The sequence below is a fragment of the Castor canadensis genome, chromosome 5 (genome assembly GCF_047511655.1).
Source record: "Castor canadensis chromosome 5, mCasCan1.hap1v2, whole genome shotgun sequence".
Taxonomy (NCBI): Eukaryota; Metazoa; Chordata; class Mammalia; order Rodentia; family Castoridae; genus Castor; species Castor canadensis.
In genome coordinates, this window is record NC_133390.1 from 154,193,414 (window position 1) to 154,324,250 (window position 130,837).

The 130,837-nt window shown below is 41.4% G+C and overlaps 1 protein-coding gene and 1 pseudogene across 3 annotated transcripts; both read left to right on the forward strand.

The window, feature by feature from the left end:
• The first annotated feature begins 15,652 nt into the window (after nucleotides 1–15,652).
• On the forward strand, nucleotides 15,653–27,021 carry LOC109692907 (uncharacterized; annotated as a pseudogene).
• Nucleotides 26,435–83,789, forward strand: LOC109692893 (signal-regulatory protein beta-1-like). Of its 3 annotated transcripts, none has more exons than XM_074074480.1 (7): nucleotides 26,435–26,658; nucleotides 58,427–58,560; nucleotides 71,329–71,688; nucleotides 74,715–75,032; nucleotides 75,532–75,864; nucleotides 81,257–81,374; nucleotides 81,990–83,789. In XM_074074480.1, exons 2-6 carry the CDS (start codon nucleotides 58,488–58,490, stop codon nucleotides 81,370–81,372), a joined length of 1,200 nt encoding a protein of 399 aa, XP_073930581.1. In that variant the 5' UTR covers nucleotides 26,435–26,658; nucleotides 58,427–58,487; the 3' UTR covers nucleotides 81,373–81,374; nucleotides 81,990–83,789. The 3 variants fall into 3 exon arrangements, with proteins under 3 accessions (XP_073930581.1, XP_073930580.1, XP_073930582.1); XM_074074481.1 differs by lacking the exon at nucleotides 26,435–26,658 and adding an exon at nucleotides 66,593–66,788 and having other exon boundaries at nucleotides 58,291–58,560; XM_074074479.1 differs by lacking the exon at nucleotides 26,435–26,658 and having other exon boundaries at nucleotides 58,290–58,560.
• The last annotated feature ends 47,048 nt before the right edge of the window (nucleotides 83,790–130,837 follow it).

The window sequence follows — 130,837 nt, forward strand, 5'->3', positions numbered from 1 at the left end:
TGTGGGGATTTTGACTGGGATTGCATGGAGATTATAGATCAGATTGGGACGAATTGGTATTTTAGGAACACCCAGCCTTTCCATCTGTGGATATGAAATATCTCCCCTTTCTTTCTTGTTTTGGTTTTTATTCCCCTGCTCTTCTCCCTCTCCTATGCCCCTGTAACCAACATTCTACTCTCATATTCTAAGAGTTCAACTCCTTTGGATTCTGAATAGTAGTAAGATCATGTGATATTTGTCTTTCTGTACCTAGTTTATTTCACTCAACATAACGTTATTCAGGTTCTTCTACATTGTTACAAATGACAGGGTTTCCTTCTTTATGATTGAAGAATGTTATGTGGTGTATATATGTACCATATTTTCTTTATCCATCTGTTGATGGACATTCAGGTTGATTGCATAACTTGGCTATTGTGAATAATGCTACAATAAACATGGGGTACAGATGTCTTGTCAACATAGGAATTTCATTTCCTTTGGATATATGCCAAGTAGTGGGATTGCTAGATCGCATGGAAGTTCTAGTTTTAATTTGCTTTCCATATGGCTGTGTTTTCCATCATCCTACCAACAGAGTGCAAGGGATCCTTTTTCTCTACAACCTCACTCACACTTTTAATGTCTATGGGACCAATAGTAATAACCACTCTTTTGTTCTTGATGTTGAATTTTTTTTCTTGGTTAGTCTGGATAGATGCTTACCAATTTTATTACTCTTTATAAAGAACCAGCATTTTGTTCCATTGATTTTTCTCTATTATTTTCAATTTCATTGATCTATGCTCTAATTTTTATTATTTTCTTCCTTCTATTGCCTTAGATTTAATTTCTTGTTCATTCTCTAGTTTTCTAGGGTAGAAGTTAGGCTATTGATTTTAGAAAACTTATTCTTTCCAAACATACATATTTAATGCTATAAATCTCCTTCCAAATACTGTGTTAGTTGAATCCCACAAATGTTGACAATTCGTATTTTCATTTAGTTCAGAATATTTTCTAATTTCTCCTGGGACTTCTGCTTTAACTCAGGGTTTATTTAGGAGTATATTCTTTAATTTCCATATATACTCAGCTATCTTTTTGTTATTGATTTCTAGTTTAATTCTTTTGTGGCTTGAGGACATAAGTTGTATGATTTCTAGTCTCTTAGATTTGGTGAGGTGTGTGTCACCGTCCAGGATGTGGTCTATTGTGGTCACTGGCCAGGTACTTTTGAGGAGATTGTGCATTCTACTGTTACTGGATGAAATGTTCTATAAACATTAATTAGATCAAGTTCATTGCTGGTGCCATTTATATTCTTGCTGATTTTCTGCCTGCTTAATCTATTAATTACTGAAACAGGTGTTTTGAAGTCTCTGACTATAATAGTGGAGTAGTCTGTTTCCCTTTTTAGCTCTGTTTTCTCTGTGGATTATGGCACTTTGGTCTTTGGAACTTGTGATCATTCTGGCTTCTTGGAGATCTGACCCACTTGTCGTTAGGTAATGTCCCTGCTTATCCCTGATAACCTACCCTGTTCTAAAGCCTGCTTTGTCTGAAATGAATATGGCCACTCCAGCACTCTTTTGATTAGTGTAAGCATAGTGAGTCTTCCTCCATTCCTTTACTTTGAAAAAATTAGAGATATAATTCACATACCGTAATCCTCACTGCTTTCATTTGTTTAAACAGAAACTCTGCATTCCTTTACATTCACAATGTTGTAACTGTTACCGCTATTTCCAAAGCAATGGTCATTATCCCAACTAAAACTCTACAACCATTGATCAGTAACCTCAATGCCCTCCTTCCCCCAGTCTGTAGCTACTCTCTGTCTCTTTATGAACTTGTCTGTTCTAAATATTTCAGATAAGTGGAATCCTCCAATATTTGTCCTTTTGTCTTTGGCTTATTTCACTTGTATAAAGTTTCAAGGTTTCTCTGTGTTATGGCATGTAACACAGGTTGATTCCTTTCTACTACTAATTAAAATTTCATTATGTGTACAGAGGACCCACATTTTGTTTAGGCATTCATCTGTTGATGGACACAGCCTGTTCCCATCCTTTGACTATTGTGAATAGTGCTACAATGAATATGTGACATCAGTTTGAATTACCATTTTTGATTCTTTGAGGCATAAACTAAGAGTGGAAATGCTGTGCCGTATATATAGCAATTCTTTATCTAGCTTCTTGAAAATCTGGCAAACTTTTCTACAGTGGCTTCACCATTTTACATTCTTACCAACAATGTACAAAGACTCATTTTTTTTCCATAGCCTTACTAATACTTGTTAATTTCCATAAGGTATGAAGTAATATCTCATTGTGGTTTTGACTTTGCATTTCCATAATGACGAATGATACTGAATATCTTTTCATTGGCATATTGGTTACCTGTGTATCTTTTTCAGTGAAATATTTATTTGTCCTTTGTTCTTTGCCCATTTTTTGAGTCATTCATCTTTGGTTGCTGAATTGTAGGAGGTCTTTATTTATTTTAGATATTAACTCCTGTTAGATATATATTTTACAAATATTTTCTCTCATTTTGTAGGTTGACTTCCCACTCTCAGTAATGATACTCAATGCATAACAATTTTTAGTTTCAATTTATCTTTTGTTGCTCATGCTTTTGCTATCATTGCCAACTCCAAGGTCATAAAGATCTACTCATGTTTTCTTCTAAGAATTTTGTGATTTTACCTTTTAAGTTTAGATTTTGATGTATTATGAGCTAAGTTTTGTATATAGTATGAGCTAGAGATCCAAATTCACCTTTTTTGGTAGAAATCCAATTTCTCAGCACTGTCTGTTGAGGAGACTGTATTCTCCCCATCATTTGGATTTATCTCCCTTGCCAAAAATCACTTGGCCATGGGTATATGAGGGTTTTTTTGGACTTAAAATGTTATTTCATTGCTTCATATGTTTATCCTTATGCCAGTACCACACTCTTTTAATTATAATAGCTTTATAGTATGTTTTGAAGTTGTGAGTGTGAGTCTGAGACAGATCAGAGGGACCTACCTCTTCCTGGGGTACTGGATCAGTAGTTAAGCACCATTAAGCATTGTTAAATACTATTAAGAACTGTTAAGTGTTTCAAAAATATTAGTTTTGTGTTGAGTTTTCTTTAAGTCTTTATTGCAAAGCCTTTTTTCTGTGAATAAGCATGGGCCATTCTGACCTTTGAATGGCAGAGGACAGACCCTTCCCTAATGCCTAGAATCCTCTAGTGGGAAACTGTCAGCTAAGGAGCTCCAGCTCCTTTTCTGGCAAGAGGCCTGACTGTCTTCATAGCAGCCTGGCCGCTTTGGACACTTATGCTTTGTGAACACTCTAGCAGCTGTAGGGGACCATAACATCTATGACTCCCACTCCAGGAGTCCTTGCTCCAGTCATGACCATTCCAGACAATCTGCCCTGGTGGTTTTAGAAGATATCACTCCAAGACAATCTTCTGTGAACTTTAGATGACCCTGCTCACCCTGCTACTACTATTGTCACTCACTTCCTTGTGGGAGCACTTCCCCCTGACTTAGCAGAAAGCTTGAGATTGGTGCAATTCAATGCCTGTGATTGGTCCTTTCATAAGGCCTATAATTGGTCCTTATGTAAGGTCTGTGACTGGTGGATCTGGGATTTGTGTTGTGATTGGTGCAAAAACAATTCTTCATTTGCATGCCATACCCATCCCTCGCACCTCTTGGCTATATAACCAAGCTGTTCAACTCACTTTTCTTTTCTTGTTTTTTTTTCTTGCAATTTTATTTTTATTTTTTTAATTTTTATTTTATTCATATGTGCATACAATGTTTGGGTCTTTTCTCCTCCCTTACCTTCCTTCTCTCCCCACCCCCACCCTCTTGCTACCCGGCAGAAATTATTTTGCCCTTATCTCTAATTTTGTTGAAGAGAGAGTATAAGCAATTATAGGAAGGACCAAGGGTTTTTGCTGGTTGAGATAAGGACAGCTCTACAGGGAGTTGACTAGCATTGATTTCCTATGCATGTGTGTTACCTTCTAAGTTGATTCTTCTTGAACTAACCTTTTCTCTAGTTCCTGGTCCCCTTCTCCTATTGGCCTCATCAACTCACTTTTCAAGTCAGCCAGGAGACACCTTCCTGTTCTGTGCTTTGGTGTTGCTACATTAGGCCCTCTAAAAGGCTTTTCTTGAGTGGTCTTTTCTTGCCACTTTTGAGTTTTATCCTTAATAGAGAGGTTGAACTGGTAGCATGGAGAGAAGATGGTGGAAGTGGCAGCAGCACGACAGTGGTAGCACCAAATCCCTAGACCTTGGAGATGCAAGGGGCCAGGTGCACCAACATCAGAAGAGCTATTCCTTGCCCATTCTGGGTAAAGCAAAAGGATCCTGCCCAGATGATTGGGAATAAGTCTTCCAACTTTGTCCTTCTTTTTCAAGATTATTTTGGGTACTTGGGACCCCTGGCAGTTCCATATGAATTTGAATATTGACTTTTCAATTTCTGAAAAAACTGCTATTGGAATTTTGATTGGGATGATGTTGAATATATTGATTGCATTGACATTTTAACAATATTAATTCAGCTTACCCATGAACAGATGTCTTTGCATTTACTTAGGTCTTCTTTAATTTCTTCCAGCAATATTTTCAGTGTACAAGTCTATTACCTCTTTGGCTAAATTTATCCCTACATATTTTATTCTTTTAGATGTCATCTTTATGGAATTAATTAATTTTAGATTGCTCATTGCTAGAATATAGAAATACAACTGATTTTTGTATGTAGATCTTGTGCCTTATTCCTTTGTAGAATTTATTATGTCTAATAGCTTGCTCATGAAGTCTTGGAAATTTTCTATATGTAGGATTGTGTCATATGTAATTCATTCTACTTCATCTCTTTCAATTTGGTTATTAATGCTGAGTTTCATGCCATTGTGACCAGAAAAGATACTTTCTATGTTTTTCAGTTTTTAAAAATTGAGTAAGATTTGTTTTGTGGCCTAGGAAATGGCCTTTTTCTGGAAAACATTTTTTCCATTACAACCTTTAACATGTTGATTATTGTTATTTAACTTGCTTGTCTGTTATTTCCAATATCTGTGTTATATCTTGGTCTACTTTTGATGATTGTTTTGTCTCTTCAGTCTGATTTTTTGGCATATATGGTGGGCTGAATAGTGGGTACTGAAGTGGGAAGATTACCCTGGATTATCCAGGTGGATCCTATAAACAATCCCATAGCTTCTATAAGAAATAAGAGGAGAAATTGCTATAGCCACAGAGGCAGAGAGTCAAGTGAGTTGGCCCAAGCCAAGGAATGCCAACAGCCAGCAGAAGCTGGAAAAGGCAAGGAAGGGCCTCCTTGAGCCTTCAGAGGGAGTGAAGCCCAGCTGACCCCTGATTTTAGCTCAGTGATACTGATTTTGGATTTCTGGCCTCCAGAATAGTGAGAGAGTTACCTGTTTCCAGTCACCATTCATGTGGTAATTTGTTATAGCAGCCTCAGGAAACTAATACAGCATGCCTTGCACATTTTTGTTGGAAGTTGGACATGTTATATAAGGTAATAAATTTTGAGGAAAATAGACTTTCAGGTGAGGATTGGTGTTAATCTGGCTAGGACTCTAGGGTTCCATTTAATTTTCTTGTAGCTTCAGGTACCAGAAGCTTCTGATTCCTTTAAGGTCCTTGTTTTCTCCTGCTGTCTTGGCTTTCCTTTGTACTGCTCCTAGAGAGTCTGTGTCTTGCAGCTGTCACTGTGTTATACTGGAGCCTGGTGAGGATGGAGGTAAAGTGCAGGGAAGTGTTTTAATTTGGAATATTTTAAGATAGAGAGCACACCATCAATGTCTAGGAGAGATACAAGATGGAAAGAAAGATTTTGTTACACAGATCCTGGGGGGTCTGGGCACACCCACAGCCACACACCCAGAGGTCAGGAAGCACATAAAGAGAGGAAAGGGGGATACATGGGCCAATGTATAGGGTGCAGGGCATTATCCAAACAGGTATCCCGTGGGGAATTTTAACTGGTGGTTGTAAAGCAAGCAGGCACAAGTTCTCGGAGGTCACATGTGACTGACATGTGCCTGCATAGTCCACCCACGTGTGAAGGTCAGTGGAGCTGTCCTACAGGGCAGTGGTTCAGGAGAAAGTTGTATAAGGCAGAGATATCCGGGCCTACCACATTGAGGAACTGGGAAGAGGTGTAGCACTGGAAACTGTCAAAGGTAACTGAGCTTGCTTCTTCATGAGAAAGTCCAACCTATGTTCAAGATGGATACCGAAACAACATAAAATGTAAGGATTCACTTCAGGGAGTGTATCAGTCTCTTTTTTATTGCTGTGACAAACACCTGAGAGAAACAATTTCAAGGAGGAAAGATTTATTTTGGCTCATGGTTTCAGAATTTTCAGTCCATGGTCAGCTGGCTCCATTGCTTTTAGGTCCATGGTGAAGCAGAAACACCATGGCAGAAGGGCAAAGTGGAGGAACGTTTTTCACCCCACAACAGCCAAGAAGCAAAGAGGAGAGGAAGGGCCTGGGACAAAGTATACCCTTCGAAGACATGCCCCTTTCCACTGTTCTTCTTCCTCCAAGCAGGCCCCACCTTCCACAGTCCCACCTCCAACAGTCTATTTAAAATTTGAATTCATCATGGATTAAACCATTGAGTAGATCAGAGACCTCACAGACACACCCAGAGGTGTGCTCTATAAAATCTCTTGGGTGTTTTTTTTTTTTGGGGTGCACTAGTTTGAACTCAGGGCCTCATGCTTGCTAGGTAGGAGTGATCTTACCACTTGAGCCACTCCACCAGCCTTGGATGTCTCTCATTGCACCGTCACAAGGGGGCAGTGTGTTCTCTACCCCTCCCAGTCTCAGGCTGAGGGAGATGGGGGGTGGGTTTCTCTTCCTCCTTCAGCGGTGGAGTGCCCCTCCCCTCACTTCTTTTCCTCCTTCAATGAAACGGGAAATATGGATCAGGGAGCACAATGATGCTTCCTTTTGCCTTGCTGGGATGAAGGTTCAGAACAGACTTCTGGAAAGATTTTTCCCGTGGAAGATTAGGGGGAAGGCTGGGAGGGCTTCACTGTGGCTTCTCTTGGCCTTTCCCTGCCAGGCTCATACACGCTTTTCTGACTTTCTCCTGGTGGGAAAACCTGCTGAAGTGTGAGGTCTTCCCTCCCCCCACCGTGCCTGTGGCTTCAGTCATGGGGTCTGGCGCTCAGCTTTCAGCAGGACACCAGAACTGCTTATTAAGTGTTCCGGCAGCTTGTGGCTTTGCTCCCCGTGGCAGACCTCATGTGCTAAATCCCTCTGGATGCCCTGTATTCCCTAGGGGTTTGGGTGGTTGCTTGCCTTGAAATCTCTGTTCACTGATAGTTTCAAGAAAAGGTATTGGTTTTCCAGCTTCTGTAGCTTTTACTCATTCTAAAAACAGGAGGAGCGGCTTCCAAGCTCTTTACATGTCAGAGTTGGAACCAGAAGTCCCTATTGTGGCTATTTTTTAATGTCAGTCTACTACAGCAAGTAAGAAATATGAAGAGTCACAAAAATTGTAGGCCTATAATCTTGGAATCATAAAGACTTTGGCACAGAGACTCATAGAGTTTTACAGCTGGAGAATCATAATTCAAAGAATAAAAATTGTTCAGATTGGAAATCTCCATGGGCTCGCCTCTGCTTATAGGACGATGAGACATAAAATTGCTTGGTCTGACCCGTTCTACTCTCTGGTCTCATTTTCGCCATTTATCTCACCTTCCACCTAGTCTCTCTCCCACACTCCCTGACAAAACCAACTGCTGTTCCATAGCGAGGGTTCCAACCATGTGACAGGATTCCACAGTGCACCTGGAATATTACACAGAACCTAGAAAATGCTAGACAATCATTTGTTCATCTAATCAGTGAGCAAAATTATAATTCTCAGAACCGTATGTAGCACTTAGAAGTATTAAATTGTAGCCAACCTTCATCCATCACCTGATTTGTGCCTGATACTGTTCTAAGCACTTTATGTGTATTCATTTGTTTTATTTTCAAAAACTAATGTGATAAGTGCAATAATTATTCCTATTTTAAAGATGAGGAGACTGAGGTGCAGAGAAGTTCAAAAATTACTCAAGGTTAGCCAGATAGTAAGTGGCAGAGCTGGGATTCAAACTTGGGAAATTTTGTAACGAGTGTGATATTCCTATCTGTGAGGCTCTGTGGGAATGCCGAATGTCTCATACACAGTCTCTAATTTCATGACTCTCTTTGAATACATGAAGAAATGGAGGCTCAGAGAGGTCAGGGCACTTGTCCAGGGTCACAGAGCTGATAAAATCTAGGACTGAAGCTCAAATCAGGTCTGCCTCTGTAAAGTCTATACTCTGTGCTGTTCTCAGCTTGGCTTCTGGGCTGTCAAGGACAAAGGGAATGGCTTTGCTTCTTGTCAAACCATCAATGTCCACTTCCTTCAAGACAAAACTCTAGGACCCCTTTGCTATAATGCCGTCCCTGACCTCTCCCCATGCATCCCAGCTGCCCCATCAGCCTCCCTCCTCAAGCCTCCACCCCCATCTGCCTGCCCTCCTCAGCCCTGAAGCCCAGTGATTAGGTAGGTCACATGTGCTCCGGTAGTCTTGGGTTCAAATCCTGACCCTGCTGGGCAGTGTTGAGGAATCTTTTGATTTTAGTCTTGCTTTTGCCCATCTGTAAAGTGACACTAAGAAAGCAGCTCCTTTCCAGGGGTGGGTGAAATCTGCATGCATCCTCACTGACCGAAGCCTTCACTATGGTGTGGTACCGCCATCTGTTTAATGTTTGTTTCCATCACCAGACTCCATGGCAGTTACTGGTTCTCACGGGTCTCTGCCGTGGCACCCAGCATGGCTGAGATGAGCTATTAAGTAAATGTGGAGGGGAGGATTGAAAAAGAAAGAAATGAGTCTTAGAATCCTGTGCTCATAGTTTCACTCGTAAAATCTACCAACCTTGTGTTTCATAACTGTAGAGTTGGGTCGTTGTGGTCACTTTCCAGGCTGTCAATCTTCCTGACTGCCACCACAGTTAGAAATCGGCTCTCTGCTGCCACCCACCGCGCATGGGCAGACACAAGCTCACACACACTCGAAAGTTTCCAGAACCAGTACTTCCCTGACTTTGTGGGCTGAGCTCCAACTTTCTTTTCTTCTCTTTGCTCCCCTCCTCCACTTCTCTCCCCTGCTCTCTTCTCTTCCATCCTCTTCCCTTCTCATCTCTCTTCTCTCTTCTGTCTTTTCCATTTTTAAAAAAAATGCTAGGTTATGGCCACCAAAGTGACTTCATGACTCACGCAGGCGTTGAGACCTACTGTTTGCCAAGCTCTTCTCTGTCCCAGAGGTTCAGTCAGAAGCTTCCTGCAGCATCTCTGGCGAGCCTCATCCATTCACACCTGGGGAACAGCACTTCCAGGCCAGAGGTTTCGTTGCTGGACAGGGCGAGTTGTTAGAAAGTCCTTTCTTCTGGTAAGTGGAAGTGAGCCAGGCCACTTCTCCATCAGCTGGCTGTGAGTTAAGCAAGTCACTGGCTTGTTGGGCTTCCCTTTCTTCTCTGTCCCCTCACACATGCCTCACCTAAGTGCAAAGAGCTCACAAGTCCCCCATCAAAGTCATCACTATCTCCCACTCCTCCATTTGTCAGAGACTGGTGGTGGTTGAAGTCCTCAGCTTCTGGAGCAGAGAAGTTTGCTGGGACTGTGTGAAATATCAAAAGACTGTTCTTTCATTTCTCGTTTGCTTGTTTCCCTTCCTCAACTGCTTGAATTTTCTCAGTAAGACATGTGGATGGGTTAACAAACATTTCAGGAATTACAACTAGACAGTGAAAGAATATGTTAGCCTTTCACATCGTAGTCTGAACTTTCCCAGCCTTTTTCTCCATCTCTCTAGGATCAGTTGGGGGATGGGAGTTCTGATAGCAGCCCTATAGGGTCTTCTCAGAAGTAGAACAGGAGGCAATAACCAGCCCTCATCCTGAGATGAGTATATGGTCTTAGGATGGAGTGAAACCTTTGACACTGAGTCCAAATTCTCTTCTATGTTCATGAGAAAGTATTTGTTGAGTGCTTCTTGTGTGCCAGGCCTTGTGCTAGGTGTTTAGGTACCATGGAGACCAAGACAATCTCATCCCTGGGTTCCCTGGCTTGTGCAATCTAGCAGTTATAAGGGAAATCAACCAGTTATAACCAAGTGTGGTGGTGGGAGGGGCAAGTTGGGATCTGAGGGACCTAATAGCCAGGCTGCCTCAGCTCACCAGGTGACAGAGTCAGGGAAGGCTTCCTAGGGGAGGCATTTGGGCTGAGAACTGAAGGACAAGTGTCCTGTGGTTGAGTGGCTAGTCTCTTCCCTTGGCTTTCTCCATCCAGATCATCGTTTGAGCACAGCTGGTTCATGGGCTCAACCCAGCAGTTCTTAAACTTGACCTCGATCCCAGTGCTGTTTTGTGGTGTTAACTGCAGGTTCTAGGACCTCGGTGGGATTCTGTGCCACCTGCTGGGCTGGGGCTGTAACCTGCATGTCACCTCCTAGCTTACACCTTGGGAAACGCTGGTCTCCACCAAAATCTCACTGTTATCGTACCCCACCTCCAGGTTTGTTTGGTTTCTGAAGGCATGAAGGAGAATGAGGAAGGAAGAGCAAAGCTGTCTTTCTGCAGTTACAGAGCTGGAGGAGTGTGTGTGTGTGTGGTGCTGGTGACATCAGGGACTGGAATCCCTCAGAGAGCTCCAGTGAGGGTCCTTGGTCCTGGTGCCCAGCACCCTGAGGGACCTCCTGTCCCCCACACCAAGCCTGCTGCCTCCATGGTGGTCTGTGTTTCCTCATGGCAGAAGGCTAAGAGCACACAGTAGACTGGACACATAATAGTTAACAGAGCCCTTGTTCCAGACTTTTTTAAGTGTTTCAGTACAGGGACAGCAGAGCCATAAGGCAGGTGCTAATCCTCTGAGTATGGGGACCTGTGCTTGGCAAGCAAAGATCAGGCACCTGCGAGGCTCAGCACACAGTGAGGTGAGGCAGGCCTGGACCTGGGGTGGGAACCCAGATGCAGGAAACAAAACCAGGCTCACCTGTGAATATTCACGGACGAAGTCCTTAGAGATCACCTGACCCCACCCCTCCATGGCTAGCTGAAGATTCTGTGGCTGAGAGACCTGGCCAAGCTTACCTGGCAAACTGGCAGCAGAGCAGATCAGAAGCCCAGTTCTGGACTCCCCGGCCCCTTTCCTCTGTGGCTCCATTCTTTCCCAAGGCCTCATCCTATACACTGTCTTGATACTGTGCACATGTGGCCAACTTGCAAATGTCTATTGTCTGTCCCCACCATCTGCTCTCCCCAGCCCCAACTCCTGCCTAGCCATCTGCAACTCCAGCCACTTGTTGCTTCCTCTCTACCCCACTTCTTCCTCAAACTCCTCCAACTCCCCTCCCCACCTTTCCTGCACAGCTACAGTGTGAATCTTAACCTGTGAATTGGATCCTGCCCGGACCTGCTCTCAGCTCAAAGCATTGCACACCAATCATATACCACATTTCCACCACAGTCTACACTGCCGGACCCTGAGGTTTCTGCCAACACTATCTGCTCCCACCACTGTGGTCTTGCTGTGGCTTGGGTATGCCCTCTCATGCCTGCCCTGCATGCTGCATTCCTCTCTCCTTCTAGAACCCCCCCATGGCTCCCTTTGTTCAGGTCCCAACTCACATTCCTCTTCTGCAGAGAGGTTTTTCTGTGCACCCTGTTGAAAACACACCCCAGCACTCTATCTCCTGCCTTCTTCATTTCCTTCATGCCCTCCTGGAATTATATCACTCACTTACTTCTTTAGAATGTCACCTTGGAAAGGGCAGAGACCTGTCCTGCTCACTTGCTCAGTGCCTTAAATGGTTTCTACTACATAATTGGGGCTCGGTAAAGAGTGGTAGGAATGAGTAAATTTATATCAAAATTAATTGATTTAATACATGGTGTTGTGCTAGGCACCAGGGACTCAGGCATGGAGCAAGTGAACAAGGGTCCCTGCCCTCAAGGGGACTGACCACCCTCTTGGGGACAGACAGGAGCCTCAGATTGACATGGACAACTTGTTCAGGCTGAATATGAGCCCTGTGTAAAATGGGGTGAGAATGAAAGGTGCAGGGTCTGTATAGATGAGAGCTGGATTTTAAAGAGTGGTGATGTATTTTTTCTGAGGACCTAGGGGCTCTCTCTTCAGTAGGCCAGGACAGGGGTCCGATTTCCCAGGAGAGGCTGTGCTTCCAGAGTGGGTGAGGTCTGGTTCTGCTGGTGCTGAAATTAGGAAGGAAACCAGGGTGACTCTACACAGAGGAAACCACCCTGCCCAGTGGCCTTGGCTTTCCTCAGGCCACCCACTGGTGGACTTCAGGCTCCCCACTTCTGGAGCCTGCCAGCCTCACAACAGGCTGCTCACAGCTTTCAACCCCTGCAGCTCGGGACTGGTGTCACCAGTTTCCTCCTTCTCTGCAGTTGGTGACCAAAGTTGAAGAGCAGATATAGGAGCTCTTAAAGGAAAACTCTTTCCTTTAAGGATACCTTCTCTGCTTTCTGACTGTAAATGTGTCCTCCTTTCCCTTACTCTGCAGCTCGTGCCCTTCCTTTAGTTTATATATCCATTTCTATCTGTAAATCCAACCATCCATCTGTAAATCCAACCATCCATCCACCCATGCATCTGTCCATCCAACAAATATTCACTGAACACCTCTTATGTTCCCGACACTTATTCACAGTAGTGGACAAGGACATGGTCCTGCCGTCCAGGTCTTACAGTCTAATTGGGAAAAGAGTCTTTATGCAACTAACTGAAAGTTAAGAATTTAATACAGTTGTGATAAATGCTACACAAGGGAAGTGCCTGAGTCATGGGGGTGTCAGGGTAGGCTTCTTGAGGAAGGAGGTTTCACCTAAGACCTGGCTCTCCCATATGGTAGCCAGTAGCCACAGGTGGTTATTGAGCACTGGAAGTATGGCCACTGAACAACTGAATTTTAAATTTTATTTAATTTTAATTAATTGAAATAGAAATTTAAGCTGGGTGTGGTGGTTTAAGCCTATAGTCCTAGCTATTTGAGAGGCTAAGATTAGGGGGAGGCCAAGTTGGGTAAAAAAATTAGCAAGACCTCTCTCAATGGAAAAAGCTGGGTGTGGCGGTACAAATCTGTCATCCCAGCTATGGTGGGAAGAATAAAATAGGAGGCTAATGGTCCAGGCCAGCTGGGGCCAAAAGTGAGACCCTACTTCAAAAAGGGATGGGGGCATGACTCAACTGATAGAGCACCTGCCTAGTAAGCACAAGGCCCTGAGTTCAAACCCCAGTACCACCAAAAAGAAATTAAATTTAAAAACTGAAGCAGTATAAATATTTTACTTTACAGAAAATTCAAAGACTAAAGAAAAACTCATGTACTACATCACAATATTTTTATATCGTATGCAAGTTGACATAACATATCTGGATATTGGGTTAAATGTTATATTAGTTGAAATTAATTTTACTTGGCTCATTTTTAAATTTTAATATGTGGTTACTAGAAAACCTACAATTCTGTGTGTGGTCTACCCTCCATTTCTGTGGACACAGTTGAGCTAAGAGCAGGCCACAGGAGAAGTGAAGGAGAGGTGAAGGATTTGGGGAAGGTGCATTTCTTAGGATGGAAACTCACATTGATTAAGCTCCTATTGTATGTATAGGACTTCAGACTTTATGTGTGTAAGACTCAAATAGTATTGGGTAGGCATCCTTAGTCTCTTGCTACCAAGGCAGAAGCAGGATGGGGGAGGTCAAATAGCTCGCCAGAGGCTCTGTGCTGGTGCGAGCCCTTTGTTGAACAGTTGAACTTCACAGGGAGCCCATCCTCATGGGTTTTATTTATCTCTGAGTGCTGCTTTCAACTCAGCTCTGTCGAGTTTCTCCTTCCTGCGCTTCTCTGGTCTGTTAGGCACAGCTGGCCATTCCTGGAACTTGCAGAGAACGTGCTTTACAATGTTGATGAATAATTTCATCAAACTTTAAGACGTTGCTATTCTGTGTCAGCTCTATTTAAGGCCCAGTCCTAGCTGGTCCAGTTTTAAAATGCCAGCATTACCTCCAGTTAACACTGACCTCCTGCCCTCACACTTACCCTATGATGAAGTGTTCTTTTGTTCCTCTGTCCTTCCCTGCATCCGTCCCTTCTATCTTCTGGTGTGTTGGGGTCTGGGAGGGGAGACAGTGCTCTGTACACTGTGATGGAATCTAGAAGCAGCTGCCTTCTGGGGCACGGGATGTGCATGATACACATGGACACATGGTGTGTCTGTGTTTGTGTGTGCTTGTGCGTGATCTGATCCAGCTCCCCTCTTCCATCTTGGAGTCCATGATGCATCTTTTGCTTCTGGTCTCTCTTGTCAGTGACCAGTGTCCAGAGTGGGCTCTAAGCCTGGCTACCTTCTTCCTCAGCAGGCCTTTCCAAAGACCTCACCCCCTTGTCACTCCACATGGAGGAAGTTAAAGCCGCTCTCCTGCCACCTGTCCTTCTGCTCCGCTATCTCTTCAGTTTCCTTTGCTCCTGCTCAGGGAGCACTAAGAGAGACAGCAATTCACTGTCTGCCATAGGGGACACCTGGAGAGAGAGGCGCCAGCCTGCTATTCCTGTGGACACTGGATCTGTAGGAGTTATTTTCTTGGAGTGCTTTGTGTAGCTGGGCAGGGGAGGTTGAAGGTTCTGTGTGTGGGATCTTCCATCACACCCCCCAGTCACATTAGCTGAGTGTACACACGACGTTGGCAGGCCAGCATGTCTGCTTCATCATCAGTTCTGAGGTCATACTTTGCCCCAAGGGTCCCCTCATTATTGTGGAGTTCCTACTAATGTGCCCAGAACTGTTCTGGCTGCTGGTCACAGCAGGGAACCAAAGGCAACAACTTTGTGACAAATGATATTTTTCATGGGGGAAACACATAAAAACAAGGCAATCTATGTCACAGTGAGCCATCAGAGAGCCAGGAGAAGTGGAGTAAGGAATAGAGAAAGACCAAGGGGAGAGGTTGTTTCCTAGGTAGGTTCAGTAAACTGGTAGCCATGTTCCAAATGCATTTTCCCCCAACTTAGAGTCAATTAGACAACTCTGGGCAACAGGAATTGTCTGTGCAACATTGTATGACTAGCTAAGTGGAGGGCCAAGATGGGGTATCTGGACTTACTTGTATGGACTCTCTGCACCAGTCCCTCTGGGACAAGGACTGATCCATTCTGTAGTCCCAGAAGCCATTCTCAGGGCTGGGAGAGGACAGGCTCCCAGTGATCTGTTGAATGTGTAGGAGCCTCTAGGAGAGAGGACCTGGGGGTTCAGTCTGTCAGAGGCCAGCACCAGAGGGCAGCTCTGCAGCTTGAGGTAGAATTCAGTCCCTCCCCAGTCTGGCTCATGGGGCACCAGAGAGCATCAGTCCCAGCTGTGGTCATGGGGTATGGAGACCTTGGCTGCGGTGATCACTTCCTTCATGGTGCCTTAAATCTACTCCGATCTGGCTGGGCGGCAGGCACCTGAGAAGTATAAGGCAGCTTCAGCTGGCAGGTGCCCAGGCAGTGTCTCATGCAAAGCTTTGTCCAGACTGGTTGGGGATGTGGGCATCTCTCACCATGGCTGCCACACCTGGGCAGGCCCTGGGCTCCCTTCTACCCACCCTTCTGCTGGGACTCACAGGTAAGTTCTGAGTCCTGCCCATGTAGATCCTCAGGGTAGGCAGGGAGTCCTCAGGGATGACCAAATCCAGCCACTTTGTGTTCCAGGCAGGATATTGAGGCCCACAGGACCTACCTGGGCTGTTTTTCCTGCCTACCAGGTGCTGCTTGCATCTTTTCCTCAGTGCCGACCTCATGGGAAAGGGAAGTGGTGGGAGCCTGGGGGTCAGAGGAGAAATGTGTGACACAGAGGTGAGGGACTGTGGGGAGGGGTCAGGCAGTGAGAGAGGAGCCTGGTTTCTGGTCCTGGTGCTATCACATATGGTTCTAAAAATGGGTATAAAGCCAGGAGAGAGAGGAGGGGAGAGGGAAGAGGAGAAGGAGAAGGAGAGAGAGAGGGAGAGGGAGAGGGAGAGGGACAGGGAGGGGGAGAGGGAGAGACAGAGAGAATTCCCCAAGTGGAGTCCTAGACCTGAAGTCACAGACCTGCTAATCCCTTCTTAGCTGCTGAAACAAGCGTTTAACCTCTCTGACTCTGCTCTTCTGGGAAGTGGGTACAGTAACCCTAGCCTTCCATGGTTGATATGTGGGTTAAAAAGAACACACACACCTGAAAAACTTTCACAAACCACTGGGTGGTGTGCATAGGTGGGGGCAGAAGGAAGCCCAGTTCCAAGTGGACCAGTTCTGTGGGCAAAGCGGACACATGCCTGAGACCACCTGCGTTGCCTTCTGCTACCAGTCACCCTGTTTTGTCGTTGTTGGTTTATTTGTCTGTCTCCCACCCCTGCCACCTGATGCTTCTGGAGATCAGGGGTCTGTGACTCCAGAATCTAACCCACAACTGGGCAGGGCAGGGGATGCAGCGAAGACTGAGAGGCTACCATTCGCCATCTCTGAAGGGCTGGCCTCAGGAAGATGGTGACTCCTATCCAGCATCTTTCCTGGGACTCTAGGAGGCAGGTCCTTGGTTAGGAGCAGAAAGTACTTTGTCATAGTCCCAGCTGAGTGAGGACGCAGGAAGCTTTCCCTCCGGGGGTGGGGGGTGGGCACCCCTTGTCACTGGAGGTAGGCAAGCTCAGGATGAATGCCTGGTGAGACAGGAGGAACCTGGTTAGAAGGCAGCACTCCTGAGGCAGTGGTTCTTGACCTCATGCCCAAGTCATCATAAACTTATGTCCAAAGTGGAAATCATGACTCCTCACCTTCCCATCCCAGCTTAGTCCTTCTCCAGTTCTCCTGTCTCAAAACTCAGAACCACCATCCACCCAAGGTGCTCAGGAGAAAATCCCAGGGGGCATTTGTCCACAATTTGTTCTTCTCCCATTCAGCCCACCACCACTCCTGTGGGCCAGGTCTTCCAAACACACTTGAGTGCTTCTGTTTCTCACCACCCCAGGCCAGGCTACTGTCGCCTTGGCCTGAAGCCTGTGCTGTCTTTCCCACCAGGCTCTCTGCTATCATCCCAACCTTGCCTTTCCATCCCCCAGCAAACCCAGCACTTTCTAAATATACACATGAGACCACCATGCCCCTCTGTTTACAGTCTCCTGAGGGATAGAATCAGCATTGTCCCCATGTCCCCCAGGGTCCATCAGGCTCTTGCCCGAGATGCTGGAGTCCTGCAGGAGAACTCCTGGTTCTCCAGTCCACTAAGTTCTTCCTTCTCCAGCCCTTCTTGCCTTCTGTCCCTGCTCCTCCAGAAAATCCTTTCTGTGCCCCTCAAAGGCAGGCTCTTATTCATTCCTCCATTTTAGCTCAGTAATGTTCTTCTCTGCCCGCCCTTCTACAATGAGTACACCTGGTATTCTTGTCTCTGTGCTCTTTGGGTTTCCTGAGGACATTGAACACAAGGTCTAATCATATGCATATCTGCTGTTTCCTTGGTACTGGCTGTTATATAATCCTAAGGCTGGAACTACACACGGTGCATAGTAGACCCATAGGGCTGCTTATAGACTTTTGTACATTGGGTGCGCCCCACTCAGCATGCACTCACAGATGTTCTGTATTGAAGCTGGGCAGTCTTTCATCTCTCTGATGGGCCCAACTGAGAGGATGTCCCCCAAAATATCTGTGCCTTTCAACTGTACTGCAGGCCCTTTCAGCTCCAGGGACCTCAATATCACCTGGCTGAGGGGCTGCAATGAACATCCGGCCTCAGGCCAGTATCTGGTGCCTGATGACAGGGGCTTTCACTCCATCACCAGCAAGGCATGGCTGACACTGACCCCTCAGGATGTCTTCTCTCAGATCACCTGTAAGGTCACCCACCAGACCCTCAAAGAACCCCTGCAAATGACCATGAATCTCTCCCAAGTTCTCCGAGGTGAGCGAGCAGTGCAGTAGGGTGGGCTTGGGACTATGCTGGCAGCATGGGCTTATGGGGTTTTTGCCCAAAGCTCTATTTTACATATGGGGAGTTGAAATTTCTCATTGCCATTCCTGAACATGTGTATATAGGTTAAAAACAAGTTCCAGAGGTCAGCCGTCTGGGCTTGAACCTCAGCTGTGTCACTTTACAAGTTACAGGATCTTGGGCACATGTCTTAACTATTTTGTGAGTCAGTTTCCTTGAAAAATGGGAATAAAACTTGAGACCGACTTTGCAGGTTTCCTTTAAAGTTTAAATGCATTATTCCCTATAAAATGCCTAGAGCGACGCCCGGCGCACAGTAAGCTTCTGCTGAATGTCTGATCTCTTTCCATTTAGCTTGTCCACCCTCCCTTTCCAAGCATCTTTGTTCCATTAATGTCATTGCTGCTGTTTTTAAATTCTAAATATTTGTCATTCATTCAATAAATAATGAATATCCACTGTTCTAGATGCTAATGTCCCTGGGAGTGGAAGTGTGGCTCAAGAGGTCAAGTGCTTGCTGAGCATGTGGGAAGCCCTGAATTCAATCCCCAGTAATGCAAAAAAGAAAAAGAAAGTCCATGTCCTCATAGTCATTGTATTTTAGTAATTTTTAACTGAAATATGATATGTTGCTAACATATCAAAAGGAAAAGACCAGGCACCCATGGACCCTCCACCAAATTTAATGACATTAGCAGTTAGCCCTGTTGCCTTACATTGAGTGTACAAGAAAGGAGCATTTCTTTAAAAAAAAAAAAGAGGGATGTTGAGGCTGGTCCCCAGGATGGGGAAACCTGGAGTGGGAGTCATTTTGTTGGAGTCACTGATGATTCTAATCTGAAGATTTTGGTCCTTGCACTCTTGACAAGGAAGAATCTAAGCAGAATGTGTGGATGTAGTAAGAAAAAAACAGAATTTTATTATAGGAAAAGTGAGGAGAGGAGTACAGTTGTGGCTCTGCCAGGTAGAATGGAGATGCAGCATGCAGGAAGAAAGGGGGAGGATTTTTATTTTTAGATCATCTTTATATCATTCTTAACTTGGAGGTTGGGAGAAAATCAAGTCACTCCCTGTCTCCAATGGCCTTTGGACCAGCGGGAGGATCTGGGTAGACTTATGACTACATCTATGCTAGTTTTCAGGTACCCTAAGTCCCTGCTGGAGGAAATTTCCTCTAATTTAACCTAACAAAGGATTTGCAATTGGAATGGAGCTCTCTGGGCTTAGAGGGGATGGGTCAGGGAGGGGGGAGCATACAGCTGCTCTAAGTCAGGCTGTGTGCTTTTTAAAAGTCCTGAACTTTCCCTAATGTCCAGTCTGCTTCAATTTCATCAGCTCTTACTTTCTGTTCCTCCCTCTAGTTATCCCCACCCTGAAGATTACTATCAAGTCCTCTGGGGCCCATGGCCACAGGCATCAGAAAGTGAACCTGACCTGCCATGTGAGCCACTTCTACCCCCCACCCCACCTGCAGCTCACCTGGATGAAGAATGGGCACAGAGTCCTGACTGTGAAGTCCCCCCAGGCCAGGAGAAACCCTGAGGGAACATACTCTCTGGAGCACACGGTTCAGGAAGAGGCCACATTGGACCAGAGCAAGTTTGTCTGCCTGTCCAGGATGAGCAGCCCCTGGTCCAAACCAATATCACCCTGGGAGTGCTGGCCTCCAGTAAGGACAAAGGTGGGTGCTGGTGCTGTCTCTCCCTCAGTGTCAGCATGGCTGGAAGGGCCTCAGGGCAGCCCTAGGTGAAGGTGGAAGTAGGCAGGATACCCTAGTTGGTGAGAAAAATCTCCACAACCACCCCCTAGTCCTCTCCTCCACATTCCCACCAAGAAGTGGGTATCCCCATTCCACACACTCTTCATGTTGAAAATTCTCATCCTTAACACTTGACCACAAGAAATGACGAGATTAAGGAATACTGGACCCCAAATCCCTTCTAAAGCAGCTATTAATCAAGACTAGTTCAGTGGGAAGTTTCTAGAAGTCAGCTTTACAGAGAGGCCAGAATTCTTGACTGCTTTACCTGGATAGAGGGTCATTGCAGGTCACCAGATAGGGTGGGTGTAAATACCCCTCCCCTTCTCCCTTCATCTCCTCCTCCTCTTTCTCCTTTCCCTCCACACCTGCTATGAACTCTTAATTTCCTCCCATCTATCTCATTCTCCGGGACCGTTTCCTCCACCAGGGGGCGCTGTTCGCCGACAGTTCAGATCTAGATGGGTGAGTTGCTGCTTTTTTTGGTCCAGTTTGGATCCTTTTGGGAGAGAGAATTACTGGCCTGTAGAGGGCTGGGTGGTGCAAGTGCACCGTGAGGAGCAGTGTGACAATTGAATAGGTGTGGATGAGCCAGGGGAAATGCAGGCTATGGACTGGCAGCTCTCCAGCACCACAGAAAATTTGGAAGGACTTTTCCTACAGGGCATGTGGGTGTTTGTGCAGTGTTCTGCAGTCCAGGCTGCTTGCAGAGGAAGGGTGAAGGGAAGCCGGCTGGTTAAACACAGGAGGGGGGGTCCACCCTGCCTCCTGTCTCTCCCTGACAGACTGACCTTTATCTGGCTGCTTTAAGATCTCGGGGGGCGATGATCCTACTCAACTTTAAATTTCTCTGGGCCCTTTTTGTTGTTGTTGTTACCTGGCAGAAATAAGAAAAAGTCCACCCAACAGGATGCACAGGTGTAGGTGAAAAATTCCAAACGGATTCTTTTTGATGGGATCTACATTCTTTTGTTGTTGTTGGCTCACACTGAGATTTTCCCTCCCTGTCTTATTTTTCTCCACCACCTGCATACAGTATATCTGGTCCACTGCTGCAAGATGAGCCCCTGAGAGCCTTACTTTGATGGCACCAATCCCTTGTGCATCTTTGTACCCCCAGGGTATCCAGGGGAGAAAGGCAGCCCTTTCTCCTAGGCAGTCAAGTCCCTTTCTATTCACTGCAACTCACCTTTGCCTCTGTATCTCCTCAAACTGCCCTATAGCCCCCTTGTCAGCACCCCAACCCCTGTGCACTCCCACTCTGTGCCTCAGCTGCTATTTGGTCTGTACTCATTGAGCACTTACAGTATACCAGGTATCCTCACCTGTGTTAACTGATCCTATGACAGCCTGCAGGCAGCTGAGGTTACTAAGATGCCAGTTTCAACAGCACTGGGCTTGAGACACAGCTATCTGTTACAGATTCAGTGTTCTTGTACTGAATTTAAACCTTAGTACCTGAGAATATAAATGTAAGTTTGTCTCACACCTCTTCTCAAATCTCCATCTTAAGGTGTTTTATCTCCTGAGCTGTCACATCTGTCCACACCATTCGGTTCCCACAATTTGTACATAACCTAAAAGCCCCTGGCCCAGGGTTTTTATCCTATCTGTCTCTCCTCTATTTGCAACTCTCCATGTCCTCAGAGCAGGGACGGTCTCTTATGTTTGGATGTGACTAAACTCCAGAGTTGAAAAAATCAGTGTGACACTGCAGGGCTGCCACTGCCCATCTGTGTGACCTCAGGCAAAGCAATTCCCTTTTGGAGTCATTTCTTCATCTGTGCAATGACAATTGCTACTCTCACCTCCGGGGGTCCTGCTGAGGATTCCTTTCCTAGACTTCTGGGTGGCATTTGGACCTTGAGGCACAGGGCCGGGGCTCTAGAATGGCTGCTTATAGTCTCCCTAATGCCCAGCCCAGAGCTGATATTGCTAGGGCAATATCAAAGGTCAGTGATTAATATAGAGAAGTAGTGGCAGCAATGATATAAAAGAAAAACACTTGACTCCAGATCAGAACTCCTGGGTTGCAATATCAGTTCTGTTCACTGTGAAGCCCTAGGGTGAGTAATTCACCCTCTTTGAGCCTTTTCTTTCTCTGTTCACCTTAAAAATATGATTAATAACAGTTACTCAGATGGTAATTTTGAGAATGTGATGCTAACAGTTGCCATTAGCAGAATGATTACTGGACACCACACATTCTACTATAGCTCCTTTATTTAACATTAACTCAGAGACTCAAGAATTATTCCCATTTTACAGATGAGGAAGTGGAGGCTTTGAGAGTTAAGTTGCTCAGGCTCACTCAGGGGAGGAGGTGGGAATGCAAACTTGGCTGGAGTGGGTCCCCTGTTTCCTATGACCTCCCTGTGAGTGGTAAGGGGGTCTCCTCTCTTCAGAGATTTGAGGGCAGAGCAGAGTGATGGTCAGTGGCATAGACCCTGGGGTAGACTACCTGGCTCTGCCACTGACTAGCAAGTTACCTTGCCTCTGGGCCTCAGTTTCCTCATCTGTGAAATGGGAATGGTAGCAGTTGTGCTCCTAGAGTTGCTGTGGAACTCAGTGAGCTCAGGAAGAGCCTGTAAGCACAGTGTTGTTGGTTGTGGTTGTTTTCTGTGCAGTATTGGCCTTCCTTTGAACTGTGTCCCCTGTGGTCTCATTGTCTGTTCTCTACTAGCAGCTTCAGGACCCAACTCCTCCCAGAGGTAACATTTAAGCCTTGAGGAAGAGGAGGCAATGGGTTTCTCAGCAGGAAAGCTGAGGTGTCCCTCCTTCACCCTGGGCACCTGCAGAGCTGTCTCATAGGAGGCTCTCTCCTTGCAGAAAAGACCCGCCGCTCTGACCACTCTAACCACTTGGAAGGTCCCCTGCAGCAGTTTGAGCCTGGCACAAGCATCCAATTGAAATACACATCAAGTTACAGTGACCTGGATAAAAAACAACCACCAGATCCTTCAGTCAGAGACCAGCATCCTCCCCAGCGGGAGAGAAGGGAACACCTTCAATGTGACCAGCAGTGTGCTTGTCCCACTGGCGAAAGACGATGTGCTCTCTGTTGTCCTCTGCCATATGGAGCATAAATTCTTTGTGGTTTTCCAGAAGGCCAATTGGCTAGAACCAGTAACTCTGTGGTAAGACCATTCTCTCTTTGCTGGCTAAGTTGGTATGGAGTTGGGCTGCAGGTACCTCTGAGTATCACTGTCCTCAGTGAGTTGTGGTATCACTTGATGTGGCAAGACCCACTGTGCCCTGGTCATACTGATCCCTCACAAGTGGCATTTATTGTTGCTTTTAGTTATTAGTCACACTGTCACTCACAACTCACTTCTCTTATCTGTAAAATATTTATCTTTTGGGAATTTAATTTTAGTAGTATTATATTATAGAAAGAAGAGGTGGAGGGCTTTGCAAACTTGTAAAGTTTAGAGACTGTAATGTTTTAGATCATTACTCCAACCTGGATATGGGTCTAGTATTCATATAATTTTTGTTGCTGTCGTTACTGATTTTCATGGATTGGACCAATGTTGGCAGATCTGTGAAATCGATGAAGGCGTAAAGTGTCATGACTAGGAAGAATCTTAGTGGTCTTCTCTCTGTTTATGACAACTCTAAACTCAGAGAAGGCCAGTGAGTGGCCCAAGGCTACAGAGCAGCTATACGAATTCCTTAAGGCACAATGGACTTTAAAATCTACAAAAGATTTTCTTCTTCCTTTTCCCAACTGCAAAATAGAGGGCGAAATGTGTTACTACTCTCATAGAAGGAAATGCACCATTTTCCATGGAAGGAAATACTGACATTAATGTCTGAAACAAGCAGAGAACAACCGATGAGGCACACTCATGGGGACAGCTTATTTGATGTGCATGTCTGCCTTATGTTGCTTGTAGGGAGTCGTGTAGACTTTGCCTCAGAATTGTCCCACAAAGGAGGGGCAGGTGAATGTGCCGGCATAGGTGGCTTTTCATGGTTCTAGAGATGTGGGAAGGCATTCTGGGAGCTTGAGGTAGGGTCCTACATGTGTGGTGCCATCTGGCACTGCTTCCCTGAAGTCAGCAGCTGAGGAAAGTGGCGGTGGAACCCAGAACTCCCTGCTGGGAGGTCAGCCTGGCCTTGATTGGAGGGTGGCACCATGAGATCATGCTGTGCAGAATCCATGCCCATGGCAAGGTGGAATTGAGGACCTTGGAGAGATTGGATTTCAAGAAGTTGGTGAAATGATATTGGGTGCTGTTGGGTCATGGGCAAAGCATTTGAGCAGTTAAAAATGGAAGAAGAAGGCGTGTCTGATGCTAGCGATACTGTGGTACTCCAAAGGAAACCGATTTTTTTTCCAAAGGAAACTGATTCATAATCATTTCAAATAATTTTTCCCATCTACCCTTTAACGATTGTGCTGTGAATGTGAAATTTCAAATGAAGGATTTGTTGGTACTACAGTCTCAGTTTGGGGTTAGAAATGATGCTGGCTTCTTTACACTCTTAACATGTGCACCTCTTAAGAGGTGGTACATAGTTGCAATTATATTCTTTAATTAAAATGCAAATTAAGTAAACTATTTTTATAATTTAAATGGCTTTCAGGATGAAGTTTTTAACCAATTTCTTTTGGACGATTTCTATGAAATTGGGGCCTGATTTTGTGTAGTTTCCTTCTAAGCGTTGCTTTTCTTTTTTTCTCCCATGCCAAGTAGCTTTCCATGTTTAGCCCATCTGGCTTTATGAGGATCAAAAAAGAAATTGCATGCACTCTGTCTCAAACACTGCCATGAAGGCCCATCCATCTATCCATCCACCCACCCAACTATCCATTCAGCCATTAAAATATGCATTCTTCATGAATTCCTATTCTCATTCCATCATGCTTCTCCTTATGTGTGCACCTGTTAACCAAGAACTTAATCTCCTAAGTGGTTGGGCCCTAGGCACATGACCCCATCCTCAAGGAGCTCAAAGTCAATTTTCCACAGTAATTGTCTGCTTTCTCTGGGCTTTGTCAGTTCCCCCTGCAGTGACAATGTCCCAGTCTTCAACAACTTCTGGCTTGGTGGCTGTTATCTGCCATGTGTAGAGATTCTACCCACAGGATGTGCACCTAACCTGGCTGGAGGACTGCCAAATGCTCAAGCAAACAGAGAAACTCATGTCCAAGCAGAATGAAGATGGGTCCTGTACCTTGGAAAGCATGCAATTGGTGAACACATCAGTGCAGAAGTCTGAGCTCGTGTTCACCTGCAAGATGGACCATGAAGAACAGCCTCTCATCCGGGCCAGCCTCATACTGTCCACAGTTGCCCACACCACATACAAACCCCCTGTGGGCCCAGGTAATTTCACCTCTTTTCTCACGGGCAACTGGGATCTCCTTTGTCTCCCTAGTAGATTCCAGAAGGCACTAAATTCCAGAGGAGAGGGAGGTTGATAATCATCAAGGTCTTGTCAAATTAGCAGTCTGTGATTCTTTGAATAACCAGAATGGTTTCCAGCCATTCTGGCTCCCTTTAGATGTGGCCATTCAGAAAGATTCTTTCATTGCGGTGCAGAGAGTGGTCTCCCAGCTCAACCTCCTCAAAAATGCCCTAAGGAGGGTTCAGCTTAGTGCTCATTCACTGGTCATTCTGAGATGGTAGTCAGCAGAACTCTGGTTTAGAATAGTCTGAGTCATGTGGAGGCAAGCCTGTCCATTGTTCTGTAGGACTTGCTTGAGCAACCTTACCTGGGAGCTTCAGGATGTCTGCTCTGATGATAAAACAAGCTCTTCACTTAATTCTTTCTCCCTTCCCCTAGTACTTGGGTTTGAACTCAGGGCCTTGATCTTGCTAGGCAGGTATTCTACCACTTGAGCTGTGCCCCCAGCCCTTTCTGTTTTTGTTATTTTTCCCAGAGGGCCTTGTGTTCTTTGTCCCAGGGCCAGCCTTGGACTGCAATCCTCCTATCTATGGCCCCCTGCATTGTTGGGATGACAGGCACATGTCACCACTTCCAGCTTGTTTTTTGAGATAAGGTCTCAGTAACTTTTTGCTCAGACTGGTCTGGAACTGCAATCCTCTTGACCTCCTCCTCCCAAATAGCAGGGATTGCAGGCATGAGCCATTGGGACTGGCCTTCCATTTGATTCTTGTACAGATCCATAACCTCTCTATGCTCTACTTTGTTCATCTGTAGATAGGATCTAATGATGGTTCCTGATTTAAAGAGTCCTTATGAGGACTAAATGAATTGACAGGTGTGCACTCTGTATAGTCTACCTGTATATCTACAAAAATACCAGCAACTGTTACTATCATTGGAATTCAGGTAAAATTAGTTTAAAATCGAGTTCCCAGTAATTATGGTTGTGTAAACTTAGGCAGTGGAGTCAATTATCTCTAAGGGACTCTTTACTCATCTATAAAATGTTGCTAATGATACCAATGCCCTAAGATTATAGCAAAGGTTACATTAAATGATTGTAAGGCTGTGGTTTGGACCTGTAAAGCCTGGTAGATCCACATTATCAGGTGGATGTCAGAAATTCCAACCAGCATTTGTTGGAAAAAATTCAAGGTGAGCCTCATAGAACAAATCTATGATTCCTGAGAGAGGAAAGTGTAGAGAAAAGTGCCAGCTTTGGAATCAGTATTGGGTGTGACTTGCTGGCTCTGGCACTTCCTGGCTGCCATCCTCAGATAGGACACTTAAACTCACAGAGCCTGCTTTGATGGTCTTTCTGCTTCTTGGCTTTCAGGGTCAGAGAAGTTTGCCCATATCTTTGTGGCTCTCCTCCTGGGCCTCAGGATGCTGCTGGTGGTGAGTGTCATAGTCGCCTACATCTACAGGGGGAGGAACCTGTGACAGGTAAGTTTGGGGTGGGCCTTCGTCCTTAGGGAGAGGAGTCAGGATCATGGTCAAGGACCGGCAAGAGGAGTTCGGGGTGAGCATAGAGAGGCATAGGGTGCCCACAAGTGTGGTCCAGTCTCAAGGGAAGGTTGGGGACACTCTTATTTTCTCCAAATGTCTTTTGGAATTCTCAGAGGCTTCCAGTTCTATCATTGTGTAGTGTCCTTCAGTTGGGAGATTTCGAGTTATGTTCTTTGAGACCCTGGAGATGGGGGTCCAAGGTATGGGAGTGAAATGAAAGCCAAGGATCATACTGCAAATAGTTCCTCACACACTGTTTTTATTTCAGCTTTCATGTGATCTGTCTTTGGAGTGAGCAATTTGGGGAGGTCAGGGTCCAGACTTCCCCAAGTCCATGACCCATGTCCATCTCTGCAGCTCTGAGGGAAGGGTGCATGGAGGGAGCATGTTTGTGGCAGGGTGGCAGAGTGACAGCAGGGGTCTTGGGTCACCTCTTGGTCCTTTTGGCTTCTTTTCACTTAGAGTCTCTTAGAGAGCATGGGAAACAGTGTATCACAGGGCACACGGCACTGCTACAATCAACTAATAGACAAATCTGAAGGATTGGAAGTTCTGACAGGTGGAAAAGATGAATGTGAGTAAAGGAGAGCGTCAGAACTAAGAAATAGGTGCTGGGGTGGGGTGAGTAGGGGCTCCATTTCTGTCTGTGCAATGAACTCAGGAAGCAGAGTACCTGCTACACAGAAGTGCTCAACAAATACTTGTGGAATTAATACATGAATGAACAGATGAATGAATGATTTTTCCCCAACAGCTGCCACGTGCCCTGGGATACACTGTCTCCCATGCTCACTAAGAGACTCAAGTGAAGAGAAGCCGAAAGGACTAAGAGGTGACCCAAGACCCCTGCTGTCACTCTGCCACCCTGCCAAAAACATGCTCCCTCCATGCACCTTCCCTCAGAGCTGCAGGGATGGACATGGGTCATGGACCTGGGGAGGTCTGGACCTTAATGTACTGAACTTGGCTCTCCTTCCATCCAAAAGAGAATAAAAGTGATCAAGCGAACAGATTATCTGCCCTGTCTCCAGTCATTAACAGCTTCTAATTTTCAGGGGAGTTTTCACTATCATCCAGGCCTCTGCAAGTATAATTTAATTTTAACACATATATTTTGAAATTGCTGGTATGTTGAATAAGCATTTTTTTAATATTCTGAAGTGTCTAAAAACATATAACAATATTCTTGGACCTACCATCCTATATTTGCATAATATTAACATTTTGCCATTCTCTCCTTCAGTTCCATTAAATTTTTTTGTCCTGAATTTGCTGTTTATCCTTTCCCAGAATGATTTTATACTATCACAACATATGTGTAAATCTTTTAGCAATATATTTTGCATGTTTGAAATTTTACATAAATGATATTTTATCATATACAGCATTTTGGAATCTTATTTTATATTTCATGCTTAACATAGTTTATGGGCTTATTTATTCAGATATAGCTCTGTTTTATAAATTTTCCACTGTTCCATGTCTTCTATTGTAAAAATATGCCACGTTTCATCAATGCATCTCATAATGGGCATTGACGCTTTATTAAGTGTTTTTATCGGTACAGCTTTGCAACAAACATTCTTATACTTGTTTCCTTGGACACATGTGGGAGAATCCTTATTTTTCCTCAACGTGGCCCATAAAGCTGCAGTGTTGGTAGCATTTAGGAGATTTTGTTAAGCAAAACCAAATTTTTAATTTTTGCTCAAGTTGTGCACTTCCCATTTGTCTTTAGCTACATTTTTTTCTGGTGCACGCGCGTGCACATGCATGCGTGTTTGATTGGTGCTAGGGCTCTTGCTTTTTTGTCTAAAAGGATAAATTATCCAGCATGCACTGATATCTACTACCTCTTTGGCCATGTATCAAGTTTGTGTAAATTCTGAGTTCTTTTCATGAACCTTTATTACACCAATCTGCTTGTCTGTCTCTGTCTCTACTATCTTAGAATGGCTTTATGATAAACTTAGTTACCTGTTTTTTCATATTTTATTTTTTTACTCCTTATTATCATATAATTTTTGTACTGGGGGTATGTTGTGACATTTACAAGAGTTTTTACAATATATCATAGTTGAATTCACTCCTCCACCATTCTCCTTTATCCCTCCTCCCCCATTTCTGGAACAGTTTCAACAGGTCTCATTTTTCCATTTTCATACATGAGAACATAATATTTCTACCATATTCATCCTCCTACACTCTTTCCTTATGTCCTCACCCCTCCCACTGGTACCAACCCCCAGACAGAAACTCTTTTACCTTCCTGTTTGCCATTTTTGAAAAAAGACATTTTTGTTTATTTAGGATAGCTACACAGGGAGTTTCATTGTGACATTTCCATGTATATATGCATTATAGCCCGAATTGGTTCAACCCTCTATTTTTCTCCTTTTTACATTAGGCAAATCATCTTACTTTTCTTTTCAAAATTTTCATGGCTATTCTTATACCAAAAGCATTTCAGAATTATTTTGTCAAATTTCATGAAAAAAAATTTAGAATTAATATTTGATTGCATTGATTTATATATTAATTTGGAAAAATGGATAAATTTCTGATATTGACTCTTCCCACTCAAGGCCATGGCACACCCTTGGTTATTTAGGTTTCTTGTTATGACTTTCAGTTTACAATTTTTCAGTCCTTTCCACCATAGAGGTCGTGTATATCTTCTTTTTTTCCCCTCTTTTTTGCAGTACTGGGATTTGAACTTAGGGCCTTGTAGTTGCTAGGCAGGTACTCTACCTGAGTCACACCCCTGGTCCTTTTTGCTTCAGGTTAGTTTTCAGATAAGGTCTCGCTTTTGCTCTGGGGCCAGCCTTAGACCACAATCCTTCTACCTACTGCCTCCCACATAGCTGGGATGACAGGTGCCTGTATCCACACTTGGTTTGTTTTATGGAAATGACGTTCCACTAATTTTTTGCCTGGGCTGGGCTCCAGCTGTGATCCTTCCGATATCAGCCTCTCAAGTAGCTAGGATTACAGGCTTGAGCCACCATGCCTAACCACATGCAACTTCGGTTAGCGCTATCTAACCACTTTCTGAAACTTTCTAGTTTATGGGATCTTTAACAATTACTTTTTTTCAGTGGTTTTTGACTACTGAATAGAACTGCAGGTGGAATTTTGAACACCAATCTTATATCCAGCAAGCTTATAAAATCCTTTCTCTAGTGCTATTAGTATGTATATTCTTTTTATGTGTAACTCTAATAACATTAATCTAATGATCTAAAATTAGTTTTTACCTTTCTCAAAGTAACAAGCTTGCAAAGTTTGAGCCAAATAGTTCTCTAAGTTCTGCATGTGAAAGCTGGAGTCTCCCTAACTTCCCACCATCTCCTACCTGCCAGAAGCAACCATTTTCAACTCTTGGAATTGATTGCTTTGGATTTTATGACCATATCTCATTTCACATGTTTATATTGCTACTTCTTGAAATTTCATTGTTAGGCATTATTGATTTCCCATGATGGAAGATGGAGATGGAATGTTCTGTGACTGTTGACCTCATGCCATGCAGGAACCCTTCTATTCCCCGTCTCCTCCATATGGTTATGTTTTAATGTAGGATAATGTAAGTGTCTGCACTATAATGACTACACGAACATTAATTATAGCCAAATCTGGTTACCTTCCTGACTTTTGTTTATGTTGATCCTCTCGTGGATGCTTGTGCAACCACTGCTATAGTCAGGATTCAGAACAATTCCATGACAATAAAGGTGTCCTTTATGCCACCCCTGTATAGTGACCCCATCCACACCACACAAGTCTCCAGCAATCACTAATCTCTTCTCTGTCTATACTGCTGACAATATTATGTAAAGAAACCATATGGTATGCGACATTTTCAGTTTGCCTTCTTCATTCAACATAATTCCCCTGAGATACTCACAAATTGTTGCATATTATAATTCATTTATTTTGTCACTGAGTAATAGTTCATCTTATGGATGCACAGTTTGCTTAGCCATTCAGTCGTAAGCTATTTTGGTTGTTTCTTATGTTTTGCCATGACAAAGAAATATGCTATAAATATTTATGAACAGGTTTTTGTGTGTGTATGAGTTTTAATTTTTTTCTTGGATAAATGCACAGGAATGTAATTTCTGGGAGCATACAGTAAGTGTATGCTTGGTTCTTTTTAAAGAAACTGCTGAACTTGGGCTGGTAGAGTGGCTCAAGTGGTAGAGCACCTGCCTAGCAAGTGGGAAGTCCTAAGTTCAAACCCCACTGCTGCCAAACAAACAAACAAACAAAAAAGGAAACTACTAAACTATTTTACAGAGTTGGCTGTACCATTTTCATCCTTACCTGGGATGTATGATGCAGTTTCGTCACATCCTAGCCAGCTTTGATACAGTTACTATGTTTTATTCAGAAGTGAATATTAGGTACATAATAATACCATATTGTGGTTCTTTCTTTCCTTTTTCTCCCATATGACAGGACTCACTTTGTAGCTCAGGCTGGCCTCAAACTCACACTTCTCCTACTTTTGCCTCTCAAGTGCTAGGATTACAAGCATGTGCCACCATGCTCAGCCTCATTGTGACCTTGGATTTCCTAGTGAGTGGTGATGTGCAACATCTTCTCAGGTGTCCTCATCAGTGAAATATCTCTATGTCTTTTGCCCATTTATAATTGTCATGTATATATGTCTTCTAGATACAAGTCTTTTGTCAGATGTGTGGTTTACAGATATTTTCACCAGTATATCGCTTTCTTTCCCTTCCTTAAGGTGATTATTAGAGAGCAAATGTTTTTTAATTTTGATGAAGTCTGATACATTGATTTTTAAAAAATTGATCATGCTTTTGATGGCATGTTTAAGAATCCTTCATTAAGGTTCCTGAAGATTTTCTCCTAAATGTTTCACAGTTTTAAATTTTGAGTTTGCACCGATGCTTGAGGGTTAGGTTGAAGTCAGTTTTTGTTCATTAATATCCAGCACCTTCTGTTGAAAAAGCTTTTTTGTTTGGTGGACTCTGCCCCTGGAGCCACAGTTCCAACCCAGCAAAGGCTTTTTTTCCTTTGAAGAATCGATCCTTTCTACATTGAATTGCTTTTGCCCTTTTGAAAAAGCAGTTGCCTGTACTTGTAGGAGGCTGTTCCTGGGCCATATGTCCTGTCCTATTGGTCTCTGTCTGTCCCTCTACCAGTCTCACAAAGTTTTGATTGCTGCATCTTTATAATTTGTCTTAAATTCGGTGTGGCGATTCCTCCACTTTTAGTCTTCTTTTCTGAAATTGTTTTGACTCTTCTTGTTCTCTCTCTTCTTTTTGTCTGTCTAAATAAACTTTGGAATAGTCTTATGCATATTCACAAAAGTATGTCTAGGCCTTTGAATTGTGTTAAACTTATATATCAATTTTAAATAATTAACATTTTTACTCTGCTGGGTCTCCAATCCATGAGCACATGTCTCCTCAACTCAACCAGGTTAATGAACCAGGCAGCTGATAAACAGTATTTCTGGATACATCCATGTGGGTGTTCCCAGAAACAATGGCACTGGAATCAGATTGAAGAAGATCCAACCCACCCTCATCCAACGTGCATGGACAGCATCCAATCAGCTGAGAACCTGGATAGAACAAGAACAGGAGCAACTTTAAATTCACTCTTTCTTCTGGAGTTGGGAGACCCAGTTCTCTTGCCTTTATACATTAGTACTCTAGGTTCTTCTGCCTCTGTGCTTTGAGGCTTGCACCAGTACCCTCCTTCCCATCTTCTTCTGACCCTCAGGACTTCAGCCTCAGACCTAGAGTTACACCTCCATCTTCTCTGGGTCTCCAGGGAATAACATAACTTGTAGGAGGCATATCATAGAACTTTTTGCCCCCCCATAATTGCTTGAGCAAATTCCCATAATAAATCCCTTCTTTATCTGTCTATCTATCTATCTATCAATCACCTTTCTATCTAGCCATCTATCCTGTTGGTTCTGTTTTTCTAGAGAACCCTGATTAATAAACCCCCATTATTTGACTCTTCTTTGATTTCTTTCATCAGTGTTTATAGTTTTCAACATATGAGTCTTATATGTGTCTTGTTAGATTTTTGTTCGAGTTTTTCATTTTTTGAGCAATTCAAATGGCATTAAAATTTTAATTTTGGTTTTCACTGGTTAGTTCTTACTATTTACAAATATTGTTGATTTTTGTATTTTGATTATGTGTCTGGCAACTATGCTAAACTCACTATAAGAACTTTTCATGTAGTTCATCTGCAAATAAACTTCTATTTCTTTCTAAAATATATGACTTTTATTTCCTTTTCTTGTCTTATTGTTCTGGCAAGAACTTCCAGTTCTATTTTAAGTAAAAATGGTGAGAGGAGAAGAAAAACTGTCATCAAGAAGTCATGGTAGGGCTAGGGTTGCCACTGAGCTGCTGCAGAACAACAAAGAAAACTCCAGAAGTTCCTAGTAACCAAGGGAAAACTGAAGAACCCTAAACCTTGTCTAAGACTAAGCATAATTGCCCAAGTCCACCATCTAAATGTATACACAGAGGTTGGTTACCAATCATATTGGTTTGCTTGTCAAAGCTACAGGGCCCATCAGCACTAAACTCCAGCCCAGCTCAGCCAGTATTACAGGGTTCTAGAGCCAAAATTGGACTTACCAAATCTTCTGAGAAAACATTGACTTTAAGGTGTGTTTCCTCTTACCAAGACCATAAACCTTGTAGCAATAATTAGCAGCAGCCTGAAGCTGGACCATACACTACAGAGACAGTCAAGAAAACCCATGGAGCCAGTGCTGGTGGTTCATGCCTGCAACCCTAGTTTGAGATTGGGAGAATCGTGATTTAAGGCCTCTCTGGACAAATAATTCTAGAGACTCCATCTCAAAAAATAACCAGAGCAAAACATTCTGGAGGTGTCGCTCAAGTGGTAGGATGCCTGCTTTGAGAGCCAGGAAGCTCTGAACTCAAACTTCAGACCCCCCTCTCTACAAACCAAAAACCCAAAATCACAAAACCAAACAAACAAAAAGAAAACCCATGGGGTCATTTCATATAGAAGAATTGAAACCTCAAAGACTCAAATAATCCATCCAGGAAATGCTAAATGTAGACTCTGGACAACGCTCATGTTGAAAGCAAGTCCTTAGATATCTTTCTAAAAGAGAACTTACCTCGAACTTCTGCATCAGGTACCATAAGTAAGCCAGAAGCTAACTCTCATAATCAAACCAAGAGCAGTTTGGATCCTTAACAAGCCTTGGGCAAAGGCTCAGTGGATAGTGCTTCTCTGAAAGAGCTGATGAAAGCTCATTGGAGGAATGCAAGCCAGGATTCTACCAGCAAAGTCACAGCAACTCACTAGAGGAGCAGAGTTTGCAAGACTTGGTGAAAAAACCCAAGGACATCTACCTGGCACTTTGTTCAGATCCTTAGTAAGACTTACACATCAAAATAAAATAAAATAAAACCAGTGGTTAAAGATAGAAAGGTTAAACATGAAAGAATTAGTCAAATTAAATTAGTTATACCCTCCTACTGAATAAAAATAACCTCACCAAATCCAGAGCTTACTCCAATTTCCTTCAAGGAGGATATAACAACAGACATCTAAGCATTAAGCAAGCTCAGAAGTCCACTCCAGATCTCTGTCATCCTGGGTACTGCAAAAGTCAAGAGCCAGAGGCCAGTGTGGTGGCTGGCAGCTTTGATTAAGCTAGAGATTCCAAGCATCCCTAGGACAAGTGCTATGGAACCAACGGGAAGAAATGCAACAACTTTCAACAAAATGCTGGGACTTTGGGAGCCAAGTTGAAAAAGGCTGTCCCTAGAACCATTGTCTGAACAAGACAGCTCCCCAAACTCAGGCTGGTGGGAAAATGTCCCAGTGACAAATGGAAAATGTCCCAGTGACTCAAGCTAATCCCAATATTAAAAAGAAGACAGCAGCAGAGGATTGAATGAAACAACTGGAAGAATGGTAGAACTCTAAGGAAAAAAATCTATAAATGACTTCATATGAGGCTTAAAATATAAAAATCAAGAAACGAGTTGTTCCTTCTTGAAGAGCATTGAAAAAAATAAGGAGAAAAGAAAGTGCAACTTGAACTGTGTAATAAATCTAACAGCACTGGCAGAATATCTGCAGCTCATTGAAGGATTTGTTCTTTCTATGAAGTATTTATCATAGTGTCCAGTATTCCTAAGGATGAAAACTTTGCTAAATTCTTGACCAGGAAAACAAAGTTGTTAGCAAGAAAGGCACCCATATCATTATTGGGCTATTATCAAGATGCCTTCAAAGGTAGGGTAACACTGAGATAAATATTGCAGGAAGTTGTGGTTAATATTTGCAAGACCCAAACAAACCATATCTGTAACTGTTTAGCTGCTAGAGCTGATGTTAATATCAGGGGAAAAGCTGTCATGAGGATGGAATTTGGAAAGTCTTAGCTTTCTCCAGAAGAGTGGGAACAAGTCACAGCAACATCCTAAAGCATGAAAGAGAGCAGTATGATCATCCTGGTGTCAAATTACATCCCTAGCCGAATAGAATGGTGGAAGTGTAAACATGAAGCTTGTTACTCCCGTATGGTGTTCAGTGCAGCCAGGCAGGCAGAGTCTTCTAGATGTGCTATGGCACGATTTAATAGTGGCTTCCTTTGACAAATTGTTGGAAGAAACAGTTCTCAAATCATAATTTCTTGGTGCTTTATTTATTTATTTATTGGTGATACTGGGGTTTGAACTCAGGGCTTCACATTTCATAGGCAGAAGCTCTACCACTTGAGCCACACCCCAGCCTGTGTGTGTGTGTGTGTGTGTGTGTGTGTGTGTGTGTGTGTGTGTGTCTGTGTGTTTTAGTGTGTTTCCAATCTTCTGTAAGATAAGAAACACCCTTGTCCAGGTGATCTGGAGGAAAATGTATAGTAAAGATGTAGCACGGTTGTAGATTATAAACGTTCAGGATTTAGGAAATCCTGAACTGGGTTTACTTAAAAATTTTGTATCTCCATGGGAAAGTCTTTGGCTTATGTGTTTAAGACTGTAGTTTGGAGGAGATTCCAAGATGGCATCTAGAGGGAGGAAGCAGAAAGTGTGCTTCCTAAAGTAAAATCTTGGAGAGATGCTGGAGATACACCTTACAGGAAAAGCCACCAAGAAGAGGCAAAACTCCAATTCCTTCACACTCCCAGCCCGTGCATAGCATCTCCACTCCATGTTAAATGGAGAAACCAAGAGGGCTCCCGCGCCGCCAGATGCCAGCTCCTAACAGCTCGAGAGAAGCAGATCACCAGGTGAGCTAAGTGGCACGTGGTACTTCCACAAATAACCCTTGGCCAGATCAGCATAGCCCCCTGGACAGACTGACCCCCACCCAGGGAAAAAAGAGAAAAAACCAAACTGAATAATAACAACAAAAAAGACACATAGCAAAGACAGCAGGGTGCCCTGAGTGCCGAAGAGGGGGGGAAGAGCAATCCCTTATGGAACTGTAAATAAACAAGCCAGCTGGAGAAGGCAGGAGTGGCAGCACACGCCCAGCAATCAGGAGCAGGAAAGCTTGTAGCAGTGGCTATGTGAGGAAAACGCCACTGGAAAGTGGGGAATGGGCACTTCCCACGTGAACTGTAAACAAACAAGCTGGCTGGAGAAGGAGGGTATAGCATCACCTCCTCCAGTGTGCTTGGAGAGGGGAAAGCTTGTAACAGTGGTGGTCGCATCCAGGAGAACTCTAAATAAACAAAGCCTGCAGGGCTAGGTGAGTGTTAAGCTCATTCCTGAGATCTGCAATCAATAAAGACTGCAGCAACAGCTGGCTGACAGCAGCAGGCAGGTGAGCCGCAGCCTCAGATAGACATTCACAGAGCTGTCTCCAGACCCCCTTTTTTTTCCCTCTTCTTTTGATGAGACAACTGAACTAGAACTGCATGCTGAAGGACTAACTGAATCTGTATTGCATTTGAACTTGGGATATTTTGTTTTGTTTTGTGTTTTGTTTTTTTCCCTTTTGATGAGACAATGACAGAACTACTTCTGCGACACAATCTCCAGGAATGGAGGCTGAGGGACTAACAGCAATATTATTAAGACTGAAACTTTATTGCATTTGAACTTGAGGATTTTCTTATCCTCTCTCTGTCTCTCTATGCCTGTTTAGCTTACTGTTGATTAGTACAATATCTCTCCCTGCTTATTTCTTTGGCACTGTCTTTTTTTGTTGTTGTTTGTTTTGGTTTTTTTAATTGTTTGTTGTTTGTTTTTCTCTTTTTCTTTCCCTTCTTTGCTTTCCCTCTCCTCTCACCCTTCCATTCTAGATATCACCATGGTTATTATTACAAGCTAGAAAATACTTAATTGCACACAGTATAGGGACAGTAACAATAGCAAGTGCAATGATGGGAAGATGGAAAAAAGAAGAAAACCAGTTTCCCCCCAGTAATAAATTAGTACAGGAACCAGAGGGAAATGAAGAAAACAGATACTCAGAACCAGACTCCAACAAAATGAAGATAAACTATGCCAAAGAACACAATGAAGCCCACAAGAACAATCTGAAAGAAGAAATCCTGCAAGTAATCAATGAGAATTTTAAGAGATGATACTGGATATGGTCAACCAAAATGTACAGGAGACACTCAAGAAATTCCTAGACAACAAAAATAGAGAATTTGAGAAAGCACAAGAACAAATAAAAGAAAGTATAGAAGCACTGTATAAACACCAAAGTGAAACAAAGAACACAATAAATAAAGAGATAAATGAACTCAGGACAAAAATAGACAATATTAAAGAGGAAGAAACTCAGGATATGGAAAACCTCAGAAAAAAGAATGAAACAGAAATACAAAACAAAATGGAAGGCCAATCCAGCAGAATAAAACAAGCAGAAGACAGAATCTCAGAACTCGAAGATGAAATGGTAATTAAAGGAAAAACCAAAGAACTACTAGTTAAACAACTCAAGACCTGTGAAAAGAAAATGCAAGAACTTACTGACTCCATCAAAAGACCAAAACTGAGAATCATGGGCATTGAAGAAGGAGAAGAAGTGCAAACAAAGGGAATGTGTAATATATTCAATAAAATAATTACAGGAAATTTCCCAAATCTAGAGAAATCTATGCCCATACAGGAGCAAGAGGCCTCCAGAACACCAAATAGACCTGACCAAAATAGTACTACCCTATGGCATATTATCATTAAAACAACAAGTACAGAGACTCGAGAAAAAATATTGAAGGCTGTAAGAGAGAAAAAATAAATAACATACAAAGGTAAACCCATCAAAATCACAACAGACTTCTCAACAGAAACATTAAAAGCAAGAAGAGCTTGGGATGAGGTCTTTGGGCACTGAATGAAAATAACTTCAACACAAGGATACTCTACCCAGCAAAACTATCATTCAAAATAGATGGAGCAATAAAAGTCTTCCATGATAAGCAGAAACTAAAACAATATGTGACCACACAGCCACCACTACAAAAGATTCTTCAAGAGATCTGCACACAGAAAGTGAAACCCAACATAACCATGAAAGGGCAGACAGTACCAAACTACAGGAAAAGAAAAAGCAAGAAAGTAGAGAGTAACCTCAACTTAGGTACATACAATCAAACCTTCAAACAACTAAAACAACTAAATGACAGGAATCACCACATACCTATCAGTACTAACACTTAATGTTAATGGACTTAATTCCCCTATCAAAAGACACTGTTTGGCGAACTGGATTAAAAAGGAAGACCCAACAATTTGTTGCTTACAGGAGACCCATCTCACCAATAGCAATAAGCATAGGCTTAGGATGAAAGGCTGGAAGAAGATTTACCAAGCCAATGGCCCCCGAAAACAGGCAGGAGTAGCAATACTTATCTCGGACAAAGTAGACTTCAAACCCACATTGATCAAACAAGATAAAGAAGGACATTCTATACTAATAAAAGGGGAAATAAACCAAAAGGAAATAACAATTATCAACCTATATGCACCCAAAGTCAACGCACCCAATTTCATCAAACATACCCTGAAGGACCTAAAAGCATATATTAACTTTAACACAGTGGTTGTGGGAGACTTTAACACCCCATTATCATCAAAAGATAGGTCATCCAAACAAAAAATCAATAAAGAAATTCAAGATCTAAAATATACCATAGATCAAAAAGACGTAGTTGATGCCTACAGAGCATTTCATCCAACTTCTACACAATATACATTCTTCTCAGCAGCCCATGCAACCTTCTCCAAAATAGGTCATATCCTAGGGTACAAAGCAAGTCTCAGCAAATATAAGAAAATAGAAATTATACCATGCATTCTTTCTGATCACAATGCAATAAAACTAGAACTCAACAACAAAAATAAAGACAAAAAACATGCAAACAGCTGGAAACTGAATAACTCATTGCTTAATGAACAATGGGTCATTGAAGAAATAAAAGAGGAAATTGAAAATTTCCTGGATGTCAATAAAAATGAAAACACAACCTACTGGAACCTATGGGACACAGCAAAGGCAGTCCTGAGAGGAAAGTTTACAGCCATAGTGCATATATTAAAAAGACTGAGAGATCTCAAACCTATGACCTAATGATACATCTCAAACTCCTAGAAAAACAAGAACAAGCAAATCCCAAAACAAATAGAAGGAGAGAAATAATAAAAATAAGAGCTGAAATCAATGAAATAGAAACAAAAAAAAACCATACAAAGAATTAATGAAACAAAAAGTTGGTTCTTTGAAATAATAAACAAGATCGATAGACCCCTGGCAAACCTGACTAAAATGAGGAGAGAAAAAACCCAAATCAGTAAAATCAGGAATGCAAAAAGGGAGATAACAATAAACACCACGGAAGTCCAGGAAATCATCAGAGACTACTTCGAGAACCTATATTCAAATAAATTCGAACATCTTGAAGAAATGGACAGATTTCTAGATACTTATGATCATCCAAAACTGAACGAAGAGGACATTAATCACTTGAATAGATCTATAACACAAAATGAAATTGAAGCAACAATCAAAAGTCTCCCAAAAAAGAAAAGTCCAGGACCTGATGGATTCTCTGCTGAATTCTATCAGACCTTTAAAGAAGAACTAATATCAACCCTTCTTAAACTGTTCCACGAAATAGAAAGGGAAGGAAAACTGTGTAACACATTATATGAAGCCAGTATTACACTTGTCCCAAAACCAGGCAAAGACACCTCTAAAAAAGAGAACTATAGGCCAGTTTCCTTAGTGAACATTGAGGCAAAAATCCTCAATAAAATAATGGCAAACTGAATTTAACAACACATCAAAAAGATCACTCACCATGACCAAGTAGGCTTCATCCCAGGAATGCAGGGGTGGTTCAAAATACAAAAATAAACAAATGTAATAAACCACATTAACAGAAGCAAAGACAAAAACCACATGATCATCTCAATAGATGCAGAAAAAGCCTTTGATAAGATCCAACACCATTTCATGATAAAAGCTCTAAGAAAACTAGGAATAGAAGGAAAGTACCTCAACATTATAAAAGCTATATATGACAAACCTACAGCCAGCATTATACTTAATGGTGAAAAACTGAAACCATTCCCTCTAAAATCAGGAACTAGAGAAGAATGTCCACTATCTCTACTCCTATTCAACATATACTGGAATTCCTAGCCAGAGCAATTAGGCAAGAAGAATAAAAGGAACACAAATAGGTATAGAAACTGTCAAAATATCCCTATTTGCAGATGATATGATCCTATACCTTAAAGACCCAAAAAACTCTGCTCAAAAGCTCCTAGACACCATCAACAGCTATAGCAAGGTAGCAGGATATAAAATCAACATCGAAAAATCATTAGCATTTCAATACACTTATAATGAACAAACTGAGAAAGAATATATGAAAACAATTCCATTTACAATAGCTTCAAAAAAAAATCAAATACCTAGGTGTAAACTTAACAAAGGATGTGAAAGACCTCTATAAGGAAAACTATAAACTTCTGAAGAAAGGGATTGAGGAAGACTATAGAAAGTTGAGAGATCTCCCATGTTCATGGATTGGTAGAATCAACATAGTAAAAATGTCTATACTCCCAAAAACAATCTACATGTTTAATGCAATTCCCATCAAAATCCCAATGACATTCATCAAAGAGATTGAAAAATCTACTGTTAAAATTATATGGAAACACAAGAGGCCACGAATAGTTAAGGTAATACTCAGAAAAAGAACAACGCTGGAGGTGTCACAATACCTGACTTCAAACTATATTACAAAGCAATAGCAATAAAAACAGCATGGTGCTGGCACAAAAACAGACATGAAGACTAGTGGAACAGAATTGAGGACCCGGATATGAAGCCACAGGATTATAACCAACTTGTCTTTGACAAAGGAGCTAAAAATATACGATGGAGAAATAGCAGCCTCTTCGACAAAAACTGCTGGGAAAACTGGTTAGCAGTCTGCAAAAAACTGAAACTAGATCCATGTATATCACCCTATACCAAGATTAACTCAAAATGGATCAAGGATCTTAATATCAGACCACAAACTCTAAAGTTGATGTAGGAAAGAGTAGGAAATACTTGAGTTAGTAGGTATAGGTAAGAACTTTCTCAATGAAATCCCAGCAGCACAGCAACTAAGAGATAGCATAGATAAATGGGACCTCATAAAACTAAAAAGCTTCTGTTCATCAAAAGAAATGGTCTCTAAATTGAAGAGAACACCCACAGAGTGGGAGAAAATATTTGCCAGCTACACATCAGACAAAGGCCTGATAACCAGAATATACAGGGAACTTAAAAAACTAAATTCTCCCAAAACTAATGAATCAATAAAGAAATGGGCAAGTGAACTAAACAGAACTTTCTCAAAAGAAGAAATTCAAATGGCCAAAAAACACATGAAAAAATGCTCACCATCTCTAGCAATAAAGGAAATGCAAATTAAAACCATGCTAAGATTCCACCTCACCCCTGTTAGAATAGCTATCATCAGCAACACCACCACCAACAGGTGTTGGCGAGGATGCGGGGAAAAAGGAACCCTCTTACACTGTTGGTGGGAATGTAAACCAGTACAACCACTCTGGAAAAAAATTTGGAGGCTTCTTAAAAATCTAAACATAGATCTAAACATATGATCCAGCAATACCACTTGGGTATATCTTGGGGATATACCCAAAAGAATGTGACATAGGTTACTCCAGAGGCACCTGCACACCCATGTTTATTGCAGCACTATTCACAATAGCCAAGTTATGGAAACAGCCAAGATGCCCCACTACCGATGAATGGATTAAGAAAATATGGTATTTATACATAATGGAATTTTATGCAGCCATGAAGAAGAATGAAATGTTATCATTCGCAGGTAAATGGATGGAACTGGAGAACATTATTCTGAGTGAGGTTAGCCTGGCCCAAAAGACCAAAAATTGTATGTTCTCCCTCATATGTGGATATTAGATCAAGGGCAAACACAACAAGGGATTGGACTTTGATCACATGATAAAAGCTTTAGCACACAAGGGAGGGTGAGGATAGGTAAGACACCCAAAAAACTAGGTAGCATTTGTTGCCCTCAACGCAGAGAAACTAAAGCAGATACTTTAAAGCAACTGAGGCCAATAGGAGAAGGGGACCAGGAACTAGAGAAAAGGTTAGTTCAAGAAGAATTAACCTAGAAGGTAACACCCACGCACAGGAAATCAATGTGAGTCAATGCCCTGTATAGCTATCCTTATCTCAACCAGCAAAATCCCTTGGTCCTTCCTATTATTGCTTATACTCTCTCTTCAACAAAATTAGAGATAATGGCAAAATAGTTTCTGCCTGGTAACAAGGATTTGTGGGGGGGTGGTAAGGGAAGGGACAGAGGGAAGGGGGGAGAAATGACCCAAACATTGTATGCACATATGAATAAAAAAATAAGACTGTTATTTGCCACAGTTGCAGCATATGCAGATCTCAAACTATGGAATATTAATTTAATATCAGTGCACTTCACTGATCGAGTTTAATCCCAACATAGGTTTATTTTATTTTACTTTTTTTAATTCAGAAGGTTGGTGCCACAGTACTATAGACTTCTTTCTGCAGTCACCAAAGCAGGGAGGACAAATCCTTTCAGGTGCCACTTCTGACTGAGTTTTGATGCCTAGCTTGCCAGATTGGATGTCAAATTGCCCATTTTACAGATGACTTTATAAGAGTACTACCTTTGCTCAAGATTGTGAGTGACATTTATGTGTTGCCTTTGCTTCTGTCACAGGAGTCTGGTAGATGAGGAATGATTCTTGTCTGCTTTGTCCTGGGTGTCCTTGAATGAAGCCGAGACCTGCATTGGGGGTGACAATCTAGCTCTTTTGAGTTATATTCAAACCTCATTCTGCATTATTCAGAAATGTTTCCAGTAAAAACAAAAGGAGGCTGGAGAGAAGGGTGGGGAAGGAACATTTCAATTCTTTGCTCTTGTAGGGGAAAACTGGCAAAGAAGATAAGAGCCTCAACAACCATTCTAGGTCCTGTTTCCTTCCTCCCCGATCAACGGTTCCTGGGAGCAAGAAATCAGAATTGTAATGTAAATGCAATGTACAGAAGGACCTAGACAACACATTAGTGCTAATACTTCATATTTAAGTACTACCCAAAATAGAAAAAGCAAGCCATCAAATAATTGTCCTTTCTTGCTGAAAAAGCATGTTGAGAGCAAATTCTTACCCTCATGTCTATGTAGGGAGAACGCCTTTGTCTTTCATCATTAAGTATGATGGTAGCCGGAAGGTTTTGTTTTTGTAACATTCTTTATCTAGTTTGGGAAGTTCCTCTCCATGTGTAGTTTTCTGAGAATTTTTAGTTATGAAAGGCGGTGGAGTGTTGTCAAATCCTTTTTCTGCTTTTTTTTTTTTTTGGCAGTACTGGGGTTTAACTCAGGGCCTCATTCTTGCTAGGCAGGTAATCTATCACTTGAGCCACTCCGCCAGCTCCTGAAGTCCTTTTTCTGTTCCATTAAAACAGTCATCTGTTTTTTCTTTTTAGCTTGTTATTGTGGTGGATTGATTGATTCTCAAATATATAACTAGCCTGGCATCCCTGGGATAGGCTCCACTTTGTCATTTTGTATAATTCTCTTTATAAATTGCTAGATTCCATTTACAAATATTTTGTTAAATATTTTTACATGAAAATTAGTGAGAGATGTTGGTCTGTAGCTTTTTCATTTGTTTGTTTTGCTTCCTCTGTCTGGTTTTGGTATTAAGATAGTAATGACCTTGTAAAATGAGATGAGAGTGTTTCTTTTCTATTTCCTGAGAGATTGTGTAGAATTGTGTTAATTGTTCTATATTAGAAGAATTACTAATGAAACTGAGACAGATTACAGGGACATTTCCCTGGGACACTACAACAGGACCTAAGCACTGTAAATATCTCAAATAACTATTAATATTAATGATAAGCCTGTACTGTAAGTACTCCTTTGTTTATTTTTCATTTAAATAATCTAAGATGTTGGGACCCAGGGTAATTTGACTCCCTCATTGACAGCTGTTAAGCCCTTCTGTGATGTACTGGCTGCTTCTCTGAGTGGAGAACTATTACCAAGTAGCCAGACAGACCATCCTCACCGCAGCCCTGCTGTTTTGAACACTCCACAGATGCCTTGAGGAAGTCATAGGGTAACCACAGCTGCTTCTTGCCCAAGCACAGCTCTGACTCTGGAAGATGCTGCTCCACCCATGACTGTTTCAAACAGCTCGTGCCAGACTTTTTTGGCATCACAAACCTTGGTGAACTCTAAATGAGCTTGCAGTTAATTTCAGCCCACCAGAGGGGAAGTCCTGGTGGTCCAGCAGTAGAGCTGTGCCATGATGGGAGCAACACCCTTACCTCACCCTCTTCTGGCTATCTGTATAAGCTGGCTGTTTTTCATATTGCAGTCTCCACTTGTCTTCAAGTTTGCTAAGAACTTTCCTTTGCCAGTGGACATCTGCTGTTGAGTCTGTTTCAAGTTATTGTGCTTCTCACGTTTGGCTCTTTATAGGAGCAATTTCTATATTTTCATGGGTAATACTCTATTTGATGTGGTATTGTCATCATGCTTTCATCCTAATTTCCTTCAGTTCCTTGAGCATATCTGTAAAGTCTGCTTTGAAGTTTTTGTTAAGTCTTACATTTTGTTGCTCTTACTGGCAATTTTAGTTGTGATGTTTTTGCCCAGTGTACAGCTCTTCCTTTTCTATTTCTTTACATATCTATGATTATTTGTTGGAAATTGGAAACTTCAGATAATGTGCTACAGAAACTCTGAGAAACTGATTGTTACTGCTCTCTGCTTGTTTATTGACTTAGTGACTTCATCTTTCCAAGCACCTAGTCATGTTTGCAGAGAAGAACCTATAAGAGAATGTGGATTCCTTTTGATTCTGTGATTCCCATGGATTGTATGTTCTCATGTTAACCACACTCATACTTCAGTAATTTGTTAAAAATCTCTGCTAAATTACTCTTACCAGCTTATGTGGTGTCCAGCACCTGTTCCAAGGACTCACACACTTAAGACCATCTTTTGTGGAGGGTTCTGCTTTTCCCTAGATTTCAGGTTATGTGTTTTCTCTGCCACTTCAGCTCTCTGATAGATTAAAGAACAGATGCATTTTATAGATCATTAAACTTTTAGGTTTTGCTATAAGGGTGGGGATCATATTCTTTCTTAGGATTTTCAATCTTCTTAGGATAGACTTCTCTATCTTAAGAAGAAGCAAGATTTCCCTAGATATATTTAGACTATAGAACCCCTAGGATCTATTGACATAGAGAGGGAGGGAGGAGTCATGATGCCTTCAAGATTTTCAGCCTGAGTGAATGGAATAATAAATTGCCATCAAGTAAGTTAGAAAAGGCCACGCACAGAGCATCTTTGGATGAGGAGGCTAAGAGTTTGTTTGAATATATTGAGTTTTAAATGTATTTCCAATACCTTAGTGGAGATATTGAGTGGGAAGTTAGATGTAAATCTGGAGTTTGGGAAAAGACCTTGGACTCAAGGTATAAATTTGGGAGGAATTGGCAAGCAGAGTGATTGCTAGTGAAGGCAGTGAAGGCAATGATAGAAGGCAAAGTTCTGCAGGTAGCACTCTTCAGTATCAATAGTGTAGTCTATTATTTAAGTGGCCATAAAATTCAGTGGCATACAATTATAAGATGTCATTACTTCTCAGTCATGTATCTGCAGCTTGGCTGAAGTACAGCTGATCTAGGCTGGAATTGATTGAGGGAGCTTGACTCTAAGCTTCAGATGGGTTCTGGTTCATTTCATGTGGCTCTGATTCTCTTTGGACCACTGGCTTGTGTTGCGTTCACTAGCTTGTGCTCATGTCACACCCATTAGCATGCCTTTGATCAAGGCTGGCCACATGGTTGAGCTCAACAAAAATGGGGCAGGCAAAAATAGCTTTTTATGGAGTGGAGAGAGAAATGGTTTTTTGTTTTTGTTTTTTCTGCTGCTGGGGATTGAAAGCAGGGCCTTGAACATACTAAGGAAGTATGTTCACTCCCAGCCTAGGAATGGATATTTACTCACTGATAAGCTTACCTCTTATTCAGAAATGGTCATGTATCACTCACATGAGAAATACAAACATTCAACTTGGAAATCTCACTTGGTATAATTTCTGCCTTACAGTTTATCATAGGGGACAATCTTGTCATTACATTCACATCTTGCTGACTTTCCACCTTCTTAAAGCAGTTTATTTGTTGTCTATAAACTAGGCCCAATGTCATTGCCATATATTTTAATCTTTCTTTTTAAAAGTGATCCGATTCTAGGCATCAGCTACTGCATTAGTGACCATAGGACAATGACAAATGTTTCAGAGGTGTGCATCAATACACATTTACTTCTTGCCCATGCACATGCAGGCTGGTTAGGAGTTGGTTAACTGGTATGAACTTAACTAGCTGAGTTCAAGCTAAGGCCAGGTCTGCTCTACATGTCCATCCATGTGCCCACCACATATTCTCATAATGAGTGACAGAAGGGCAGAAGGCCAAGTTCAACTGTACAAACACATTTCAAATACCTGCTTGTGTCACATCTGTTACCATGGCATTGGCCAAAGATAGCTCACAGCCAAGTATAAATGTGGTTCAAGAAATGCTTTAATTTGTTGCCCTTAATGCAGAGAAACTAAAGCAGTAACCTTAAAAGCAACTGAGGCCAATAGGAAAAGGGGACCAGGAACTAGAGAAAAGGTTAGATCAAAAAGAATTAACCTAGAAGGTAACACCCACGCACAGGAAATCAATGTGAGTCAATGCCCTGTATAGCTATCCTTATCTCAACTAGCAAAAACCCTTGTTCCTTCCTATTATTGCTTATACTCTCTCTTCAACAAAATTAGAGATAAGGGCAAACTACTTTCTGCCAGGTATTGAGGGGATGAGGGGAGAAGAAGGAGGCAAAGTGGGTGGTAAGGGAGGGGGTGGGGACAGGGGGGAGAAATGACCCAAGCCTTGTATGCACATATGAATAATAAAACAATAAAAAAAAAAAGAAATGCTTTAAAAGTTCAGCAGTTCCACAAATCAGCTTGGCTTGCACTTCCCTCTTACACAGGACCATTTTCTTCAACCAGGAATGAGGTGCTCACTGGGCTATTCCAGTCCTCCCTGAGTATGTGTGTAGCCTTGTGCCTGTGCACAGCCTTCCAGCCCACCAGGAAAAAGTAGGATCTTAACAAGTCCTGCATTTGGCTGACAGGGTTTCTCTTTGTTTGTTGCTTTCCCAAAACAGTGTTGAGACCTACAGATGCTTGCAATGTTGAACTCCTCTCATTACTTGCTATTGAGACCACTGTTGTTCCATTCTTATATTGTACATGTTTCTGGGTAGACTGGTGTCAAGTATGGTCTATGGAAGCTTTGTGCATCTCCCTGTTCAGCAGAGCCCTAGAAAACCGCTTGATAGACATTGCAAATTGCAATTTTCCAAAAGATCCTAAAGCTGAATGTTTTGGTTAAATATTTCCAGGTAATATTTAGTAAAATATGAAGGGCTTATTTTTTAAAAATAGCAACTGCCATTGTTAGACATTTAGATTAATTTACATAGCAGTTTTTCAAAGACTCAAATATTTCTAAAATTTGATGGCGATCAGAAAGACCAAGAGAACATATGGTATATTTCTACTTCCTGAAAGATGGGACATGAAGACTTTATTATTCATCCAAATGCAGCCAAAAACCTTGACCATTAATGTATACAACTGTTGCGGGAAATTACAAGCTGAGATACGGGACACTGAGGCAGTTTAGCAGGAAGCAACGTTTATTGTGTCGGCACAGACCCAGTGGACTCGTGTCCAAAGGCTGAGCCCCGAGAATGAAGGGGTCTCACCTTATACACCCTTGCAAGCAGGTTACAGAAGCAAAAAGCAAAGCTCAACCCACACATGGCTGATTGTGACTTCATTGGCTATTTCATTTCCTTAGTGCTATGTGACCATGTTTCAATTCTTTAAGTTTTATCTCTCTGCTTTGCCATCCCTTCCTCTTGTTTTGTGTTCAGAACATAGTCTGTCTGTTTCTTTTCTGCACCCCCTCTTTTCTGCTACACAACAATCATAAGGCTCTGAAAATGTGGAGAGAAAGGGCAGATTGACCTCAGAGCATGAGTGATGACATGGTAAAGATTTTCTGGATTTTTATTGTGGTAGTTTGTTTGGTTTTTGCCTCCTCTATTCGTATTAGGGTAATGGAGAAGCTGACAACCCAAACAGCATGGGGAAAGACAACAAAGTACTAAAGTAAGGATATTTTAATCAACTGAAAATGACTAGAAGATCTTGCATTATGTATAAGCTCAGAGAAGCTGGCTGTTTCAGCTTGGACTTTCTTCTAAGGAGCAGAGGAAGAAAATGCCTCAGCATGCATGAAGAGAGAAAGACAAAATTGCCCCACAGGGCATCTTCCCCAGCCCAACTGTTTATCATGACAGTGACAGCAGCAACACTGGGACACTGAATTGCTCATCTTCCAGGCATCAAGATCATTGAGTTCCAATGTCCCATTCTCTCTTTTACTTCTCTGGAACAACAAGGATCCTTCTAAAAGTCTTATTGAGAGCCACTAGAAAGAAGTAAGCATTGCTTGAGAAAAATGAGGATGTTTTAAAGATAGGAAATCTAACAAAATTGTTAATAAATTCTTCACTCCTCCAGCACTCCCACTCAATACTGGGGATCGACCAAGGGCTTTGAGCATGCCAGACTTTCTAGTCCTTTTGTTTGTATTTGTTTCTGAGATCAGGTCTTGCTAACTTTGCTTAGCATGGCCTCAAACATGTGATCCTCTTCTCTCTGCCTCCCACGTATCTGGGATTACAGGCAGGAAGATCCAGTATACTCAGCTTACTAAAATTCTTTATAAAACTGCAATTGGAAACCTACCTGTCTCTCACGACTCACTTATGTTTCTAAGTATGATGTAACAATCCTCTCTGTAATTCAAACTTTTACTCTTAGATAACGAACATCTTTTCTACAGAAGGGTTCCATTTTTCCATGGTCATATGAATGAATGATAAGGGTCTCCTTTATCTCTATGGGAATCTTAGTCTGTTTAGTGATGCTGTAACAGAATGCCTGGGCTTGGTAATTTATAGTGAATGGAAATATGTTGGCTTATGGTCCTAGAGCACCAACGATTCCATCTGCGGCTGTGTCCAATTACTAATTAGCCCGTCAGGACAGTCTTCCTTTCTGTTTCAGTTCTGGTTTCTAGCATTTCTTTTTTATTCTTTCTTAGAATATCGGTCTCTGCCTATATAAATCATCTGTTCCTGCACACTGTCTTCTTTCCCCATGAGGCCCTTAGCATTTTAATAAGAGTTGAAAAAATTCCTCGACTCATAATTCCAGCAATCCTTTCATATGTGACTCTGTTTTCAATGCAGGTTCTGTGTCTTCAAACTGTGTTTTTTGCCTTTTTGTGTGCCTTGTAATGTTTCCTTGGTAACCAGTATGAGGTGCTGGGTAAAAGGAGCCGCTGTAAAGATTTAAGGCAGTGCTATAAGTAGGTCTATAATAGGTGGTATAATTAGTGCTATGACCAGGTCTCAGGCTTTTGGAGATCCTGGGCCTCTGTGAAGTTCATTGGCTCTAAGGGCTCTTTGTGAAACTCTAAGGGCTCTTCCCTTCAGTGGGAAAGGATGGTGGGAGGGAAAGAGAGTCACGTATTCTCTTCCCCCTTATGGAAATCCAGAGGTAACTGGAGTTGAGCATTTCACTTCCTAAGGCTCTGGTAGACCCATTAGGTTAGGGTCTAGTAAAACACTTTTTCTCTCTGTAGAAGATGTAGTGTTGCAGGAAATGGTGAGGGAAACAAAGTCACTGAGACCACTTTTCAGGAAGCAGAAATTTTATTATGCTAGCAGACTCAGGAGAAATAAGTTCTCAAATCCCTGAGCCCTGATCAGAGACAGGAGATCAGTTATATATCCCCAGGTGGTTTTTGCAGTGTATGGTTCACAGCTGGTCAGAAAGACAAGTCAGTTACAGAGAAACAAGTTGTTTACAGAGTTTTCCCCCCAGCCCTCCTACAGAATGTGGTCATAGTAACAGGAAACCTTGCAGAGCCTAGCTGGAGGTCTGTGACACTTTTGAGCTTGCAGAAAGCTTCTTGTAGCCCCCAGAGTAGGGAATTCAAGGTAAATTCTAGACACACAGTAAATCCCAGAAAAATAGCCACAGTTGTCTCCAACATTCTCCCTTCGATGCTTTGACACTTTGACACTTTATTTGTCAAAATGCATTATCTTTTTCATTCTCAGAGACGGGATTTACTCTTTGGTAACCTTGTAACAGATATAATCCTGCAGCTGTTTTTCATTCCACCATGTCTTCCACCCGGGTCAGTATGGACCACATGACCAGCGTCAGCACAATGGGAGTATAAGACAGCTCAACACCATAATTAACACATCCCTAAACATTGTTTTAAATCCTCCTATTGTAGAGAACCATATCGGGGGTGGGGTAGGGGATAGACTTGAAAAGGGAACCCAGAATAGAAGCAACCAAAACAATACCACATCCTGTTAGCAGGAGAGAAAAAGAAAACTGCCAAAGAAAGCCTTTTGGTCCGGCTCCATCCTGCTGGGGTAGTTTCTGTTACCACTACTGACAAAAACAAGGTTACAATACTAGAAAGAGAGATAGGCAAGGGATGGCAGAACTCAAACATCACCACAGAACACTGCCCATGGAAACAACAGTCCATTCTAGTTGACTCCTCAAGCTTCTGCCATGCGTGGACTAGTCAGCTTCCAGTTTGTGACTAGGGCAAGGCTGAAGTTCCCCTCCTCTGGGTCAGTTTGAGTGGATCGCTGGAGTCCAGTGGACTCTTCCACTCAGGAGTTGCCTTCTTCACTCGGGTGTAGTGGATCCATGAGGTGATCTCTGTCACTTTGACTGCTGTGGGAGTGGTTAGGATAACCGAATCGGACCCTCTACACCAAGACTGGAGAGGCTGAAGATTCCACTCCTTTATCCAAACCTAGTCACCTGGCTTAAGGGAATGTACATCAGTGGTTAAGCTAATAGGGAGTCTTTCTCGAACATGGTGGTGTAGGTCATTGAGCACCTTTCCCAAGCCACACATCTGTTGGAGCAAAGTTAGATTTCCTATCTCTTTTAGATCTCCCTTAATGTCCTTTATTAGTGGGGGTGGGCTTCCATAGAGAATCTCATAGGGTGAGAACCCAGTCTATTTGGTGGGACTAAACCTGACCCTAAGTAAGATTAAAGGCAAAACCTGTTCCCATGTCAGGTGTGTTTCCTGACAGAGTTTACTCATCTGAGTTTTTAGTGTCTGATTCACTTTTTCAATTTTGCCTGAACTCTGAGGCCGGTACACTGTGTGAAGGTTCCAGGTTATTTTTAGTTCCTTTGCCAGTTGTTTAAGAACTTCTGCCACAAAAGTTGGTCCATTGTCTGACCCAATGGAGATGGGGATCCCATATCTGGGAATTATTTCCTTTAGTAAAGCATGGACCACTTCTTGGGCCTTCTCTGTTTGGGTAGGGAAAGCCTCTACCCACCCAGAGAATGTGCACACAGTCACCAGAAGGTATTTGTTGCCTCTGGTTCCAGGCAGCTCAGTGAAGTCTACTTCCAAGTCTTCAAAGAGGAACTACACACATTTTGGACTCCTGGTTTAGGGAGGGGCCTCTGCTTGGGGTTATTTTTGGCACATGTTTCACATTGCTTACAAATATTGCTGGCTAGGTTGGTGAGGCAGGGGACATAGAAATACTGACTCAGCAATTGCTCAAGGGCCAACTTTCCCATGTAAGAGTCCTGATGAGCATTCTTTATAAAGGTGGGGATTAGTGTCTCTGGAATCACTATCCGCCCATCTGCAAGCTGATACCATCTCCCTCTGCAATATTTTCCTTCGTCTTGAGTAAACCACTGACATTCAAGACTGGAGTAATGTGGAACACACTCTGTGAGTGGGGTCGGGAGGAGTGCTGCAGTTACAGCCACAGGCAGGGCAGGTGGAGCCTGGAGAGCTGCTGCACGAGCTTCCTGATCTGTTCTCCGGTTTTCCAGTGCCACTGCAGACTTGCCCTTCTGAAGCCATGGACAATGCATAACAGCGACCTTTTTGGGGGCCCACATTGCCTCTAGGAGCTCAAGAATCTCCTGCCCATATTTAATGTCTTTTCCTCCTGAGGAAATTAATCCTCTTTCTTTGTATATAGCGCCATGAACATGAAAAGTGGTAAAAGCATACTTAGAGTCTGTGTGTATGTTAACAGTCTTTTCAGCTGCCAGGAGGAAGGCGTGCATCAGTGTAATGAATTCAGCTTTTTGTGCTGATGTGCCTGGAGCTAGTGCATGAACTTCCAGGACTGAATCCAGAGACACCACTGCATACTCAGCATATTTTTTTTCCTTCTTTAAGGAAGCTGCTTCCATCTGTGAATAGTTCAAGGTCAGTCCAAGCTAGGGGCTGGTTGCTGAGATCAGGGAGGCTTGAGAAGACCTCATTAATCACCTCAACACAGTCATGGTCTGAAAGTCTTGCAGATGATGGGAGGAGGGTCATTGGGTTTAAAGTCTGGACAACCTCTAGCTTCATTTGTTGGTTTTCACAGAGTATACTCTGGTATCAGTCAATACTGTCCCTTGTATTCCATTAGTCACAATAGAATGTGGGACCCTGACACTTATTTCCCTTCCCAGTGTTAGCTTTTCTGCCTCTGATACCATCAAGGCTGTGGCTGTGAGAGCTCACAAGCAGGGAGGCCATCCCTTTGCCATTGAATCCAACTGTTTGGTGAGCAAGCCACTTGCCAATGCCATGAGCCCAGGAATTGGGTCAGGACTCCAATTGCCATGCTGCTTCTCTCATGTACATAGAGGAAGAAAGGCTTTCTCACATCTGGGATTCCTAGAGCAGGGGCACTAATGCCTCCTTGATGGCACGAAAAGCCTGTTGCTGTTTAGATTTTTAGATTAGGAGCTCCCTTTTGCCCCACTTTGTGGCTTCATACAAAGGCTTTGCTAGCAATGAGAAATTAGGTATCCAAATCTGGCAGAACCCAGCTGCTCCCAAGAACTCATGGATCTGTCTTCTTGAAGTCAGAGTTGGAGTTGAACAGACAGCTTGTTTTCTTTCTGTGCTGAGGTTCCACTGGCCTTGGGAGATGTGAAACCCCAAATATTTGACCTGGTCTTGACAGATCTGGGCCTTCTTTTGAGATACCTTGTATTCAGCTTCCCATAAGAGATGGAGTAGGAGCTCTGTCCCTTTAAGACAGTCTTGGTTGGGCTGGAGGAATGGCTCAAGTGGTAGAGCACCTGCCTAGCAAGCGTGAGGCTCTAAGTTCAAACCTCAGTACTACCAAAAAAAAAAAAAAAAAAGACAGTCTTGGTGGTTAGCCACTGCAAGGAGGAGGTAAGAGTGTGCAGCCAGCTTCCTCTGCTGGGTATGCTCACAAATCTGATGCCAGATTTCAAAGATGGTTAGGGAGTTCTTGAAACCCTGTGGGAGGTGAGTCCAAGTTAACTGTTATTGCCCCCTGAATGGGGGTCCTCCCATTGGAAAGCAAAAATGGGTTATCTTACAGGTGCCAACTGGATGCAGAATAATGCATCTTTTAAGTCCAAGTATGAGAAGCAGGTTGTCTCTGCTGATATCAGGGCCAGCAAGGTGTATATGCTAGGAACCATGGGGTGCAGAGTCACTGCTGCTTGATTGACTGCCCAGAGATCCTGCACTGGGTGGTAATCATTGGTACTTGGCTCTGAACTGGTAGCAAGGGAGTGTTCCAGGCAGATTGACAAGGTCTCAGGATTTCATAGTTTAAAAGTCTCTGGAGGTGATGAGCTATCCCTTCTCATGCCTTCATTGGGATTGGGTATTGTCTCACTCTTATTGGAGTGACTCCCGGCTTTATCTCTATTACCACTGGAGGAATGCTGATGGCTAGGCCCGGAGGATTGTCTTCAGCCCATACTCCTGGAAACTTAAAGGGCATCTCTGGCCCCATTAAGGCAGTTCCTACTGAATGTAATCTCCATTCTTCTTCCCAGGGAGTAACGAGGGCCAGGACCCTAGGGAGCCCTGAGCCAAAGCTCAAAGCTGCTTGTCCACCCTCCTGAAAACTGACCTGGGCTGGAAACTTGCTTAGCAGATCTTGGCCCATCAATGCCACTGGACATTCTCATATATAGAGAGACTCATGAGTCACAAGATGCCCTTCCAGAATATGTTTTTGGGGCTGGAGAAAAGGGCAGCAGGCTAGGATCCCTGTGGCCTCCACAATTGTCTGGTATCTTTTTGAAATTGGTGCCACCCATTGGGTCACCATGGAATGCTCAGCACCAGTGTCCACCATGAAATCTACAGGTTGGCCCCCTACTGATATAAGGACCATGGGCTCTTGGAGGCTGAGGAGGAAAGAGCCCAGTCGGCCCTAATCCTCGACCCGCTCAATGCTTCCAAGCCCCATAAAGTCCTCTTTCTCTTTTGTCATTCTGCATTTGACCTGGAGCTGTGGGCACTCATTTCTCCAGTGTCCCTCTTGGCAACAGAAGGAGCACTGAATTTTCTTTAGGGGCTCTGATCTCTGGGGCCATACTTGTGGGGAGTTTCCTAGGGCCCCCCCCTTTGCCTCTTCCTCAGCCTCTACCCTTACTGGAACTGCCCTTCCTGTCCATTTAATGCCACTTCTGGGAGATCTACTTTCTTTTTCATCTTTTGTTCTGCTTTCTTTTTGAGCTTTCTGGTCTCTGTTGATAAACACCTTAGTTGCCACTTCCAGGAGCTGTGATGCATTCAAGCCTGCAAATCCTCATTTTTGTAACTTTCTTCTAATGTCCTCCTGTGCTTGCCCCACAATGATCAAGGTGGCATTGATCATTTGCTGATTTTCAGGAGCCTCAGGATTGAAGGGAGACTATAGACAGAATGCTTCACATAGTCTCTCATAGAACTGTGCTGGGCTCTCGTCAGACTTCTGTAAGATCTCTGTGATTTTGTTCATGTTTATGGCTTTTCTTCCCTCTTGTTTTAGACCTGCCATCAGAGCCTCTCTTAGCTTTCTCAGAGCCTCTCTATATCTATGTAAATTGTCTTGGCTTTCTGCTTCATTTGGCTCACACATCACTTGTCCCACTGGGGACATGAGTCTCAAACAAATGTAGGACTGCTTGGACAACTTGTCTCCATTCCTCCATGTTGAGGAGCATCTGGAGCACTTAGGGGGAGACTTTTTTCTCTTTATCATTTCTTTAAAGAGTCTCAGTATTTGTAGCCCTTGTCATCATAATCTTACAATTGTCTTCAAAGCATTTCTTAAGCCAAGGAGGATGAGCTGCAATGTCTGCCATATGTCTATGTTGGGGAACTGGTCAGGATGACCTGGCATCCCTGTCACTACCTGATAGACCCTATGAATGGTTTCTTGATCTAGAGATCCCTCAGAAGGCCATCCAACCCTAAAGGACACCCAATATATTTGACAGAATTTCCAAAGTTTCTGGGGTGTGAGTTCCACACCATAATCAGTTGTGTATCCTTTCTTGAAGTTGTCAAGCATATATTGCAAAGGAGTCTTTTTACTTTGGCTCTCACCATATTGAGACAAGGACAAGAGGATCAGGGAGTTTGGAAATGAGGTATAGGGTCCTCAGTTTCCAACACAAAGGGAAGACAGACAACGTTCACTTTTTCCATCCCTAGCTGCTCTCCTCGCAGAGATATTTCAGATGTCTTGTAGCTGTAGTGAGCCTGTATAAACCCCGAACATGTACCCCAAGGGAGGGGACTCCCTAGACCATATGAGAACTCCTCTGCCTTCTGGAAACAGACTCCACACACCATGTGGTGGCCAAAGGCACACTCCTTTAATGCTCTCAGTTGCACATCACGCATTCATCCAACCCAACAAATCTTGTCTGGAAGGTATCCCAGCTTCCCCTTGAATAATCACAAAAACCAAAAAACCAGATCCAAGAGTATTAGTGGGAACCTAGGGGGTGATCATGCCCCTTTTCTGTCCTCCCATGGACAGGCCTATTCTCATGGACCTGGGTCCTACCTGTTCCAGATGGCCACTGCTCCAAATTTTCCTGGTTCCTGGGATCTCTACCCAGGTTCCATTGGTGTGTACAGACCTGAGGCTTCAGTCTCCTTGGGAGGATTCCCTAGCCATCTGGAATAAGCATCTAGTGGCGCCTTGGCTGGGTTGCATCCCCAGGAGTTGAGCCATAGCCCGACAGCCAGGGAGGCAAAAATGCCAACTTTGGTCTCTCCCTTTCCCAGCCAATGCATCAGAAATGTTGTGGGAAATGGCAAGGGAAACAAAGTCATTGAGACCACTTTGCAGGAATCAGGAATTTTATTATGCTAGCAGACTCAGGGGAGACAAGTTCTCAAAGCCCTGAGCCCCAGTCAGTGTCAGGAGATGACACTATATACCCCCCAGGTGGTTTTTGCAGTATATCGTTCACAGCTGGTCAGAAAGACAAGTCAGTTATAGAGAAACAGGTTGGTTACAGAGTTTCCGCCTAACCTCGCTACAGAATGTGGTCACAGTTACAGGAAACCATGCCCAGCCTAGCTGCAGGTCTGTGACACTTTTGAGCTTGCAGGAAGCTGCTTGTAGCCCCCACAGTAGTGAATTCAAGGTAAATTCTAGACACACATTAAATCCCAGAAAAAATAGCCACATTGGCTCCAACAGTAGGAATATGGGATTCTCGAAGGAAAAATCTCAGGCAGACTGGTGAATAGAGCCAGGCAGGGGAATGGTGATGGGGTATTTTCAGGAAGATGAGGATTTCTCTTCAGAGTTCTGTGTAGTTCTGTATAGAGGCATCACCCCTCAGTGATGCCTCTTTTCCTCCCTCCACTCTGCCCCACCCAACTCTGGACACCAACAAACCAGTGGTGCAGAAAATCATGAACACCTGAAACATCTAATCCTTAGCTCTAGCTGTATCCAATTCAAGTGATGCTGCCAAAAATAAAGCACAAGACAACCAAGTGCCTCAGGGGAAGCAGCTGCCACCTCCATGCATCAACCACCACGAAGATGCATAGAAATCCCAAGGGTGCAATTGATCTCAGAGGCAAGGATGACACATAAACTGGGTCCCAGGAAGTCAGAGAGCTGGTTTAAGGCCACTGATGAGAAACTGGCACCATAAGATAGGTGCTCATTGAAAAGCCATATTTGATTTTCTTGTCTTCATCTGGCCCCAAGAGTACCAACAATGGCCTTTTGGCTTTCAAGCATGTTATAGCCATTTTCTCCTTTAATCTCCCCAAAAATAACTAGGAAAAGACTTCTTATCCCCAGTTCAGAGATGACAAACAGTTTAGTAGGATCTAGTAACTTGACCAACTCTTTGGCACATCCTCTTTACCAGGTCACTGTTCCTTCCTTTCTCCTCAGCTCCCAATTGCACACTGTAGCAAATGGAATAGGTGTTTTCTAGGGAGAACAAGTCAATGTGATGGGACGTCCCCTTCCCTTACACTAGGAATTTTCCACAATATGTCTTTCCATATTCTGCCATTCATATCACCCACAACCCCCAACATGCTCCACCAACAGATGCTAATTAATCTAAATCCACTTTCTCTCCTGGACCAAGACAGTACTGGATTCCTTTTTCTGGGTGCAGGTTCATAGAGTCCTAAGTTCACATCATACTGCCTTTGGGCTATGTTTACAAGTTGTACCAATAAGAGGTTTCCAATAGGGTGTCATTTCAGGAGCAGATCCCATTCTGCTCCAATATTCAGTAAGTCTTGGGAAACTTCATCCTGACTCCAGCAGAGTTGCTCTCAGGAAAGCTGGTGCAGAACAAGACCACAAACTGGCCACACACTGGAGCTCAGGATTAGGACTAAAGGGCAAGGTCTTGGCTAGGAGCTCACATTGGGGACTCATTAAGACCTCAAGATGGTATGAAGGTTATAGTGGATAGCACTCACGCCCCAGTAAAGAGGAAGCATTCTTCCTGTTAGTGTAATGTGATTTCCTCTAGAAAGCACCATGAGTGACTCCTTGCCTGTAGCTTCCTGTGCTGGCCGATTTCTATTTCACAATCTGGAGACAGTGGGTCATCTCCATCCATCCCAGACACTTCCTCTTTAATGGAAGGCGGCAAGGTATCTTTTCTTTCCACAGAGCAGAAACTGTGATCTCCCTAGCAGAGACACTGGGACACAGTAGACTACTTGGTCTCCACATGCTTGTTCCAGACTCCTGGCCCCAGACTCCTCATCCTGTCCTGCTGCTGACCTTGCTGTTGGGACTCACAGGTGAGTCTGGCCTTGAAATAGAATCCTCTCCCCCTGATCCTGGTATAGCCTGCACCTTGATTTACAGGGACTTCAAGTAAGTATGATCCTGTCACAGAAAGCAAGGACAGGGCATTCTGATAGTATAGAATAGGGACTTGGGCACTGCCTATGGATCCATTACCTTCAGCAGGTGACCAGAGGCCTCCAGTCAGGTGACTCTCCCAATAATAATCATTAATTACATTTTAATGTTATTCCAGGAACAAGGTACTTTCCCAGTAGGGTAATTCTACAAATCCTTGTAACTCTTAAGGACCCAAGAGATGAGACAACATATCCAAGGCCACAGAAGATCAGAGGCAGTCAAGGAATCTGCCTGATCCAAGGCCAGGGCTCTCTGCTCACCACCCAAGGCTGTGAAGTCTGACATGGAGCCGGTGTGAGGTGGACAGTGGTGCCATGCTTCTGGTTATGCTCACTCACCATCCTTTCTCAGCGGGGTCCTCTGTCCCCATTCTGTCACCTGGGCCTTAGCACCCATCCTTCTATGGCCCCTTCCTCTTTAAGAGTTCCACATTTACTGCTTAAGGGGCCTCTGCTTATTTGCTAGGGCTACCATAAAAACACACCATGGGCTGGGTGGCTAAAACACCTCACAGCTTCTTCAGTTTCCTCAGAGTTCTGGAGGCTACAAATCCAAGATCAAGGTGTCCAGCAGGTTGGGTTCTTCTGAAGTCCCTCTTGAAGACTTGTGTTTGGCATCTTTTTCCTGTATCTGAACACAGTCTTCCCTCTGTGTGTTTGTGTATCTTTTTTTCTTCTTGTACCAGCACCAGTTATGTTGGAATGAAATCCAACTCAACTGTCTCATTTAAATTTTATTAACTCTTTAAAGACCCTGACTTCAAATTCAATCATGTTGTGATGGAATGGGGTTTACAGCTTCAACATATATAAGACACATTCAGCCCACAAACTCCCATGGTCATCATGGGACTTTATTTTCCCTCTTCTCAGGAAAGGCAGGATTGGAGGACCTGTTTTGGGACAGCTTGGAAAAGCCCCTGCTCATAGCTCCCAATGGACACATGGTAGGGCACAGAGTCCTCCTGGCTCCCCAGTTTGGCTTGTTGTAATGTTACCCAACAATTCCTAGAGGAACTGACTTACATAGGATAGTGGCCAGTAGAGAAAGAAAAGGAGCTCAGAGTTTTTATATAGTTTCTGAGATGGAGCCAACAGGAATTCCTGCTGCATAGATTTGAGTTGGGAAAATAAGACTGCCATGTTCAGCGCCTGAACATCTGGTAGGATGAAAATGTTTCCTCTAATTGAGGAAGACTATAGAAAGTGGAGAGATCTCCCATGCTCATGGATTGGTAGAATCAACATAGTAAAAATGTCTATACTCCCCAAAGTAATCTACATGTTTAATGCAATTCCCATCAAAATTCCAATGACATTCATCAAAGAGATTGAAAAATCTACTGTTAAATTTATATGGAAACACAAGAAGCCACGAATAGCCAAGGCAATACTCAGTCAAAAGAACAATGCAGGAGGTATCACAATACCTGACTTCAAACTATATTACAAAGCAATAATAATAAAAACAGCATGGTACTGGCACAAAAACAGACATGAAGACCAGTGTAACAGAATAGAGGATCCAGATATGAAGCCACACAACTATAAGCAACTTATCTTTGACAAAGGAGCTAAAAATATACGATGGAGAAATAGCAGCCTCTTCAACAAAAACTGCTGGGAAAACTGGTTAGCAGTCTGCAAAAAACTGAAACTAGATCCATGTATATCACCCTATACCAAGATTAACTCAAAATGGATCAAGGATCTGAATATCAGACCCCAAACTCTTAAGTTGATACAAGAAAGAGTAGGAAATACTCTGGAGTTAGTAGGTATAGGTAAGAACTTTCTCAATGAAACCCCAGCAGCACAGCAACTAAGAGATAGCATAGATAAATGGGACCTCATAAAACTAAAAAGCTTCTGTTCATCAAAAGAAATGGTCTCTAAACTGAAGAGAACACCCACAGAGTGGGAGAAAATATTTGCCAACTATACATCAGACAAAGGACTGATAACCAGAATATACAGGGAACTTAAAAAACTAAATTCTCCCAAAACTAATGAACCAATAAAGAAATGGGCATGTGAACTAAACAGAACTTTCTCAAAAGAAGAAATTCAAATGGCCAGAAAACACATGAAAAAATGCTCACCATCTCTAGCAATAAAGGAAATGCAAATTAAAACCACACTAAGATTCCACCTCACCCCTGTTAGAATAGCCATCATGAGCAACACCACCAACAACAGGTGTTGGCGAGGATGCGGGGAAAAAGGAACCCTCTTACACTGTTGGTGGGAATGTAGACTAGTACAACCACTCTGGGAAAAAATTTGGAGGCTACTTAAAAAGCTGGACATCGATCTACCATTTGATCCAGCAATACCACTGTTGGGGATATACCCAAAAGACTGTTACTCCAGAGGCACCTGCACATCCATGTTTATTGCGGCACTATTCACAATAGCCAAGTTATGGAAACAGCCAAGATGCCCCAGCACTGACGAATGGATTAAGAAAATGTGGTATCTATACACAATGGAATTTTATGCAGCCATGAAGAAGAACGAAATGTTATCATTCGCTGGTAAATGGATGGAATTGGAGAACATCATTCTGAGTGAGGTTAGCCTGGCTCAAAAGACCAAAAATCATATGTTCTCCCTCATATGTGGACATTAGATCAAGGGCAAACACAACAAGGGGATTGGACTATGAGCACATGATAAAAGCGAGAGCACACAAGGGAGGGGTGAGGATAGGTAAGACACCTAAAAAACTAGCTAGCATTTGTTGCCCTTAATGCAGAGAAACTAAAGCAGATACCTTAAAGCAACTGAGGCCAATAGGAAAAGGAGACCAGGAACTAGAGAAAAGGTTAGATTAAAAAGAATTAACCTAGAAGGTAACACCCACGCACAGGAAATCAATGTGAGTCAACGCTCTGTATAGCTATCCTTATCTCAACCAGCAAAACCCCTTGTTCCTTCCTATTATTGCTTATACTCTCTCTACAACAAAATTAGAGATAAGGGCAAAATAGTTTCTGCGGGGTATTGAGGGGGGGAGCAGGACGGGGCGGAGTGGGTGGTAAGGGAGGGGTGGGGGCAGGGGGGAGAAATAAACCAAGCCTTGTATGCACATATGAATAAATAAAAGAAAAATGAAAAAAAAAAAAAAAAAAGAAAAGAAAATGTTTCCTCTATGGTCCAGAGGGCTGAGGGTGGAAGTAAGGAATGCATTTTAGAATATGTTAACTGTAGGGTGCTTGTTTTCTTCCAAGCAACCTGTCAGGTGGGCAGGTGGACATATAAGTCCAGAGTCAGGAGAAAGGATGTTCCAGAGGGGTAAATGTGGGAACCACAGATGTGCACCTGCCGGCTCTTTTACCAGTCCCTGGCTCCTCCCCACCCCCTCACCCTACTCTGTCTTCTCTCTTTCATTCTCTCGATTTCTCCCTCCAAGATTTACCCATATTTCTATCTTAGAAGCTCAGCTTCTTCCCCTCCAATATTCTCCAGACTTAAATACCAAAGCCATGTCCTGATCATAGTGCACTGAAGGACCTGTCCTGTAGTGGGATGTGTCTCTTGAGAGGCACATTTGGTTACACACACTGTGAAATGTTGGAATATTTCCAGCCTTCATCCTATAAAAGTGACCCTCATATTTTCCTGGAAGAATAGCTCAGTGTTAGAAAAGAACACAGGATTTATTTGTGGTAACAAAATAAATTTTATATAAATGACTTATATTTACTATGTCCTCTGATTTACATCCTTCCTGCTGGAATCCAGTTGCTGCCTTTTTGAAATATTATTTAGGGGGAATGTTCTTGTATTTCTTTAGGGCTCCAGAAACATGATGGTCAGTGAGGCAGAGAAACCAAACTGCAGAGATTTTCACCTTCACTTAAATGATTGGCGTAGAGGTGACTCATGTCCCTTCAACTCATAGCTCATTGTGCACATAGTCATGTGGCTCCAAACAACTACCCACAGCTCTTTTCAAAACACAAGTATACAGTTGGCTTGTTTCTTGTTTCTGGCTACTGTAGTTCTAGTTCTCCAGTAAAGGCACTTTTGAACCACACACTAGATTTTTTTTTCTTGAGCCATTGGTCCAACTCAAAGCTTCTGTAAGGGCTACCATCTGTGTTTAATGCAATTTTATTGTGTAAAAATACACTTGACATAGATCTTACCATTTTAACCTTTGCAACGATTCAATTCAGTGTGCTGACTACTTTCATCATATTGTGAAATCATCACTATTATCCATTTCTGGAATTTTTCAACATCGCAATCAGAACTCTACACATTGTGCAATAACCTCCCATTCCTTCTCCCCATCGCCTCTGGCTAGCCTCTGTACACTTTGTTTATGTGAAGTCATCTATGTTAGGTATGTCATATTAACTTGCCCTTTTGTATCTGTTTTATTTTCCTTACCATAATATTTTCAAAGTTCATATATATTGTAGGATGAATTAGAATTTTTTGTTTGTTGAGGTCACTAATGGAAGAGGGAGGGTAAAAGCAGGAAGTTAAAGTGAATATAAGTGATGTACTTTCTTTAAAAGGATGAATAGAATTTTAAAATTCTATGAATAGAATTTCTAAGCCTGTTGAAATCACTATAAGGAGGGGACTAATGTAGAAAGGAGAAAAATAGATGGGATAAACAAATTCAGGTTGTAATACATTCATACATGTCATAATGAAATTCCCTATATAGTTATCTTAAAAAACACAAATGTCTTTTTTCTACAACTGAGAACAGGAAGGTAGAATAGGTCCTATCTGGGGGTTGGTACCAGTGGGAGGGAAGAGTATATAAGAAAAGGGTTGTAGGACGGTGAACATACTGGAAATATATTCTCATATATGAAAGTAGAAAAATGAGACCTGCTGAAACTATTCCAGGAATGAGGAGAGGGAGGATGAAGGAGAATGATGGAGGGGTAAATTCAATTATGATACATTGTAAGAACTTTTGTAAATGTCACAATGTACCCCTAGAACAACAATAATATGATAAGAAAAAAAGAATTTCTCACTTGTGAGGCAGGAATAATATTCCATTTTTGTAAGTTCCACATTTTGTTTATTTATTAATCTGTAGACATATATTTTAGTTGTTTCTACTACTATTTTTGGCTATTGTGAGTAATGTTGCTATGAACAGTGGTGCACAAGTGCCCACTTGAGTCTCTGCTTTTAATTCTTGTGAATATATACCTAAGAGCAGATTTGCTGGATTTTATGGTGATTCTTTATTTAAAGTTTTAGGTCATTGCAAATATTTCTTACAGCAGGTGAACTGTTTCACATTCTCACCAGGAATGTGTAAAGGCTCCAATTTCTTCACACCCTTGCCAGCACCTGTTATTTCTGTTTTGTGCTTGTCATATTTTTGCTTTTGTTTTGATAATAGCTATCCTAAGGGCTGGCAAGGGCCTCTTACCGTGGTCTTGATGTGCACTGTCCTAATGCGCAGTGTGGTTGGGCATCTTTTCAGGTGCTCATTGACCATTTGTGAATGTCTTCCATAGAGAAATGTACACTCATGTATTTTATTCTTTTAAAATTGAATTGTGTGTTATTTTGCTTTTCAGGTGTAGGAATTCTTTTGACATTCATGATATTAGTCCCTTCGAAGATATACACTTTGCAAATATTTTCTCCTATTTGGTACATTTTTTTTCACTTTCTTCAAGTGTCTTTTCAAGCACAAAGTTTATAATTTTGATAAGTTTATAAGTTCGATAAATTTATTCTCCTTCTGTTGTTTGTGATTTTTGTTGTCAAATGTAAGAAATGATTGACAAATCCAACATCACAATGAGTTTTACCTATGCCTTCTTTTCTCAAAGTTGTTTTTGAAGGCTTAGCTGTGTTGTTTGGGTTTCAGGTCTGTTCTGAGTTAATAGTTATTGATAGTGGAAGATGAAAGTCAATTCAATCATCTTGCATGTAGATATTCAGTTTTCCCAGAACATTGAAAAGACTCTCCTTCCACATTGAAATCTTGCTGGAAATCAATTGACCATAAATGTGAGGACCTGTTTCTTGGTTCTATTCCAGTCCGTTGGTTTTGTGTCTGTTGTGATGTCAACATCATGCTGCCTTAATGACTGTAGCTTTGTAGTTAGTTTCAAACTAAGAAGATGTGAGTCCTCAGTGATGTTCTTTCAAAAATGATTGTGGTTATTTGGGTTCTCTTTAGTTCCACATTTCTCTCTCTCTGCAAAAATGTAGCTGTCATTTTGATTGGGATTATAGTGGATCTGTAGATTAGTTTTGTTAGTAGTGGTATCTTAATAATATCAATTCTTCTGGTCCATGAACATGGAAGGCCTTTCCATTTAATTTTGTTTTCCTTAATTTTTTCTACAATGTTTTATAGTTTGCATTGCTCAAGTCTTTCACCTCTGTAGTTCAGTTTACCGTAGAGTTTTTTTAATGGGAATTATTGTTTAATATCTTTTCCAGATTGTTCATTTCTAATGTAGAGAAATACAACTGAAGTTTTACTGCTGATTTCATATCCTACACATTTGCTGAATTCATTTATTAGCATTAACAGTTTTTTGTGGAATCTTTAGGACTTCTGTAAATCATGTCATGTCATTAGCACCCAGAGATAAATACAGTTCTTTATATTTCAAGTACACTTTTCTTCTTCTTCTTGCCTACTCTCTCTGGTTAGAACTTTGAGCACTGTGTTCAAAGAAGTGGAGAAGTGGGTATCCTGTGCTGTTCCTGATCTTAAAGGAAATGTCTTCAGCCTTTTGACTTTGACTATGATGTAGGAATGAGATTTTTATTTTTGGCTTTTCTCATGCAGAGGATGCTTTTAGTTATTCTCATATTGTTGATGCTTTTTGCTACAACAAATGTCGAATTTTGTCAAATTTTGCATCAGATGAAATGGTTATATAGCTTTATTCCTTCCTTCTATGAGTATGGTGTATTACATTGATTTTTGCATAGGAACAGTCCTTACATTTCAAGAATAAAAACCACTTGATCATGGTATATAATCTTTTAAAATGCTGTAAATACAGTTTGCTAGTATTTTTGGAGGATGGTTTCATCAATAAGTCAGTAGTAATAAGACCAATAGCAACCAGAATGATGTGCAGCTCCACATTACAAGAATTTGTATTTGTTTTAGCAGCAGGTAAGGCTTAGCTGGGCCCCATTTCAGCTGAGCAGTGGCCTGATCTGTGGCACCATCTAGAGTTAATGGGTCCTAGGAAAATGTGCCTGCTTGGTATGTCCAGTACTCCTTATGGAATGAGATTAAGATACAAAATAATAATTTTGTATAACTTATTATAATACAAAATTTATTATAATAAGTTGAGGCCTAGGGAGAAATGGAAACACATTTGAGGGATTATTTGCAAGACCAGAATTTGAAAACAGTTATTTGACGAGACCATTATGTAGATCAGTTGAACAGTTATGTAAGCTATCAGGGACATGAAACTTCTCTTGATTACCTCTTCTAAGAGCTCAACAAGTTGTTCCCTAAGAAGCAGAAAGTAGGTCTTGGTTACAATTAGTTATGATGGTACCTTGAGTGTAATGAGGACTATTTGGGCAACACTTTTAGTGTGACCTTAGTACATGTTGACACGTCATTTTGATAAATATTGTTAGCAACTGTGAGGAAGAGACTTTCAGATTTTTCATTTTTACCAAAATAGGGCAATTTTTAGGGAAAGACCCAATACTGGATAATAAACTTAAGATTAGACTAGTTGCTAAGTAGGGCATTCAGTGCCAAAGCCACCACGTAAAGTTTGGCCAAATGTGTTGTGTTTTGGTTTCTCTTCTTTATTGGGACATTTTGGTTAGAGGATGGAGAGAGCAACATCCACTGAGTTCTGTGGTATATGATGGTTAGAACTGACGTTCCTATTTTTCACTCTGTTAATTATCACAGGTTTCCCAGGATGCCAAGGCCTGGAGGGAAATAACTTCCTCTGATACCCTGGCATCATGCGAGGGACTAAGGATGAAGAAGTGACACCCTCCCGCAGGTGGACTATCCCAGACAGCCAAGAGTTTGGCTCCAGCTTGTGCCAAGCTTGTGGAGTTATCAAGGCTAATGAGCCTCTACTTCCTAGAGATTCCAGCAGGTAGCCAGTCATTTCTCGTTTTCATGGTTCATAGCACAGGACCTAGGGGGCAGGTTTTTTTTTTAACTCAGAAGGCCTGGGAACACTTGTCACCATCACAAGTATAGAGACTCCATGAGGCATGAGAAAGGTTATCGAAGCCTCTGCAGTGAAGTAGTATGTGTTTGTTAGTTTGTGGGTTTTTGTTAGAAGAATAACATGAGTACCTATTGGTTTTATTTTGTACATAAAATTTATAATTAAGGAATTTGTTGCCACTGAACCCAGAATGAACCAAGAGATGTGGTTTATTAGTCATTAGTAACTGCCATGGTTGTATCTCTTAGGAAATGATGTTAACAATGTAGTGTGTCCAACCTGTGCTTCTGGAGAAAGGTGGAAATTATGATCTTTTCAGCAATGATTGCGTATGACGGTAAAACTTTTGAGGTACTCCCTTGGGTACACTGGAAATGGTGAATTGTGTCCCATCACAGGGAGAGGTAAATGCCAGCTATTGAAGTAGTTACTGAACAAAACATTTAAGGAACTCTATTAGAGCAAAATATTTACTAGTTGTCCATTGAGTGGAATCTGTTATTTTAATAATTTGGTGATTGGGTATGGGGACCACAGCACTGAAGTTGTAGAAATCCATCATGATGGGTTCTTTATTTTTTCCTAGATTAAAGAATAAGCAAAATCTGGCTGTCAATTTTGGAACATTGGGTACAATGTCTGATTTTGCATAAAACATTTTGATCCTTGAAGGCCTTGTTTTAACATATTCTGAAACATTTAACTATTTTAACTGAATTTATCTTTTAATATTTCCTTTATATTTTTAAGTTATATATAGTAATTGAACATATTAAAGTGGTTCTGTGGGATATTTTAACACATGCATAAAGCATGATCTGATCAAATTCAGCCTCCCTTTATCCAGTATCCACGTACTGACCCTTCCCAACCTGTCATAATCAATCACTATTTTAAATTCAAGTTGACTTTTTTCACTTCGAGAACATACTGTTTTTGTGTTTCTCTGTCAGGCTTATTTTACTTATGGCTTCATTTCAATCCCTTTTACTGTAAATAACAGAATTTCATTCTCTATGGCTGAAGGAATATTCCATTTTGCACATACATACCACATTTTCCTTATCCACTCATGTGTTGATGGCACCTGTTCTCACTCTGTGTCTTAGCCTCTTGTGAATAGTGTTGCAATAAACGTGGGCTTACAGGTCATAGATGTACTCATGTAATTTCCTTTGGTGTATACCTAAAAGTGAGATAGGTGGATCATACAGTAGTTCTATTTTTAGTGTTTTGAGGAACCTCCATACTGTCCTCTTACAATGGACTGATGTACACCCCACTAGCAGTTTATGAGAGCTCCTCTGTCTCTACATCCTTATCAGTGTTTGTTATTTTGGGGTCTTTTTGATAAGAGGCATTCTAACCAGAGTGCAAGGAGATCTCATTCTAATTGTGACTTGAATTTCCCTGATGCTTAATGATATTGAGTATTTTTATGTATTTGTTGTAATTCTTCTTTTGAGATGTGTCTATACAGATTATTTGCCAAATTTTATTAGCATATTTAAATTGTACAAAGAGGTTCCATTGTGATATTTCCATAACAAGCATAATATGGACTTTAATCAAGTTTACAGCCTGTATTAATGTTTCATATTCCCCTCCTCACTTTTAAAGCAATTTTGATGGATTTCATTTTTCTATTTTGATACAAGTGTATAAAGTACTTCAATTATATTCAACCCTCATTCATCCTTTCCTTTCACCCTCCCCTCTCCCAGTGGTCCCCACCCCAAGGTAGTCTCTGTTTTATATTCATGTCATTTATTTTCTTTTGGTTAGGTATGGATTCCACATATGAGAGGAAATATGCAATATTAGTGTGACTTAATTTATTTAACATGATGATCTCCAGATCTCTCCATTTTCCTGTTCATGACATAATTTTATTCTCCTATGTGGCTGAATAATAGTCCAATGAATGCGTATGTATGTGTGTATGTGTGTATATATTTATGTGTGTGTGTATGTCTGTTTATCCATCCATCAGTTTTTGCACACCCAGCCTGATTCCGTAGTTTGCCTATTGTGCACAGTGCTGCTGTAGACGTGGTGTGCAGCTATCTCTGTTGCGTGCTGACTTACATTCCTCCACAGGTCTGCCCAGGAGTGGTGTAGCAGGATCATGTAGTGGTTCCCTCTTCAGTTTATTGAGGAAGCTCCATAGCTCATTTGCCAGTTATTAAACTGGATTACTTGTTTCCTCTCATTAAATTTTTGAATTCCTTGCATTTTCTAGATGTTAATGCTTTGTCAGAGAACAGTTGGCTGCTACTGCCACTGGGTTGCCTTGGACATCAGCACCAGATCCACTACTGTTTCTGCCACTCCTGGCTCTCCTGTCTCTCTTGCCTTTGCAGCTATCAGAGCACCCATTCCTGTTACCCCACTACTGCTGAAACCTCTGCTGGTTCCTCTTCTCTTTTTTGCATGTTACTAGCTCAGCTGCTCTACTAATGAAGAAAACCAAAAGTGGGTAAGAAAAGTTCACTGGAGAGAAGTCTTTATTAGGCTTACTATTGCAACACCAGGGGGCAGCAGAGGAGGGTGTCTCCAGGCTGAGTCACAAGTCAGCCTAACCACCTACTTATATCTCCAGGAAAGGGGTGTGACAAGGTCTGCACCAATCATGGCACACTTCATATCCTAGCCAAAAATGTGCTTGGCAGTCAGCTGTGGTTGTCAAGTCACCTCTTGAGGGCTCCAGAGTGTTCAAAGCAGCTGGCGCTGGTAGGAGGGCTGTCCTTGGCTTGGCTGGTAGTCCTCCTGCCCTAAAGTCTTAGTATATTGAAAGGAAAATGAATGCTAAATGGGTGCTTACAATAAAGACCTATATTTGACATTAACAATGACTTAACAGTACTTAACAGTGCTTAACTCTTCTTCCAGTCCCTCAGGGACAAGTGGGCCCTCTTGTCTGTTCTTTACTTGCTATCTAGCATCCTTCATTTCCATTTATTGTATCTTATGGGCAGGAATCATGGTTATGACCTCCTCAGGTTTTGTTTATCTGGGAATATCGTATTTTTCTCTCTCATGAGAGAGGAGGTTTTGTCAGGTACAGAATTCTTTCTTGACTAGATTTTTTCTATCAGCATTTTGAATATATCATCTTATAGCCTTGGGGCCTGCGACATTTCTGATAAGCACTCAGGTGAGAATCTTATGGAGGATCTTGTTTGAGGTGAGCAATATGTCTCTGGACTTTTTCAATGTTCTCTCTTTACTTTAGCTTTTGATGGTTGGATATACTGTGTCTCCATCTTGGTCTGTTTGAGTTTAACCTACGTGGAGTTAGCCCAGAGTCTGGATTTCTAGACTCAGTTATTTTATCAACACTCATGGCTTGGGACATTAGTTTTTCAGATAATCTTCGCCCCTCTCTTTTTGTCTCATCGCTCTCCTCCTGGGATCCCATAATGGGTGTGTGGAACCACCTGATGGTCCCCTCCAAGTCCTTCGAGTTCTTTATTGTTTTTCCTGCCTGCACTACAGACTCTCTGACGTTATCGCCACATTTTCTGATTCTCACTTCTGCCTGCTCACTTCTGTTGTGGAGCCTCTCCAATGAGCCTCTCAGCTATTGTGCTTTTCAATTCCCAAATTTCTCCCTTTTATGATTTCTTTCCCTTTGTGGATGTTCTCATTTAATTATTAATGCTCCTGATTTCCTTAGTGCCTTGTCCATGCTTTCCTTTACCTTTCTGACCATGTCTAAGATAGTTATTTTATAGTCTTGGTCTGCGATCAGGATGTGCCCAATAGATCACAAGAGTCTTGACAAGAAGGAGGCGAGAGGGTCAGAGATGGAGAAGGATGTGTGATGAATGTAGCGGGAGGATAAGTGATAAGAAGATGAGAACCAAGCAAAAAGAATCCTGGCAGACTCTCAAATGTGGTTAGGCCAGGAACAAAGCCTCTAGGGACAAGTGCACCCTGATGACCTCTGAATAGTTGTCTAGTGACACCAAATTAGGGTGTTTGATGTCTAGACCAAGAAATCATGAATTTTTCTGTTTTTTGTTGTTGTTGTTCTTTGTTTGCTTGCTGGATGAACCAGGTCTATGTATACTGGCCATATCACTTGAGCTGTGCCTCAGCCGTTTTGCTTTTCTTTTTAGATAGGGTCACGTTGCTACCTTTGCCCTGGATTAAGCTCACAATCCCCTTCTCTCTGGAGGAGGTGTGGATACACAAATGTGCCAGCACCTGAGGCTTAAATTTCTATTGTTTTGTTCCCCTAAAATTTCAAAACGTTGTCACATCAGCAATAGAAAATTAACATAATGTGATTATACCATGGGGAAAAATCCTAGGAGTTTTAACCTGATCACATACACAATGTGATGAGTTCAAGTCCTACTCACACTGTGCACTCAGTCACTGAAAGTCATTGATAAAACTTGAGAAACCCCCGCGGGTCCCCTCATGACGCACAGTAACTGCTGTTTCCCTCCAGGAGCTGCTGCACAGGAGGAGCTGCAGGTGATTCAGCCTGACAAGTCAGTGTCTGTCGATGCTGGAGAGACAGCCACTCTGCGCTGCACTGTGACCTCCCTGCTCCCTGTGGGGACCATCCAGTGGTTCAGGGGGGAAGGACCAGGCCGGGAATTGATCTTCCGTAAGAAAGGAGGCCACTTCTCCCGCGTCACACTACTTTCAGATGGCACACAGAGGGACAACATGGACTTCTCCATTCTCATCAGTAATGTCACCCCAGCAGACGCCGGCACCTACTACTGCGTGAAGTTCCAGAAAGCCGGTGGCTCTGAAGACACGGAGTTTAAGCCTGGACCAGGCACCGATTTATTTGTGCGTGGTGAGTATCTGTGGCCGTCCTTTGTCCCCTAGGGAAAAATAACGGGTCAAGAATAACGCCCTCTGTTCTGTAGCGACAGCTAACGAGCAGGTGCAGGAGTGGTGCTCATATTCAAGAACTGATTTCCCACCCGTGATCAGGGCCCAGGCCACACAGGACCTGCACGTGTGTGAGACTCCACAGCTGGTCAGTGAGGGGACGTGTGCAACCCTTGTCTGCCTGCCCACAGCCAAGCCAATGCCTCCACAGATGAGGGTTCTGTTTAAGTGACTTGGCCATCGTATGGCCTGCACTGTCCTCATGCCTCCAGGGAGTAATTCCCCTCGGTAGTCAAGCCTCCTCCTTACACCACAGGCACCGAGGGCTTATTGTGTGCCAGGCTTTGCTCTTGGTGCCTTTTGGTTGCCAAGGCCTCAGCGTCCTCACCTGTCTCCCTATGAGTCCCCCTCGCAGAGCATGGCAGAGACTGAGGAGTGAAGACATGTTAAGCTGTCAGACCAGTACCTGGCTTGTATGAAATGTCAGATCACTGTGAGTGTGACATGTAGAGGCTGTGTGACCTTGGATGAGTCACTTTCCTTCCCCAGGCCAAGGTGTCAATGGGATGGGGGGGGTCGGGTGATGTCCACCTGCTGCTCATTGGAATACCTGGGAACCTGAAATAAATCCCAGACCCAGACTCCAGTCTGGAAATTTGTCTCAGTTGCTCTGATGAGGGTCTGGGCATCTGAAGACTGATTACTCCAGAAGATTCTCAAACAGAGCCAGGGCTCACAACTCTTGAGAGATGACAACCCCTTAGATCAGAGGGGGAAAGTGGCTTTTAATCTACAGGTATTTTGGTCCCCCATGGCCCTGGGGTGTCAGAACTCCTTTTCAGTGTGACCGCTTCAGAATAGCACATGCCGGGCACAGCTCTTTGGGGTCTGCATGGCAGGGTGGGCACATCTCCCAGTCAGCAGCCCAGACAGTGTGCTGCTCAGACCCCAGCCTCAGTTGGAACTTCCCCATCTCACAGAGGTCTGCATCTGAACTGGTGCTGGAGCCCAGTGAATCCCCACTGTGAACACGACTCTCCCATGCCTCCCATGCCTCAATGTCACCCAATGTACTTTGTCCTCCCCCTTGCACAGAGCGTCCAGCTTTCTGTAAAGAGCTCCTCTGGGAAAATGCTGTGAATCTCTTTGTGATAAGAAAACCACTTCACAAACTCTGCTCCTGAGGAAATTATTAGTAGAACAGAGGGACCTTATACAGTGATTTTTGGCCCTTTCTCATTTCGATTTTTCATGGCAGCAGCAGAAACAGGATGGAGACCTTTACTGGTGTTTCTCTGGTTTTGTTGTGCCTGCTGGCTATGTAAAGAATGAATGCGTGTGTAGTCATAGGTGTTATTCATCAAGCAACTACAATATAACACGTCACTGTGTTCAATCAATCCTTGCTCATCTTCCCAGGTTTGTGGTTTTTCCACTTTGTACAGACAGAGACACTGAGGCTCAGAAGATGAAGAACTGGTGTGTGGTGGTGTAGCTTAGTGGTAGAATGCTTGCCTGTCATATGCATGTCCCTAGTGTTGATCGCCAGCAACACACAAATACCACACACCAAGAGATCAGGACAACATTGTAAAATTAATCAGCTTGTGTGGCCTGATTACCTCCTTGTCCCCTTAGCCAGCCATGTCCCTCTCACAGCTTTGTCCCACAAGAAACTCACAATCTGTTGCTCTCACAGAGCTGGTTGAGTATGGAGGACCTTAGGGGTTCAGAAGGATCAGGCCAGCTCAGGATGCACAGAAACCCTTGATTAATCAACTAATTACAGACCCGGATGCCATCAGGATCTTGTGGCTGCTGCTGTCTTGATGAGTTACTTCTTCAAGTGACACTTTCCTTATGTACCAGGAAGGTGCTTGAGTGCTGGCAGGTAGGAAGTAAAACATTCACAATTATCTGTGATATGGCTAGTCTAATGCCTGTTGGAGAATGGGCTGGGTAATAATTGGCCATCAGCAGACTCTGCCTCCCACTTCCCATCATGCATTTGTGTGCTCTCATGACCAGGAAGTGCCCCTGCCTGCTCAGAGCACCTGTATCTGGGGGATTTGTAGTTAATTAGGAATCCATCCTGGATTCCTCAGCACTCTGTGATCTGTGATCTGTGATCCTAACCCCAAACAGTCTCAGGAAAAGCACTCAGATTCAGAAAGCATCCTTTAACCTCTTACTTTCAAGTTCAGGACTGAGTATAGGTTAGACCCCTGGCGTGTTTGTGGAAAGAAGGAAAATCAAGGAGTGAGTCATAGGTTTCTGCAAGGAGAGCTCTGGATGGATGGAGTCTATATGGAAGGCAGGGCTGTGCATTCCTGTGTGAGAAGCAGGTCCTATGTGTTATGCAACATGAAAAGCTTCCAGGGCCTCACTTCATCCTCCTGTGGCCCAGGAATGAAAAAGATCACCGCCCATTTCACAGGCTCAGCACAAGGTTGTGGGCATTGCTCCCTTCGATGGCCAGCAGGGTTCCAGTGTTCCTGTTGTCCCGTGTTGTACTTTGTCCATTGTGTTCACTTCTAGAATTGCTTCACCTAGGATGGCAAAGGTGTCCAGGGGAGGCCAGCAGGGAGCAGTTAATACAAAACATGAGACAGGTCACTGTTTCCTTCCTGTGCCCAGATTGGTGGATCCCCTGGGGCAGAGAGAAGTTTGAACTCAGGCTGAAATTCACCTGGGCTTGCCCTTCCTCACTGTCTGTCTAGACAGGTGTGCTCACCTCTGGAGACAGTAGGACAAGGTCACAACAGGAGGATAAGGCAGAACCACACCCCAGCATTATTTGAGGTGTGTCTATGGCAGAGGTCTTAGCCAACTAGCAGAGAAAGTGCTTAGCATTCATGACTCCCTGGATTTGATCCCCAGCTCCTTACAAACACAAAATAATACTGTTTAGGAAGCTATCACAGCATCACTCCCGTGTGGTCAGGGGTGGCCATCACAATCATGTCTCTTGTCAAATGCTCTTTGTAGCCAGACCCTCTCCACCTATGGTATCGGGCCCTGGGACCAGGTCTACACCTGGGCAGACAGTGAGTTTCACCTGCAAGTCCCATGGCTTCTTCCCCCGGAATGTCGCCCTGAAGTGGTTCAAAAATGGGAAGGTGCTCTCCAACTTCCAGACCAATGTGGATCCCACAGGAGAAAGCGTGTCCTACCACATCTACAGCACAACCCAGGTGGCACTGCACCCCGGGGATGTCCGCTCTCAGGTCATCTGCGAGGTGGCCCATGTCACCTTGCAGGAGGCCCCTCTTCGTGGGACTGCCAACTTGTCTGACACCATCCGAGGTAGATGACCCTGACTCCTTACCCAAGTCCACACCTTGCCACTAAGCCTGCTCCTCCCCAGGGCTTTTGCCCGAGGGCCTGATGGCCTGGAACCTCATGCCTAGCAGGCCTGTCCCCTCCCGTGCACAGGAGGTCTCCTCCCTGTGCCATGCACTGTGCTGGTAGTTGTATTTATTTTTACTAAAAGCAGCTACAAGTATTGGATATCTAACGTGAGCTGAGCCCCAAGTGCTTGGTGGTTTTATTTACTTGCTATGTCTATTGCATCTGACTGCATGCCAGGGTTTGCACTTGTGGGTTTTACTCATTGCTACCCTAACAAGAACTAAAAGTCCTACTGTGTGCTGTACTCCCGATGTCATCCATGTGCACACCCTCAGTGTTGAGCCAGCACTGTCTTGGGTGATGCCCTTGGTGTGGTGGTGGGGGCGCAGCTCCCCAGGGTCCCTCTGGAATTTGCTGGGCCATAAGGTCAGAGCTCCCGCCTGTGCTGTTTCAGTTCCACCCACCTTGGAGGTCACCCAACAGCCCAGGATGACAGGCAACCAGGTGAACCTCACCTGCCAGGTGAAGAAATTCTACCCCCAGATCCTGCAGCTCACTTGGCTAGAGAACGGAAATGTGTCCCAGACAGAAACGGCCTCAACCCTCACAGAGAACAAGGATGGGACCTACAGTCAGACCAGCTGGCTCCTGGTCAACTCGTCTGCCCATAGGAAGAGCATGGTGTTCACCTGCCAGGTGGAGCATGACGGGCAGCCGGCGGCCACTGGAAACCTTTCTCTGGAGGTCGCTGCTGAGCAAAAGGAGCAGGGAATGGATACTACTCCTGGTAAGGTTGGACTCGAGCTGACTAGCTCTTTTAAAACTTTATCTCTTTCTAAGTGTTAAAAGTAATATTCATACTTATTATAGAAAAACCTCAAAGCCTAAAAATATAAGATTTCATTTTATTTTGTTAAATTATTCATTTATTCACATGTGCATACATTATTTGGGTCATTTCTTCCCCTTCCCCCCTCCCCCACTCTCTCCTCTCTTCCCCCCAGCCCACTTCCAGGCAGATCCTATTCTGCTCTTATCACTAATTTTGTTGAAGAAAAGACATAAGCATAATAAGGAAGACAAAGCGTTTTTGCTAGTTGAGATAAGGATAGCTATACAGAAATATTCCTAGCATTGCTTTCGTGTACACGTGTGTTTTATAACCCATGTTGATTCATCTCTAACTGATCTTTACACTGGTTCCTGATCCCCTTCTCATGTTAACCTCTGTTGCTTTAAGGTTTCTGTATTAGTTCCTTTGGAGAGTGGACATCAACCACTTTCATGTTTTGGGTTTTCTACTTATTCCTATATCTCCTGTATGTGCTCTCCCCTTGTCATGTGATCCAAGTTCAACCACATTGCTGCATTTGCCCTTGATCTAAAGTCCGCATATGAGGGAGAACATATGATTTTTGGTCTTCTGAGCCTGCCTGACCTCGCTCAGAATGATGTCTCCAGTTCCATCCATTTACCTGGAAATGATAAGATTTCATTCTTCATGGTTGCATAAAATTCCATTGTGTATAAATACCACATTTTCTTGGTCCATTCGTCAGTAGTGGGGAATCTTGGTTGTTTCCATAACTTGGCTATTGTGAATAGCACTGCAATAAACATGGGTGTGCAGGTACCTCTGGAGTAACCTGTGTTGCATTCCTTTGGTTATATCCCCAGGAGTGGTATTGCTGGATCATATGGCAGGTCTATGTTTAGATTTTTAAGAAGTCTCCAAATTTCTTTTCAGAGTGGTTGCACCAGCTTGCATTCCCACCAGCAGTGGACTAGGGTTCCTTTTTCCCCACATCCTCGCCAACTCATGTTGTTGTTGGTGTTTTTGATGATGGCTATTCTAACAGGGGTGAGGTGGAATCTTAGTGTGGTTTTGATTTGCATTTCCTTTATGGCTAGAGATGGTGAGCATTTTTTCATGTGTTTTTTGGCCATTTGAATTTCTTCTGAGAAAGTTCTGTTTAGTTCAGTTGCCCATTTTTTTTATTGGTTCATTGATTTTAGGAGAGTTTAGTTTCTTAAGTTCCCTGTATATTCTGGTTATCAGTCCTTTGTCTGATGTGTAGCTGGCAAATATTTTCTCCCACTCTTTGGGTGGTCTCTTCAGTTTAGAGATCATTTCTTTTGTTGTGCAGAAGCTTTTTAATTTTGTGTAGTCCCATTTGTCCATTCTTTCTCTTAGTTGCTGGACTGCTGGGGTTTTATTGAGGAAGTCTGCCTATATCTATTTGTTCCAGAGTGTTTCCTGCTCCTTCCTGTAGTAACTTTAGAGTTCAGCCTTGATATTTAGGTCCTTGATCCATTTTGAGTTGATACTAGTACAAGGTGATAGACATGGATCTAGTTTCAGTTTCTTGCAGATGGGTAACCACTTTTCCCAGCAACATTTGTTGAAGAGGCTGTCTTTTCTCCATCATATATTTTTGGCACCTTTGTCAAAAATGAGGTGGGTATAGTTGTGTGGATTCATATCCAGGTCCTCTATTCTGTTCCACTGGTCTTCATGTCTGTTTTTGTGCCAGTACCATGCTGTTTTTATTACTATTGCTTTTGAAGTCAGGTATTGTGATATCTCCAGCATTGCTCTTTTTGCTGAGTATTTCCATGGCTATTCACAGTCTCTTGTGTTTCCAAATGAACTTTAGGGTAGATTTTTCAATCTTTGTGATGAAAGTCATTGGAATTTTGATGGGAATTTCATTAAACATGTAGATTGCTTTCGGTAGTATAGCCATTTTTACTATGTTGATTCTACCGATCCATGAGCACTGGAGATCTTTCTATCTTCTACAGTCTTCCTCGATCTCTTTCTTCAGGAGTTTGTAATGCTCCTTGTAGAGGTCATTCACACCCTTTGTTAAATTTACTCCTAGGTATTTGATTATTTTTTGAGGCTATTGTGAATGGAATTCTCAGTTTGTTTGTTGTTGGTGTATAGAAAAAGCTAATGATTTTTGTAAGTTGATTTTGTATCCTGCCACCTTGCCATAGCTGTTTACGGTGTCTAAGAGTTTTTGGGTAGAGTTTTTTGGGTCTTTAAGGTATAGGAATGGGAATAGTGGGCACCCTTTTCTCATTCCTGATTTTAGGGGGAATGGTTTCAGTTTTTTACTGTTAACTATGATGTTGGCTATAAGTTTGTCATATATAGCCTTTACAACGTTGAGGTATTTACATTCTATTCCTAGTTTTCTTAGAATTTTTATCATGAAGTGGAGTTGGATGTTGTCAAAGGATTTTTCTGCATCTGTTTAGATGATCAAGTGGTTTTTGTCTTTGCTTCTATTAGTGTGCGGTATTACATTTATAGATTTGTGTATGTTGAACCACCCCTGCATCCCTGGGATGAAGTCGACTTGGTCCTGGTGGATGATCTTTCTGCTGTGTTGTTGGAGTCAGTTAACCATTATTTTATTAAGGATTTTTACATCGATATTCATTAAGGAAATTGGCCTGTAGTTCTCCTTTTTGGAGGTGTCTTTGTCGGGTTTTGGGATGAGAGTAATATTGGCTTCATAAAATGAGTTAGGCAGTGTTTCTTCCCTTTCTATTTCTTACAACAGTTTAAGGAGAGTTGGTATTAGTTCTTTAAACATCTGGTAGAATTCAGCAGAGAATCCATCAGGTCCTGGACTTTTCTTTTTTGGTAGACTCTTGATTGCTGCTTCAATTTCTTTTTGTGTTATAGATCTATTCAGGTGATTAATTTCCTCTTGGTTCAGTTTTGGGTGGTTGTAAGTTTCTAGAAATCTGTCCATTTCTTCAAGATTTTCAAATTTATTAGAATATGGGTTCACAAAGTAGTCTCCGATGATTGACTGGATTTTTGTGGTGTTTGTTGTTATCTCCCCTTTTGCATTCCTGATTTTACTGATTTGGGTTTTCTCTCTCCTCATTTTAGTCAGGTTTGCCAGGGGTCTGTCAATCTTATTTATTTTTTCAAAGAACCAGCTTTTTGTTTCATTGATTCTTTGTATGTTTTTTTTTGTTTCTATTTCAGCCCTTATTTTAATTATTTGTTTCCTTCTTCTTGTTTTGGGATTTGCTTGTTCTTGTTTTTCTAGGAGTTTAGATGTAGTATTAGGTCATTGATTTGAGATCTTTCTGTCCTTTTAATATACTCACTCATGGCTATAAACTTTTCTCTCAGGACTGCCTTTGCTGTGTCCCATAGGTTCTGGTAGGTCATGTTTTCATTTTCATTAACTTCCAGAAACCTGTCAATTTCCTCTTTTATTTCATCAATGATCCATTTGTCATTGAGCAATGTGTTGTTCAGCTTCCAATTGTTTGCATGTTTTTTTACTGCTGTTTTTGTTGTTGAGTTCTAGTTTTAATGCATTGTGGTCAGATAGAATGCATGGGATTATTTCTGTTTTCTTATATTTGCTGAGGCTTGCTTTGTGCCCTAAGATATGATCAATTTTGGAGAAGGTTCCATGGGCTGCTGAGAAGAATGAATATTGTGCAGAAGTTGGATGAAGTATTTTGTAGACATCAGCTAGGTCCATTTGATCTATGGTGTGATTTAGTTCTAGGATTTCTTAATTGATTTTTTGTTTGGATGACCTATCTATTGATGATAGGGGGGTATTAAGGTCTCCCACTACCACTGTGTTGGAGTTTACATGTTTTTAGGTCCTTCAGAGTATGTTTGATGAAATCAGGTGCATTGACGTTGGGTGCATATACTTTTATGTTTTTTTGCATTCCAGCCACATAGGATTAGTCCTCCACTCCTTCCTAAGGATCCATCAGCACGATTTCATTTCTAAGAAACATATTTTAGTCATTGTTTTAAAAGCAAAAATAGTGCATTGTAGAAGTGCAAAGACCAGATATCTGCTTCCCCATCTGACTGTGACATCAGAGAGATTTCAGATGACATTGACACTAGAGTCAAAGGTGTCGCTGTAGTCAAGGCAACAGGTGTCATGCTAGGGATAATGAGTGAGGCCCCTCCCTAGTGAAAATTGAATCTTGTGCAATGGGGTCTGGCTAAACTCACAGCTCTGTTATCTCAGAGGCAGAGAGTTCCTGATAATTCGTCTCATGGGTGCAATGAATGCAACTCACAGACAACCGAGAGTGAGAGTAGAGACAAGAAATTTATTAAGAGAATGAACAAAGCTCCCACATTAGAAGGGGAGTGGAGGAGTGGTACCAAGTGTGGTGCCAGTGAATTTTGGGTCTGGGGACTTTTAACCTGTTTTGTCCTGGGAGTAGCATGTTTTCTATGATAATTAGGTGTGTGGAAAGCAGCATTTTGGTTGGCTGTGCCTGCAACCTTCTGATCAGACCATGGTCTCATCTATTCTCATTTAGTTCCTTCCTGCCCTTCCCCTTTCCCACCCACTTGAGTTCTGGCGCGGTGCGGGGGTGGATGCTAGGGAAATGGTTTCCTAAGGGGATGATGTCATCTTCCTTGTTTGTCTCAGTTACAGCAGTTACAATGGAAGTTTTCAGGGTCTCTTGGTCCTAAATACACCTGTCTGATTTCAGTTAATGACCTGGTCTGTTCTCAAGACAGCTACCAAGACACCTGTTGTGTTTACTCACCTGGGTGTTTTCCAGGCAATGGTTTCATTAGCTTGCCCCCCTTAAACGGCTCTCCAGCTTAACCCTGTGCTAAGTAGGGGACTTGGTAACTCTCTCCCGGTATAACCTTCTCACTCCATGTGCATGCTTTGTTCACAATTGTTCCTGTGCCCTGAGAGGCTGGAATTGCCTTGATTCCAGGAAAAAGTCTCAGAGATGACCCTACAAGACAGCAGTGATGGCTTCTCTGGGGTTAGGTCCCATGAATCTTGTGACCCTCCTTAAACTCTCTGCCTTGATTTCCCCATCAGGATGATAATACTTGCCCAAAAGAATTATGAGGATCAAAATGGAAATCATGTTCCACACATAGGCAATGTGTCACTGAGTATTCACCTCAACCAGTTCTCCTAGGAGGAAAACTTGATGGTTGAGGCAGGGCTGAGTTGGAGGGGCTGAGTGAAGAAGCCTGATTTTTGCCTCAGGCTTGAACTAGCACAGCCAGGACAGTGCCACATTCAAGATCTTCAGAGTTTGATGGAAATAAGGAGCCTCAGATGGGCAAATGAGGCTCCTGGGAAAAGACCCCAGTGAGCACTCTAAGACTTCTCCTGTTCTTTGGTTTCCAGGTGAAAGTACGTGTTCTATTCCTGCTGTTCTCCTCATCGCTCTGCTCCTCAGCACCAAGGTGTTGCTGGTGGTTGGAGTCTTTGCTGTCTACATCTGCAAGAAGCAGAAGGCCTAAGTGTAAGTTTGGGAGAGGGAATGCAGGCCAAGGGCTACTGAGGAAGGGGCTGGGTTACCAGGTGGCTAGTTCCCATCATACGCTGTCTGAGTCAGTGGAGTCTAGAGTAGGTGACACATGTCCCTCAGCACTTTGGGAGTCTCATGGAACTCTCTGACAGGCTCCAAGCTCCCAGGAATGTGGAAAGGTTGAAGGAGAGGAGAGGTCAAGGGTTTGCACAGGGTGTCCACAGAGTCAAAAGGCTTCATGGAGGAGTGGGCTGAGGGCTTGCAATGAGGAGCAAAGCACTGCCTGGTCCCTGTGGAGGTTACCTCTAGATTAGTTGACAGATGAGGATCCATGGAACAAGAATTAACCCAGAGTTTGCAGCAAAATTGGGAAGCTCCACACGGGCTACTCTGTGGGTTGTTCCTGTTCTGGCCAGCTCTGTGACCAAGTAGAAAGGATAGATACAGAGTCAGGACACAAGCAGCAGGCTACGTTTGCATTCCTGTCCTAGGGGTGGCCTGTCCATTCATGTCAGGCATCCCAGGATGAGTACTGCACCAGGGATGTAGAGCATCCTGAAGACGATTCATGAATATAAGGAGCAGTCAATGTGACATATTTCTCCACAGCTCTTTCCTCCATCCCTTGCCTCACACTGCCCCTTGACTGGAGAGGCTCGGCATGGGACAGGAGTTGATGAGAAGCTTCTGTGGATTCTGATCCACATGCACTGCTCTATGGACACCGCTGGCTACAGGTTCCTGCTGCTCTTCTGCATGGCCCTTAATGTAGAGGAGATTCCTGTTCCTGAGCAGACACCTGAACTGGCTCTGGGCCTGACTCAGGACCCCTCCCGAAGATGTAAGAAACCAGCCGAGTGTGAGCACATCAGGGAATCTCTCATCCAAGGCCTCTAGGATCATCATGACACACTCTAGTGCACACCCTCCAGACTTCATCTGGCTTCAGGATTCTTGTGTACACCAGCTTCTCAGCCTGCTGAGGTTCTCAGATGAACCCCCATCATGGGTTTAAGGAGAAAAATTGTTCTCAGTACTGGCAGTGTGTCTCAAGCAGTAGAGCACTGCTTAGCAAACATGAGCCCCATGTTCAAACCCCAGTGCCATCAAAAAACCCAAAAGGTTACAGGAATAAAGAAAAGTTATTTCCTTCCTCTTTATCCATGTATCCAATTCCTTCGACCCCCCTTCACCAAAAGAATCTACTCTCCTCCTCTGAGATGAGAACACACTTTCCTGTCTTACCCTGCCTTCTTCCTAGTCCTATCAACAGTTGAAAAAAACCTTTGAATTTTCCTTCTTTCAGTTACTTTTTTTTTCAGTTAAAATGATAGTAAAGTGTGTTAGGAAAGGAATGTAGTATAATGGGATAAAAGTAGGGAGAAATGGGGAAAAGGAAGAAAGATCTCCTGATCCTCATGATGGAAATGGGTGCTTTCAGCTGCTTTTATACCCTATATTCAATTTGTCTCTCAAATGCTTATGTTCTGCACTGGAGGTATGGCTCAAGCAGTAGAGCACCTGCCTAGCAATGAGAAGCTCTGAGTTCAAAAACCAGTACTGCCAAAAAATTCTTAAGTCCAATGGAGAGTTCCCAAATGTTCAAACACTGACTCTGAATAGATTAAAAAATGCTGATTTGTATTGATTGTATATTCCCATTATATAAACAGTGAAAATATGGCTAGTTTCCAGATACCAATCCTTTAACAACCCAATTGCAAATTCCTGATAATTTCACAGTGGGCTCCCCTACACCTTTCCCACCCACCTCTGCAGAACATGGATCTATATGCACAGTCTGCACATGGCTCACCTCAGCCAGTTCCATCTCTTCTAGGACCATTATGGGAGCATCTAACCTCTTTACTGTGTCAACCACAGAGTCTCTGGAACTATGAGAACATATCACTCATTGACGTTTATAGTTCAACCTCAGTAACTTCCTCTGGCTGCCTGTGTTAACTCCCCCAGAGAAAGTAAGTGCTAACACATCACAGTCAGCTACATAGACTTCTGTAAGTCCACTTTCATTCAATTTGAATCTCACCTTCAACATTATATCTTATGGTTTCTGGATTGCACCTTCATCCTTTTGGCCTATTCCTTGTTTCAATTGTTCATTTCTGTAAAATGCACTGAGAATTCATTGCTGGGAGACAAGGAGGCAACACAAGTTCAGGCTCTGCTGTCTTTTGTGAAGCTGAAGAAGACACTCAAGGGACCAGCCAATACCAGCAGACTTAGAAAGTAGAAATGTGACTGATCTTTGATCATCATAAGAACTTGTTATGCACATAGTGATTTGTGCACTGAAGATTCAGCCTGGAAGATCATGTGTTATGCAATCGCAGATGTTTACTGTGCTAATTAAAATTTGAGCCATGTAATGAGGGCACAAGTGGTATTAATTATGGTCACTAAAATTCGTCTGTATCAACACAAAGTGAAACCACCTTTATTTGTCTTTCTTCACTAGCTCTGACAGAGAAGGGACCATCTATCACCTCAGTAGCCAGAAGATATCTGAAAAAGTGTAGATTTCCAAAAACCTTATAAAATAAGTGAGGAAATGTCATTGAGGATGTTGGTTTCTCCTAAATGTGGAATTTCAAATTAACACTTTTTCTTATTCAATAACTAGCAGGAATAAGGAAAGGGAAGACAATGTCTCTGAGAGCATATTTGAACTCAGATTTTGGTATCTGAGGGACACAAATGTAGACATCATGTGGGTTGCAGATTATACAGATCTCCATCATGGACTTAAGATTTCTCAGCTACTACAAGGTAGATTCAGGATGTGAATCCAGAGTGTATCTGGCTCCAAAGCTGGTGCTGTTGACTATCTCTCTTTAGAATGACACTCCAGAGAGAGTGTGGAATATATTAAGAGATGGTAAGTTTCTTGGGCATGGGAAGAAGGGTGGGATAATGGAGGCTGGATTTGCATTCCAGTTGGAATTCATCTGTGCATAGTTATGGATAGGAAAGTGATGTCATTGGAGGAAGGAGAGTCGCGTAATCTCACAGAGATATCCAGGATTTGCTTTGCTTTTTACTCTTCTATCACTGGTTCCTGGCCTTGATATCTAGTGGGACCATAAGGAGGTAGCAGAGATCACAAGGAGGCCATGTGGAAAAGGTTATAGAAACCAGTACCTGGTGATGAAGGCTTAGGCATTTAAGGGTCACCAGCTAAGTGTGGGTTGGGAGTCTCAGGACATAACTATTTTGCTTGGGTAAATCCATTCCAGAGGTGGGAATGACATGGGCCAATATCTTGTTCCTCCCTCATTCTGGGAGGCTTTCCCCCCCCAACCTTTTCCACTCTCTGTCTCAAGAGTTGGTCCCTGACCCAGCACAGAAAACAGGAGCCCTGACTCTCCCTGATATGTTCTCTAGACACATAGCTGTTCCTCCTGGAGAGATTCCCCACACCTAAATCTCCTTTAGAGCCCCTTGCATCCACTGAAGCACAAATCTTTGCCATCTCCAAAACTCTAATCCCTTTCTAAGCCACTCTGACTCCTCTGCAGGAAGGAGAAAGGAAGTGTCTTCCAGTATTATATGAAGCATTCCACAGCAAAGTCAGGAGAACCACAGACATTCCGTCAGGGTAACTGATAAAATGTTGCAGAGATTTGAGTGGCAGCGCAACATTGGCCAGATGTGGTCACTTCTAGTCTTTTCAGGTCAATGATGGAAGCCAAGCTCTGCTTATTCTGCTTTTATATGTTGAAAAACCTTAGCAGGCATGTGAAATCTCTTCCTCTAGCTCATTGATTGAGGTTGTTAGAGGCTTTGAGTCCCTAAAACCTCATTATTGAGCTAATTGAGGTGTTGAAAAGATGAAGATGGAGCAAGTTTAATATCTGAGGATGACAATGGTGTAGAAAGGCCTATGTTTTTGAGGTGATAACAGAATATATGAGATACCCAGGACCATTTGGAATTTTTACTGAACATGAATTCCATGCAATCTTTTCCAAAATAATGGAAGAAGAGGGGACACTTCCCAGCTCATTTTATGTGGCAATTTTTACTTCAGGAACAAAAGTAGGTAAATACTTCATTAAAGGGGTAAAGAAAACTATACACTAATATTTCTCATGATTTTAGTTTCAAAAATCCTCAATAAGGGCCGAGAGTGTGGACCAAGTGGAGATCACCTACCTAGCAAGCATGAGACACTGAGTTCAAATCTCTGTACTGCCATAAAGAACAATTCAACAGAGTTTCTGAGAAAAAATCAAACAGAAATCATGGTAATGAAAAGCTCAATAAATGAAATAAAAATCGAAAGCCTCATCAAAAGACTAGATCAAGGAACTTGCCCACCTTCTCATCTTGAGGTATAATTCCACTTTTCTAATAAGTCAGTCTTTACCATATTCTTATTTTTCCTGGTTCTTTTACTACACTTGGAGCAGCATCCTAATCCTAGATATTGTATGCAAGAACTGAGAAACACTGGAATACTCCATCCAAAAGCAACATTTTGTTGCCATGACTCAGATCTGCTAAAGGGGTTACAGAGTATTGCCATCTTCAGACAATTCTAACAAATTCCCACCAGTACCTTTACACCCCTGAATATGATGGCCACTTTGTTTTGTAACAACTAAAGACCTCAGGTCAAACGATGGAAAGGCCTTGTTCTCAGCAACTATTGCTGCCTGAGCATAATCAACTTTCCTGTGTCCTGACAGAGCAAGACTCTGGACCTTAAGTACCTCCTCTACTCCCTGTCAACAAGAAGTAGACAGATGGATCTCACTCTCCACACCCTTAAAATAATTCAGTGTCCTCACTTCCTCAGAGGGGGTATGTTAGTGTAAGTAGATACATATACACAAGCTAGAATGGAGAAATGCCTCAGGTTATCAGACTTTTTCCTAAAACCCCCATATGACCCGCAACCTGGATCAAAGTTAAAGGTACATAGGACTCTATGTTCTCTTTATGGAGCCCACCCACTTTCCATGTCAAGTTTAAATCACAGTAGGGGAAAGAGATTCAAATGGGTAGGGCCAAAAAGATCTAATGGAAAGGGCAAGAAGGATCAAAACCACAAGCAGTGGTCAAACACTTTGTGAGGAAAGCCTCACAAGGGGAGAGCCTGAAGTTTTGTTTTGTGCCACCTAGAAACCTCACCCTATTGGATAAATCCCCACACGGTGACAGCTTCCAGGCAGTCACTTTATCTGAACTGCTCACCTCAATCCCCAAGGTGTCATTCTGCTATCCTAATAAAGCATACTATACTAAAAATTCCCATCAGATCACATAGAAGAAAGAGTATCGGGAACTTTAAGATAAGACTGATGAGTTATCACATTCTGACATAATAAAGAAAAAGAAGACCTTATGAAAAGAACACCAAAGACCTTAGAAAACAATTAAAAGTCTATATCTATGAATAATTGGGATAGATAAAGGAACAGAGGTAAAAGTTAAAGGCACAGAAAACCCATGCAGTTAAATAACAGCAGATGAGTTTTCAATCTTAGGAAAGAAATGATATCCAGATACAGGAGGCATTTAGAACTCGAAATAGACATGACCAAGAAGCAAACTTTCCCTGTCAGATGACAGTTAAACTGGCAAAAATACAGAGTAAAGAAAGAATACTGGACATTGCAAGAGAGAAGTACCAAGTCACATACAAAAGTAAGCCCAGGTCTGATATTTATGTCCTTGATCCATTTTGAGTTGATACTAGTACAAGGTGATAGACATGGATCTAGTTTCAGTTTCTTGCAGATGGGTAACCACTTTTCCCAGCGACATTTGTTGAAGAGGCTGTCTTTTCTCCATCATATATTTTTGGCACCTTTGTCAAAAACGAGGTGGGAATAGTTGTGTGGATTCATATCCAGGTCCTCTATTCTGTTCCACTGGTCTTCATGTGTGTTTTTGTGCCAGTACCAGGCTGCTTTTATTGCTATTGCTTTGTAGTAAAGCTTGAAGTCAGTTATTGTGATACCTCCAGCTTGCTCTTTTTGCTGAGTACTGCCTTGGCTATTCACGGTCTCTTGTGTTTCCAAATGAACTTTAGGGTAGATTTTTCAATCTCTGTGATGAAAGTCATTATGGATCAAGGACCTAAATATCAGACCTGAAACTCTGAAGTTACTATAAGAAGGAGCAGGAAACACTCTGGAACTAATAGGTATAGGCAAAGACTTCCTCAATAGAACCCCAGCAGCCCAGCAACTAAGGTAAAGGATGCATAAATGGGACTTCATAAAATTAAAAAGCTTCTACACAACAAAAGAAATGATCTCTAAACTGAAAAGACTACCCACAGAGTGGGAGAAAATATTTGCCAGCTGCACATCAGACAAAGGACTGATAATTAGACTATACAGGGAACTTAAGAAACTAAACTCTCCACCAAAATCAATGAACCAATTAAGAAATGGGTAACTGAACCAAACAGAACTTCTTCAAAAGAAGAAATTCAAGTGGCCAAAAAACACATGAAAAAATGCTCACCATCTCCGAACACAAAGGAAATGCAAATCAAAATCACACTAAGATTCCACCTCACCCCTGTTAGAATAGCCATCATCAAAAACACCACCAACAACACGTGTTGGTGAGGATGTGGGGAAAAAGGAGCCCTAATCCACTGCTGGTGGGAATGCAAGCTGGTGCAACCACTCTGAAAAAAAACTTGGAGACTTCTTAAAAATCTAAACATAGACCTGCCATATGATCCAGCAATCCCACTCCTGGATATATAACCAAAAGAATGCAACACAGGTTACTCCAGAGGCACCTGCACACCCATGTTTATTGCAGCGCTATTCACAATAGCCAAGTTATAGAAACAACCAAGATGCCCCATTATTGATGAATGGATCAAGAAAATGTGGTACTTGTACACAATGGAATTTTACTCAGCAATGAAGAAGAATGAAACCTTATCATTTGCAGGTAGGCTCAGAAGACCAAAAATCATATGTTCTCCCTCATATGCAGACTTTAGATCTAGGGCAAATGCAGCAATGTGGTTGGACTAGGATCACATGACAAGGGTAGAGCACATACGGGAGATATATGAATAGGTAGAAAACCCAAAACATGAAAGCATTTGATGTCCCCACTCCAGAGGAACTAATACAGAAACCTTAAAATGACACAGGTTATCATAAGCAGGGGATCAGGAATCAATGTAAAGATCAGTTAGAATTGAATCAACATGGGTTGTAACACATGGGTACATGAAAGCAATAGTAGGAATCTCTCTGTATAGTTATCCTTAACTCAGCTAGCAAAAATGCTTTGTCTTCCTTATTACGCTTATGTCTTTTCTTCAACAAAATTAGTGATAAGGGCAGAACAGGACCTGACTGGAAGTGAGGAAGGGTGGGGGAAAGTTTGGGGGAGGACGACAGGGTGGAGAAATGACCCAAACAATGTATGCACATTTGAATAAATGAACAACAACAACAAAAAGCAAACCTTTCAGAATAACAGCAGAGTTTTCATAGAAACTCAGAAGGTTTAAAGGGCATAGAATAATATGGGTTCAAGCCCTGAAATAAAATAACTGCCAATCCAGATTACTACAACCACTAAATTATCCATGAGAGTCAAAGGAGAAATAGAGAACTGCCAATAGAAGCATAAATGAATTCATGACTTCTGCACCAGCACTATAGAAGATACTAAAAGGAATCCTAAAGTCAAAAGAAGAAGCAAGATAAACACTACCACAAGAGCATGGGAAAGAATGAATCACACTGGAAGCATAGATAAACACGTAGGAACAGGAAAGAATGAAACATGATTCGCTCAGAAATGCCATCAAAACTCTAAGCTGAATAAAGGCAAAAATGAATACAGACTATTGACGACAACCAGGAGAAAAGAACAAAATTACAGGCAGTAGTAACTACCTTTGAAAATAATCCTAAATGAAAATGGCCTTAATTCTCCAATTAATTAAAAAATCCTTAAGGCTGGAGTTGTGGCTCCGTGGCCAGAGTGTTAGACTCTGAATTCAATTTCTAGCAACACCAAAAAAAAAAAGGCAAGAAAAGAAAATTTAAAAAGAAAGTAATCTTTTAAAATGTTGACTGGTATAAAAAAAAGACCCAACAATTATCTGCCTGCATGAAATTTATGAAACAGGCAAAATATACATAGAAATGGAAAGGGTGAAACATATTATTTCTAACAAATGTAATTTGAAAGGAAGCAAAGTAGCTATACTCATATCCAAAGAAAAGACTTCAAGACAAAATTGGTCAGAAGAGACAAAGAAGGTCATTACATGTAAATGAAGGGACAATCCATTAAGAAGATACAACAATTGTAAAAATATACACACTGAACAGTGGTGAACTCACTTTTATCAAAACACACTATGGAGCATAAATGATAATATAGGCCTGAATACAATAATTGTATGTGACTTCAATACCTCATGCTCATAAATAGATCAGTCAGACAATACTCAAGAAGAAAGCATCACAGTTAAAGTACACTAGAGATCAAACGGACTTAAAGACTTCTATAGAATATTCATTCCAACTAGGAAATAAATATTATTCCATCAGTGCATAGAACTTTCCCCCAAAGTGAAAATATTTTAGACCATACAGGAAGTCTTAAGAAATATGAAAAAACTGAAATAATTTTTCCATCTCATCAGACCATCATGGAATGAAACTAGAATAGCAAGATAAACTGCAGGAACTATCCAAACACACAGAAAATGCAAAATACACTTCAGAATGAACAGTGAAGAAATTGGGAAAGGAGGGTTTGAAAATCCCTGAAACAAAGCAAAAGGAGTGTACAACATATGAGAATCTGTGGGATGCACTGAAAACAGTTCTAAGAGAGAAGTTTACACATATAATTGCCTACAATAAAAAGGAGAGTTGTCAAATAAATAACTTAATGATGCAGCCTGATGTCTTAGAAAAACAAGAACAAAACAACTTCAAAATTAGTAGAAAGAAATGATAAAGATTCATGAGGAAATAAATGAAAAAGAAACCAAAAGATCCAAATAAAGGATCAATGAAACAAAGAGTTGGATCTTTGAAAGCACAAAATTGACAAATCTTGAGCCATGCTAACCAGAAGAAACAGAGAAGGCCAAAACAAATAAAGTGAAAGGTGAAAATGGGAATATCCTAACAGATACCTCTGAAACCCAGGGCAGTATTGTGGAATACTTTGAAAATTCATAGCCAAATTAACTAGAAAATCTGGGGAAATTGACAAATTTCTAGACACATGTGACCTACATAATTGAATCAAAGTGATAGGAAACCTAAGTAGTTCAAAACAAGTAGTGAAATTGAAATTATAATTTAAAAGCTCCCAACAAAGTAATGCCCATGAAAGGGATGGATTCATAGTGGAAATGTAAAGGACTTTTAAAGAAATATCACCAATGCTCTTCAAAATGTTTCATAAAAGTGAAAAGTAAAAAATGTTTCCAAACACATTCTATGAAGCCAGGATAATCCTAATACCAAAACCTGCAAAGAACATAACAAAAAATGAGCAACATACCCAAAACACATAGATGCAAAATTCCTCAACAAATTCTTGCAAATCAATTCCAACCACACTTTAAAATGATCATAGACCACGAACAGGCTGGGTTTATTCTAGTGATGAAAGAATGGCTCAATACTGATAAATCAATAAGTAAAGTACAGCATTTAAAGAGAGTAAAGGATAGAAATCACACGACCATCCTAATAGATCCAGAAAAAGCTTTTGTTAAAACTCCACATCCCTTCATGACAAAGCCCTGAATGAACTAAGTATAGAATCCCAACCCTCAGCAAAATAAGGATAAATACGACAAATTCATAGCCAATATCATACTTCTTGGGGTTAAACTGAAAGTGTTTCCTCTAAAATCAGGGATGAGAGTTGGTCTTCTCTTACCACACATGGAGACTGAACAACACACGGCTGAAAAACCAGTGTGGGTGACTGAAGAAATAAGGGAAGAAATTTTAAATACCCTAGAATCCAATGAAAATGAAAATACCAGATTCAGTGCGACACAGCAAACAACATGCTAAGGGGAAAGTATATAGCTATAAGTGCCTACATTAAAAACAACCTAATTATGTACCTGAAGCTCCTAGAAAAACAAGAACAAACCAAACCCCAAACCAGCAGGCAGAGAGAAATAAAAAGATCAGTCCAGAGATGAGATTGAAAACAAAAAGAACTATACAAAGAATTAATGAAACAAAAGTTGGCTCTTTGAAAAGACTAACAAGATTGACAAATCCTTAGCCAACATGACAAAACGGAGAAGGGAAAAGACCCAACTTAAAAATCAGAGATGAAAAGGGGATATGAGCACAAATATTAACAAAATCCAGAGAATCATTAGAGTGTACTTTGAAAACTTATATTCAAGTAAAGTGGAAAATCTGTATGAAATGGATAAACTCCTAGGTGAATATAACCAACCAAAATTGAACCAAGAAGATCTTGAACACCTCAATAGTCCTATTACCTGCAATGAAATTGAAGCAGTAATAATCTCCCTACAAAAAGAGCTCAGGAGATGATGGATTCATGGCTGAATTTTACCAAACCTCTAAGAACTACCACCAATACTCCTCAAACTTTTCCAGGAAATAGAAAGGGAAGGAAAACTACCCAATTCATTCTGTGAAGCCAGCATTATACTCAATCCAAAACCCAATGAAGATGTAACCAGAAAAGAGATTTATAGACAATATATTTAATGAATATAGATGCAAGGATTCTCCACAAAATGCTGGCAAACAGCATTCAACAACACATCGAAAAGATTATACACCAAACCAAATAGGTTTCATTCCAGGGGTGCAAGGGTGGTTCAACATACTTAAATCCATAAATGAAATGCCGCATATAAACAATAGCAAGGACAAAAATCACATGATCCTCTCAATAGATGCAGAAAAAAACCTTTGAAAAAATCCAACACTCTTTCATGATAAAAGCTCTGAAGAAACTACGAATAGAGGATTGTTCCTCAACATTATAAAGGCAACATTATCTTAAATGGAGAACAACTAAAACAGTTCCCCTCTAGTCAGGAATGAGACAGAGCTGTCTGCTCTCTCCACTCCTTTTCAATATAGTTTTGGAAGACCCAGCCAGAGCAATAGGACAAGAGCAAGAAGTAAAAGAGATCCAAATAGGAAAGGAAGAAGTCAAACTATCCCTATTTGCAGATGACATGGTCCTGTTAAAATTAATAAATATGAATAATGAAAACCAGGACTGTAAAGTAGGTACAGTATGTGTGTGTGTTGGGAGGGGGATGGGTGTACAACTGGGAGCAGGAAGGGTGAAGGAAGGAGATTAAGGTGACAGTGTATGACAGATGAACTTCATATACCTATATGAAACAGAACTAAGAAACCTCTTGCAATTGCTTTAAGTGGGGTGAGGAGGAGGTTGAGGGGGAGAGACGATGGAGGCAATGTAAATAATCTACAATATAAGTCTAATCGGAATTGTCACTATGAATCTTCCCACCGTATAAGGAATATATCCTAATACAATATTTATTTAAAAAAAACCCTTCAATGGAGAACTACAACTACAGTGGCAAAAAAAGAGCCAACTTTACATCTGTGCTTTGCAAAGAACTGTGGATGGATGTTCAGAGCCACATAACTGTTTGCACAATGAGCTATGAGTTGAAGGGACATGAGTCACCTCTGGGCCAATCATTTAAGTGAAGGTGCAAATCTCTGCAGCTTGATTTCTGTGCCTCACTGACCATCACTTCTCTGGAGTCCTAAAGAAATATAAGAACATTCCCCGTTTATAATGTTTCCTAAAAAGCAGTCTACTGGGTTCCAGAGACAACGATATCACAGATATAAACAGGATGTGTGGCCACCACGAATCAGTCCTGTGTTCTTTTCCAACGCTCAGATACTCCTCCAGGAAAATCTGTGATTCACAAGGGTCTGTGGCAGAAACACTCAAACACTTCAGTGTTTATAACCAAACGTGCCTCTCAAGAAGGCATATCCCTCTACAGGACTGGTCCTTAGTGCACTGTGATCATGAGATGGCTGGGTGTATAAGATTGGAAGAGAGGAAGCTGCGCTTCTAAGATACAAATATGGGTAAACCTTGGATGGGGAAATTGAAAAAATGAAGGAGGGAAGAGAGAGTAGGATGAGAGAGTGGAGAGGAGCTAGGGACTGGCAAAAAGGCTGGCAGGTGCACATCTGTGGTTCCCACATTTACCCCTTTGGAAACATCTTTCCCCTGACTCTGGACTTGTGTATCCATCTGCCAATTTGACAGGTTGCTTGGAAGAAAACAAACACCCTACTGTGACCATGTCCAAAAATGCACTCCTTGCTTCCACTCTCAGCCCTCTGGATCACAGAGGAAATACTTTCATCCTACCAGATGTTCAGGACCTGAACATGGCAGTCTAACTTTCCCACCTCAAATCCTTCGCAGCAGGAATTCCTGCTGACTCCACTTCAGAAAGTATCTAAAACATCTGAGTTCCTTTTCTTTCTCTACCTGCCACTGTCCTATGTAGGTCACCTTTTCTTGTGTGGATGCATGCTATGACCTCCTCCGTGCTCTGGTTGCTTCTATCTGTCCTGTTGTTATCTATGTTCAAACAATTGCTAGGATAATCATTGTAAGACTCATCTCAGTTCACGCCACTGCTCTGTTCCAACCCTTGCAATGGTGCCATTTTACTCAGCGTGAAAGCCAAAATCCCTGAGTACAGTGGAAGAGCTCTGCTCAGGGCCTTTGCACATGCTGGGCCCCTGTCAGGAAGGCCCTCCCCAGCCTGTCACATCGTTCAGTCTTGTACCTTCTTTTAACCTCTTCTCAAACATCCCCTTTCTACTGATGCCCACCCAAACATTTCTAAGTTTAGTGCATTTCTTCCTAAAGATTCTCTGAATTCCTTACCAAAATGAAGTTTCCTTCTTCCCACTCTTCACTTTTCAGTATAGTATGTTGTTTACTTGTTTGTTGTGTGTATTGATTTCTCCTGGTAGAATCTAAATACATAAAGTTAATACTCTGTCTCTTTGATTCGCCAATGCACCCCAAATTCTTATAGCAGTTCCTGGCTCATAGTAAGTATCCAATAAATTGCTCAGTGTGACACCTCTCTGAAGTCTCTGTTCAGTGGATAATTTCTGTGGAAATTGTCACAAACTGAGTTTCCCATGTAAATGACTTAGCCAAAACTAATGGCTATTTGCATATAAGCAGGAAGCAGGGTAAGAAAACCTCAAACCCTCTTTCCCTTACTCCTCCATAACGATTGGGAGAAGTTGCAGAATGCTTGTGGAACATAAAAGAGACCATGGTGTCTGAGAAAACCAACAGTTAAATAAACCCCCAGTTTCCAGAGAGACTGCCTGAGTTCAATCCAAGCTCTAGCAATTGTCATTGAGTGACCTGGGAGATCTTTGGGCTTCTGTTTCCATATCTGTAAGGTGGGGTGAGAAGGACATAATAATCACATAAGAGTCATAAACCATTTCCAATAGTGTCTGATATGTGGTGAGTGTAGTTATGACTTAGTAGTCTTCCTGAGACATGGAGGCTCCCACTGACATTACATACTGTAGATATGCATGTGTATAGATAAAGATACAGATATGGATACAGATGTGGATATGGAGGTAGATACATTGTAGATTGTGTTAATCAACTGTCCATTATGGTAACAAATCCCTAAGGTGAATCAACTCATAAAATGAAAAGGTTAATTTTGGCTCATAGTGTTAGAGGTTTTGGTCTAGTACAGGTTGACCCATTGCTTTTGGGCATGTGGATATGAGCATATCACGGGAGGAACATGTGATGCAAAGCTGGTTCACCCCACAGGTGGGGCATGAACAAAAAAGAGAGAAAGGAAAAGACCTGGCTGTCTCATCCTCCTTTGAGAACTCACGCCTAATGATCTAAGATCTCCCACTTAGATTCTACCTCTTAAAAGTTCCACAGTCTTCCAGTAGCACCCTGTAGAGACCACCCCTCAACACATGGACCACTGAAGAACATTCCAGATCCAAACTATAACATAAAAACGCTATAGGCAGGAATTTATGTGTCTTTTATTCTCTTCTTTCCTCCTCATCCCTGCATGGAAGAGGAAGCACCAAAGCAGTGATGTGCTGAAGATGCTTTGAGTGAAAACTCATCTTTCCAAGAGAGAAGTGTGCTTACTGTAAGAGGTTGGGGAAGGTTAAAGGGTCAGGAATTTAAGGGAGGGCTCTAAGCAGTAGGGAAAATGAAACTTCTGTTCAATACTCTATGTACATTAAAAATGATTTGAAGATAGCAATAAAGAAAAGCCTTTTTAAAGTCCTGTCTTTGTGTATGTGAATATATATGCACACACACAAATGCAGAAATATACATGTAGTCACAAATATAAACCAAAGTACGGCCTTCCCTACAAGCATAGTAGGTTGTTTGAATGAAAGGATTAAATGAAATTACAACACATGTTGAAAGTTTTGTACACTACTTGATAGTATTTGTGATACTTGATACTTGATGTGAAAATATTTTTCACATCACTAAGAAAAATATTTTGCACTCCAGAGCTTTTAACTTTGATCATTTCTGAGTGATGTGATGGGCAATGGTTATTCTTCCATTTGCTTCTCTCTGACTTTTTTTTTCTGCAGTCAGTCACCACCACTGAGAGCCAAGTAACATAGAATGGCTAAAAGAAAGAAGTCTGGGAAACTGCTGCTGTAGCTCAGAAGTAAAGCATGGCTTAACAGGAGTGAGGTCCTGGGTTTCATGACCAGCTCAGGAAGGAAGGAGAGAGAGGTGGGAGAGGGAGGGAGGAGGGAAAGAGGGAGGGAGGAGGGAAAGATGAAATCTGAACCTGACTGTCATGGATTTGAATTTTGGCTTCTCCACTGGCCAAGGTAGGTGGGAAAATTCCACTCTCTACCTCAGCTTTCCTACGGGCAAAAGGGATATAGAAGTAGTTATCACAGGGTTGCGGGAACAATATGGAAAGTTATTAGCACAAGCTAAGGCCTGGGCCTGCCTAACACAAGGACCAATTTGTTATTTCTTACTGCTCATTTTGGTTCAGGGTAAGTACAATTGGAATGATTTAAAAGGTCAGTTCTCAGAATTTAAAAGTCAGCTCCTCTAGGAACTGTTGGGTAACATTACAACAGGTCCATCCTGGGGAGCCAGGAAGACTGCTGTGCCCAGTCCTGCTTCCATGGGGAGCTATGAGCAGGGGTTTTTCTCTTGGCTGTGCCAAGAGAGGTCCCCAATCCTGCCTGTCCTTGGAAGAGGGAAAATAAAGTCCCATGAGGAAGTCTAGATGACTGGGGAGTTTGTGGTCTGAACTGTGTCTCCTATATGTTGAAGTTGTAAACCCCATTACCTCAAAATGTGACTGAATTTGAAGACAGGGTCCTTAAGAATGTAATGTTGGATTTCATTCCAACATGACTGGTGCTGGTGCAAAAAGCAGAAGATGATACACAGACACACAGAGGGAAGACTGTGTTCAGACACAGGAAAAAGATGTCAAATACAAGGTCACAAGAGAGACCTCAGAAGAACCCAACACTACTGACAACTTGATCTTGGATTTGCAGCCTCCAGAGCTGTGAAGAAATAAATGTCTGTTTTAGCCACCCAGCCCATGGTGTGTTTTTATGGCAGCCGTAAAAAATGAGCAAAGGCTCCATTAAGCAGAGAATGTGGGACTTCTTAAAGAAGAAGAGGCCATGGATATATGGGTGCTAAAGCCCAGATGAAAGAAGAGGGAGTGTCAGGACAGAGGACCCCACAGAGACAGGATGGTGAGTGAGTGAGCATCCCTGGGAGCCTGGCACTCCTGCCTACTTCACACTGGCTCATGTCAGACTTCACAGCCTTGGGTGGTGAGCAGAGAGCACTGGTCTTAGAGTCAGTCAGACTCCTTGGCTGTTTCTGAGCCTCTGTGGCCTTAAACAGGTTACCTAATCTCTTGGGGCCTTGAGAGTTACAATGATTTGTAGAAAGAGCCTACTGGAAAAGTATCTTGTCCCCTGGAATATCATAAAAATATAACTAATGATTATTGTTGGAGGAGTCACCTGACTGGAGGCCTCTGGTCACCTGCTGCAGGTAATGGATCTACATACAGTGCTACATTCGCTGATCTAGACTCTCAGACAGTGCCCTGTCCCTGCATTCTGTGGCCATACTCATCTGGAGTCCCTCGAAATCCAGCTGCAAGTCTGCACCTGGGTCAGGAATAGACTCACCTGTGAGTCCCAGCACCAACATCAGCATCCGAATAGGATGAGGAGTGTGGGGCCAGGAGTCAGGAATAAGCATTGTGGAATCAAGCAGTCTACCTTGTTCCATTGTCTGTGCTGGGAAGATTACAGGCTCTGCTCTGTATAAAGAAAAGATACCTTGCTTCCCTCTGTGAAAAGGAAGTGGCTGTGATGGACGGAGACAACACACTGTCTCCAGATTGTGAAATGGAAATTGGCCAGCACAGGAAGCTACAGGCTTCCTATAGTAGTCGCTCATGGTGCTTCGCAGAGGAAATCAGATTACCTTAAAAGATGGAATGCTTCCTCTTCATTGGACCTGAGTGCCATCCCCTAAGACCTTCACACCATCTTGAGGTCTTAATGATTCTCCAATGTGAGCTCCTGCTCAAGAACTTGCACTTTAGTCCTAATCCTAAACCACTGGGTGTGGTTGTCATGTAGCCTTGCTCTACATCAGCTTCCCCAAGAGCTGCTCTGCTGGAGTCAGGAGAAAGGTTCCCAAGATCTACTCAGTATTGCAGCAGAGTGGGTCTTCCCCTGAATTGACACATTAATGCAAACACCTTACCGGAAAAACTGGTAATCATAGCCCAAAGGCAGTCTAATGTGAACTTTAGGACTCTATGAACCTGCATCCAATAAAGGAATTCAGCATTGTCTTGTTCCAGGAGAGAAAGTGGATTTAGATTATTTACCTTTGCTTGGTTGGGCTAATTGGGGGTTACAGGTGATATGAGTGGCAGACTATGGAAAGAGCATATTGTGGAAAGGTCCTAGGGTAAGGGAAGGGGAAGTCACATCACATTGACATGTTCTTCCTAGAAAACACCTATTCCATTTGCAACTGTGTGCAGTTGGGAGCTGAGGAGAAAGGAAGGAAAGGTGACCTTGTGAAGAAGATGTGCCAAGGAGTTGGCAAGTCACTAGATTCCACTAGGATCAGTTTGTCATCTCTGAACTGGGAATAAGAACTCTTTTCCTAAAATTTTTTTTTTGTGGAGATTAAAGGAGATAATGGGTATAACATGCTTGAAAACCAAAAGGCCATTATTGGTACTCTTTGAACCAGGTGAACATAAATAAATTAAATATGGCTTTTCATTGAGCTCCCATCCCTCTCTCTTTTTTTTTTTTTTGTGGGTATCTGGTTTTTAAAAAATTTTTTTTATTATTCATATGTGCATACAATGCTTGGGTCATTTCTCCCCCCTGCCCCCAACCCCTCCCTTACCACCCATCCTGCCACCTTCCTCTCCCCCCCGCCGACCCCCTCAATACCCGGCAGAAACTATTTTGCCCTTATCTCTAATTTTGTTGAAGAGAGAGTATAAGCAATAATAGCAAAGAACAAGTGTTTTTGCTAGTTGAGATAAGGATAGCTATACAGGGAGTGACTCACATTGATTTCCTGTGCAAGTGTGTTACCTTCTAGGTTAATTCTTCTTGATCTAACCTTTTCTCTAGTTCCTGGTCCCCTTCTCTTATTGGCCTCAGTTGCTTTTAAGATATCTGCTTTAGTTTCTCTGCGTTGAGGGCAAAAAATGCTAACTATTTTTTTTGGTGTCTTACCTATCCTCGTACCTCCCTTGTGTGCTCGCTTTTATCATGTGATCAAAGTCCAATCCCCTTGTTGTGTTTGCCCTTGATCTAATGTCCATATATGAGGGAAAACATGCGATTTTTGGTCTTTTGGGCCAGGCTAACCTCACTCAGAATGATGTTCTCCAATTCCATACATTTACCAGCGAATGATAACATTTCGTTCTTCTTCATGGCTGCATAAAATTCCATTGTGTATAGATACCACATTTTCTTAATCCATTCGTCAGTGCTGGGGCATCTTGGCTGTTTCCATAACTTGGCTATTGTGAATAGTGTCGCAATAAACACGGGTGTGCAGGTGCCTCTGGAGTAACCTATGTCACATTCTTTTGGGTATATCCCCAAGAGTGGTATTGCTGGATCATATGGTAGATCTATGTTTAGATTTTTAAGAAGCCAAATTTTTTTCCAGAGTGGTTGTACTAGTTTACATTCCCACCAGCAGAGTAAGAGGGTTCCTTTTTCCCAGCATCCTCGCCAACACCTGTTGTTGGTGGTGTTGCTAATGATGGCTATTCTAACAGGGGTGAGGTGGAATCTTCGTGTGGTTTTAATTTGCATTTCCTTTATTGCAAGAGATGGTGAGCATTTTTTCATGTGTTTTTTGGCCATTTGAATTTCTTCTTTTGAGAAAGTTCTGTTTAGTTCAGTTGCCCATTTCTTTATTGGTTCATTAGTTTGGGAGAATTTAGTTTTTTAAGTTTTCTATATATTCTGGTTATCAGTCCTTTGTCTGATGTGTAGCTGGCAAATATTTTCTCCCACAATGTGGGTGTTCTCTTCAGTTTAGAGACCATTTCTTTTGATGAACAGAAGCTTTTTAGTTTTATGAGGTCCCATTTATCTATGCTATCTCTTAGTTGCTGTGCTGCTGGGGTTTCCTTGAGAAAGTTCTTACCTATACCTACTAACTCCAGAGTATTTCCTACTCTTTCCTGTGTCAATTTTAGAGTTTGTGGTCTGATATTAAGATCCTTGATCCATTTGAGCTAATATTGGTATAGGGTGATATACATGGATCTAGTTTCAGTTTTTTGCTGACTGCTAACCAGTTTTTCCAACAGTTTTTGTTGAAGAGGCTGCTTTTTCTCTATCGTATTTTTAGCACCTTTGTCAAAGACAAGTTAGTTATAGTTGTGTGGCTTCATATCTGGGTCCTCTATTCTGTTCCACTGGTCTTCATGTCTGTTTTTGTGCCAGTACCATGCTGTTTTTATTGTTATTGCTTTGTAATATAGTTTGAAGTCAGGTATTGTGATACCTCCTGCATTGTTCTTTTGACTGAGTATTGCCTTGGCTATTCGTGGTCTCTTGTGTTTCCATATAAATTTAACGGTAGATTTTTCAATCTCTTTAATGAATGTCATTGGAATTTTGTTGGGAATTGCATTAAACATGTAGATTACTTTTGGGAGTATTGACATTTTTACTATGTTGATTCTACCAATCCATGAGCATGGGAGATCTCTCCACTTTCTATAGTCTTCCTCAATCTCTTTCTTCAGAAGTGTATAGTTTTCCTTGTAGAGGTCTTTCACATCCTTTGTTAGGTTTACACCTGGGTATTTGATTTTTTTTGATGCTATTGTAAATGGAATTGTTTTCATATATTCTTTTTCAGTTTGTTCATTATTAGTGTGTAGAAATGCTAATGATTTCTCTATGTTGATTTTATATCCTGCTACCTTGCAATAGCTATTGATGGTGTCTAGGAGCATCTGAGTATGAGTTTTTTGGGTCTTTAAGGTATAGGATCATGTCGTCTGCAAATAGGGCTATTTTGACAGTTTCTTTACCTATTTCTATTCCTTTTATTCCTCCTTCTTGCCTAATTGCTCTGGCTAGGAATTCCAGTACTATGTTGAATAGGAGTGGAGATAGTGGGCATCCTTGTCTGGTTCCTGATTTTAGAGGGAATGGTTTCAGTTTTTCTCCGTTAAGTATAATGCTGGATGCAGGTTTGTCATACATGGCTTTTATAATGTTGAGGTACTTTCCTTCTATTTCTAATTTTCCTAGAGCTTTTATCATGAAAGGTGTTGGATCTTATCAAAGGCTTTTTCTGCATCTATTGAGATGATCAAGTGGTTTTTGCCTTTGCTTCTGTTAATGTGGTTTACTATGTTTATTGATTTTCATATGTTGAACCACCCCTGCATTCCTGAGATGAGGCCTACTTGGTTGTGAACGATCTTTTTGATGTGTTGTTGAATTCGGTTTGCCATTATTTTGTTGAGGATTTTTGCATCAATGTTCATTAAGGAGATTGGCCTATAGTTCTCCTTTTTGGAGGTGTCTTTGCTTGGTTTTGGGTAAGTGTAATACTGGCTTCATAAAATGTGTTAGGCAGTTTCCCTTCCCTTTCTATTTCATGGAACAGTTTAAGGAGCATTGGTATCAGTTCTTCTTTAAAGGTCTGATAGAATTCAGCAGAGAATCCATCAGGTCCTGGACTTTTCTTTTTGGGGAGACTCTTGATTGCTGTTTCAATTTTATTTTGTGTTATAGATCTATTCAGGTGACTAATGTCCTATTGGTTCAGTTTTGGATGATCATAAGTATCTAGAAATCTGTCCATTTCTTTAAGATTTTCAAATTTATTTGAATATAGGTTCTCGAAGTAGTCTCTGATGATTTCCTGGACTTCCATGGTGTTTGCTGTTATCTCCCCTTTAGCATTCCTGATTCTACTAATTTGGGTTTTTTCTCTCCTCATTTATTCAGGTTTGCCAGGGGTCTGTTGATCTTGTTTATCTTTTCAAAGAACCAACTTTTTGTTTCATTAATTCTTTGTATGGTTTTTTTGGTTTCTATTTTGTTGATTTCAGCTCTTATTTTTATTATTTCTCTCTTTTGATTTGTTTTGGGATTTGCTTGTTCTTGTTTTTCTAGGAGTTTGAGATGTATCATTAGGTCATTGATTTGGGATCTTTCAGTCTTTTTAATATATGCACTCATGGCTATAAACTTTCCTCTCAGGACTGCCTTTGCTGTGTCCCATAGGTTCTGGTAGGTTGTGTTTTCATTTTCATTGTCTTCCAGGAACTTTTTAATTTCCTCTTTTATTTCATCAATGACCCATTGTTCATTAAGTAATGAGTTATTCAGTTTCCAGCTTTTTGCATGTTTTTTATCTTTACTTTTGTTGAGTTCTAGTTTTATTGCACTGTGATCAGATAGTATGCATGGTATAATTTCTATTTTCTTATTTAGGTGAGGCTTGCTTTGTGCCCTAGGATATGCTCTATTTTGGAGAAGGTTCCATGGGCTGCTGAGAAGAATGTATATTGTGTAGAAGTTGGATGAAATATTCTGTAGACATCAAGTAGGTCCATTTGATCTATTGTATATTTTAGATCTTGGATTTCTTTATTGATTTTTTGTTTGGATGACCTATTTATTGATGATAATGGGGTGTTAAAGTCTCCCACAACCACTGTGTTGGAGTTAATATATGCTTTTAGGTCCTTCAGGGTATGTTTGATGAAATTGAGTGCACTGACATTGGGATGCATATAGGTTGGTAGTTGTTATTTCCTTTTGGTCTATTTCCCCTTTTATTAGTATGGAATGTCCTTCTTTATCTCATTTGATCAATTTAGGTTTGAAGTCTACTTTGTCAGAGACAAGTATTGCTACTTCTGCCTGTTTTCGGGGGCCATTGGCTTGGTAAATCTTCCTCCAGCCTTTCATCCTAAGCCTATGCTTATTTCTGTTGGTGAGATGGGTCTCCTGTAAGCAACAAATTGTTGGGTCTTCCTTTTTAATCCAGTTCATCAAACAGTGTCTTTTGATGGGGGAATTAAGTCCATTAACATTAAGTGTTAGTACTGATAGGTATGTGGTGATTCCTGTCATTTAGTTGTCTTAGTTGTTTGAAGGTTTGATTGTGTGTATATACTAAGTTGAGGTTACTCTCTACTTTCTTGCTTTTTTTTTTTCCTGTAGTTTGGTGCTGCCTGTCCTTTCATGGTTATGTTGAGTTTCACTTTCTGTGTGCAGAATCCCTTGAAGAATCTTTTGTAGTGGTGGCTTTGTGCTCACATATTGTTTTAGTTTCTGCTTATCATGGAAGACTTTTATTGCTCCATCTATTTTGAATGATAGTTTTGATGGGTAGAGTATCCTTGTGTTGAAGTTATTTTCATTCAATGCCCAGAAGATCTCTCCCCATGCTCTTCTTACTTTTAATGTTTCTGTTGAGAAGTCTGCTGTGATTTTGATGGGTTTACCTTCATATGTTATTTGTTTTTTCTCCTTACAGCCTTCAATATTCTTTCCCTAGTTCTGAACCTGCTGTTTTAATGATGATATGTCATGGGGTAGTCCTATTTTGCTCTGGTCTGTTTGGTGTTCTGTAGGCCTCTTGCATCTGTATGGGAATAGCTTTCACTCGATTTGGGAAAAATTTTTAAATTATTTTGCTGACTATATTATGCATTCCCTTTGCTTGCACCCCTTCTCCTTCTTCAATGCCCGTGATTCTCAGGTTTGGTCTTTTGATGGAGTCAGTGAGTCTTGCATTTTCTTTTCACAGGTCTTGAGTTGTTTAATTAATAGTTCTTTGGTTTTTCCTTTAATTACCATTTCATCTTTGAGTTCTGAGATTCTATCTTCTGTTTGTTCTATTCTGCTGGATTGGCATTCTGTTTTGTTTTGCAATTCTGTTTCATTCTTTTTTCTGAGGTTTTCCATATCCTGGGTTATTTCCTCTTTAATGTTGTTTATTTTTGTCATTTATCTTTTTATTAATCATGTTCTTTGTTGCACTTTGGTGTTTATACAGTGCTTCTATGGTTTCCTTTATTTCTTCTTTTGCTTTTTCAAATTCTCTATTTTTGTTTTCTTGGAATTTCTTGAGTGTCTCCTGTACATTTTGGTTGACCATATCCAGTATCAACTTTATTAAATTCTAATTGAGTACCTGTAGTATTTCTTCTTTTAGTTTATTCTTGTGGGCTTCATTGAGTTCTTTGGCATAGTTTGTCTTCATTTTGTTTGAGTCTGGATCTGAGTACCAATTTTTTCATTTCCCTCTGGTTCTTGTACAATGTTTTGCTGTGGGGAAGCTGGTTTCCCTGTTTTTTCTGTCTTCTTGTCATTGCCCTTGGTGTTGTTATTATCCCTGTACTGTGTGCAATTAAGTATTTTCTGGCTTGTAATAATAGCACTAGTGATATTTAGAATGGAAGGGTGAGAGGGATGGAAAGCAAAGAAGTTAAAGGAAAAGGGAAAAACAAACAAACCAGTAGAAAACAAAACAAAACAAATAAACAAACAAAAAAATTTCAAAGATATAAACAGGAAGAGACAGTGTACTATTCAACTGTAAGCTGAAAAGGCATTAGAGAGACAGAAAGAGGATTGAAAATAAAAAATAAAAATAAAAATAAAAAATAAGTAAATGAAAAATTAAAAAAATATGTAAATAAAAATTTTTAAAAAGTAAAAAATTAAAAAAAATCTCCAAGTTCAAATGGAATTTTGGTGTTCATCCCTCAGACTCCAATCCTGGGGATGGTGCCTCAGATGTTGTTCTGTAGTTGTCTCATCAAAGGAGAAAAATAAAATAAACCAAAACCACACAAAGCAAACAAACACACAAAAAACCCCACAAAGTGTCTCAAGTTCAAATGCAATACAGTTTCACTAAGTTTTTCACCATGCAGGCATAGTTCGGTTGTTGTCTCACCAAAGGTAGGGAGAGCGAAAAGAAAAAAAAAAAGTCTGGAGACAGTTCTGTGAATGGTTATCTGCTGCTGTCAGCCTGATGTTGCTGGAGGCGTTATTCATGCAGATCTCAGGGGTGAGCTTAGCACTCACCTGGCCCCACAGGCTTTGTTTATTCAGAGTTCTCCTGTGCATGAGCTGCTGCTACAAGCTTTCCCCTTTCCAAGCACACTAAGGGAGGTGACACTGCACCAGCTTTCTCAGGCTAGCGTGTTTATTTACAGCTCATGTGGGCAGTGGGTCTTCCCTGCTCCTGTGGAGTTTTCCTCCCACCGCCACTTTTACAAGCTTTCCTGCTCCTGATTGCTGGGCATGTGCTGCTGCTCCTGCCTTCTCTGGTCCAGCTTGTTTATTTACAGTTCCAGGAGGGATTGCCCTCCTCCCCTCTTCAGCATTCGAGAGCTCCCATCTCTTGGTGCTTTTTTATTGGCCTGCTTGCTCATCCTTTTGAACAAGCAGACTAATAAACAAGGAATAGGTAAAACTAAGCAACAGGGAAATAAAAATGTCTGGAAAAAAACAGGAACCACTCAATATTAATATAGAATGTAAATAGCCTCAATGTCTAAACCGAAAGACGTACTAGAGTACACTGGGTTAAAATACAAGACCCAACCATATGTTGCTTACAAGAGACTCAGCTCACTGAAAAAAATAAACACTTGCTTAGATGCAATGGGTAGAAAAATTTTCCAAGCAAATGGACCCCATAAACAGGCAGGAGTAGCTATACTCATATCTGATGAAGACAATAAATTAATCGTAACATATATGCACCAAAGACAGGGGCACCAATAAACATTAAAAAAAAGCTCTACCGGCTCTCTGAATACAGATAGACATGAAAACAGTGATAGTGGGAGACCTGAATACTCCACTGTCACCAACAGATAGGTCCTGTAGGCAAAAGGTCCATAAGGAAACTTCAGAGCTACTCCACACATTAGATCAAATAGACATGGTTGATATCCACAGAATATTTCATCCAACAACCAGGCAATACAGCCTGGTTCTTTTCTGCAGCTCATGGGCCTTTCACCAAAATAGATCATATTTTATGATACAAAGCAACTTTCAACAAATTCAAAAAAATGAAAATGACCCCCTGCATCATATCATATCACAGTGGAATAAGACTAGGCCTCACAACTAAAGACTACAGAAAATAATCAAACACATGGAGACTGAACAACACACTGCTGAAAAACCAGTGAGTGACTGAAGAAATAAGGGAAGAAAATGAAAATATAACCTACCAGAATCTGTGGGACACAGCAAAGTACAAGCTAAGGGGAAAGTGTATAGCTATAATTGCATACATTCAAAAAAACAGAGACCTCTCAAATAAACAACCTAATGATGCAACTTAAGCAACTAGAAAAATAAGAAGAAACCCAACCCAAAGCCATCAGATGGAGAGAAATAACAAAGGCCAGGGCCAAGATCAATGAGATCGAAACCAAACAAACTATGCATAGAATCAATGAAACAAAAAGTTTGTTCTTTGAAAAGATTAACAAAATTGACAAACCTTTAGCCAACATTACAAAATAGAGGATGGAAAAGACAATAAACCCAGAGATGAAAAGGGGGACATAACCACAAATACTAACAAAATCCAGAAAATAATTTGAGTGTACTTGAAAACTTACATTCAAGTAAACTGGAAAATTTAGATGAAATGGACAAATTCCTAGATGTATATAACTAATCAAAATTGAAGGAAGAAGATATTAAACACCTAAATAGTCCTATTACCTGCAATGAAATTGAAGCAGCAATAATGAGTTGACTTGCAAAGAAGGCAATGGATTCTGGACCTGATTGATTTATAGCAAAATTGTACCAAATCTTTTAAGAAAAACTACCACCAATACTCCTAAAAAATGTCCAGGAAATAGAAAGGGAAGGAACAATATCAAAGTCATTCTATGAAGCCAGCATTACACTCATTCCAAGCATGATAAAGATGTAACCAGAAAAGGAATTTATAGACAATATCTTTAATGACTATAGATGCAAAGATTCTCAACAAAATACTGGCAAGAAGAATTCAACAAAACGTCAAAAAGTTCATATGCCATGACCAAGTAGGTTTCATTCCAGGGATGCAGGGATGGTTCAATATACATAATACAGTACATAAAAGAAGTAAGGACAAAAATCACATGATCCTCTCAGTAGATACAGAAAAAGCCTATGACAAAATCGAACACCCTTTCATTATAAAAGCTCAGAAGAAAGTAGGAATAGAAGAAATATTCCCCAACATAATAAAGGTGATATATGACAAACCTAGAGCCAACATCATTCTAAATGGAGAAAAACTGAAATTATTCCCATTAAAGTAAGGAGCATGGCAGGCCTGTCTGCTTTCCCCACTCCTATTCAATATAGTTTTGGAATAATTCCTAGCTAAAACAATAAGACAAGAGGAAGAAGTAAAAGGGATCCAAATAGGAAAGGAAGAAGCCAAACTGTTCCTATTTGCAGATGAGATGATCCTATACCTAAGAGACCCAAAAACTCTACCAAAAAATTAGAAATCATAAATACCCTTGGCAAAGTAGCAGGATACAAAATTAACATACAGAAATCAGTAGCTTTTCTACATACCAACAACAAACAGAGTGAGAAAGAAATCAGGGAAAGAATCCCACTTATAATAGCCTCAAAAATAATAAAGTACTTTGGAATAAATTTAACGAAGGAAACCAAAGACCTTATAATAACTAAAAACCAGTGAAGAGTGAAATCAAACAAAACATCAGAAGATGGAAAGAACTTCCATGCTCATGGATTGGTAGAATCAATATTGTGAAAATGGTCATACTACCAAAAGAAAACTACATGTTCAACTCCATCCCTATCAAAAGTTTGATAACATTCTGTACAGAAATAGAAAAAACAATCATGAAATACATGTGGAAACACAAAAGACCTCAAACAGCTAAAGCAATTCTGAGCAAAAAGTCCAATGTTAAGGCATTACAATACCCAACTTCAAACTATACTATATAACCATAACAATAAGAACAGCATCATATTGGCAGAAAACAGACAGAAGACCAAAGTTCAGAGTAGAAGATCCAGACAAAGACCCATGCATTCATAACCAACTGATTTTCAACAAAGGATCCCAAATTACATGATGGATAAAAGACAGCCTCTTCAACAAATGCTGCTGGGAAAACTGGATATCCATTTGCTAAAGACTGAAACTAGATCCCTGTCTTGCAACCTGTACCAAAATCAACTCAAAGTGGATCAAAGACCTTAATATAAGGCCTGAAACTTTGAAACAAATTCAGGAAGCAGTAGGAAATACCCTGGAACAGAAAAGTATGGGGAATTACTTCCTAAACTGAACTCAAAAGGCTCAGCATTAAGAGAAACAATGAATAAACGGGATTGCATCAAACTAAAGAGCTTCTGCACAGCAAAGGAAACAGTCATCAGACTCAAAAGACAACTCACAGAATGGAAGGAAATCTTTGCTAATCACTCATCTGATCAGGGACTAAAATCCAGAATATACGGAAACACAAAAAACTCAACCTCCAAAGAATCAACACTATAATGAAGAAATGGGCACAGGAATTAAACAGGGAATTCGCAAAGGAAGAGGTACAAATGGCCAGAAAATACACGAAGAAGTGTTCAACTTCCCTGGTTATAAAAAGAGATGCAAATAAAAAAAAACACTTAGATTTCATCTCATCCCAGTTAGAATAGCCATGAGCAATGGTAATAACAACAACAAACGCTGGTGAGGAATTGCTGAAACAGAAACCCCTGCCCATTGCTGGTGAGAATGCAAATAAGTACAACCACTACAGAAAGCAGTATGGAGATTCCTCAAACAGCTAGAGATAGAATTGCCATATGATCCAATGATACTGCTCATAGGCATTTACCCAAAGGAACGTAAGACAGGTTACAATACAGACACCTGTACACTGATGTTCATCCCAGCACTATTCACAATAGCCAAACATTGGAAACAAACCAAGTGCCCTACAACTGATGAATGGATCAAGAAGTTGTGGTATTTATACACAATGGAGTATTACTCACCCATAAGGAATAATGACATGTGGTTTGAAGGTAAATGAATGCAATTGGAGGACATCATGTTAAGTGAAGTAAGCCAGGATCAGAAACACAAAAGCCGCACGTTCTCCCTCATAGGTGGAAGAGAGATTCAAAGAGAGACATACATACAATAACAACCATGATCATATACAAACTCAGATGTAGAACATGTTTGTAACAGTGGAAATACTCTATGGAACTCCGGGAAAGAGGGAAAGGAAAAGAATGATAGAGCATCAGTGATGATGCATAACATAATATGTAAAGGTAGATCATATAAGGTGTGTATTGAAAGTTGTTGAAAAATGGGGTGTGGATTTGATCCAGCAATACCATTCTTGGGGATATACCCAAAAGACTGTTACTCCAGAGGCACCTGCACATCCATGTTTATTGCGGCACTATTCACAATAGCCAAGTTATGGAAACAGCCAAGATGCCCCAGCACTGACGAATGGATTAAGAAAATGTGGTATCTATACACAATGGAATTTTATGCAGCCATGAAGAAGAACGAAATGTTATCATTCGCTGGTAAATGGATGGAATTGGAGAACATCATTCTGAGTGAGGATAGCCTGGCTCAAAAAACCAAAAACCGTATGTTCTCCCTCATATGTGGACATTAGATCAAGGGCAAACACAACAAGGGGATTGGACTATGAGCACATGATAAAAGCGAGAGCACACAAGGGAGGGGTGAGGATAGGTAAGACACCTAAAAAACTAGCTAGCATTTGTTGCCCTTAACGCAGAGAAACTAAAGCAGATACCTTAAAGCAACTGAGGCCAATAGGAAAAGGGGACCAGGAACTAGAGAAAAGGTTAGATCAAAAAGAATTAACCTAGAAGGTAACACACACGCACAGGAAATCAATGTGAGTCAATGCCCTGTATAGCTATCCTTATCTCAACCAGCAAAAACACTTGTTCCTTCCTATTATTGCTTATACTCTCTCTACAACAAAATTAGAAATAAGGTCAAAATAGTTTCTGCTGGGTATTCGGGGGGGGGAGAGGGAGGGGGCGGAGTGGGTGGTAAGGGAGGGGGTGGGGGCAGGGGGGAGAAATGAACCAAGCCTTGTATGCACATATGAATAATAAAAGAAAAATGAAAAAAAAAAAGAAAAATGGGGTGTGGGAAGTAAAGGGGTAAGGGAGAGTAATGGAAGGGGTTGAACGGACCAAAGTAAAGTAGACTTACAGTGGGTATACATTGAGACACCCCCTTGAACACCATATTAAATATTAATAATTAAAACCAGGAGTATAAAAGAGGTACAAAGTGTATGGGGGGTAGTAGTTGGAAGGGGGAAGGTGAAGGAAGGAGATTAAGGTGATGATATATGGTAGATGGATTTCATATACCTATATGAAACAAAACTAAGAAACTTCTTGCAGTTGTGGGGTAGGGAGGGGATTAAGTGGGAGAGACGATGGGGCAGTGTAAATAATGTACAACATAAGTCTATTCAGAATTGTCACTGTGAATGTCCCCCATATGATGAATTTACCCTAAAAATTATTTTAAAAAACCAATACCAAAAAATTGAAATAATTTCTTCCATTGCTTCAGATAATAATGGAATGAAACTAGAATAGCAAGATAAATTACAGGAACTATCCAAATACATAGAGAGTGAAAAATACACTCCCAAATTCCTGTAACAAAGGAAAGTGAATGTACAACATAGAGAATCTGTGGGATGTGCTGAAAACATTTCTAAGAGAGAAGTTTATACCTATTATTACCTACAATGCAAAAGAGAGTTGTCAAATAACTTAATGATACATCTTGACACCTTAGAAAATAAAAATAAAACAACTTCAAAATTAGTAGAAAGAAAGAAATGATAAAGATCTGTGAGGAAATAAATGATAATAGAAACTAAAATATCAAAAAAAGATCAATGAAACACAGAGTCAGTTTTTTTAAAACAGAAAATTGACAAACCTTTAGCCAAACTAACCAGAAGAAACAGAGAGGGCCAAAATAAATAAAATGAAAGGTGAAAATGAGAATATTTCAACAGATAGCTCTGAAATCAAGAGCAGTGTTATGGAATACTTTGAAAATTTATATCCCAATTAATTAGAAAATCTGGGGAAATTGACAAATTTCTAGACACATATGACTTACAATAACTGAATCAAGATGATAGAAAGTCTAAGTAGATCAATAATAAGTAGTGAAATTGAAATTGTAATTTAAAAGCTCCCAACAAAGAAATGCCCATGAATGGATGGATTCATAGTTGAAATGTAAAAGACTTGTAAAGAATTATCACCAATGCTCTTCAAAATGCTCCATAAAAGTGAAAAGTAAAATGGTTCCAAACACACTCTATGAAGCCAGGATACCCCTAATACCAAAACCTGAGAAGGACATAACCAAAAGAGGACCAAGTTACCTCATAAAAATATACACAAAAATCCTCAATAAACTCTGCAAAACAAATTCAACCTAATCTTAAAAAGATCATAGACCATGATCAGGTTGGGTTTATTCTAGCAATGAAAGAATGGCTCAACACTGACAAATTAATAAAAATCACATGACCATCCTAATAGATTCAGAAAAGCTCTTGATAAAATTCCACATCCCTTCATGACAAAGCCCTGAGTGAACTAAGTATAGAATGGCCACTCCTCAGCAAAATAAGGCTAACTATCACAAATTCATAGCCAACAAATACCATCTGGGGAAAAACTGAAAGTGTTTCCTTTAAAATCAGGAATGAGATACGATATTCTCTCAACACTCTAATTCAGTATACCACCTAAAGTTTCTACAGGAGCAATCAGGCGAGGCAATCTTCTTGTCTCTTTGCAGACATGGAAAATTAATATTGATAAATGGTGATACAACCAAAAGGGATCTACACATTCAATGCATTGCTCATCAAAATATCAATGACCTTCTACTCAGAACTACAACATCATCCTGAAATTTATGTGGAAGCACAAATAGCTAGTAGCAATGCTGGGGGCATCACAATACCTAAATTCAACATATATTACTGAGTCACAGAAGCACAAAACAGAGGTAGCACTGGCATGAAACAGAAGAGTAGATCAAAGTAATAGAATAGAGGACCAGGCATAAGCCCAAACACCTTAGTTAACTGAATCTCAAAAAGTACTGAAACTATTTGTTAGAGAAGAGACAGCCTCTTCAACAAATGGTGCTGGGAAAACTGGATGTCCACAAGTAGAGGTCTCCCTGTCTCCCCTTGTATAGCTCAAAATGGAACCAAGACCTTAATACAAAGCCTGAAACTTTGAAACTGCTGCCAGAAAACTTAGAGGAAACACGTCAAGATACTGGTCCAAGGTAACTTCCTAAGTAGGACTCCATTAGGCCAGAAATAGTAGCAAGGATTAAAAAAAGGGACTGCATCAAATTAGAAAACTTCTCCACAAACAAAAGGTAACAACAGAACAAAGAGATGGCCCATGAAATTGGAGAAAACCTTTGCCAGACATTCATCTGACAGAGGATTCATACTCAGAATATATAAACAGCTCAAGAAATTATCATAAAAATCAAGTATTACCATTAACAAATGGGGATATTATCTGACAGACAATTCTCAGAAGTGGACAATAAATGTATAAAAAGCACAAATCTCTAGATATCATAAAAATGCAAATCACAAATACTTCATTCAAAACAAAGAAACTACACTGAGATTCCCTCTCATCCCAGTCATGACTATTACTCCTTCTATTGCTGCTGCAGTGACTACACTGCTGCTACTAATAATGACACTTGCTGGCGAGGCTGAGGGGCAAAAGGAACTCCTACACTATTGGAGGGAATGTGTGTTAATACAGCTGCTGTGGAAAACAGCATGAGGTTCTTCAAAAACCTAAAATAACTTCCACATGATCCTGCTGTACCACCTCTGGGTAAATACTCAAAGGAAATAAAGTTAGCACACATAAGAGTTACCCGCATATCCACGTTTATTGCAGCAAGGCTGAAGAATCAGCCTTGCTGGCTGTAACAGAGGAACGATAAGGGAAATATAGTATATATGTAAAATGAAGTATAGACATCCTGACATTTACAGGAAAATGGAGAGAACCAAGAGTCTTTTTGTACGTGAGTGGGCCAAACACAGAAAAGCAAGTATTGCATGTTTTCTGACATATGTAGACAATAGAATTTCTAAATAGACACCCTGGCTTTTTCTATAGAAAGGTAAAGAACAGGCAGTAGGAGAAGGAAAGGGAGAGTAAGAGGGTAGAGCTGGGGTTGCAGATAACACAAAAGCACAAAATATGTATTATGGGAGTATCTCAGCAAAACCCATTAACATGTACAATTAGCATATAATAATAATTGTAGCAAAAATAAACATGTGACATTAACATTTGCACCAAAACATAAAATACATAGTTTAAAGTCTATCAATATATATACATAAGGTATAAAATCTATATGAATTAACTCATTAGATAATGATGAAGAAAATCTAAGAAAAACAGAATAAATGGAGATTAGCCCATTATTGTAGAAAGTAAGACAATTGTCTCAAGATACTGGTCACTCCTAAGTACATCTGTTCAACCAGTGCTTTCTAAGTTCAAATTCAAGCAAATCATTTTGTGGCTATTGATGAGCTGATTCAAAGTTCATATGGAGAAGCAAAAGCCCATCACACCAAGACAGTATTGAAGATGAGAAGTCAGAGAACTAACTATCTACTTTCAACACCTGCTATAAAAGAAGAGCTCAGACAATGTGGGATTGTAGATATGTACACAATCAGACCACTAAACAGAGTATACAGCCCAGAAACAAACCCACATGAATATAGTCAGCCAATCTTTAGCAAGCGTCAATGATAATAGTATAATAAAGACAGTCTTTTTTACCTGCTTTTTATTAACATATTATTGTTTTATTGGGCATACAATGTGACATTTACAAAAGTTCTCACAATATATCATATCTGAAAAGGACATCCAGACCCACAAAGTGAATTTAGACATAAACCATAGACCTTCACTAATTAACTCAAAATAGATCCTAGACTTTAATGTAAATCATAAAATTATAGAGCTCCTGGAAGACAACATAGGAAAAACCTCAGACGACCTTGGGTATGTCTATTACATTTTAAAAATCAAAAGGCTTCATTTAGAATACTATTTTAGAGCAATTATTAATTCAAAGCAAAACTGATGTGAAATTACAGATATTTCTCATATACTTCCCATTTGCGGCATGTGGCTATGAGCAAGTTTATGGAGTTGGATTATTACAAAATTTAACTTACTGAACAAAGTCTGCTATTACTGTGTTTTTGTAACCATGGGCAGAACACATGATCCAAACATATTTTTGCTTGTGTTTTGGTGGTGCTGGGGATAGAACACAGGGATCCAACAATGCTACCCCAACCATATCCATAATTAAGTATTCCACTTAAATCTTAACACAAATTTTAGTGGGTAAATACATATTTATACTTTCGACATTTTAAGCTTCCACTCAGATGTAGCTTAAAAATGAATCTATAATTTCCGAGACAACTCTTTGAGAGATATTTGTTAATACATTAAAACTTAATTATAATTGATATTCTAAAAAGACACTATTTCATGAAGCTGAAAATTAGATATAATTGAGGATTATAATTTCCCCTTGATGGTGTCTTTCACATACCAGAAAACTATAAGTTTAATGATGTCCGGTTTATGGATTCTTTATCTCTTGGACTGTATCTTAGATGTTGAATCTAAAAAGTCATTTTTCCTACAAGCTGAGAGAAAATGTCTGAGGACCATGCATCTAATAAAAGAATCTTATCCCTAAAATACAAACAATACTTAGAGCTCAACAACAATAAAAGGAACAACCTGCTTTAAAAAATGGGGAAGAGACATGAACCCACAGCAAGGAAGATACACAGGCAGACCCTCATCCGGTGGGTAAAAGCAGTGAATTTGTCTCAGTTAAAAATCTCAGGGATTTAAGACATTGACTAAGGTCCATGATAGTCACGGCCATGCAGCAAGAAAGCAGACGAATGAGAGATTTGTAACAAGGGAATAGAAAATTGTGTATATCCCTGGAAATATGTCAGTCTTCCTTAGAACATGCAATGAATGAGTCCTGAGAACAAATGTCTAGGTAACTACTGACTATGAAGAGTAACTTGGATATAGTAATTAGAAAAGCAAGCTGCATTCCAAAATCACAAATACTTCAAAGTATTCAACGGTATTCATCCATGGTGTATGTCAAAGCAAGATTCCAAGATTCTAGCATCTCATGAAAAGGAACTATTAGTGCCTGTGGACCAGATAACTGATAAGGCAGCAGAAATGAGGAAAGTCATTGAAATTGTGAAAATACATTAGTAACTAATGTATTTAGCTCTTCCTCTGAGCCTCAGGAAGAGGTAGAGAGCTTCTGGGTTTTGAAGTTTCTTTACATATCTCAGAAAGATCACCAGGGCTGCCCTATTAAATCAGTTCAGAGACAGAATACCTTTGATGACCCTTTGTTTTATGTTTAATACCATGTATCATATACAGGCAATGAACTTTTTGTGATAGGGTTGCAATGATGCATAGTGAAAGGTCACAGATTTTATTTCTGTGAAAACATTATTGAGTGGAAGGTGAAGCCATCCTAAAACGGTGAACAGAAAAGAAAGTCTAACTGTGATGAATGGTTATACCCAGGCATTCTGCTGGGCCTTGGGTTGATACTTTAATAAATAAACTTGAATACTTCCAATAAACATTTACACAGAATTTGTAGAAGCATTCCTTTTAAGACAATTATTTATCTAGTTTTATGAAGAGTAGTCTCTCCATTCTAAATTTAATCCTTTTATTTGCTGTCAAGGTTAACTAAGATTTTAGCAATTATCTATCTGTCTCGCTTTCTTTTAAATTAGGTCAAAGAAAAGTCAGCTTCCAAGGATATAGGTTCATCACAATCAAAAGAGAAGAGTTAATGATACAGATGTACTAGATATGACAGGGGGCTTACAATTGCTCTTAACTTGTAAAAGGTGGAGAAGTATTAAATGTCATTTCAGGAATTCTCAATTCATGTTAAAGTTACTGAATCTGAGATAAATAATGCCCTTCAAGACCAATAAGAAACATTCCTTACTGACCAAGCCAGAATTCCTTTGCCAGCCTTCTGGGTTAAATTTTAAGCTCTGGTTATAACATTTCTTTCTTAGTCTAGCTGTAAAATGACTTTATTCTTAAAAGTTTCTGTGGAGGCAAACAAACAGTAAAAAGCAAATTATAATTTCAGTATTTTTTCCAAATATAGCCTTGGGCTCCTTTTGGTCCCCATTTCAAATTATACTTTTCTGGTGCAAAACTTACAATTTTTCTTTTTTTTTAATCAATCTATAAAACCTTATTCTATATTACCATATTAATTATAATCATATTGTTACTGTCTGGGGGTGTGCCTCTGTGATTCAGGTTCTTGGAGAATTAAACAAAGCATAGGACAAAACAGGCAGAAGTAGCAAGCAAAGGGTAGATTTACTGCAAGTGGAAATGCACTCCCATAGACAGGAACAGACCTGAGGGAAGAAGCTCAAGTGAAAAAGTTCTAGGTGCAGATTCGCCTATTCCTGTTGCAATTTCTGGCCAAAAATGAGGCTGATGGGGCAGGGGTTGGGGGGTGCTGAAAAGGGACTTGAAAGAGGCATCCCTCTTCTGATTGACAGCACTGACTGACGGAATGATGTTATATAACTTATTTATAACTGTGTATGTCCTTACTCATAATGCATTCTGTTACAGTTACATACATGAGATGCAGTCCAGATGTATGGATCTTTAAGTAGGGGAGAATCTCCAAAGGTCATCAGAGCACATGTACCTAAACCTTTAGCACTGTATTTACCATTCCTTTAATAAAAGGTGGCAATACAGGTTCCTATCAAGAGCAAATCTGGTTCCATTCTAGCATTGAGTAGGCCTCAGGATCCCTCCTTTTGAGTCTAGTTGGCTCTGGGAGTGTCTGGCACAGAAGGAGCCATTTGACAGCCACTTTCAGGCTTGGAAGGGTGGGGCCCATCCTTCTTGCCCTGGAGTTCCCAATTTGTGATTCACCAAGCCCTCAAGATAGCACCTTGCAGCTGCCTGCACTTCCTGGGTCCTGTTTCACAATCCTGAAACAGCTGCTTTCTCACTCCATCTTTGCCAGTTCCTCTTACACAAAGGAGGCACCATCTCTCCTCTATACACAGAGCTGTGCCTGTGGTGTGGTCTCCCAGCACAGACACTGGGACTCAGGAGATTGGTCTCCACAATGCTTATCCATGACTCTGGGCTTCAACTCCTTATCCTATCCTGTTGCTGATCCTCCTGCTGGGACTCACAGGTGAGCCTGCCCCTGGGTAGTGTCCTCTCTCCCTGACTTTGCTGCAGCCCTGTGTTTAAGAGTTCCAGGGTCTCCCAATAAACACAGCTCTGCCACAGAAGATAAGGACAGGGCACTCTGAAAGCCTAAAACAAGGACCTGAGCACTGCGTACAGATTCATTACCTGCAGCAGGTGACTACAGCCCTCTACTCAGGTGAGGTTTCCAACAATAATTAGTTTTGTTTTTTATAATATTTCAGCTGTTAAAATGCTTTTTCCAGAAGTATTATTATTAATATCCTTGTAACTATTGAGACACCCCCAAATAAGGCAGTCTGAGCCAGGCCAGTGAACAACTCAAACTCAGCTGATGGGGCTTCTTGGCTCCAAGCTCCCCACTCTTGCTCAATGACTGAAGATGTGAAGTCTGACGTGCAGATGGCGAAAGGTTGACAGGGATGTAGTGTCCATGAGATGCTCAGTCACTGTCCTTCCTTAGTGGGGCTCCTCATTTGGCCTTGTGTCCCTCTGGTCTTTCCTCCTTCATGATCTTAGTCTTAACTCTCATTCCTCATTTAATGGAACTTGTGTTCATTTTCTAGGGCTGCAATAATAAAGCGTTAAGACCGGGTGGCTGATACAACAGACTATTATGAATTCTTCATAATTCTAGAGGCTAGAAGTCCAAGATCAAGGTGTCGGGTATTACTTTCTTCTGAGGCCTATCTCACTGGCTTTATATGGCATCTTCTTCCTAAGTCTAACACATGGGCTCCCTCTGTCTGTCTTTGTATATCTTCTCCTCTTCTTGTAATGCAACCAGTACGCTGGAGTGTGACCCACCCCAAATGACCTCATTTACCTTTAATTACCTTATGAAATACCCAATCTCCAAATACAGTCACTTTCTGAGGTACTGGTGTTATGCCTTCACCACATGAGAATACTCACCTCATTATAGGCTACCACAACTCCCCTAGTCTTCTGGACTATCTTCTGGGACTTCATTCTCCCTCTTCCCAGGAGAGGAAGGATTGGGGACCTTTCTTAGGACTGCCTGGCAGAGCACTTGTTCTCAGCAATCAAACAGGCTTCCTTTCTTTCTTCTTAGGCTGTGAAGCTGACCACAGGGCCTCAAGGGCTGGGTCCAGCAGCCCTCCTGGTTCTGCACATTGGTCCTTTATGATGTTAATTCACAGGTCATAAACAGGCAGGGTCTGACTCTTAAAAATCACTTCAGTTACACATACACTGCACCCAAATGACAGCAGTAAGAGGTGGCTAATTTTGCCCTTCCAATGAGGCAAGCATAGGTCTTGGCACCTTCCGTGTGTGTGTGGTTTTTTTTTTTTTTTTTGGTGATAATGGGATTTGAACTCAAGGCTTCATGCTTGCTAAGCAGGTGCTCTACCACTTGAGATATGCCACCAGTCCTTTTTCTGTTGGTTTTTTTTCCACATGGGGTCTTATGAACTATATTCCTGAGCTGGTTTTGAACTGTGATCCTCCTGATCTCTGCTTCCCAAATAGCTAGGATTACAGGCACATGTCTGGCAGCACTCTGTGTTATTACCTTGCTAAATCCTGAACACATCCCTGCGGATAGCTACTCCTATCTACCTCGCAGCTAAGAGTGTGCCTCTCAAAAGTGACTTTGGAGTTGGACTTTTGAGCAAGTCCAACTTTGGGACTTTGGTCAGAATTTGGGGTCTTCTGGTCATGGACCAAATGTATTTTGCATTATAAGATGTCCCAGAACCTTCTGTGGGCAGGCATAGAACATTATGGTTTGAATCTGAAATGTCCCACAGGCTCATGTGTTGAGGCTTCATCCCCAGCTGGTGGTATTATTTTGGGCAGTAATCAAAACTTTCAGAGGTAGTTCCTATCTGGAGGAAGTAGGTAACTGAGATCATACTATTAAATGTTCTAATACCAGGTGCCTGGTCCATTCCAGTCTCCCTCTGCTTCATGGCCACCATAAGTGAGCAACTTGCTCCACCACCTGCTTTTGTTGCCATGACAATCTGCCTCACCATAAGCTACAGCAACAGAGCAAGCTGACCATGGTTTAAAACTGAACTGAACCTTCTGTGGGCAGGCATAGAACATTATGGTTTGAATCTGAAATGTCCCACAGGCTCATGTGTTGAGGCTTCATCCCCAGCTGGTGGTATTATTTTGGGCAGTAATCAAAACTTTCAGAGGTAGTTCCTATCTGGAGGAAGTAGGTAACTGAGATCATACTATTAAATGTTCTAATACCAGGTGCCTGGTCCATTCCAGTCTCCCTCTGCTTCATGGCCACCATAAGTGAGCAACTTGCTCCACCACCTGCTTTTGTTGCCATGACAATCTGCCTCACCATAAGCTACAGCAACAGAGCAAGCTGACCATGGTTTAAAACTGAACTGAAAGCCAAAAAACATCTTCCCCTCTTTAACTTATTTCCCTTAAGTAATTGCCACCATGACATAAAACTTACACAACAATCTATGATTGTGGATATGAATATCCACATTGATATTCATATCCAGATCCATGCCTGTATCTGCATTGATATCCCCAGGCCTCGCTGCCACCAGAGCTGGCTCTGCATTCCTGTTCCTTAGCAGGCCTGGAAGTAGCTCTGTGCCCTTCCTCCCAAGGAAGTGAGAAACCAGCTCAGTATAAGTACATCAGGGAATCTCCCATTCAAGGCCTCCAGGTTGACCATGACCACACACCCTAGTGCACATCTTCCAGAGTTCATCTGTCTTCAGAATTCCTGCAACACCAGCTCCTCAATCTTGATGAGGTTATTGATTGAACCCCCATCTTCGGTTTAAGAAAAAAATTTCTGCTCCTTCCACATTATCCACGTATCCTGTTCCTCAGATCCCCTTCATCAAAAAAAAATCTACCATCCTCCTTCTGTGAGGACGACACCTTGCCTTCTTCCCAATCTTCTTGCTCCTGGAACAAGTGCCATGACAATTTAAAAATCTTTGAATAATTCTTGCTTTCAGTTTTTTGTTTAAAATGATGGTGAAGTTTATTAGGAAAAGAATTTAGTGTAACAGGATAAAAGTAGGGAGAAATAGGGTAAAGGAAGAAAGATGCCTGCTCCCTGTGAAGGAAACAAGCACTTTTAGTTGCTTTATACCCTGTATTCAATTTGCTTCTAATGCTTATGTCCACTACAGCTTCTGCCTAGCAAGTGCAAAACCCCAAGGTCAAGCCCCAGTACTGCAAAAACAAACAAACAAAAAACAAATCCTACATCCAATGGAGGATTCACAAATATTCAAACTTTGACTCTGAATTGATTAAAAATGCTGATTTGTAGTGCTTGTATATTCCCTTCATATAAATACTGAAAACACAGCTATTGTCTAGCAACCAATCATTTAACAACCAGATTGCAAAAGTCCTGACAATTTCACAATGGGCTCCCCCCATGCCATTCCCAGCCACCCAGCACAGCATTAAATTATGTCCTCATTCAGCACATGGCTCACCTCCACTGCTGCCTGGACCCAGCCAGTCCATCTCCTTCTGGACCATCACTGGATCCTCCAACCCCTCTCTTTGTCAGCCATGGTCTCTGGAAATATGAGTCAAATCAACTCCCTCCTTTTCTTCTAGCACTTATGCAGGTCTCACTCTCCTCCTTCTTTCTGGTCACTGCTCAACGTCACTTTCTTAAAGCACTTTCCTTATAAGCCCATAAATAAAACTTGAATCTCCCTTTCATACCTGGCTTCCAAGTCCTCTTAACCTGAGTGATGCTTTTCCTAAGCACTTATTAACATCTGTATTGCATCAGATGCAGGCAGCCCTCACTCTCATGGAGGAGCAGGATTGCAAAAATGACTTACAAACTGGACCCCTTGGAGGCCATCTCCAAATTCATTTGGAAAAAGAATGACCGTCCTGGGTCTTTTATGACTTTTTGTCAAAATATTATAAACACTCATAATGTTGTTTACAAATATAGGGGAAATGAAAAAGAAATAACAAACATATCTCCAGTACACTGTCATTTAAAACATGAGAAACATTGAAATTAATATATCTTATTTGTAAGAACATTTTGAAAGTAGTTTGCACAGTGTTTCCTTTCTAGTCTAATTATGATAGGAAGCAATTCTACCTTGTTGAATTATGATCCTCTTCTGTAGGTTTCAATCAGCTTCCTGCATTTCCTTTGCATGTTTAATGTTGGGAGAGCTCTACAAATTTCCTTTAATGTGAAGTTTTTGCTGGCATCACTTCCTCTGGAACATCTTCCCCCTTTGTCACCACCTCTCTTGTCTCTGATGTCAGAGGCTCACCATCAATAAATTCCTGTAGATGCTGTGTTAAGAAGTCCTCTAAGCCTGGCACTGGTGAGTCATGCCAGTAATCCTAGCTCACAGGAGGCAGAGATCAGGAGGATGGTGGTTTGAAGCCAGCCTGGGCAAATAGTTCGCCCTATCTTGAAATTATCCATCACAGAATAAAGGGCTGGTGGAGGGGCTCGAGGTGAAGGCCCTGAGTTCAAGTCCCAGTACCTCAGAAAAAGAAAAGAAATCCCCTAAATAGGTTCAGAACTAACACCATGGGCAGCAATTTATAATTCTAATGCTGTACTTCCACTAACCTTGAATTTCACCCCAAGCATTCTCTTCTTTTCCTCACTGCACTTCTTTTTTCTTCCTCCTTCCATCCCCCCTCCTTCCCTTCCCTCCCTGTCTTCCTTCCTGGAGGTTCAACGATTCCATCCTCAGCTGTGTCCAGTTACTAATTAGCCCATCAGAACATGCTTCATTTCTGTTTCCTTTCTGGTTTCTAGCATTTCTTTTTTATTCTTTCTTAGAATATCAATCTCTGCCTATATAAATCATCTGTTCCTGCACACTGTCTTCTTTTCCCATGAGGCCCTTAGCATTTCAATCAGAGTTGAAAAAATTCCTCATCTGATAATTCCAGCAATCCTTTCATATGTGAATCTGTTTTCAATGCAAGTTCTGTGTCATCACACTGTGTTTTTTGCCTTTTTGTGTGCCTTGTAATGTTTCCTTGATAACCAGGTATGATGTGCTAGGTAAAAGGAACTGCTGTAAAGATTTAAGGCAGTGCTGTAAGTAGTTCTATAATAGGTGATATAATTAGTGCTATGACCAGGTCTCAGGCTTTTGGTGAGCCTGGCCCCCTGTGAAGTTCATTGGCTCTAAGGGCTCTTCATGAAACTCTAAGGTCTCTTCCCTTAAGTGGGAAAGGATGGTGGGAGAGAGATGGAGTCATGTATTCTCTTCCCCCTCATGGAAATCCAGAGGTAACTGGAGTTCTGTTTTTCCTTTCTTCAGGCTCTGGTAGAATCCATTAGTTTAGGATCTAGTAAAACACTTTCTCTCTCTGTTGAAGATGTAGGGATATGGGATTGGCTAGGGAAAAAGTCCCAGACCCACTGATGAATAGAGCCAAGCAGGGGAATGGTGATGGAATGTTTTCAGGAAGATGAGGATTTGTCTTCAGAGTTCTTTGTAGTTCAGATTACACTGAAGGATGATGCCTTTTTCTCTCCCTGCACTCTGCCTCACCGAACCCTGGACACCAACAAACCAGGGTGTGCAGAAAATCATGAACACCTCAGATATCAATACCTTAGCTCTAGCTGTATCCAATTCAAGTGATGCTGCCAAAAGTAAACCACAAGACAACCAAGTGCCTCAGGGGAAGCAGCTGCCACCTCCATGCATCAACCACCACGGGGGTGCAGAGAAATCCCAAGGGTGCAATTGATCTCAGAGGCAGGGATGACACAGGAAGTCAGAGAGCTGAGTTAAGGCCTCTGACCAGCACCTGGCACTGTAAGATTGGGGCTCATCGAAAAGCCATATTTAATTTTCCTGTCTTTCTCTGGCCCCAAGAATACCAACAATGGCTATTTGATTTCCATGCATGTTATAGCCATTATCTCCTTTAATTATTTATTTATTTATTATTCATATGTGCATACAAGGCTTGGGTCATTTCTCCCCCCTGCCCCCACCCCCTCCCTTACCACCCACTCCGCCCCCTCCCTTTCCCCCCTACCCCCTCGATACCCAGCAGAAACTATTTTGCCCTTTTTTCTAATTTTGTTGTAGAGAGAGTATAAGCCATAATAGGAAGGAACAAGGGTTTTTGCTGGTTGAGATAAGGATAGCTATACAGGGAGTTGACTTGCATTGATTTCCTATGCGTGTGTGTTACCTTCTAGGTTAATTCTTTTTGATGTAACCTTTTCTCTAGTTCCTGGTCCCCTTTTCCTATTGGCCTCAGTTGCTTTTAAGGTATCTGCTTTAGTTTCTCTGCATTAAGGGCAACAAATGCTGACTAATTTTTTAGGTGTCTTACCTATCCTCACCCCTTCCTTGTGTGCTAAAGCTTTTATCATGTGCTCAAAGTCCAATCCCCTTGTTGTGTTTGCCCTTGATCTAATGTCCACATATGAGGGAGAACATATGATTTTTGGTCTTTTGGACCAGGCTAACCTCATCAGAATGATGTTCTCCAATTCCATCCATTTACCAGCGAATGATAACATTTCGTTCTTCTTCATGACTGCATAAAATTCCATCGTGTATAGATACCACATTTTCTTAATCCATTTGTCAGTGGTGGGGCATCTTGGCTGTTTCCATAACTTGGCTATTGTGAAAAGTGCCGCAATAAACATGGGTGTGCAGGTGCCTCTGGAGTAACCTGTGTCACCGTCTTTTGGGTATATCCCCAAGAGTGGTATTGCTGGATCAAATGGTAGATCAATGTCTAGCTTTTTAAGTAGCCTCCAAATTTTTTTCCAGAGTGGTTGTACTAGTCTACATTCCCACCAACAGTGTAAGAGGGTTCCTTTTTCCCAGCATCCTCGCCAACACCTGTTGTTCATGGTGTTGCTGATGATGGCTATTCTAACAGGGGTGAGGTGGAATCTTAGTGTAGTTTTAATTTGCATTTCCTTTATTGCTAGAGATGGTGAGCATTTTTTCATGTGTTTTTTGGCCATTTGAATTTCTTCTTTTGAGAAAGTTCTGTTTAGTTCACTTGCCCATTTCTTTATTGGTTCATTAGTTTTGGGAGAATTTAGTTTTTTAAGTTCCCTATATATTCTGGTTATCAGTCCTTTGTCTGATGTGTAGCTGGCAAATATTTTCTCCCACTCTGTGGGTGTTCTCTTCAGTTTAGAGACCATTTCTTTTGATGAACAGAAGCTTTTTAGTTTTATGAGGTCCCATTTATCTATGCTATCTCTTAGTTGCTGTGCTGCTGGGGTTTCGTTGAGAAAGTTCTTACCTATACCTACTAACTCCAGAGTATTTCCTACTCTTTCCTGTGTCAATTTTAGAGTTTGTGGTCTGATATTAAGATCCTTGATCCATTTTGAGTTAATCTTGGTATAGGGTGATATACATGGATCTAGTTTCAGTTTTTTGCAGCCTGCTAACCAGTTTTCCCAGCAGTTTTTGTTGAAGAGGCTGCTATTTCTCCATCATATATTTTTAGCTCCTTTGTCAAAGATAAGTTGGTTATAGTTGTGTGGCTTCATATCTGGGTCCTCTATTCTGTTCCACTGGTCTTCATGTCTTTTTTTGTGCCAGTACCATTCTGTTTTTATTGTTATTGCTTTGTAATATAGTTTGAAGTCAGGTATTGTGATACCTCCTGCATTGTTCTTTTGACTGAGTATTGCCTTGGCTATTCGTGGCTTCCTGTGTTTCCATATAAATTTCATGGTAGATTTTTCAATCTCTTTAATGAATGTCATTGGAATTTTGATGGGAATTGCATTAAAAATGTAGATTACTTTTGGGAGTATAGACATTTTTACTATGTTGATTCTACCAATCCATGAGCATGGGAGATCTCTCCACTTTCTATAGTCTTCCTCAATCTCTTTTTCAGAAGTGTGTAGTTTTCCTTGTAGAAGTCTTTCACATCTTTTGTTAGGTTTACACCTAGGTATTTGATTTTTTTGAGGCTATTGTAAATGGAATTGTTTTCATACATTCTTTTTCTGTTTGCTCATTGTTAGTGTATAGAAATGCTAATGATTTTTCTATGTTGATTTTATATCCTGCTACCTTGCTATAGCTATTGATGATGTCTAGAAGCTTCTGAGTAGAGTTTTTTGGGTCTTTAAGGTATAGGATCATGTCGTCTGCAAATAGGGCTATTTTGACAGTTTCTTTACCTATTTGTATTCCTTTTATTCCTTCTTCTTGCCTAATTGCTCTGGCTAGGAATTCCAGTACTATGTTGAATAGGAGTGGAGATAGTGGGCATCCTTGTCTGGTTCCTGATTTTAGAGGGAATGGTTTCAGTTTTTCTCCGTTAAGTATAATGCTGGCTGTAGGTTTGTCATATATAGCTTTTCTAATGTTGAGGTACTTTCCTTCTATTCCTAGTTTTCTTAGAGCTTTTATCATGAAATGGTGTTGGATCGTATCAAAGGCTTTTTCTGCATCTATTGAGATGATCAAGTGGTTTTTGTCTTTGCTTCTGTTAATGTGGTTTATTACCTTTATTGATTTTCATATGTTGAACCACCCCTGAATCCCTGCGATGAAGCCTACTTGGTCGTGGTGAATAATCTTTTTGATGTGTTGTTGAATTCGGTTTGCCATTATTTTGTTGAGGATTTTTGCGTCAATGTTCATTAAGGAGATTGGCCTATAGTTCTCCTTTTTGGAGGTGTCTTTGCCTGGTTTTGGGATAAGTGTAATACTGGCTTCATAAAGTGTGTTTGGCAGTTTTCCTTCCCTTTCTATTTCGTGGAACATTTTAAGGAGGGTTGGTATCAGTTCTTTAAAGGTCTGATAGAATTCAGCAGAGAATCCATCAGGTCCTGGACTTTTCTTTTTGGGGAGACTCTTGATTGCTGCTTCAATTTCATTTTGTGTTATAGATCCATTCAGGTGATTAATTTCCTCTTGGTTCAGTTTTGGATGGCCATATATATCTAAAAATCTGTCCATTTCTTTAAGATTTTTAAATTTAGTTGAATATAGGTTCTCGAAGTAGTCTCTGATGAATCCTGGACTTCCATGGTGTTTGTTGTTATCTCCCCTTTTGCATTCCTGATTCTACTAATTTGTGTTTTTTCTCTCCTCATTTTAGTCAGGTTTGCCAGGGGTCTATCGATCTTGTTTATTTTTTCAAAGAACCAACTTTTTGTTTCATTAATTCTTTGTATGGTTTTTTTGGTTTCTATTTTGTTGATTTCAGCTCTTATTTTTATTATTTCTCTCTTTTGATTTGTTTTGGGATTTGCTTGTTCTTGTTTTTCTAGGAGTTTGAGATGTATCATTAGGTCATTGATTTGGGATCTTTCAGTCTTTTTAATATATGCACTCATGGCTATAAACCTTCCTCTCAGGACTGCCTTTGCTGTGTCCCATAGGTTCCGGTAGGTTGTGTTTTCATTTTCATTGACTTCCAGGAACTTTTTAATTTCTTCTTTTATGTCATCAATGATCCATTCTTCCTTAAGTAATGAGTTATTCAGTTTCCAGCTGTTTGCATGTTTTTTGTGTTTACTTTTGTTGTTGAGTTCTACTTTTACTGCATTGTGATCAGATAGTATGCACGGTATAATTTCTATTTTCTTATATTTGCTGAGACTTGCTTTTTGCCCTAGGATATGATCTATTTTGGAGAAGGTTCCATGGGCTGCTGAGAAAAATGTATATTGTGTAGAGGTTGGATGAAATGTTCTGTAGACATCAAGTAGGTCCATTTGATCTATTGCATATTTTAGATCTTGGATTTCTTTATTGATTTTTTGTTTGAATGACCTATCTATTGATGATAATGGGGTGTTAAAGTCTCCCACAACCACTGTGTTGGCATTTATATATGCTTTTAGGTCTTTCAGGGCATGTTTGATGAAATTGGGTGCGTTTACATTGGGTGCATACATGTTGATAATTATTATTTCCTTTTGGTCTATTTCCCCTTTTATTAGTATGGAATGTCCTTCTTTATCTCGTTTGATCAATGTAGGTTTGAAGTCTACTTTGTCAGAGATAAGTATTGCTACTCCTGCCTGTTTTGGGGGGCCATTGGCTTGGTAAATCTTCTTCCAGCCTTTCATCCTTAACCTATGCTTATTTCTGTCAGTGAGATGGGTCTCCTGTAAGCAACAAATTGTTGGATCTTCCTTTTTAATCCATTTCGTCAAGCAGTGCCTTTTGATGGGTGAATTAAGTCCGTTAACATTAAGCGTTAGTACTGATAGATATGTGGTGATTCCTGTCATTTAGTTGTCTTAGTTGTTTGAAGGTTTGATTGTGTGTACCTAAGTTGAGGTTACTCTCTACTTTCTTACTTTTCCTTATCCTGTGGTTTGGTGCTGCCTGCCTTTTCATGGTTAAGTTGGGTGTCACTTTCTGTGTGCAGGATCCCTTGCGGAATCTTTTGTAATGATGGCTTTGTGGTCACATATTGTTTTAGTTTCTGCTTATCATGGAAGACTTTTATTGCTCCATCTATTTTGAATGATAGTTTTGCTGGGTAGAGTATCCTGGGGTTGAAGTTATTTTCATTCAGTGCCTGGAAGATCTCACCCCACGCTCTTCTTGCTTTTAATGTTTCTGTTGAGAAGTCTGCTGTGATTTTGATGGGTTTACCTTTGTATGTTACTTGTTTTTTCTCTCTTACAGCCTTCAATATTCTTTCCTTAGTTTCTGAACTTGTTGTTTTAATGCTGATATGTCGTGGGGTAGTTCTATTTTGATCTGGTCTGTTTGGTATCCTGGAGGCCTCTTGCATCTGTATGGGAATATCTTTCTCTAGATTTGGGAAATTTTCCGTTATTATTTTGTTAAATATATTACGCATTCCCTTCACTTGCACCTCTTCTCCTTCTTCGATGCCCATGATTCTCAAGTTTGGTCTTTTGATGGAGTTGGTGAGTTCTTGCATTTTCTTTTCACAGGTCTTGAGTTGTTTAATTAACAGTTCTTCGGTTTTTCCTTTAATTACCATTTCATCTTCAAGTTCTGAGATTCTGTCTTCTGTTTGTTCTATTCTGCTGGATTGGCCTTCCGTTTTGTTTTGCAGTTCTGTTTCGTTCTTTTTTCTGAGGTTTTCCATATCCTGGCTGGTTTCCTCTTTAATATTGTCTATTTTTGTCCTGAGTTCATTTATCTGTTTATTCATCAAGTTCTCTCTTTCACTTTGGTGTTTATACAGTGCTTCTATGGTTTCCTTTATTTCTTCTTTTGCTTTTTCAAATTCTCTATTTTTGTTGTCTTGGAATTTCTTGAGTGTCTCCTGTACATTTTGGTTGACCCTATCCAGTATCATCTCTATAAAATTCTCATTGAGTACCTGTAGTATGTCTTCTTTTAAATTATTCTTGTGGGCTTCATTGGGTCCTTTGGCATAGTTTATCTTCATTTTGTTGGAGTCTGGATCTGAGTACCTGTTTTCTTCATTCCCCTCTGGTTCCTGTACTAATTTTTGCTGTGGGGAAACTGGTTTCCCTGTTTTTTCTGTCTTCCCGTCATTGTCTTTGGTGTTGTTACTGTCCCTGTACTGTGTGCAATTAAGTATTTTCTAGCTTGTAATAATAACAATGGTAATATTTAGAATGGAGCTGAGATGGAAAGCAAGAAGTTAAAGAAATGGGAAAAACAAATACACAGACTGGAAGGAGAAAACAGAACAAGGTATCAGACAAGAAGGTTTCAAAGGTATAAACAGGGAGCTTTAGTGTACTAATCAACAGTAAGCTGAACAGACATTAGAGAGACAGAGAGAGGATTGAAAATCAAAATAAAAAAAGATAAGAATAAAAATAAAAAATAAGTAAATGAAAGAAAAATCTATATATAAAAATGTATTAAAATAAAATGAAAAAATAGAAAATTAAAAAAAACCAAAAAACCAAAAAACCTCCAAGTTCAAATGCAATGAAGTTTCAGTCTTAATAATTTGGGTGTCCATCTCAGTCTCCAAACCTGGAGATGGTGCCTCAGATGTTCTGTAGTTGTCTCATCAAAGGGGACGCATAAAGTAGAACAAAACTACACACACACGCTCAAAAAAAAAAAAACCCACCAAGTGTCCCAAGTTCAAATGCAATACAGTTTCAGTAAGTTTTTCAGCTTGCAGGTGTAATTCAGTTGTTCTCTCATCAAAGGTAGGGAGACAAATTAAAAAAAAGAGTCTGGAGACAGTTCTGCGAATGATATCTGCAGCTGTGGCTTGCCTGCCCGCTGCTGTCAGCCTGCTGTTGCTGGAGGCATTATTTATGCAGATCTCAGGGGTGAGCTTAGCACTCACCTGGCCCTGCAGGCGTTGTTTACTCAGAGTTTTCCTGTGAGCCTCTGCTACAAGCTTTCCCCTTTCCATGCACTGGGAAAGGTGACACTGCACCCGTATTGTCAGGCCTGCGTGTTTATTTACAGTTCATGTGGGAAGTGGATCTTCCCCCCTCTCCTGTGTAGTTTTCCTCCCAGTGCCACTTTCACGAGCTTTCCTGCTCCTGATTACTGGGTGGTGCTGCTGCTCCTGCCAGCCGCCATGTTTGTTTACAGCTCATGTGGGAAGTGGGTCTTCCCTCCTCTCCTGTGGAGTTTTCCTCCCTCCACCACTCTCACCAGCTTCCCCGCTCCTGGTTGCTGGGTGTGCGCCCCCGCTCCCACCAGAGGCTCTCCAGCCAAGGTAGCTTGTTTATTTACAGTCCCAGGAAGGATTCCCTTCCCCCACTCTTTGGAGCTCAAGGCGTCCCACCCTCTGTCCCATGTGTCTTTATTGTTCTTATTGCTTATTACTCAGTTTCTCTTTTTCCCTGGGTGGAGGTCAGTCTGTCCAGGGGCTATGCTGTTCTGGCCCAGGTTTGTCTGTGGGAGTACTGGGGTACTGTGAAGCTCACCTGGTCCGCATCTTCCCAAGCCTTCTGGGCGCTGGCGACTGGCGGCCCGGGGGCCCTCACGGTTTCTCTGTTTAACGTGAAGTGGAGATTCTCTGCGCCGGCTGGAGGTGTGGAGGGGTCATAGTTACGCCTCTTCTCAGTGATTATGCCTGCAAAGTGTGTCTCCAGCATCTCTCCAAGATTTCACTATAGGAGGCTCGCTTTCTGCTTCCTCCCTCTAGCCGCCATCTTGGTATCCCCATTATCTCCTTTAATCTGCATGAAGAATTGTTTGAAAAGATTTCTTTCCCCAGTTCAGAGATGACAAACTGATCCTAGTGGGATCTAGTGACTTGACCAACTCGTTGGCACATCCTCTTCACCAGGTCACTCTTCCTTCCTTTCCCCTCAGCTCCCAACTGTACACAGTGGCAAATGGAATAGATGTTTTCTATGGGAACAAGTCAGTGTGATGGGACTTTCCCTTCCCTTACATTAGGACTTTT

What these genes read in the sequence shown, in the direction of transcription:
- LOC109692893 (XM_074074480.1), top strand. Translation starts at nt 58,488, where the DNA reads ATGCTTGTTCCAGACTCCTGGCCCCAGACTCCTCATCCTGTCCTGCTG. An exon ending in CTTGTCTGACACCATCCGAG is followed by an intron (nt 75,033 to 75,531) that starts GTAGATGACCCT and finishes GTGCTGTTTCAG; the next exon opens with TTCCACCCACCTTGGAGGTC. An exon ending in GGGAATGGATACTACTCCTG is followed by an intron (nt 75,865 to 81,256) that starts GTAAGGTTGGAC and finishes TTTGGTTTCCAG; the next exon opens with GTGAAAGTACGTGTTCTATT.